This window comes from Lissotriton vulgaris, chromosome 3_1 (assembly GCF_964263255.1).
Source record: "Lissotriton vulgaris chromosome 3_1, aLisVul1.2, whole genome shotgun sequence".
NCBI classification, from domain to species: domain Eukaryota; kingdom Metazoa; phylum Chordata; class Amphibia; order Caudata; family Salamandridae; genus Lissotriton; species Lissotriton vulgaris.
The window spans coordinates 1,981,164,537-1,981,298,734 of record NC_141689.1 but is presented as its reverse complement, the minus strand read 5'-3'; the positions used below and the strand labels follow the sequence as shown (position 1 = coordinate 1,981,298,734).

Sequence of the window (134,198 nt, the reverse complement as noted above, 5' to 3'; positions counted from 1 at the left end):
GGTGCAGCCATAGAAACAGCTACCACTACTCCACAAGGGTATGGCAAGTCCCAAACTGTGTGAATCCTCTTTGGCAGAACCTCCACAGCAGAGGAAAAAAACAAAAGAGCCACGGGGAAAAAAACACCCCCGCGAAGGGCTTGACAAGCAGCCCGACCAAACAGAAGGCCAAAACTGGAGACCGAGTCTGCGCTATAACACACATAACTAACAAAGCACCGTCCAGCAGCCAACCTTGCCAAAGTCCAGAGAGGACGCTATGGCTAGAAAAAGACACTCCACAACCAGAATAATAGGCCTAAGAAGGCCCAGAAGCAGCGCAACTCACGAGTCACCGAGGAGGAGATGGAGGACGATAAGGCGGAGGAGGAGGAGGGCGGAGCCCCGCCAAGAGTCTTTGGATGGCAGAGTCGGCCGGGGCATGGAACAACACGGTACCATCAAACGGCAGGTCAGTGAGTCGCTCCCGAATATTCTCAGGGAATACTCCGTCCTGAAGCCAAGCATGGCAACGGAGAGCGACCGAGAAAGTCATGGCCCAGCCCAGCACCACTGAAATGTCCAGAGCAGAGCGGAGAATAAATGCTGCAAGCTTCCGGCCATCGGCCGCATGATGCCACAAGTCCACCTGACGAGGCTCCTGGGACGCCGCAAATCCCAGAGACTCAGTAGAGTCCCACAGACAGGAGGAGGCCCTAGCCATAACACATAAGGTGTCATGTGCCCGCAGGGCAGCGCCAGTCGAGGCAAAAATGTTGCGCCCCCAAGAGTCCAGCAAGCGGGCCTCCTGGGAAGGTGGAGTCAACAATGGCAAGAGGGAGGGTAAAGCGGTCCACAAAAGGGGACTGGCAGCCGATGGGTGAAGGGACAGACACTCCGGGTCACGTGGTACCAGGGCAGAAGATGCTGAGGCACCGGGTCCCCTGAGGCAGGCCGCCTCCATGCCCCTGTCAAGGAAGAAAGGAGGGAACCTTCAAAAGGGAGTAAGATTTACCTCCCACCAGAGACCTGAAGGAGGACCTCCAAGAGGTGGTCCACCCGAATGTGAGCCACCGGGTTACCCATGCGCAGGACGCCCACAGCTGTGGACACCACATGAGCGAAGGCCGCACATGCCTCCGTAGGGCACCGTGGCGGAGAAAGCAGCTCCTCCGCGGGCGACGGCTGCAAACTAAGGCGGCTGTCTCAGAGGCCAGGCGGGACAGGCAGGGGCCAGATCTGGAAGCCAGATGGAACCGAAGAATGAGGGGCCTGCCGCTCTTCCGACTAACACCTCTGCCTCAGGAAGGGCGGCGAGCCACCCTTCGACGCTGGTGAAAAAGATACCACACGTCGGCCAGTCTCCAGAGAGGATGACACCAAAATACAGCCTCCCTCTGGGGAAGATGGAGCATTCGAAGACGAATCCGCAGTACGACCTATGCGCGATCCGTAGAGTCTGCCGCCTGAGGCAGGGCGCCGGAGCCATCCGGCATCACTGGACAAGAGTCCACCAAGTCATCCCGCACCGGAGACTGGAGTGGAGCTGGAGTCGAGCCAGCCCCGGGATGATGCCGACCCGACCCCCTCTGAGGTAGATACCTGCCTGGGGGAACGAGACGGCCCCGGGGAATGCCCCGAAGTCTTAAGCCAGCCACGGCCCAGTATTTGGTAGAGCTCGCTCGGCAACCCATATGGCGACACCAGAGAAGATTCAGTCACTGACTTGCCCTCCGAGGCCGCTGCCTGCGGGAAGGAACAAGAGGGGCCCAGAGAGGGACGAGGGGTCCTCATACGGTCTCGACCCAGAGCGGGATGAGGAGGGGCCACCGACCACTATGGCTCCGCACGTGCCAGCTGCTGCCGGCGCCGTTAATTCGGACTTAGACAGGACCACCTTGTCAAAGGACCGAGAGGGGCCTCCCGCAACGCCACACAGAGGAGCCGCACCACAACATCACCACATCCTCTAAATCTGGATCCGAACCAGTTGGCGCCAACGGCGGACCCGCCGTTGCCGCCGTGGAGGGCCCCGCGCAAGGCCCAGGAGAAGGAGGAGACGCCAGCGAGGCCTACAGAGCCACTGCGTATGTCTCATTTGGACTCTCGACGCCCCAACACCGGGAAACGGTGGATCGGACGGCACGCGGCCACGTCACCCGAGGAAAGTCCACGCCCCCAGCCGGCTAGAAACCAGCCCCCAGGGACAAACTGCGACACGTACCCATCGGGGAGCTACGCTCACGCGACATCGAAGAAGGGCGAGGACGAAGACCACGGCCGTATCTGAAGCCGTCCGCCGAAGTAGACCGAGGGTAGGACGCCGACCTGGAGAGACACGCAAAGAGAAGTTTCATCCAGTGCTCCCACCGTGACCTCGGCTTCAATTGTCGACACTCCGGACAATCAGTGGTGCAGTGATCCTCCCCAAAACACGACATTCAAATGAGGTGAGGGTCGGTCACCAACATAGGACGCCCAGAAAAAGAACATTTGAAGCCCGAAGGCATTCGCACACTGTCCCACAAAAGAGAAATAGGGAAAAAAAAGGGGTCCCTAAACAGGCCCAGATCCACGTTGCACGCAGAAAAGGGAAAAACTGACGTAGCCGCGCTGGGGAGGTCTTATGCGACCTCACTGACGTCACGTACGCGAACTATGCCTGGGCGGAGTCCCGTGATGTCGCTCCATCCCTGGCGCGCAGGGTTGCTATGGCAAGAAAAGTTTCCGGATGCAGTGTCACACCTGGGGATAATTCTACGTGAAGGAATCTGTGGCGAGTAGTCACCAAACAACTAGGAGAGCGGTGAAAGCATGACACCAGACTTTTTGAAAACATGGAACGTAGTGTCACTTGGAATGCTGCTGCAAAACGTTCTTACCAAGTTAATCAAAGCTTGGAGTCATATTGTTTGTATTTGCAGTGATTCAGTTACGTATCTGAAAAAGTTGTGTGATGACCTGTCAAAATAGGTACCTGAGCTGAAGTGCTTTCCTGTAAGAGATCCTTGGCACTTGCTAGACTTGCTGAAAGCATCTTCACAATCTTTAGAGTTAATGAAGAATGCTTTGACTTCTTGGCCCTTTCTAGTGCACTGTTTTGTTATGCATGGGAACGAAAACGCTAATATTTCTCATTTTGTGCTTTGTGTGGCATCAAAGAAAGAGCCATTCCAACCTTGTCATTTAACTAGTGGTGTACAGTCCTAGAGGTTGTGAAAGCTATATTATCCATGTGGCAACTGTTTACAGAATTTTTGATGAGTGATGATGACAAAAACAAGAAATGTGAGGATCTTCAGTAGCATATTTATAGGGATGTGAAAATGTACACTCGGCTGCATTCTTAGATTTTTATAGGAAAACATGACAGCTGTAGTGCACATAACTAAAAAACTAGAGTCTGAAAACACCCTTGTCTACCAAGCGTTCAGCATAATTGGTGTAGATGTGTAACATCTTGAGAGTAGGCTGGGGAACTCTTTCAGTGATTTTGGCAGTGCAGTATGTCCCATGTTAGAATGTCTTTCCACTTGGTAAGCGAAGAAATGTTGAGGTTCAATTCAGGAAATTTCATTTTACAATGTATGAGAGATGGCTTGCAATGATGCATTGAAATGGCACTTCCCCAACCATGGCATTTGAAGTCAATGAAGCCTCACTGTAGTACTCTGCACAAGTTCTAGAGCCCTTCCAGAAAGAGGAATTTTCTCTGCACTTTCAAAAGTGCCCACTTCAATCACTCTGAGGGCATATGTGCTCAGTTCAAAACATAACTGAGATTCATATTTTAAAGTTGTCACAGAAGTGAACACAATTTCACAGAACTCAAAAAGTTTTCATCAATAAATAGTTATTTTTATAATAGAATCAATCTATTGTCACATTCAATTCATTTTCTCAAAATAATCTAGAACAATATTCCTAAATCGTATCATATATGGCAACCAAATGACTACTGTCTAGTTTCCTCTAGTATATACAGTATTGTGTGACACCTTTTGTACAGAAATATGGACAGTATAAAAATCAGCCATATATTGCAATCAGTTAATTGTTTACTTTCAATTCAATAAACATCCATTGATAATTATATACACAAAACAAGTGTTGTAGCGTCGACGTTTCGGTCTCATACACGGTCAATCAAATCCACGAAACCATCCTCAGGACGTATGTTGCACCATGAATCCAACATAAAACATACAATATTCACATATTCAGAAGACCTATTTTGTAAAAACCTTGAGTTCCAATATGTGTCGTCTGCTTATTACTCAATTTGAAAATCAAGTGCCACCTTCATATAAGGTCACCATACGCCAGAACTTGTGAACTCCATAACAGCAGTGTAATCTTATCTAAAACTTATGTGAAACACCTATACAAAGAAGCCTCCACCGTGTTTCACACCACTAGTGAAAGAACTTCACAAAAAAAATTATGTAATCCCAAAAACGCCAAGTCTTTCAAATATTCTTCAGCAGCACTATTCCCCTAAAAACAACCATGTCAGTCCGTAAGTAACTCGTGAAACAACTCACGAAACACTAACCACCACTGGTGAAAGTCTACTTCTACTCTTACCTTCTGCCTCCTTCTCATTTAATCTATAATCATAATACATATGTGTTATGTCAATTTAACCAACAGTACTTATACCGGCAACCTTTGCATAGCCTTTCGCCGTGTTATAATACTTACATGGAAATCTGCGAGGTAATCCACAATTTTTCTGAAAAATGGAGACAACACATAGAGATTAAAACTCCTATTCCCCGCTCCTCTCGGAAAACACTCATACAACTTAAAAAGTTAATGTCCAGGGTTTTGTTTGTAAACTTACTCTTTTTGGAACTTGACTCAATCTGTCCCACACTCGACAGCAAGACCGAGTGATTACGCAGCGTCTGGCACGACCTATAACCTTTCTGACGTGACATGATCAGGCGCGCAGCCCGTGTCGGCCATCTTGAGATTATTTTTAATTTTTTTTATTGTGCCTAGCGAAACATATAAGAAGACCTAATCTCACAGGCTTGAAAGCTTACAAGACGCAAACTACCCGATGTCTTTTCTTCATAGAACCGAGCGTTTCGGTCATCTTGGAAATATCTTATATTATGCCGGACGACCCTTTTAACAAGTACTAATCTCACAGGCTCAAGAGAATCCAAGCCACATTGTACTTAATGTATTTTATCCGTTACTCAACTATAGAACCTAAACTACTTCATGTCATCAACTGCATAGTCCATTCCATCAACTATTTGTATGAGCCTCTGTATCGTGTAATACACTATACACATCAAAGTAGAAACTGCTCAATACATAAGTCCATATATACATCTGATTCAATATCATGTATCACACTAGCAATGTATCCTTGAACAACACATCTGGCAAACTATCCTAGCTCAGCCATTTATCTATCTCATATACAATGATCCATACTGTACCTTACAGGGGTGCCAGTGTTTGCCACTCTACAAACGAGTTCAGTCCTTTCTCAACAGTTTTGGCTGACCAAATCCACCTATTTTCTTTGAATATAAGCAGACGATCCACATTCTGTCTTCTTTTTGAACTCTTAACAACCTCCAACAAACCATTTTATTTCTAACGGAGTGTGTTCCTTTTCCAAATAACCTTCCACCAGCGGTGCAGTTACAAGACAATTGAATAATGTATCACATGTCAAATTACCTAGAGACCCAACGGATAAAATCAGAACAGAAATTTTTTGTCTCACTAGTCTAGGCTGTGATGGCCTCTGGTTAAGCCAAAAAGAATTTGACTATCTAAATAAAAAGCACTTTTCTATCCCGGCGTTTTTTACGCTACCAAAAATACATAAGGATAATGTGAATCCTTCCGGTAGGCCTATTGTGGCGGGTTGTCAGTCGATTTTACAACCATTGGCTTAATATGTTGATTTTTTCATCAAACCTTATGTGTTCCTTACAAGATCATATACCAGAGATAGTACAAGTGTGATTACACAACTAGAAGGTGAACTATGAGATACACTAACCAACATTCTGGTGACAATGGACATAGAAAGCTTATATACAAGCATGCCTCAATCCGAAGCCCTCACTGTCATCAGAGAAGATTTAGAGGAAAGATCATGTCCACATCAGGTGCCGACGGATTTTATCGTAAATTGTGGCAAAATTGCGTTGGAGCAGTATTACTTCATTTTTAATGGAAATTATTTTGGTCAAATAAAAGGTGTAACTATGGGAGCAATTTTTGCTCCAGATATAGCAAATCTTTTAGTAGCATCCTTTGAGGAGAGAGTGATTTATAACAACAACCCTTTTCGTGGCCATATAAAAAAATTACTTACGATACATAGATGATGTATGTTTGATATGGGAAGGTTCTGTATCAAGGTTACAGGAATTCCATTTATGGCTTAATGAGCAGGACACTAATCTCCAATTTACAAATGAATATGATAACCAATCCATAAGTTTTTTGGATTTACGTATGTGGAATGATGAGGGTAAACTCTCAACCAGTCTTTTCACTAAGCCTACTGCGAGAAACACGCTTTTAAAATATACAAGTCATCACCCACGCAGTTTGCGTGACGACCTCCCTTTTGGACAATTTTTAGGTATAAAACGGAATTGTACGAAGAGGGAGGATTATTTTAAAGAGGCCAACATTTTACAAGCGAAACTAGTGATGAGAAATTACCCTACAGATTGGTGAAACGCTTGTTGGAACGGGCCTGTTACTATGATCGACAGGCTCTGCTACAAACTAAAAGTTGTCAGGAAAATGAACATGAATCTGTCACGTTTGTAACTATGTTTGGAACAGAATCCAGTACAATAAAAAAGATAGTGTCAAAGAACTGGCACCTAATACAGAAAATTGAGCCACAACTGAAACCACCCCGCTTTGCTTTCAAAAGGGCAAGACATTTGAGGGATCACCTGGTCAAAACATATAGCAAACCAATCCCCACAACAATACATAATATATGTTGTAGGCCATTATCCATTTGGACATTGTGCAGCTTGTACAACAACATCTATGGTAAAATCATGTAGTTTAAATGGAAAGGAATGGGTATTACAACATCATTCGAACTGTCTAACCAGGAATGTCATCTATTGTATACAATGTCTTTGCTCTTGGTACTACATAGGCAAAACGACACAAGAGGTAAAGAAACGAATAATTCAACACCAGTCTTATATCCGATGTAAAATTGTAACTGCACCGCTGGTGGAACATTATTTGGAAAAGGAACACACTCCGTTGGAAATTAAATGGTTTGTTTTGGAGGTTGTTAAGAGTTCAAGAAGAAGACAGAATATGGATCGTCTGCTTATATTCAAAGAAAATAGGTGGATTTGGTCAGCCAAAACTGTGGAGAAAGGACTGAACTGGTTTGTGGAGTGGCAAACACTGGCAACCCTGTAAGGAACAGTATGGATCATTGTATATGAGATAGATAAATGGCTGAGCTAGGATAGTTTGCCAGATGTGCTGTTCAAGGATACATTGAGCAGTTTCTACTTTGATGTGTATAGTGTATTTCACGATACAGAGTTGCTTTTGATGACATGAAGCATTGTAGGTTCTATAGTTGTGTAAAAGAGTAAATACATTAGGTACAATGTGGCTTGGATGCTTTTGAGCCTGTGAGAATAATACTTGCTATAAGGGTCGTCCGGCATAATTAATACAAGATATTTCCAAGATGACCGAAACGCTCAGTTCTATGAAGAAAAGACATTGGGTAGTTTGCGTCTTGGACACTATCAAGCCCGTGAGATTAGGTCTTGCTATATGTTTCGCTAGGCACAATAAAAAAATAACAAATACTCTGAAGATGGCCGACACGGGCTGCACGCCTGATCACTTTGCGTCAGAAAGGTTACAGGTCGTGCCAGACGCTGCGTCCTCACTAGGTCTTGCTGTCAAGTGTGGGACGGATTGAGTCAAGTTCCGAAACAAGTAAGTTTAAATACAACATCCTGGCCGTTAACTTTTTAAGTTGTAGGAGTGTTTTCCGAGAGGAGCGGGGAATAGGAGTTTTAATCTCTATGTATTGTCTTCGTTTTTCAGAAAAATTGTGGATTAACTTGCAGATTTCCATGGGAGTATTATGACACTGCGAAGGTTGCCGGTATAAGTACTGTTGGTTAAATTGACATAACATAATTTTGATTAAAGATTAAATGAGAAGGAGGCAGAAGATAAGAGTAGAAGTAGACTTTCACGAGTGGTGGTTAGTGTTGGTGTTTCGCGAGTTGTCTCCTGAATTATTCACGGACTGACATGGTTGTTTTTAGGGGAATAGTGCTGCTGAAAAAATATTTGAAAGACTTGGCGTTTTTGTGAGTAAATTTGTTTTTTTTGGAGTTCTTTCAATAGTGGTGTGAAACACGGAGGAGGTTTCTTTGTATAGGTGTTTCACATAAATTGTAGATAAGATTACACTTGTTGTGGAGTTCACGAGTTCGTGAGTATGGTGACCTTATATAAAGGGGGCACTTGATTTTCAGATGGAGTAACAAGCAGACGATACATATTGGAACCCAAGGTGTTTACAAAATAGGTCTTCTGAATATGTGAATATTGTATGTTTTATGTTAGAATCATGGTGCAACATACGTCCTGAGGATAGTCTCGTGGATTTGATTGACAGTGTTTGAGACCGAAACGTCGCCGCTACGGCACTTCTTTTGTGCATTTAATTATCAATGGATGTTTATTGAATTGAACGTAAACAATGAACTGATTGCAATATTCGGCTGATTTTCATACTGTCCATATTTCTGTACAAAAGGTGTCACACACTACTGTATATACTTGAGGAAACTAGACAGTAGTCATTTGGTTGCCATATAGGAAACGATTTAGGAATATTGTTCTATGTTCTTTTGAGAAAATGTATTGAGTGTGACAATAGATTGATTCTATTATAAAAAGAAATAGATATTGATGAAAACTTTTTGAGCTCTGTGAAAATGTGTTCACTTCTGTGACAACTTTAAAAAATGAATCAACGTTAAATGATTCCTCAAGGATCAATTATGTTTTGTTATTGATTATACCCAGTTCCTTGGGGAATAGTGGGTTTCCCTATTGATGTACTAGCTGTAGAAACGTTAGCCTTGGTACCACCGTGCCTTTGAAGCTCCACTACGGGACTTCTAAGCACAGCTGCCCTTTGGGTGCAGCTGCTCGCACTCTTGCGGTGCAGCTGTGGCAGAGAAACAAGCAGTGGCACCCACCGTGCCCTGGAAGCACCAACAATGCCCCAAGCTCAGCCTCCACTCACGCGGGCTATTCCTCACCGGATCCAGGAACCAACAGTGACCCGGCATGACCAGGAAGCTGACGAGTGTCTTCTCTGCATCGGCCAACTGGGGAGACTTTTGTCCAGCCCCTTGTATTCCCTATACAGAGGAGTGGTAGGGAACGTGCTGGGATTAATTAGGCAATCGATGCCTGCAGTACCAGACTCATGGGTGTGGAAAACTGGGTACCCAGGGGCAGGGCGATAGTGACCGGCAATCATCTGGTGTATTGGAAAACCTGTGCAGGACTCGGCCCAAGCCCCCATGGACAATGTCCGCGAGGGCTTTGTTAAAGCGAAGCAGGGGTTCCACAGGGGATAGCCCCGGTTGAACCATATCCATCAAAATATCAGCCTTGATCTGGACAGAAGGGTGCTGCAGATAGAGGCCCTCTGCTGCCCTCCCCACCACATTGGTGAAGGAAGCGCCCTCTTCCATAGCAGGGGTGAGACAAGGACAGAATCTCAGCTCCTCATACCAGTTGTCCTGGTAGGAGCAGGTCAGTTCATCTGAAGAGTTAAGAAACTGATAGGCATCGTCATTGCAACCCCCAAAATCCAATTCCACACTGGGCCTGTCAAACGACAGAGGTAGTGTGTCCAAACCAGATGGAGGACACAGTCCCAGCGGCACTATAGTGGACGCTAAACCGCACTCAGGTGGCGCTGTCTCACAGTCAGGACAATGGGTTCTGAGTCATTGGGTGTGGTGTCTGGAGGGCATGATTCGACGAAGGTCCCAGGCTCCATGCCGGAGTCAGTATGGAGGGCCCCGCTGGCATCCCAGCTAGTGCACCTCTCAGGCTCCATGGGTCAAGAAAACACAGCATAGGGAGTCAGTGGCCCATAGAAGCAGTGCATGGCAACATAGAACTCCTTAGGATCAGGAGGGGTTGCTCAGGCTCTTGGGAATTCAGGGATGTGCAGGGCAGACCTGGCTTCTCAGGAGCAAGGTTTAAATGGGGAAGGTGTAGCTTGTTTTGACTTCTTTATTGTGCCTCTTTGACTACACCTCAACTTCGACAACTTAGACTTTGAAGATGACCGATCGCAAGCCAGACACTGTGACAGGGCCCTAAATCTTGCTCAGGGTCAGGGTGGGAACACGATGGTGCCTTCTTGTGCTGTGACAGTAGAGCTTCAAAGCTTGCTCACTGATCTCCTTCAGGTACATCGACCCACAGTCGTGGTTTGACACACAAGCACCAAAGACATACCAAGTGGGCATCAGAAACAGACATCTGTCTGCAGCATTCCCCACAAGGCTTTTAAAGCTCATAGGTTTGTTGGGGGACACGCCAGTAACATATTTGGAGCAACAGCTCAACAACAACAAAAAGTCGACAGAACGGTCAAAACAGCAGTTATATGATGACTGAGGTAGCTCTCTGGATCCATGCTGTTGGCATGAAAAGAAAGGAACTGATGTCAGTGCGCCAGGGTGGCCTATATAGGCATCACACATGTCACTTATGACATAGACGAGGTTGACACAGAGCTGCCAACGCCACCTACCAGAATTCAGAGGTAGTGCTCAAGATTTTCCAGAACTAGACTGACACCTGGGGAACATTCTAAGGTGAGGAATCCGGATTTAGATGTCTCTATCGGAAAACACTTTGCACTTTAGTAATCTCGTAACAGAAAATTGGCCGAGCTTCAGTTGATATTGGATATTGGTGTTGCCACTGGATCTTGCACGATCACTGGTGGGAAACGGCGCGGATCCCAGAACCAGAAAATCAGTACCAGAGCAGGAACAGACCATCTAATGGGTCCAGAGAGAACTCCCAGGTACTAGACTTACCAGAGGCCCCTGTTGTTCCACAAGGCCTGAAGGCGTGACAATGGGAGACAGAAGTGTAGTGAAAATTAGCAGATTGGCCCCCTTGAAAGCCATATTGCCATATTGGCCCCCTTGAAACATATAGATGTTGCATGGTCGGCAGAGGAGCATCAGGACAATCTGATGAATTGGCTCCATGAGACCTCAATGGAGAGTGACTGAACACTTTACGCTCTAGTGCTCTTTGCCTTTAAAGACAAAGCATGGGATGGAGTGGAGTCCTGCTCTGCTTTTTTATGCTTGCATTTGGAAAAAGACTTCCAATAGGAGTTCGGAGTCACAGGAACATCCCCATAACTTAGAGCAAGAGCTAAATGAAGGCCGCAACTTCTTCTTTTGTTCAGTGATGTACAACCTCATTTACCCATCTTGGATCGTCTTTGGGTGTATTAGGGTACATTTATCACACAACTCAGAGAAGTGTCCTGAGCAGAGTCACCAAAGGCACACCTCCTGTAGATCTGTGATTGACATCTGCTTCCTGCAGTTGTGACACAGCTTGCATCGTGTTTTTGGTGGACACATCATTGCACAGCTCACAGTGGAAACGTTTTGGAGTAATCAGAAAAGGTAAAAAGTGGAGCTCTGGATCCACATCAGAAAGAAAGGAACTGTGAGTGTGCAGGGATGCTGTTTGTATGAAGCTCTGCTAAATCACTTTGGGGCGGGATGGAAACAGTGATGGGACACAACGCCACCTCATGGCACGGCTTGAGGCTGCTACAAAATGTTTTTAAATCTAGTCTGGCACCTGGGGGGATAGATAGTCAAACGTGAGAAACCTAGGGTTAGAAGTCTCTTTCAGAAACATGACATTTTACAAGTTTATATTGAAACAACATTTTTATTTCATGTAGTTCCTTACACATTAAGACAGAATGCCGAGCACCGAGAATCTCATTAATTATTCATAGACACTAAATGAAGAGAAGGTAAACCTGAAACACTTTTTAACTGAGCAACATAGAAATCTTTAGAATTCCCTTTTGATAAAGCAAGTGATACAATAGAGAAATATATTATAAGGCAACTATGCAAAAAAAATCTAAAAAAAATAAAAATTGTGAATATGCAGGCTGAGGGTTAAGTGAATGAGATCTCATGTCCCACGCCACGAAGCCCGTCATCCTACTAGTATTCAGCATTTATTTCTGTAAACTGTCGGAGATGAGTTTCCCTTGCTAGCTAGCATCACCTAGAAAAATAATGCTACACCCTCAGGACACTCAGTCTAAAGGGTATTGTACCATTAAAGAAAAAGTACCCATATTGCTAACACAGCAAAAGAAGCCCTACACATCAGATATGGATTTTCATATTAATAAATTAGATAAAGTAATAATGTATTCAGCAGTTAAGTTTAATATTTCAAAAAGCATACCCTTTTGGTGATGCGCTGGTGCCAGTGTTTATATGACCCGGAGACACATGATCAGTTTTTATCTTCTTTAACGGTGGGCTGAAGTCATTCCATTTAGAAGTGGGAGCTGAAGTGTTCGCCATGCTCAATGAGTTTGTTTGTTCACTGTTTGCCAAAAAGCTCTGGGTGTTCTGCACATTACTGTAGGGGCTTCTTCTTTGAGAGTCATTTGAAGTAGGAGACTGAGATGGCTTCTGAGGTGTCCCGCTGAAGTCTGTCAGCACCAAGGTAGTGCATCCAAATGCAGCCCTCCTGTTCAGTTTAACTTCCGGTGGAAGTTTCCCAAAACTATTACAAGGGTACTTGATTAAACTGCTACTGGAGTCCTCAGAGTTCTCGATTTTTGCAACTAAAAATTAAAAAAGAGATCATTGACATCTACTTAAAGATCTGCAGAGGTGAACTATTAGATCACACGGGTTATGAATGCATGTCATGGACAATAGATAGCCATAGAAAGAGAGATACACTTGACTGTGTCCATATTTCATAAATTACTTTCACACCTTTAACAAGAAGGTATTCTATTTGCCTAGAACTTTTGTTCTTTGCTAAAATATTCTCCTCCACCCTTCTTAGGAATTAAAAAAAAAGTACCAGTGAAATGATGAAAAATTTCTAAACCTCAGTGCCTGTTTGGCATCACATCATGCCCTAAAACATATTTTATAGAGTATCGATATTAAAAAACAAAAGGGCAAGGTAAAAACGAGAAAATATAACCTAAAATGTACTTGTTGAGAAAGTCAGATTACTGTGAGAATCCAACAGAATAATAGTCAAAAGAAAAGGTATGAAAAAATTGACATTGGAAACCTTACTCATGGTAGCAAAGTTGTAGGTTAGATTTAGAACCGAATATTACCAATAAGGACAAATGGGAGGTAAAATGTAGAAATGCAGCATCCACATTCTGAAAGATCAAGCCACTACAAGTCTGACTGTCCTGACGGCATATACTAATGTTGCCTTGTCATCCCCTGCTCTGGGTAGCAGTCTCTACAAGTAGGCATGCAGGTTTCCTAGAGAGCGGGACTTTTGAAGGTATCAGTTTGTTGCAAAAAGTGTGCATAATTTATGTACCGGAAGACTGTCTGCAAACCTGTTAGGTGGTGAGGTAGGGGTGTCAGGGGGTTACTTTTCTTGTAATAAACCAGGATTAGTTGCTTCACTAATTATTGGCAATTCTTAGATGCTTTCTCGATATGACGACTGTGTGCACTCCTTTTCAGTTTTAAGGAGGACTAGGTGATTTGTATTTCAGCTCAGATTCCGACGTTTGTTACTTCAGTGCTTGATGAGGAGGTAATTGTGATTGCTACACCTCGGGTCATATCTTGTTCCCTGTTCTTGCCAGGATTGATTTTCTGTTGCTAAAGTCTGCGTGTTGTCACAATGGCGCACAGCACAATCACCCGTAGAAGTCTAGATGCTCACTTAAACCAGTTTGCATATATTTCACAATCACTTCTGTTCTAGATTGTGATTCTTTCAAAGACTGCAGGGCATTGGCTAACTTGAACTGTTCTTATGCATGCTCCCACCAGTTCCTCCACTGTGGACAGGGGACTGGAACCAGGACGTGTTATGCCAAGTATTGCTGGCACCTGGATGAGTCGACAGAAGCTTACTTACCATTGACCTTATGTAAAAGGTATATGAAATAGACACCTGGATTACCTTTGATTTGGATTCTCAGAAACTCCACTGTACAGCAATGCTCTCTGTAGCAGGCACTCATCCGTTATCCTTTTTTTGTTGTATCGTTATTGTGCTGCACTTTCACTTTAGTTTTTGGGGGTTGCCTGCAAAGCGCTTGCTCTATGCTTGAGAGATCTATTATTTTTAATATAAACTTTAAAGGGACTTCGATCCCCCTTCCGCTCTTTCCTGGCTTCTCATTGGTTCCTGTGCATGCTACTTACTTGTCCTTAATTTCTATTGCTGTAGCATATTTTCCTGCATTTACCAAGGCTTGTTCCTCATCTGCTTCTCTCATCTGTTTGCCATCGCCGAAATACTGCTGGTGGAGCTATTTTTCAAACGGTTTTGGTTCTTTTTGCTTTTTACTCTAGCAGCATACTTATATAACAATTTATCACGAGGAACATTAAGTGAAATGCAAAGAATGACAGTATGTTGCTGCTGCGGAGACTGGAAACCTATCTCTAGCTCTCGAGTCAGCAGCTCTGGCTGCTGCGCCACTTCATCTCCACTCCTGTGCTATTTGTCAGGAAGCTTTTTCCTTCTCCCGGACGAAAATTGATATAAACAGGGCTTTATTCATTACATGGGCAAAACCGATGCATAAGCAATGCTGGCTTCTCTTTCTTGTTGGTACTGCTGAGCATTTAGTAACTGGACGAGTTTTGTCGTTGCTTATTCAATATTTTATTTTATATCTAGTGGACCACGAAGTTGAGCAGAGCTTTGTCTGGTGACAATCACTCTGTGGAACAGCAATGTTTTCATCATTCCAATGGTCTATTCTCCACCCTCCCCATCCTTTCCACTGGGATCCCCCCCACAGATATGTCTGCACGACGAGTACTGATATGGCATTTTGTATTTCTCTTGAGTGCTCATTGGAAAGATGGTGGTCATGACTGAATCTGCATCTGTAGCGTCCATTAATGAGAAGGACCTACAAACTGTTCGTGATCCAGAGAATCCAGTAGGTCTTTAGTGCTCGGTTTTTAATAAAATGTGTACCTCCATGTAGTTGTGTGTGGAATTAATTGAAATGAATGTGTTTTTTTTTCAATTTGTGAGCTGATGTTTCCAGATAATGGTGGTGCCTCCTGGCGGATGTCATGAATGCTAAGTTCTCTTGGGTAACTGATCGTCAACACTGTTCAAAGAGATATATTTAAATGATAAATGAGGCTTGAACTCACCAAGCGCAAAGTGTGTACTTTTTTGGGTACCTTTTTACAGCATCTCAATCAAATTTTTGGGAAGAATCAGCTTTGATTAGTCTCTGTGGGCACTCCTTCGGTGACTCTTTTGATTCAGTCTTCCCTTCCGGTTTCCATCTGGAATGGGTGTTGGGATGTTCTTATAGTCATTGTTTCTCTGTACATGCGAGTAGGAAGGTGGGATCTGACTCCTTGGTTACCCCCACTTTTCGCCTGGTGTTTTTTTGACTAGTCCTGACTGGGATCTTGCTTATCAGGACCCCAGTCTATCTAGTTTCTCCCTAAAATCTTATGTCATGTTCTTAGGTACACTTCAGATTGGATACCTGGGTACCCTTTTCAGTACCTACTATATGGTACCCATGTATCCAGGGCCTAGGTACCCCACAGGACTACCATGGGCTGTGAGCATGTATTATGCCACCCATGAGGCCATCAAAATGGATCTACAGGCCTGCAATTGCAGCCTGTGTAAATTGGTGCATGCACCACTTAAGATATTGGTTTACTATATCTAAAGGTCACTACACTTAAAACCTATTAATCACCCCCTATAAGGCCTTGACAGGTGCTTGGTTCTAAGTGAGAGGGTGCCACTGTATGAGCAGAACACCCCTGTAGCCTAAGGAGTCTATTCTCTCGGGTTGTTAGTGCTACAGCCATTTACAACATATAGAGGGGCAATAAGCGACTGAGTGATGACCAACTCTAAAATGGCTGAAAGTAACCCTATCTAGTTTGGTATCAAACATTGTGGAATCAAACCCCCAAAACCAGTATAATTCCACACCTCATCAACAAGCTTTGTAAGGTTCCTAGTGTTCCCGTTACAAGACTTCTAGTCCTGGGCAGCCCAAAAGGGTTGCCGCTGACCAGAGACACATTTATTCCCTTCTGCTGCTGAGCCAAGCTCGAGTAGGGGAAAGCAGAACAATAGGCATCCTGTCACAGGGAGGTGTGACCACCTCCCAGACAGGACTTAGTGTTTTAGGCCAGGGTGGGTGCGCTTGCCAGCGACCAAAAGTCTGCCTGAGGGGCACATTTGGTGTTCCTGTGCATAGTCAAGTTCAAACCATTCCTGGGACCCGTTGGCTCCTGCTCTTGCGCAAAAAACTATACAAAGGACAGGGGTGTATCCTCCCCACTGTCCTGACCCTTCCCTGGGAGGGGCCCCTGAATCTGTCCAACCCTCTCCCGTGGGTACAAAAGGGCTTACCTGGCTGTAGGACCCTAGATTCGATCTGGACCAGATTCTGAACAAGAAACCACTGACCTTTGACCGTCTGGACTTTGTCTGGGCCGGACCTCGTCTCCCTTTACGTTCTAAGCATCGTTGTGCCCGTGCACCATACAGGCTCCGTGCAGGACCTGTGCAGCATCAAGGACAACTGAAGTTATCTCCCTTGGGGTGAAGGAGTTACTCCCCTGCATTTGTAGGCACTTTAACGCAACTGACCGGACTGCTGGTCCTGAGCTCCTGCAGAATCTGAAGGCTCCAGTAACACAGGAGGTGGGTTCCTTGAGGTCAGGCTGCCCTCTCACCAAGTCTTAGTCCAGTATCCCTTGTGGGGACCGCATAACCCGAACCCCTGTGCACCGCATACTTTTGCAAGTGCATAAGTTTGTTGGCGTTTCCCGAACAAGTGTATTGGGCTACGAATAGCTCTAAACTCTGAGCACATTTCTAACAAAAAAACGTTGACCTCCTCGCACTAAGTGCTCCGTGGGCTGTTGCTTTGTAAATCTGCTCGAGGTCCCCTCGCGACTCCAGTGCCATTGGCCTGTGGGTCCTCTTGTGGGTTAACACTGCTTTTCCTGGGCTCCCCTGGTTGCTCCAGGCCTGCCCTGACTCCCCTTATTGTGGTGAGTCTGTTACATCAAGTCTTCATAGAGAAACGGAGATGAGACTTGGAAAGTAGAAAGGTTCTTTATTGAAGATCTTTCACAGCAATACAAAGCACACCCCTCTGGTCCTTACTGGGCCAAACCGTAACCTTCCTTGACCTTCTTCGTTGGTTGTCGCTGCCAAGGTTTGTTGGTGCTCCCGCCAGACACCCACCCCTCAGCACTCTACGTCCTTTGTGGGACAGCTTGTATCCTGCTCCTGGTCATGCTCGATATCTCCTGGTCCGTAAAGCTGTAGAGTCATGGTCTCCATTGTCACCCCTGAAGCACCCAACATCGGTGGGCATTAGTCTACCGAGCCCCTGGTCACTACTGAGTGACCCATACTCTGTGCCCTCTGCTTTCAGGTACTCTTCATCAAGAATCCACCTTTGGATTCCAACAGACACTTCTTCTTTCCCGCAGTGACCTTTCCTCGAAGTCCTCCATTGAAATCGACTGTGGTTTACGACACCACTTCAGCCCTAAGCACCCAGCTTCCCTGGGATAAGTAACTCTGGTACTACGGTATCCATGGGTGGGGTGGCTCTTCAGCCTGCTAAGATCCAAACAGTTTCCTCATAATCCACTGGGAAGGGTCTTTAAACTTTAAAATTTCAACTGTGACTCTCCCTTTGAATTGCACGTAGCACACAGTTGTTTCTTTTCACACTACACCTGTCCTCCGCGTATCCCTCTTTACTCACCTTGGGTGGTTCCTTGGGGTCCTAGCGAATCTGCAACTTCTAGACACTGTCTTGCTCGAGTCGTAGTTCTTATACCACTATTTTAGTATATGTTTGGTCTCCCCCTGAGCCCACTGTGTATTAGTGCTACTTATGATTGTTTCAGTGCTACAGTTTTGTGCACTTTGTGTTTATCTGCATGTAGCAGATACCTTGATGTATATTCTGGTAAAACAACCTGCTTAATATTCCTTCAAGACTAAGCCTGAAGGTTGCTCTCCACATATTCCACTTGGATAGCTTTCCAAGGTTATCTTTGACCTCTTAAATCACCATAAGGGTTGTTTGGACTGGTACAAGGTGCCCACTTTAATTAGTGGGCAGCATATACCAGGCAAACTTCTCACAATTCCTCTTTCCAAGCGCCATCTGCCCATGTTGTTAACCTCATCTATGCTAATGGTTTTCCCCTCCTGTGCTGAAAAACGCAAATACCAGTGTTACATGACGAGCTGGGCTCGTCATCAGCGTGCGAGGAGGCTACACCATGACGAGCCCAGCTCGTCATCAGCCTGGAAGGGGTTAATGAGCTAAGGGATCTTGAAGATCAGTAGTTTTTTCTGTATCAGCAATACATGTATTGTTCCATGAGCATCAAATAAGAATGGTGCTCAGAGCATTCAATCAGAAAATGAGGCACGAGAGGCCCAGCCAAGGCAATATTGAGCTGGTTCTGCCATGGGCTGAAAACCATATACCAAAGGATCCTCCTTTAGATGGACTCTAATTTATCTTTTAGAAAGCTGCTGATGAAGCATGATTTTTGCTAAATAATCCTGCTTGATAAAATCTGCTCATAACTGTGTTAACAACAAAAACAATGACCAATGGTGTGATTTTTAACATTTATGTACTGAAAATATTCGAAGATAAAACGTGAAAATGTGCAAAAAAGCACAACTTGTTTAGTAAAATAGAAGCTACAATGTTTATTATTTTGAAAACATGGACAATTCTATGAAGTGTTCTTACAAAGCTATGGGAGAGATATGAATAAATATGTATTTAGGATTATGCAAGTAGAAATCTGAAATAGTATGTGAAATGCGTCCCGAAAAATGTTTTGTGATGTCTTCTCCTATCTTCTTAACAAGAGAAAAACAAATCTTATTAATAGTTTGATTATTAGGTAAGTTAGATTATACTCATGGATTTAATTAGAATAAGGAATCGTTAATACCCATTTCTTTATGTGTTTCTTTCTGTTTCTATAATATTGATGCGTGTGTTTTATTTCCTCAGAAAAATTTTGCTTTCTCCATGAAGGCCTCAAACCTCGCTAGAGTAATTTTCCTTTTCTATAATGTAGACCACAGAATAATGTATTTTGTCCTCTAGTATTTCTAAAAAGCTGATGTTTTTGTTTAGTTGTGCTTAGCGTATCACTAGGATTTCCTTCCTTCAGTTACAGTTTTTCTTTTTAATGAATAACTGTGTCAACTAATGTTACAAGCTGATGTGGAAGCAAGCGTGAGGACATGAAGTTATCAAATTTTCTACTGGCTTCAAAAGAGCGATGATGACAATTTCTAACAAAGAACTTTAACAGGGAAAATCCAGATGAACTGACTGAGACGATGATCACCTCAAACTCGACCAGTGGAATCGTGTGAAACCGTAAAATTGCAAGTTTATGGGGATATAACTTTTTAACATTTGGGGTAAATTTTTTACAGTGAGAAAAGAATTGGTAGTAGCTTTTCTGTGAGAAGAGAGCCTTTGCTGCTGAACTCTCTATGCTACTCTGGCTGTCTTTTATCCTTGCAAATCACTAGCGAGACTATCTTGAAATGTGTACTTCATCAGCTTGTGATGTTGCAAGCTGCACCTTTTCGGCCGAAGGGTTAACTATTTCTGACTATTGCGCGCTGTGCATTCATTTTCTCTGATCTAGGGTCGTATGAAATACTGAATTGCACACTGAATTTGCAATGAATATTTTCTTTTGTTTCGCTCTCTCCCCTCTCAATGTTGTTATTGATTATATGATGTATTTTTCAGAGAACTGTATTTCCTTGTTGTGAACTCACCTGTGGTATTGAAATATCATTGAATTTTTGTTTATGTACTTAGATAAAAGGGACTTGATAAGTAATCAGAGTTTGTCTTTATTAGGGAGTTATTGGACATAATGTATATTGTGATTACTATTGACGGACAGGCTTTCCCTTCATTTAAGGCCCTCATGAGGGAAATACCATCTGTCTGTTAATATTGAGGTCCTATAGGCTCTATCAAAGATCTATAAGAGGACCTGATATATGTAAGTGGTTATTGAGTTTATATAGGCCCAAACTGCATGGTTATAGAAAATGTCCTGATTATAATAAATTAGGGATAAAGTGATTGATTATAAAATGTACACCGCTTCCGCTGCATCACTGCCATTATTCATGGAAGGACAAGCTTCACATTGTACTTTGGAACCCCAGAAACAGGGAACACCATGGTTGGATGTCGTAATCCTGCCTTTTGCCTCATTTATGGCCAGGGCAACCAATCATAAATGTCAAGCAGCGTTGCCAGTGATTCTTTGCCCAATCCTATCCGTGGCTTTCCAGACGCTCAGCTGTGTGTACACTACAGAAGCATCTTGCACATATAGATGATTTTGAAGCTCCATAAGGATGCAATATTTCCTTTCTACTGTTCTTTTCTCTGAATTGTAATTCACTTAAAGCACAACATAAGGGGCCTGATGTAGGTAATTCATATTTACCTACGCTTAAATAACTAATCATACCGATTCGGTATTTAAGAGTAGGTAAATATGAAGGGGGCAGATGTAGGTAATTCTGATTTTAGAATTACCGAATCTGTAAGATTCGGTATTTACCGATTTGGTAAATTTACCGATTCTGTAAAATAATGACCCCTACATCTCAATCACCAAATACCGGTCGGTAACGGCCGAATTCGGCCGTTACCGACCGGTATTTGGTGACCTACATCGGGACCAAAGTGTTAATAGTTGCTGATAAATTTAATAGAGGTAAAAATCTCGTGGCCAAATCCTGAGTGCTGTGGTGCCACTTTCCAACCCCTTAGGCTAAAGATGAGACATAATAAACTAATTTGAATAAACTAATTTGAATTTCTCCTAAATAAAAAAAAAATCACATCACTGCTGTCAATAGCAAAATAAAGTGGAGAGAATACTTTTAAGGGACTTCGAATTTGTGCTTGCCAATGTTTTTCAACTAGCTCTATTCTCAACATTGTTCACTCCTACAGCGCCACCAAGAGAACAGTTTGCGTTCTATAATAAGAAATAAACGAACCTAAGATGAAGGTCGAGATAAAAAATGAAAAAATAGACCAAAGTGTCAGTGGATGGGATTTGAACAGGGAAGCAATGGTACAGTTCCACCAGCCTCCTTTTATCAGCCTTAAGTGGCCTTCAGCAGAGTTGGATACAAGCACTGGCTTGCAGGTAGAGTACACAAGTGGATCGCCATGTTCACGTTTTCAATAATTGATGTTTTAGGTAGGAGGGAGTCTCAGATAGGGATAGATGAGTTTAACAGGAAAGACTTTCACCTTCTTTCTGTGAGGAAACTGCAGAAAAACCCAGATACTAAAGTTAAGGTCTTCACTTAATATGAGACCTGGCAAAATAGACCAGTATTATGAGAATATTAACATAATGAATTAGGTTATCTATCTGCATGGCACTAAACAGGAACAGCAGATTATTAGAACAAGTAGATGTCTGTAACAGCTTATGCTATGATTAACTACGGAAAATAAATAGCCACACCCCAGCCCTGATCTGATAGTGGAACAAGTGCCCCCACCACTCTACCCCTGTATATTTAGTGTAGGTAGAATCTGTCATCATAGCCGGTATTTCCAGTTGAGGCAAGTGTTTAATGGGGAGTGCAAGTCCAACATTCAGACCAAAAACAACGATATGATGACAGCTACCATCTAGAATAAACGTAAAGCTATTGTACCAAAAGGATATCGCAGCAGCCTCGAGTATAATGCATAATTACATACCATATTCATAAAAGGAGATACGTTTTCAATACAACCTCAACATGGTTTTCTACTTTCTTGGTTTTCATACTTCACATAGTGTTGAAGATCTCATTCTATATAACCTTCATAGCCAACATGTCTTTAGTCTCTTCAGGTTAGGGGAAACCTACAATCATGCCAGACATTAGTGAATACTCTTTACAATGTATCCCAGCATATTGCCACTGATAAAGCTCTCCAAAGAAATGTTGAAAGTTTATCTTTTATCCTCTGGATCCCTATGGAATTATCACCAAAAAGGCCAGCAAAAGATCGACCTTCTTGGCTACATATGATTTGCCCTTTAACTGAGGGCAACAAAGACCAAATTGGCATTCTTTGCAGCCGCTAGCAGAGGTTGCTACCTGATTTGCTTGTAGGGATCCCAATTCGATTCAGGCTGTCACATCAATGGTAAAAAGCAGTATCCCAAATACAATGCAAAAAACAAAAGAGGTACCCTGAATCCTAGCTACAATGAAAAGGGAACAACCCGCCAGGGTGAGAAACTAGTCAAACAACATGAAAAGGGAGTTCCCAATGATAGACACAAGGAGATTACTCCAACAATCCAAGAAACGCCCACAGAACAACTAAATAATATCAAATATTTCTTTTTATTCACATAAAGACAATGTTTTTATCAAAAATAGTTAGTGCATAATATATTTCTCATATTTTTATATACATTTTTTCAGGAACACATACATTAAAAATATAATGAATATAACATCAGCCAGAGGACACAAGCATCAATAAAAGATTGGCACACAATTCACTCATGCAAACAATCAAACCAAAATCATTCCCATACCACAGACTGCATCCGGCCGTTGCTCAGGAAGGGGGGGATCTGCCATCGCTCTGTTCATCTTAGAGGAGTTCTGTCCGTTTTTTAAGACCGCTTACAGCGTCATGTGGCATCAGCTTTCAAAGTAGACCTCTGTTAACTTTCAAATGAATGGTGCAGCCGCCACACTGATTCTTAGGTTTCCCGCTACCTGAGCCCCATCTATCTTTCCTGCTTGAAGCTGCTTTTCTTAAATACATTATTACTTATATGTATTTTGGACCCCATTTGAACTGTGTCATCGTAATATTAGCTTAGCGTGTCACATCGTATCCGATCTCTATTTGGGTCCTGCCTTCTTGCTTTGGATTCCTGGAAAGCTTTGCCTTTAGGATATCGCGAAGGGCCTTTTCTAAATCGGCTATATGATATGGTCTGTCAGCCACGGCTGTTATTAGGACACCCACCCATTCCTGGGGTTTTCCTATTTTGAGAGCTTGTGCCTTACTTTATTACCTGTGTTCTGCGCTCTGATGAAGGAAGCCTGTATTGGCACTTTTCCGAAAACGCGCGTCGGCGCTTTCTGTGGATGCTTATGTTTGAATGTGATTGTGTGTTGTGGTATGGGAATGATTTTGGTTTGATTGTTTGCATGAGTGAATCGTGTGCCAATCTTTTATTGATGCTTGTGTCCTCTGGCTGATGTTATATTCATTATATTTTTTATGTATGTGTCCCTGAAAAAATTTATATAAAAATATGAGAAAGAAATATATTATGCACTAACTATTTTTGATAAAAATAATATGTCTTTATGTGAATAAAAAGAAATATTTGATATTATTTAGTTGTTCTGTGGGCGTTTCTTGGATTGTTGGAGTAATCTCCTTGTGTCTATCATTGGGAACTCCCTTTTCATGTTGTTTGACTAGTATCCCAGATACATACATATATATTTTACAGGAAAAGTCTTTTGCCTTGCAAGGTCATTATATAGGAAACAAGACTGGATGGCGGTACCTACAGCATAACCTTTTCAAAAAGTGACTCTAGGTGTCCTCTACAGTGGACCTATATGCATGTTTGGAAATCTTGAGCTGAACCTTTGAGGATGAACTGCGAGGCAGGGAAGAGAATAGAAGACTTGTTTTAATAGGCAGGAACAGCTGGATGCACTGTTCTTTATAACAATTTCTTAATCTCTCTTCTGTAATATGCTTCTCATATGCAGGTTACAACAAGATCGTGGGAAATCTGTTTTTTCCAGTCCAATGAAAAAAAAGAGAAAAGACAACTGGACCTGCTAAATAGAAACCCCAAACACACATTAGAGGATACTTCCAAGAAGAAAAGGACCTATTTACCTTGCGGACGTGGAGATGTACAAGCATCACAGACTTTGGCAGAGGGCACGTTTATCAAAGTGCAGAGTGCACATGCCCACTCTTCTTCGCTGCTTTTAGCCACATGTTCGTTGTTTGATCCGCTGCCATATGCCCAACCAATTAAACTGTTTCTTGTTGGTAATTTGCTGGAAAACAGCAAAAACATGTTATGGATATTTGTAAAGGGAGGTACTGGCTTAGCATCCTTATGAAAGCGGCAGAATCACTTTTAAGCCATCTTCAGGCTGACAAGTATGAAGTAACTACATGCAGCTTGAATCAAAAGATTGTGCATCAAACCCTGCTCAAAAGAGGAACAAATTACTGCCATTCATCCACAACTCATTCTTGTAAGGCACCCTCTGTCAAAAGGAGAACATCTGCTGAAAAGATTAGCTTCCTAAAGTATTCAGTATGAAAGAATTTAGAAAGTTGCCATTAACTTACATACCAATAACTTTGCACAGGTCAAATGTGGACCCAAGGCTGAACGAACTGATCTTATATCTGTAAATGGGAGGGGGGTGCGTGTTGGCTCCAACTCTCTTTCTCCTAATATTAATAGTTTAGTTTCACATCTGGAGAAGTGTCAGGGTGATGTTCCATCTCTAACCGGGGTGCAGGTCCTGGCTCTGTTTGCGGATGACACCCTTTTGCTATCCAAATCTCCCATGGGCATTCAAAAGCTCTTGGGTGGCTTTGTGGTCTTCTGCAGACAGCATGGCCTTGAGATCAACCTTGGCAAGACTAATGTATGGTCTTTAATCCCTGCCCCACAACACGCTCAAATCCCACTCTCAATGGTGAACGTTTGGAGTGCGTTTGATTAGTTGGGGGTCTAGCTTATACGCTCACTTGGACTGGTCATTTCATGTTCAGAAGCGAAACATTAGGCTTGAGCAATACTGTGGGGGTATTTTGAAGTCCCAGAGAACATCTGCATATCAACCAATGACCCCAGCCGTAGAGATCTATAGATGCCAATCATTGAGGGCTGCATTGCCCCTTGAAGTAGCGAGAAATCGTTTTTTGAGGGGCTTGAACAAACTCACAGCAAGTACCCTCTTTATCCTTTACGACTAGATCGTGGATTAAAGAGAGTTAATGATGCAGTGGGGCTGAAACCTTTAACGCATTGGCAGAGACTATCATCAGCCCCGGAACTTATATTTCTCAGAGGAGCCTTGGAAGAATCTAAGGGGGCAGTTGGGGTCCAGTAAGATTTCCTGGGATTGGTTGAGACAGATTGGTTTTGGCAAATTCTGTTCAGCACCAACTGATGGTGCGCTTGACTACAAAAGGCATTGAAAAGAGCCTATTTGCAATATGTGGCCCAAAATACTGAGAGTAACTCTAGGATGGTCTCCCTCGCTGCCTCTTTCTTGGAGTACAAAATGAACTACGGCTCTGAATCATTTTTAGAGGAGGTGGAACACCCCCATGCCAGAACCCTGTACTTAAAGCTCCGTTTAGGGATCCTCACAATTTAAGCCTTCCCCATCGTAGGGAAGCCTGGGAACTCAGTCTGATGAAACATGCCCTTTTTTTGCCTTGATCGAAGTGGTTGAACATGTAATTCTGTTTTGTACAGTCTATTATGGTCGAAGGAATAAGTGGATTTTGCCACTCTGACGTAATTTCGGTCTGAGGAATTATAGCATTGCCCTTAGAATACTCAGAAGTAATACAAGTCAGTCCATGGTCTTTGCAGTCTCAAAGTATCTGCAGCAGTTAAGACAGAGAAAAGTGTCCACATAATGCTGTGTACTATAACATATTTTATCTTGCTTTTACTGTAATATATTTAGTCAGATCTTTTTTCTCTCTTTTATATGGTCTGTATTTTTTTTATTGTTTTTATATATTTTGTATTGATCTTTCTCTTTTATGGCCTTTTAGGCCAAAACAAAGACATAGAGATCACGGAGGACTCTTTCGCTAGCATAGCTCATAGCATCTCTTCAGGCTCCCCGTTGGACCCCGTTCCTCACAGAATTTGGAAACAATTTGGTAAAATTTTGTTCCCATGGCTTCATAAAATCTGCACCCAGTCTTTGGAAGAAGGCATGGTTCCAGCTGTATGGAAGTAAGCATCGGTTTCTCTGCTGCTAAAAAAACCATCGCTAGACCCTACACTGCCTGCCAGTTTTAAGCCAAAATCCTCTTATCCCCTTTCCAATAAAATTTTTGGAAAAAACAGTTAGCAGAATCCTATCTAAACATCTTGAGGATAACCAGCTGCTGGACGAATTCCAATTTGGTTTTCGACCAGCACATGGTACTGAAACGGCATTGACCACAGTGATGGATAATCTTCGACTGCGCGCCGACAGAGGGGACGCGTCGATCCTTGTCCTTTTAGATAGGTCGGCGGCTTTCGACACTGTGAGTCATGCCGTTTTGATACAAAGACTGTGGAACAACGGGGTGAGAGGAAGAGCTCTTGAATGGCTGCAATCTTACCTCCTGGGTTGCCAACAGATGGTGACTTTAGGACAGTTTACATCAAAAGGCTCTCCTGTCCATTATGGAGTCCCACAGGGATCATTAGTCAGTCCCATCCTGTTTAACATTTATTTGAGACCTTTATTGTCCATCATTAAGTCTTTTGGTATCAGCGTGATAAACTACGGGGATGATACACAACTGATCTTCTCTCTAGAAGGTAAACAGGAGACATCGCTTGACGTTTTCCAGGAGTGTATGCGGAAAACGGCTGGGTTGCTCAAGAGTAATTCCCTTCAGCTTAATGGGGGGAAAACGGAGGTAATGTACTGCTCAGCTGCAAAAATTCCAAAGCATCTACTGACTGAGTTCAGGCTCACTCCGGAGGATCACTCTCTAAGCCCGACTAATACTGTACGAAACCTTAGAGTACTAATGGACGCCAACCTCCAAATGGTGTCCCAAGCTAACAAAACTATCCAAGTCTGCTTTGCCTTAATCCGCATGCTGCAAAAGACCCTTCGTCTACTGCCAGATGATTCTCGAGCATTGGTAGTGAGGAGCATAGTGCTAAGCAGGCTGGATTACTGTAACTCCTTATATTTGGGTGCTCCCCAGTAGATCATCCAAGAATTGAAACGGGTGCAGTCGGCAGCAGCGAAGGTGGCTTTGCATAGACCATGGAGTTCCTCCACAACTTTGGCCCTGAGGGACCTACATTGGCTGCCAATAAAAGAACGGATAAACTTCAAGTCATTATGTATCGTTTTCAAGGCGGTTCATGGATATGGACCACTACCCCTGCAGGACAAATTCAACTGGTATGAGCCTTCTAGACACTTACGATTTTCCAACACAGGCTTAATATCGGTTCCCAGATTTAAACGATCTAGAATGGGGGGCAGAGCCTTTAGCATAGCTGCTGCACAACTATGGAATGGGCTGCCACAGAATCTTAGGTTAGCCGATTCCTTGATGGATTTTAGAAAGGGTTTGAAAACCCTATTGTTTCCTAGGAGTTAGTCAATCTGTTAGCATTACTTGAACCGCAGGTACAGTTGTTCTGTGTTTGTCTGAGCGCCAAGATGCCCGTAGGGCGATAGTAGCGCTATACAAAAACCTATTACATTACATTACAGATGTTAGTGTTTTACCATGTCGGTTTTAACAGGTCTCTCCTTCAGAAATGTAAAAAACACAAGTATCTATGGTTTACCTTTATTATGCAGGGGGGCGGGGGGGGGGGGGGTTGTGTCTTGCCTCATTATACCTCAGCCTCTGCTTCCTTAATACATCCAACCCTAGTTTCACAATCGATTGTAAGGGCATTGGGTGTAAGATCTGCTTTAGGTACCAATTCTCTTTGAATGTGGGTTTCAGGAGAAGGTAGCTTACCATGTTCATTGTAAAAGGAGGGTGATAGAAATTCTTCCCAGAACATCAGCTAGAGCATATTATCATCCAGGCTTGTACCAATAGATAATTGCCATTTACTAACCCCATAGCATCTTTTTTTCTGCCATTTACTGAAATCCCAAGCACGGCGAGTGAAGAGAATGCCAGCGTTCACCCTAGGAAAATTGGAGAGCTAGATAAAAAATCTCAGATATAGAACAGAACAGGAAAAGATGATTCAATTGATAAAAGAATATCCTATAGCCCTAAGTACTCAGTCACATCCTCAGAAAAGCTCAAGCCTTATAGGCGAAGACCTAGAAAGTTTTCTTTGTAAGACCACCACACACCATGTTGGTGTTAAGCTTCATCATCTAATCTCAAGCTAGTCCCTATGAACCAGGGTGGGCTCGACCATATTCCAGAGAGCACTTTAGATACTTTTTCTGAAAGGGTCCGCGTTGATACAGATAAAACTACCTATTGGATAACCCGGAATCCCTTTATTTTTGGGTGCCTTTTCTATGATTAAAATTGTAATTCTGGGTGTTTGAAGAGGATCTGGTGTCACTACATTCTGATTTTTTTCAACATATTTCAGCCCTTGTGGTTAGGCGACTGACTTAGGGTCTGAGGCTTTCTTCAAGACCAAATCTCATTCTGCCCCATGCATGGTTTCTTTTTCCCTTGCTGTCTTATCCCTATACTTCAGGGTCTAAAAACAACTGACAGCATGAAATAGAATGGCAATTAAAAACAGCCGCAGTTGCCAGTATTTTGTGTGAAGGGCATGTATTAATGCCCTCAGTGGTATTCGCTAAGACTCCTAACAGACAGGCGGAGGCACGCCCCTGTAGTCAGACTCGCATCAAGAGTACTGTGCTGCTGGTGATACCTAACCATTCAATAGGGTTGTCTTCATGCTGTAAAGTTCTCATTTTGAGTAGAGCAAGGAATTCTCAACAACTGGTCTGTGGAGAGCAAGAATCTTCAAAATTCTCCAGATGCTGTTCATTAGAAAACTTTGTATAGTATATTTACGATGATACTAGTACATTAGACGACATTTCCCACCTATGGCAACTGGCATGTATACGTAGATTAAAAGTTTGAATATTTTATGAGGTGTGGTATAATTACTAGATCGCATTTAGGGTACCAATGTAGTCTCACTGCAGTAGGCCTGCATGTTTGTTCTCTATACCTTTTAAGTATTTTGTCACTGAAGCACTGCCTGCATCAGGGTACATGATTCTTATGTCTTTGGTAAATCAAATAAGATAACAAACACAAATCACACAAAGATTATGGTGGAAGCATGAGCTGTTCTAGTTCTGTAATTATATTGTATAGTCCGGACTAGATGCTATAGGATTTATTCATATTATGCCTTGTTTTTCTCCAAAAGAATTAAGCAATAAAAAAATGGAGGGTCAGCAGAGAGAAGCAACCTATACCATACAAGTGTGCCATAACTGAATTCTAATGCACGTCTCTGTTCATCAACAGACACACCTGCTTCCACGACCAAAACGGGTGTTGCATATAATCCTCATTATATGTAGTCACACCCTCTTAACTAATTTCTTAATTCCCGGCTTCCATCTTAACAGGACGTAACATCACTGCATCTCAACACTTTTCAAAGCCTTCAAAGGACTTACCCCAAGAATGTACCCAACCTTGGTGGCCAAGACAAGGTCACTGCTCAGACCTGATGGGCATATGCCCAGAACCACTACCTCCGCAGTAAGACACCTGTTATCATGGGTTTCTCAAATGCCTCTACACACACCATTCCCACTCCCAAACCAAGACCGTACAAATATACTCACCATACCCACACATCTAACAATAACCTTGTCCATATATCACTCATCAAAATACACATCACCCACATGAAGCCATCTTCAACTCATGCTCATGAACTAACATTCAGCAATATATTGTGTCAGGGTACCATCACACACCACATCTTATCTGCTCTTTTCATCACAGAAATCTGGTTCACACCTTCCCCCAAACATATTTTTTTTAAAAAAACTTTATTTAGCAATTTCTTCATTACAGCGATCAGTATCATGTAACATTAGTATTCAACCAACTACACAAATACAGTGTTCATACATTTTGCGTCAAGACGGTCATTATAACAGTGATTTCGAGATGGCTTATTAGAATATGGTATATTATTTACATTTCGACATCAGCCCCGCATTCGGATCTGCAGTAGGAACCCTTCCCAGTGTGACAACCCCCACCTCTCTGAACCCCTTGCCACTTTACTCCTTTAAAGACTTGACAAGATAACCAGTATAGGGCAACCAAAAAAGTGTCTGCATGCCTAACTTCACATTTCAACCAATACCTGCAGGTACAATGCCCTGTTCGGGCTGTGTGGCAGGATCAGCTTATTGGGCACTCAGGTAGTGTCTAAACGGAGCCCATATTTCTTTAGGATGGGAGGCCGGAGATATCGTTGCCGCATACAACTCACTATTCATAGAACATGTGGCTAGGCTAGACAACCATGCCTTTTCTGTAGGGGCTTTCTTCCCACCAGAATGTATTGCCACTTCTCTTTTTGCCAACAAGCAGCTTATAGCGACATACCTACGGACATTCTGAGCAAACTGCGCTACATACCCCAACAATGCAGTTTCAGGTAGTGGCGTCATTCGCATATTCACCATTTTACTGGTGGTGTTGTGTATTTGCACCCAGAATGTCGATATATGAGGGCAGGTCCACGCTAAATGGGCGAAATCTGCACTGTGTGCATTACATTTTGGGCAGTGATGTGATCTGGATGGATCAATTCTGTGGACTCTTTCTGGGGTCATGTACATTCTCCGTAAAAACTTAAAATGTATTAATTTATGACTACTATTGAGTGAAACTTTTCGGGTGACAGAGCAGCAGAAAGCCCATTGCTCATACGATATCAGGCCCCCAGATCTGCTTCCCATGCATGTCGTTTCTTGTCCCACACAAATTTAAGATATCCTTCTTCCCTAAGAATACAGCATTCAGCACACAAACCTGCACCTACAAAACTGAAGATGGACTCGCAGTAACACACAAGTAAACATGGCCCTACACCATCTTATACACGACTACACCCAAGTCTTTGGAGCTCCTCTCTTGTCAGTTTCCTCTCTCAGCCTGCAAAATATCCTCTGTCCATCTCAACTACAGACCTCATGGAACGTACAAGAATTTTTTATCAGATCTCATCATCCCTATCACCTTTCAACACTTTAACTCCAAGTTTCTTGGAGACTTCAATTAACGGCACCAAAACCAGGAAGGAAGCACTTGACTCTCCACTCAACACCCTACGACTAAAGGACTGCCAAAGAACAATGAGTTGGACCACATCCTCTCTACAACCACGAACACGGACTGCAAAGAAAATGTGGTATAATCTGTCTGGGTGCACAACAAGAGCGAGAAAACATATCCTTTATGCACACATAAATCGTTCAATTTGAATAAAATTCGGTCTTAAAGAGGAGTAATGGATAAACTATTAATTAGGTTAACAAGGGAGAATCTAACAACAAGCATGAGTTTTGGGCACATCTCGAAGGGAGGGCAAATGACCATCCTGTGGCCAGAATTAAACACACAATAGCTTTGAATTTGTGGAATATATTGGGTAGCATACATCACGTAGAAAGCAAGTCTATAGATTCTCAGAATAAATTGACACCTGGTAGCCTCTGCAGAGATATTTACCTGCACATGTTCAGAAGCATGAATTACAAAACTCTCCCTGAAAATATTGAACCATACATAAGTGAACACTGCTTAATCATCCATTTGCATGTTAATACAAAACTTAATTACTGTGCACCCCAACTAAATATTATCTGGTTCGCTTTTTTATTTTCCCAATGTTTATCCTTGACCTAATTTTTGCATGATGCTGGAGGTGGGATTTCAATAAAAAAAATAAGTTAAAAGAAAATATTAAAATAACAGATCCACATTAGTGTCCCTCCATGCTTAGAACGCGCCATTGGTAAGAACGTTTTGTAAGCTCTGCAAATAATTATTAAAACATTCAGAATGTCAAATACATTTCGCGGAATATCAGTGTTTTTTTGTAAGGCTCAAGCATACCCAACATCAAGCAGCTCAGGATTCTCTTTTTGACACTGAGGGCAGTAGTAAGTCATCCTATTATTCTCTCCAAGCCGGCATACGACGATCTGAGCATTGCACTGGCCACAATTTGGTCGCTTATATACTTTGTAATGTTTGTAGAGGGCGGATCCAGTCTTGCGACACTGAAATAAGAACAGTTTACTGGAAGTTATCATGATCATTTCAAGTAACTGCACATTTCCTACATTTGTTATTATCCCACAATGGTTCTACAGAAAGAGTGGTTTTCAGAGTTTAGGTTCCAAGGATGTCTCCCTTGATCCCCGATCACAGGCAGCATTATGACACACTTGGTATGCCGGATGATATCCCAGCACAGTACCTTATACCTGATAGTCTAGACTGATAAGCAGCATTCACCATGATATTTAGTTGTTGGTGAAGGGAAAAAGAGTTTGGTAATCATACAGGAGTGTAGGAAGGGGGAGTCTCTAGTTGGCGCAGTGTAGCACTAGCGACAAGCAGGGACTCTCTCTTCCTCGTCAGGGCTGAGGGTTACCTTCCAGACAACCTCTGCTTACCCTCTAGGTAGTGTGGCTTAAGCAGTCTTAGGCTAATCTTTGGGGCACATAGGGTTAAACATTTGCAATATTACACCATCACAACCAACCCACCACACAATGACACCAAACTGTATTTGTAAAAATATATATCTTTATATAGATTTCAAGCAGGTTTGTAAATACAGTGTCAAACTTTCAATAGCGGTTCCAGTTTACTTTAGTTCAGGTTGCCACAGTTCTTTCTTAGCAATAAGCAATCTTTTGGGCCTTCTGCCCAGGTTCAGTAAGGTTCAGTGTCTTGTAGCGCCTCAATGCGCTTTCCGCTGTCTCTGCTCACTTCGGAGAGAAGATCGGGCCTCGAGGACCAGGAGCTGTGCGAGCCTCGGTTTCGGAGGCGGCTCACGTTGGGAGCAGATAGCGCGGTGCGAGCTCGAGTTGCAGGACGCTCGCACCGTGAGGATACAACACAGTACCTTTCAAGTTCTTGTGGAGCGGGCGGCTTCCAGGGGAGCTGTCCCACGTCGCGTTGCTTTTCCGGGGTCGCTGTTCGCTGCGGCTCTCAGCCGGGCAGGTCACGGGTCATCCGGGGCGGCGGTGCTCTGTGGCGGCAGGGTCCTTTCCTCGTCGTTCGCTCCGACCCTGGAGGCGGCGGCTGTGTGGTGGCGGCCAGTGGCAGTACGGTCCCCAAGTGCAGGACGTACCCAGCCAAGGGCCGGTTGCAGCTGTGCGCTCACAGCTGGGCTGTCGGGCAGGATGCCGACCAGAGGGGGGTTATCACAGGGCGGCTGTCCGTCTTCGCAGGTGGAGTGACGGCTCGAAGCGCAGTCAATTCGGGAGCTTGGACCGGACGGGTCCTCCTTCACGTTGCTCTCAGGCTCCCGGTGCAGATGCGGTCATGGTGTTCGGGCCAGCGGCGGCTGGACCTCACGTTGCTCTCGCTGTTGCTTTGGGCCCCGGTCACGGTGCTTGGGGGGATGTCGATGCCTTGGATTACGGGGAGCGTGGCAGGCTTGCCCAGCACTCCTAGACCCCTCTGTCAGTACTGCAGCGATAAGCAGCACACACAGTCGCTTTCTTCAGGGTGTAGCGCCCACTGGTCCCGGGGAGCTGGTCAGGGGTCAAGTTCAACAGCAAGCCCTTGGAGATCTTTCAGCAGAGTTTGGCACAAAGTTTCACAAAGCAAAAGTCTTCTTGTAGTCTTTCCTTTTCCTCTCCTTCTGCAGCAAGGCACCAGACACAGGCAAGAGACAGCACTCTTCCTTGTCCTTCCCGGTCCTTCTCGTCGGGTAAAGTTCCTTTTGTAGCCCAAACAGGATCTAATTTACAAGGAGCAGGGCTCCTACTTTTATACTGCATTTCTTTTGTTCTCGCAGGCCAGGGGGGCCTTTGCATAGCCACTTTCAGTCCTTGAGTACTCTGGTGGGCGTAATCCGGCTTCTGCTTTCAGTGTGAGGGGCAGGCGCATCAGACGCCCCACGGGAGGTGGAGCCAGCATGGTGTGGACAGGGGCAGCCAGAAGTATCTTGTTGATGGGGCTTCGCCCTTCCTGGGCCAGATGTCGGCTGAGTCATCAGTCGCTCCCCAGGAGGGTGGAGCCAGCATTGTGGTGGCAGAGCACAGCAAGATTCATAGTCAAGAGCCACTCCTACCTCCCACTAAGGTGTAATCTGCGCATTCACCACCTGTCATCCCCCAGCCCTGTCACTCACACATCCCAGACAGTTAGATACACATACCAGCAGAGGCGGGCTGAAATGGTTAGGCAAGCAAATGCTAACTTTCTAAAAGTAGCATTTGCAAACACAGGATATTAAAATAAACTTTACTAAAAGAAATATTTCATCATCCTGAGTTCAGGCATACTAAACATGACTCTCTACCATGCTCCCTGGGCCTGCTGGGATTATAGAGTGTAATAATTCCAGCAGCCCGTTCTGGCCTAAAGGAAGCAGGTAGCCTTACAATAGTGAAATACGAATTTAGTTGTAATTCACTACTAGGACAGGCCACACGCATCAGGGCTTGTCCTACCTTACACTTACAATGCACCCTGCCCTCAGGCCTACCATAGGGGTGACTAATATGAAGTCAAGGGAAGGTTTCGGGGCTGGCAAGTGGGTGCACTTGCCCAGCCAGCATGACAGTACGAGACTGCACGCGGGTTCTGCGGTGGCAGTCCCCAGACACATCTTACGGCTGCTTCTGTGGGTGGCGCAACCAGCGCTGCAGGCCCACTAGCAGTATTGGCATCTACAAGCCCTGGCACTCCTGGTGCGCTTTACTAGGGACTAACAGTAAATCCAATGAACCAATCATGGATACCAATCACATGTACAATTTACAGTAGGGAGCACTTGCACTGCGGCACGGGTCGGCCGTGGCGCAGTGCCCTGAGTATCGGAAAACCAGCAAAACATCGGAGGCACACCAGCAAAAAGTGGAAGGGAAACTCACGCCAAGGTGCCAGGTCTAACAAGGAGTAAAACACACATTACATCCCGCTCACCTCCCTAATCTAGCCATGAATGTTAAATATATATATATATTTTTTAAATCACAAAAAAAATCACAGCTGTGGTATTTTGCAGGATAAAATGGGCAACTTAATCTCTGCACTGAGATATAAAATATTGCTGGCAGACTTAAAATAAAGGGAAAAAATATTTTGCTTATTTTTAAAAATCTATATCCAAACTTCTCTAGTATCCACTATTTACTGAACAGGTTTCAGTGCAGATGGAGTTTGCAGTGGTATGCAGCAACACACTGGATTCTAGTTTCAGGTGTGCCTTTTACGCTTACACCACGATCCCTCCTCTGTGCTTATATCATGTCTCTCCACAGAGCGATATGAACCTCTAGTGGCGTACTCCCCTCCAAATTCAGCATTTACAGCCTTTGAATTCAAAACCTATACATAATACCGATATTTTCATAGAATAATTATGTTTTGCACAGAGCACAGTGTTACCTTTGTATAACAAAGTGATGTTGTTTAACGTTTGCAGAAGATCACTATCTGGAATTTTAAATCTGAACAGGATTTCTGGAGAAAAGGGTTGCCAAAGGTTTCCCTGGGTGGAGTATAATGTTTTTAGACATTTGCCAAAAATGAAACGTACAAACGAATATTAATACCTTATAAAAAAGGAGGGTGAAATCACGTGTCATTTTCACAATATGATGTATTTGATCATCTGTTAACTGTCCAGCCTGTAAATAAAACACATTCATGGAGTGAGCAATCTGCGTATTGCCTGGCAAACAATAAATTCATAAGAATAATGGCAAAATATTTTTCCGAGACTGAATGATGTAAATAAACATGTCCACAATTAGTATACAAAACTCTTTAAATAAAATAAAAAAATAAAATACATGAAATGAAGGTAAAAATGCTACAAATTATTTTTCAGATTACTTAGAGCATTGTGCCTCACAATATAATCTTTTAGTAAAGTTGTCAAGGTTTTTCCCCATTGGTTGTATGGACTGTTAGCTGACTTGAAGCACTGAAAGGGAGAAAACATCAATAAAACATTTTAACTTTTGAAGCCTATGTGACTTCACAATACGGACCAGGAATCACTGAATATGATTAAAGGGTTCTATTTGGATTACCAAAGAATCCATTATGTATGCAAACCAATAATAAGTTAAATAAATTCAATAGGTAAGCTAAAGTATCTCATTTGGTTAAAGCGCAATAGAATGACATATCGAATTGCAATTGTCACAATTATATAAACACAGATTAAAGCAAACAGGTGTTCCATAAAGACAATTCCCTTCTCTCTTCAGAGCATAAACTGTTTAAGGGATTATCTATCAAAGGTCGCTATTTAGGAGCAAAGAAGGTGTCAACATGTTCACACTTCAGTAGAAGTCTTGGAAAAAGGAAACTAGTGTTTAGCATAAAGCTTCACGCATTGCAGGAATAGGACAAGCAGACAGGTCTGTAGCTCTCAAAGTCCACAGGGAATCTCTCCTAGCTCTAGCTGCGAGAACACCAACTTAAAAGTAACAGGAGATTCAGAAAAAATCATTTCCATTCACACCTCCAGGAACCCATCAAATTGTTTCTCAAGAGCATCTCCAACATCGCATAGAACAGAAACTGCGGTTCTCAGCCTCAACATCTTGCCATCCTGGTGCATGATGAACAGAAGGTCTCTTTCAACCATTGTTTCTGCCACATTCACTGACAAATTTCTCTCCATGCCTCCCTATCAGCTCTAATATAGACAGCGAGCCTTTCTCTAGCTAACACATATCCTAATAATAAAGATGCAAGGAAAATAGAAAACATGCTGGCAAAATCACCGGGGAATCACAGGTGTTCTGCCGACGGCTGCAATTAGGGCTTCCCGCTGCTTCTCTTCATTTTCTAATTTTTGCTCCTGACAAGAAGGTCAGGCACACAAACGCTTACATATAGGAGGTTTTCCAGACACCGGAAACCTTTTTTTAAAGAAAATTTCGATCACATGTGCTACCAATTTACTCATTAGGGGTACCACTGAAAGCCAGAATTTCGCGCTCTTCATTCTGCAATGGGGAAGAGGAGCGAACACCACTAGATCACGGAGAGACACGCACCTTTTTGTAGTAAGATTATGAATGGTGGTGTGGATGCGTACTCGTGTTAAACTTTACCATTTCCCGTAAGGAATTCTTTGGTTCACATAAACTGACTAAGTGTGTTTCTTTATTTCTCTTCCAGAGCTTGACTATAGGGGTACTCTCCTTCACACTCTCTCCCATGGGGTGTGTAGGAAGCTTAATCAGGGTAAGGCTGCAAGATGGTCTCACACTTATGAGCAAAATAAACTGTGTGTCTCACGTTTGCAGTGACACGTGTCTCACACAATAGCCACTATGTGTATAAGTGATGCATGTGGGGCATTTTTCACTGCAGTTCTCACCGGTCTTTGACTGAATGTCTTTGATGGCAATCTCTTTTTCATTTGTTTACAATTTCCAGGAAAAGCTCTCAGGTAGAGTGTGACACAGGTCAACCTACCCAGTGGCAATTCTGTACCAACACTTTGGTAAGATAGGAGCCAACACTTCCTTGTTTTTCCGTCCTGATGAATGCCGCGGACCCTTTGGGCCATAAGGGCAGAAACATGTTGAGAACTTTAATCACCATTGTGATGGGGTAATAATTCCCTATACCACCGTTTTTCATTTTTAATATCATATAATTGCCTATTAGAATAAATGTATTTCGACAAGTATACTGATTTTTATAACTCACTTTCACGGGCAACCACTTAGTTTTAGAAGTGCCTCCATGTCTCCAGGTGTAGGCCCACTCGCTATCAAACCACGTTTTTAGAGAGCAAGGACTGACATTTATGAAGCATGACACCTAGTGGTGTGTGAGGACAGTCCTTCACTTTTTCTGAGATGCCAAGCACTTTACTTAGTATCTTCCATGTCTCGGTCATTTATACTCAGGGCCGCCTCTTTTGTGTATTCATTCAAATGATAGGCCCTGGGTACATTTTTGTACAATATACCAGGGTCTTATAGTTAAGTTAAATATGTTAATCAGGAGTATAGCAAATTTCTACATGTTTGAGGGGCCAGACGTGGATAGAAGAGTCTCAGTGCAAAGAGTAAAAAAATAAATAGCTGCCTCAGTTTAAATAAAATGGGGTTGACCATCATAAAGAGGCGTTTTCTTATATTTCCTGACCCCAATAGTATTCTCAGGCTTATCTGCCACAACTCTGTTTTCGTTAACCATCTTTCTCAAAACACAAGGTACTCAAGACATCAGGTGATGTCATAATCCGGGGAGTCACCACATGCTGTTAAAATAGACCACATGAAAAGGGGAGGATATAAGCAAACTTTGTGTTCAATTTATGAAGAAAATTACAAATGTTATAGACAACAAACATCTGCGAAGATTCAATAAAGGTTTATGTTCCCAACTGTTAATAGCGTTCTTCCTTATTACATCAAACATTAGTTAAGCGGCCAATGGGAATGTTTACCTTCACAGCTGGGTTGAGACCACTGTCAAAAAGTGCTTCATTTTTAATTATATTGCCCACCCCAGGCAACACAGCCTGGTCTAGAAGGATATCGCAAAGCATGCGCCATTTATGCTTTTTTACTTCATTCTCGGCTCTCGAGAAACTAAACTTGGCAGAGCACACATCCAGGTCCTCCATTGAGCGAACTCTGTGCTCACAATCGGCAGCATTCCTGGAACAAAAACATGGCTTAATTGCTTTGAGAGAAAAAAATTATACACATCACTATTTTAGCTTATCAACCTCAAAATAACAGATTTTAAAAATACATCAACTCCGTTTTTAAAATGTAACTTGCAACAACAGATGTCACGCATTGTAGGTAAAAAATATAAAATGGGCTCAATGGATGTACAGAATCAGTAAAGTATTAAGCTCTGCTAAATCACCAACTTCATATAATTTTCAAAAATTGTGTACGTTTTCTATTTTACATATAAAACAGTAATCGCAATATTGTGGGAGATTTCACACAATAGAACGCCCAGTTACTACAGCCTCCAAGTCTTACTAACTAGCTTAATAACAAGGTCTCAACCAATAATATCCATCTATAATAATCAACAACTACCAAGGATGCAATGAATGAATAAGTATCTGACTCATCCCCTTTCTTCGTAATGGAATCTTTGCCTTTCCCCCACTTAGCAGTCTCTGAAGTAAGGACTGGGTATAATCTAGTCCATGCTATATTAGCTTTTCACATTTACACTGTTCTTCATCCCATTGGCGATTTGTTCAATTCTGCACTGCCCTATTAGTTCTCCTCTGGAATTGTTTTTTCTCCCTTTCCCTTGCCATTCTTTCCCATGCATTAAATGCTTCAATCTAAAGGAATCTAGTTGGTGGCTTCATTTCATGCTACTTTCCCTTCCATTGATCAAGAATCCTTGAGTTAAATGTCCCATATCTAGGAAAACTCGAAGCACCCTCCCTCTCAGTAATCCTACTCTATTTGAGAAGCCAAGAACATGTATTTAATCCATGTTCGGTAGTCATAATGTATGCAGACGTACCCTCAGGAGGCGCCACTTCTCCTTTTCGTACTGGAAGAGTAATGTCCCCTCGCACAAGGTTTTAAACTCTTTAAAACATTTCATAATCACAATTTAATTCTGAAACCACACAATCTAAGCTAATGTTAGGATTCTGTTCTGTATATGTCAATTTTTCTGCTGAACCAATTAAATTCCAGTTGTTATTTTCACAGTCTTTTGACAACAAATCCAAGTTAAAGTTTTACCTTTAGCGATCTATTCCTAGCGCGACACTACTACGTCATCAAGCAATCACACCACGAAACTACACCAACTGACCAATCCCAGCGTGAAACAGTGACATACAACCGCATTCCTCACAGCGGCTCACCCTCCCTTACAATTTTCTCCGTACCTACACAAATTTGATCGATCGTTTCCCACAACACTTTGTTTTATCTACTAAAGAAATGAAGCTTCCCATTCATTCAAGAATCTTTTCAGCATTCACCAGTGAGATCACAATCCAGCATAAGGTCACCCAATTCGATGCAGTTTCCCCTGTTTGTGCAATTAGGTTCAACTAACACCGATCAATATTAATCAATCTCAACAACTTACTAACCATATGTTACCTGTGTAGGTGATGGTACTTCACACACACCACACCTCAAAATCTCTGCAAACAAGTTTTCAATTATTAAAACAAATCTGAAATCTTCGGACTCCTCTTCAACCTCTTGGTAAACTATTTTTCCTCACCCACTCATTCCTAATCAACGTTCATTCAATCCAAGGAATTAACACAATCGCAGCCACAACACATTTGCCCTATAAATACTCACACCTTTAAACTGCAACTTCTTTTCGCACACCACTTTGCCAGATCTTCAAGTAAGTTCTGGACATTGGATTGACGAATTTGGAATTTTAAAATAATTTCTGGGTACTTTTTTATAGCTCCATTCAGGGTGTATAACCTATCCTCTGCTACCAGATTTGTGAGTGTTGAAATTCCAGGAAATAACATTACTTTAAACTTAACAAACCTGGAAGTTCCGCGCCATCCTAAATCGATGAACTTTTGCCAGCGTGTTAGAATGGATCATTTTTACAACACCAACATCATCTTTTGCATTTGATGCTCAGCCAATGAAGAGAGGTTTAGTGAACTTTTAAAAGTGTATCTTCATATTAAGAGATTAGTCGATCTTTTTGTTTCTTTTATTTAGGTTAGTCAGATCAGATCAATTCCAGAAATAATCAAAAACATTGGTTAGAACAGGAATAGAATTTAACAGCATATTTCATTCCGAATATAGTCCCTATTCTAATCTGAATGACCTAACCTATCAAGAACCCATAAAGAGTTCTTTCTGGAAAAGAGCAAGTAGAATTTTGAAGCAAAGTCAAATAACTAAGAAAAGGAGCAAACCTCCCATAAAGGGTAATTCTGGAGACTCAGCCGAGTACTCCGGACAGTTGCAGTAGCAAATGTCTAAACGAGCGAGAGGGTGAGAGAAATCACAGCAGTAGCTATGATCAGCATTAGGACAGAAAGTCTCCTCATCTGCGTAAGTAAAAAAAACAAAATCCCAGTCAGCAATAGCTTATGGTAAATTGAGCTAGCTCAACGAAGTGCTAAGGGGCATGACAGGGTAGAAGTGCACAAAATGCCTTGATTCTCTAGCTAGGAACACATACTATATAGAAAGGTAACTAAATATGTTGCGAAAACAGCTGAATATGTCATCAGCATCTATTGAGCGAGATCTCCCGATGGTCTGTTGTCTTCATATCGATATGGATGCTCACCGTTGGAATTGAGGATGAAGTTATTCTTAAAGTGGTACAAAGTATTACAAAAAGTATATAAAGGTTCTCATGGGAACCCCTTGCAATCCTCCTCTATTAGCTGTATGTTGTCCCATTGTGTAACAATCAACTGCTCTATGGAATTAAACTGTTGTGTGTTTCCTATATAGCCATTGCTGTTTTCCCCATGTTAGCCTAATTCTACATGTTGTAGGCCACTTTTGCACACATTACCAAATATCAAGCTTGTTTTTGTGCCACATTGCATCTTCACAGATAGCAATTTCTTTTTAATTTGTTCTTTTCCTGGGATTTAGTTGGAACAGCCTAGGCAAGGCCAAACAACATTGCTTTTGGTTATTCTTTGTGGTCAGACACTAGCACCCAGACATAATAGAGAAACGCAGCTGCTGTTTTTGTACAAACATTTTGCCATATAACCCGGGACATGTTGTTCTAAAACCACAGAGCTGAAACTTGCAGACAGACCAAAGGTCCTGAGACGAGAGGGCTGCGTCAGCCAGGATATAGAGCAACTATCTATGTATGCTAAGGTATGCGGTCTGCCACTAAGCCCAGAGACCTATAATAACTTTGCTTTTGTAGTAAGTGTCGGTTTAGGCAAATCTGTCAGATAATATGACAGAACATTTTACTGTACATGGTCTGCTAATCATGCTAATGACATTACTGACCTGATCTGTTTTCTAATTGTGGCGTAACTACTGCATATTAGAGCACAATACTTTAAGTAAATATTGTAAATCTCCTTTGTGTCGAGGGCGTGGCCTGACAACATGGCCGGTTAGTCGCATATCTGCGAAGCTCGCACCCTGTGTGAAAGAATTCTGCAGAAATCCTGGCGGACCTTTAGCTATCCCGGTCGGTCTTGACGTCGGAGCCCCCCATGACTCGAGGGACCCGGAACGTGAATGCAGTGAGAGTCTGAGATCTGGGGGAAAGACTTCTAGAAACCGGAGATGGCGGCTGCCTGCCTGACTTAAAAATGGCAATGCCTGCCCTTGCCGGAGAATTGAAGGCCTTTGAATAGGCCGACCTGAGGAGATCTACTGGGGAGATCCCCGCCGGGAATTCGGCTGCCGCCTACCCACGACATACTGATTTGGGACCCTGAGGATACGGAGACGGGAGGCTGTCGAAATCCTTCAGGTTGAGACAAGGCCTGGAATAAAGATCAGAACTCCGAGTGAGTCCTGGAGTTGCTTAAAGGGCGACGTGCCTGGCCCATTGAGTATCCTGGGGACGGGACTGACATCGCCGCTTGTGGTGGCGTTGTGAGGGGGGTCTGAACCGATGGCGAACCAGGCACCGGATCACAAGACCGAAAGGTTTCCGTTTGGAGGTAGACCCCATACACCCTTGAGTGCCCAGCAGACGCAGCGATCTAGGTTGTACCTCACACAGTGGAGGCCTGGGCGTGCTGTGCTCCAACGTGGAGAAGTGGAGAAGTGTGGCTCAATGGTTAGAGCGGCAGACCCTGATGCAGAGGTCTAGCCCGGGACCAGAGTTCAATTCCCCGCCTCGGTGGGTCTTGGGCTCAAAATTCCACGGACCTGATAAATTCTCGCCTCGGTGCCTATTCCAATCATGGAGTCCCACTCTGCAACTCTGGGCAATAGCTTGCTTAATCTCCACAACAGCCCCCACAACGCTAAGGATGCCTGGCCTCCACCTTGGGGGTGCCCAGGAGTGGACGCCTCACAGGGAAGGCCAGTATAGGTTCTACAGCGGTATTCGTACAAGCGCCTTGAGACCCTTGCGGGCGAGTAGTGCGCTATACAAGTATCAATTTACATTACATTACATTTACAACGGTCGGAAGAGGTGGCAGACAAAATACGTCCAGCCCCCCGGTTACCCTGACAGAGGGGGCTGCTTGTGAAGATAGGGCGGGGGCCATAATAGGGACGAGGCCAATCCTAGATGGATAGATGGCAGGCGCCAGTGGGAAAGGAATATCAGGTATCTGCACGCTCCCGGGGGTTGGAGGGGGGACTCAATAAAGGCCATAACTAGTGGAAGACAGAGGAGATAACCTAATATACATCCCCAGTGAGGCTTATGGGTCAGCCTGGCCCAGGTACAACACAGCGGATGGTGATGAACATTGGTCCTGATCTGGGATCACGCAAGATGCAATAGTAAATACACAGAGGATGCTCAACAGTGGGTGGGACTCTCGGACTGGTAAGACAAGCCGGGAGGAGGCAGAATGGGCTGAATCCAAGGATACTGGCTGGCGATGAGATCCTACTAAGATCAAGGCCAAGAGTGATGACATGAGAATCTGTTGCCGTGCAAAAAGACAGTGGATAATTGCCCTCCTTGTGTCCCTACTCCGGCTGGACCTGGCGCTATTGGCATAAGAAATAGGCAGACATTGAGCTGTAACTACTAGGTTTCGGAAATGAGAAACGATAAGCCGACCAGAGGCGCACAAGCTAACAAGATAATGCAGTATAAGGCGCCAGGCCCGACCTCCTCCTAGCATAACAGACCAGATCCTGAACAGTCATTGCATCAGGGATCGGCGGCACGAGATAAAACAGATATTCTGGAGGCCATAAGAGATTCCAGCGTGGCACTAGAGTCAAAAATGGACAGTATGGCATTAAATATCAACAACCTGCACCTAGATTTAAGAAAAGTGGAGGACCGTGTTACAACTACATAAGGGGACCTAGGTATGTTGAGAGAGGAAGTTCAACGACTCAGTGCAACAGTGACCTCACTCAAAAAGCAATCCACCCGTCTTGAAGATAGGGCAGACGACGCGACTGGTGGTCGAGGAGAAATAACCTACGCTTTTTGCGATTTCCGGAAAAGGCAGAGGAGCCAGCGGCAAACCTTTTTCTGGAAAATTGGATCAGTGCTGCCTTCCCTATTATCCGGCTCTCCAAGATTATGCTGTGGAGAGAGCTCATCATTCCCTCAGTCCCCCACCGAATACGGGGTCGCAGCCCAGGGCTCTGATAGCTCGTTTGTTCAACTTCAGAGACAGGGATATAATCTTGCAATTTGTTCGCACAAATGGTCACCCAGGTTCGAAGATCGAGACATTCATATCTACTCTAACTTTACCAAAAAAGTGCAAGACTTGCAGATTGACTTCCTGGGAGTTAAAAGACGATTGAGAAACCTTAATATCAAGTACAGTCTAATGTTTCCGGCTAGGCTCCACATACAACATGAAGATAGAGTTCATTTCCATATTACTCCGCAGGAGGCGACATACTGGATGGACTCATTGGGCCTGGCTGGGCAGGACCAAAACCAAGGTTGGCGAGAACAGAAGAAAAGGAGTGGTCGACAACAGAGTCAACGTCGCATCACTGGAGAACAAAGGTTGAGGCCATGGGACTCATCAGAAATTGGACGGATCCTGGTGGGTCTGGATGGCACCCTTTGAACTGAGGTAGAGGGGATTCCGACACAGAGTCAGTTTTTCCCCACTGTGACTGGTCCACAAAACTCAATCTGAACCAGAGGGCAGCCCCAACCAGGCCGATGGCGGCTCTTAAGGTGTTTTGCGACAAGAATGGAGATTGAATTGTATAACAGTATGAGTACTGGACCTGCAAGTATGGGACCCGAACATAAGGAGAACCAACTATGGTTCAGAATAATTGGGAGGGGGCTTTCCCCTCTCCCCCCCCCCCCCCACAAGGAATCTGGGGGGCAGAGACCGTCACCGATGGGGTGGGATGCTATTCCGACAATCTGAAGCTCAGACAAATGTAGTGCACTGAAGCGGCCTTGCTAGACCGCGATGTGGGCAAGGTTGTGTGGTGGCCATATAACAGAGTCTGTTCTTTTGGGACCTATTGATTATATTTGTTGATTATTAAATTGTGGGTAGGGGTTTCAGGAGGCGGGGTAGTTGAAGTGGGGTGGAGTCCCAAGTCCTTGGACCAGGGTTAAGTATGAGAATAAGGTACTACTGCCTGGGAGGCGAATTTTGGAGTTAATGAAGTTATATTCAGAAGTTCAATAACGTGGACACACGAAGCTGATTTACCAGACATTCTGGAAGATTAGGAAAAGGGTTTTCCTAGCATGACACTTTTGGGGGTTCCCCCACATAGTACCTGAGACGCCGCAACATTGCATGTTGAACTAATGCCAGGAGATAGACAGAACTAAAAAATTCATAACATGGAATGTCAGGGTGCTTAACAACGTGATCAAAAGGATTCGGGCGGTGATGTATTACAAGAGATACAGAGTTAATGTAGCCTTTCTTCAAGAAACGCATCTGTGGATCGATTGTCTTAAATATGTCCAACGTAGACTGGGACACTTTCACGACATCCTACTCGGGGTACGCCAGAGGTGGGTTAATCTGGGTGGCAAAGGGAGTCCCCTTTAAGGCAATAAAATCTAGCTCAGATCCAGCGGGGATATGTGGTGGTAGAAGGGACACTTGACGGACGATATGTGTGTCTAATAAATATACACACCCCAAACAGCGATGATGGCGAGTTTCTGGGGACGGTCCTTGGGCAGTTGGAACTGGCACTGGAAGTAGAGCTGATTGTTGCAGGGGACTATAACTGCGCCCTAAATGGTACATTGTAGAGACACCCCCCCAGATTAGAGGCTAAACCTAACACAAGAGAAGCTATGCGTCAGATGCCTCTAAACTACAACCTGGCGGTTATCTGGTCACATCGTAATCCCTATCAAAGAGTGTATTCTTGTTGCACAAGTTACTTACTTGGGTAACGATATATCTGTAAGAGACATTAGTTAGTGATAGATTCCTTACCTTAGAATATCCCCAAGCGTCAGACTGGATCCAGAAAGTTTTTCTGCTTAGCAGTACCTCTGCGTGCCAGTAGGTGGCGTCCTGCGGCTCCGCGTCCGTCATGGCGCCGAGATGACGTCATGAAGAGTACTTAGGCGGCACACATGCGCGCTGACGGCAGTTCTGTATACAACTATTCCTCCCCGAAATGCAGAGCCATGCAAGATACTGACAATTGGTGCATAAATCTAAGGCCCGAAAAAGGGGATGACCTTAACCTAGCAATCAGTTCACAGAACAGGGAGTGTGGGCGAGACAGTAAGGAATCTATCACTAACTAATGCCACTTACAGATATATCGTTACACAAGTAAGTAACTTGTGCATCTGAAAGAGACACGTTAGTGACAGATTCCTTACCTTAGAATAGATACCCAGCAATACCAACCCCGGTGGAGGGTCTGCGAACAGGATTACACCAGAAAGTCACGGAGCACAGAACCGTCAAAGAAGCGGTCTCTCCGGATCTGACTGTTAAGGCAGTAATGCTTGGTAAACGTGTGCAGCGAGGCCCATGTAGCTGCCTGACAAATATCCTGCAAGGGGACACCGCGGCCCGAGGCAGTAGTGGCTGCAGTTGCCCTGGTCGAATGGGCACGCAGCCCCACAGGAGACTCCTTCTTGGACAAGGAGTAACATGCTTTGATACACAGAACGACCTACCAGGAGATGGTCTGTTTGTGCACCGCCCGACCTTTTTTGGCGCCCACATAGCCAACAAAGAGTTGATCATCCACCCGGAACTGCTGTGTACGCTGCAGATAGAAGGCGAGCACACGTTTTGGGTCCAGACGGTGGAGCCTCTCCTCTTCCCTTGAAGGATGCGGAGGCAGAAAGAAGGTGGGCAAAGTGATTGTCTGCCGGATGTGGAAGGGTGTGACAACCTTTGGCAAGAAAGAAGGACGGGTCCTTAGAACCACCTTGTCCGGATAAACAGAAAGGAAAGGAGGTTTAGAAGAAAGAGCCTGGAGCTCCCTCACTTCTGGCAGAGGTGATAGCTACCAGGAAAGCTGACTTGAGAGTAAGAAGACTTAAGGGACAGCTATGAAGAGGCTCAAAGGGAGTACACATCAGAAAAGTCAAGACAAGATTCAAGTCCCACTGAGGCATTATGAAGGGTACGGGTGGAAACGTATGCGTAATGCCTTTAAGAAAACGGTTAACAACTGGGGACTTAAAAAGAGAAGGCTGATCTGGAAGCCGTAGAAAGGCGGAGATGGCCGAAAGATAACGAATAGTTTCTTACCTGTCGGTGTAGTTTTGCAGCTTGAAGATCTTTCTGGATTCACTATGCTGTGCATTATTCCGCTGCGGTCTAGTGGTTGGGTCCGGAATCGTAGTCTTTTCTTTCTTTTTTCGTAGCCCAGGTGGGTGTCGACGTCCCACCTTCTGGTTTACTTCCTGTGACGTCGGGACACTTCCTGCGGAAGCTCCCACCTTTGGGCGCCATCTTCGGATTCTTTTTTTCTTGTTTTTGGGTTCTGTTCGTGAATCCTTGGCAATGTTTTCAAATTCTTACTTAAAAGTAAATTAATTTTCACTTTGTCTCTTAAAGTGTCTGTTTGTATTTTATTCCTTGTATTTCCACCTTCTTCTCAAGCAATGCAACGCGTGCACTTCTTTGCTGCAAAAGCTCTGCGGATGGCATTAGGTCCCCTCCGATGCAACGCATGCGCGTTGCTTAGGACGAGACCTAAAAATGAACTCCAGCGAAGGTGTCACGTGGAGAGTTGACTCCATTGCCCAAGCAGTAAAGAGTGACTGCTTCATATTGCTCCCTGGTGTTAATACAGCTACAAATAACAAGAGACCTCCACATCTGAACTTCCAGTAGTTGAGCTCGCAGGAGTAAGGTATGTTATTCAAGCCCCCGAGCCTGCCCATCAAATGGTTACAGATCCAAGAAAGGCAAGTGGTCCACATGAACATATTGTTATCCAATAACAATCCCCATAGGTCCGCATCCAGGAGGAAGAAGCTAGCCCACAATCCATACTCACAGTTATGTGCTGTGATGGAGATCTCAGAGTCCAAAAACCAAAGCAGAGTTTGCTTTGACAGGGTGGGAGATGTTCCTCTCGCCCTGCCGTAGCAAACAGCTCTGGGGTCTACCAAGTGGCTTGTTTTGAGGCTTTTTTAGTTTTGGACCTTTAACACATTCAATATGGAAAACATCATTTTCAGTTCTCCAGAAAAATAAGTCGAAGATAAAGGTTGAGTTGCACCTGGCCACAGCATTCTCCTGTAGGCAATAGCCTTAAAAGAAGCAAAACCTAAACTATCCTTTATGGAGATAAGTGACCGAAGGGGTGAATAAACACTACGGCTAAGTTACCACAGGCATGAAGGCTAAACAGCAAGTCTAACAATAATGAGAGCACCAGAGGTTGTGATTACCACACTCACACTATCCTTTTAAAAACAGCGAACAGTCTTGACTTCAGGAAAGACACTGAGCAAAAAGCTCAAGCTGAAGGTTACACCGTGTACTTGTGATAGATCCTATGACACAAGCCTCACCTATTTCTGGGTAAGGAACGCAGACAAGACTATAGAAATATGAAAAGACACACAGCAAATTCACTATCTTTAGACCTGACAAGAAGTCAAGCTAAATTAACTACCTACCTTAAATGACTTCTTCAGAAGGAAGAGGCTGACAGTATGAAGATCTATAGTGGCCAAGAAAAGCCTCGTCGTTCGATCTACTCTGAATCAAGTCCAATATCTGAACCCAGGTGCTCATGCAAATGCAGTTCAAATGTTGCGCAGCAGAGAGAAGCGCCTGTGGTGTGAGGGTTGGTGTCTACTCAACCCTACATGCGCAGCCATGCTTCAAATATTTTGCTTTTTTATGCTGGGAAGAATGTCACCAATTATCAGACATATTGGGTCTAGAAAATCTCCGAGTCTGAACCAGGTGTGGTAGTAGTAACGGTTAATGTGGTCATACTGCATGGCAGCTACATCTTCCATTAGCACATGTGCGTCTGTATGAGTAAATGTAGAATTCCAGTAAGCATTTAGTAACTGAGAAAATCATAACCTTCTCCTCTTAGGTTCTCATAAAATGGAGCACTAGAGAAAAACATATTGCATTCAAGTGTTATATTTGACGTATTTATGCAATTCTTAAGGTGCTCCCTCACCTCAAGATGCTGAGGAGCACTATACACTCAAATGAAGATAAAAGAACCATATAAAGTCTGCTAATTAGAAAAATGTGAGAAAAAAAATGACACATACTTTTATTATTATCGCATATCCTTTTTTCCCCTGAAATCGAGATAGATTGTTCTTTGGGATAGTTTTATGCCGAATTTGAAACACTCTACTGTTATTTCTTTGTGAATAGGTAATAACAGTTTCTCACCTGATATCCACAGTTGATTCAAAGAAACAAATCAGGTCTTTGTCGAGCTGAATTTCCAAAACTGCTGGCCCTCCACGGTGTCCCTTAACTTCGGTTTGATTGATCCGCATGGAGCCATTCATGCCAAAGTGAACCCTAGCGACATTAAAAAACGACCACATTACATTACTATGAATGAACAGAAATAGTCTCTGCTCTGCCAAGGCAAAAACACATGAGCACTTCCCCATCAGAAACGAGGACTCAACAAGGATGGTGGAGATGAGGAGAGAGGAAAGCAAGTTCATATCAAACTATATCAGAACATTTTCAGCAATAACATCTTTATTTTCTCTGGGATAAGGTATGCAGGGCTTACACACCACACGAGCTCATTGATGCTCCCAGCAGGACAACCAACAGAAGAAACATATGCAAACCGAGCTGTCTGGCTTTAATGTGAGAATGCAAGCAAATGGCATGCATTTTACATCAAGGACAGACCTGGTCTGGGTTTCCGGTATGACTGTGCAGCAGGTGATTGTACAGCCCTGCATACCAGCACATTTTTCAAGTCTATCCAGCACTAGCAAAGATGGTTTATGTTTATAAAGAATAAAAGAACAGTTAAAATGAAAAATGGCACAAAAACTGAGGCACTATCTTATCCCATCAGCCTAGAACATGGGTACTCACAAACTTTCTCTCGGGGCCAAATTTAGCGTGGTTTGTGTCCGAGGGCCGCACCAGTGGGGGCGGGGTCAGTGGGGGAGGGGGCGAGGCAACTACAAAAAACGGACCATGAGGTTGATCACTGGTCCCTGCAGCGGACGCCTTCGTCCACTGAGCCACCAGACCCAGCATACACACATCTCTTTCTCGCTCTCTTTCTCTCCTTCTCTCTCCCTCACTCTGTCTCCCTTTCCCTCCCTCACTTTGTCTTCCTCACTACGTCTCCCTTTCCCTCCCTCACTCACTCTTCCTCTGTCTCCCTCTCCCTCCCTCTGTCTCCTTTTCCCTCCCTCACTCTCCTACCCTCTCCCTCACTCTCCATTTGTCTCCCTTTCCCTCCCTGACTCTCCCTTTCCCTCCCCCTCACGTTCCCTCCCTCCCTATCTTTCCCTCCCTCACTCTTCCTTTCCATCCCTCACTCTCCCGGTCTCCCTTTCCCTCCCTCACTCTCCCTCTCCTTTTGTCTCCCTTTCCCTCCCTCACTCGCCCACCCTCTCCCTCCCTCACTTTCCCACCCTCTCCATTTGTCTCCCTTTACGTCCCTGACTCTCCCTTTCTCTCCCTCCCTCACTCTCCCTCCGTCTCCCTCACTTTCCCTCCCTCCCTCTCTTTCCTTCCCTCTCTTTCCCTCCCTTTCCATCCCTCACTCTCCCTTTCCCTCCCTCACTCTCCCTTCCTCTCCATTTGTCTCCCGTTCCCTCCCCCTCACTTTCCGTCCCTCCCTCTCCCTCCTTTTACCCTTCGTCCCTCCCTCTCCCTCCCTTTCCCCTTCCTCTTTTTCCCTCCCTTTCCCTCCCTCTCCCTGTCTTCCTTTCCCTCCCTCACTCTCCCTCTCTCTCCCTTTCCCTCCGTCTCCCTTTCCCTCCCTCACCCTCCCCCCTCCCTTTCCTTCCCTCCTCTCTTTTCCCTACCTCACTCTCCCTCTGTCTCCCTTTCCCTACCCCCTCACTCTCCCTCTGTCTCCCTTTCCCTCCCTCAGTATCCCTTACCCTCCATCACCCTCCCTCGGTCTCCCTTTACTTTGATCCCTCTCCCTTGGTCTACCCTCCCCCCTCCCCCTCTCCCTCCCTCCCTCCCTCAATTGGTCTCCCTTTCCCTCCCTCACTCACTCTCCCTCACTCTGCCTCCCTTTCTCTCCCTCACTCTCCCTCCGTCTCCCTTTCCTTACCTTACTCTGCCTCCCTTCCTTTCTCTCCCTTCCTCCCTCACTCGGTCTCTGTTTCCCTCCCTCACTCTGCCTGTCTCCCTTTCTTTCCCTCACTCTGCCTCCCTTTCCCTCCCTCCTCCCTCCCTCACTCTCCCTTTCTTTCCCTCACTCTGCCTCCCTTTCCCTCCCTCCCCCTCTCTCTCCCTCCCTTTCCCTCACTCTGCCTCCCTTTCCCTCCCTCCCCCTCTCTCTCTCCCTCCCTCCCCCTCTCTCTCCCTCCCTCCGTCTCCCTTTCCCTACCTCCCTCTCCCTCTGTCTCTGTCTCCCTTTCCCTCCCTCTCTTCCTCTCTCTCTCTCCGTATCCCTCCCTTTCCCTCCCTCCCTCTCCGTCATCTCACCCTGCCCGTGTGTTCCCGGGCTGAGACAGCTTCCGGGCACACACACACAGCCGCACCCGAGCACTTCACAGGTCTTTAAAAGACCATTCGCGTGTTAATGAGGCTGTGTTGTATTTCACATTTTAGCGCCGCAGATCCACTCTGACTATGACTGGCCCCCACAGAGCAGCAGAGTCTCTGAGTCACACTGGTAGAAGTCTGAAAGGTCAGCGGATTGCCAGGGAGGCCCGCTGGCCATACTATGAGTACCCGTGGCCTAGAACATATGCCATGTATTTATCCCTAACCTATCACAGATGTGCGTGCACTACCGCATACTAAAGCGCAAAGATGTCACAACAGAGTCTTCAGTCGGTGGTTTGCATGAGTCTGGGCTCCGGACTCTTGCCTGATATGGCAGCTCAGGACAGAGCTTCTAAGGGCCTGCATTGACATATAAGACAGACTAAAATGCAACACAGGTAGAAAAACCAAGCACTTAAAATAGCCATCCTGTAAGTGTCCCCTTGAAATCACACGCCACAATAAAAAACATTCAATAACTGGACTCACGTGCATTTGTAATGCAGCTGCATGCCCAATTCCCATGTGCCATCTTGTACTCTTTTGTAACACACCATCTTAGCATTTATCAAGCATTGGGAAAGCCATTAGGTCTCGTCTAAGTGATAGCTATTGCATTTACCAATGTCTTTTAGTCATGTTGTATAGCAGCATAGCTACTGGTCAGCATGGCTAAATGTGAGTGGCTTAGAGCAGAGTGGCGGAGAGGAAAGTGGAGAGAAGCGGGAGGGAGTTGCTTAGAGTGGAGTGACTTAGAGTGACAGAGAGCACAGTAGACTGGAGTGGCGTAACTTAGTATGCCGTAGAGTGACATTGTGTGGATGGGCAGAAAGCAGTGTAGAGTACAGTAGCGCAGAGAGGAGTGGCACAGAGTAGAGTGATGTGGCATAGAATTGAGAGGAGTGGAGTGGCGTAGATAAGAGGGGCATAGAGTGATGTAGAGTAGAGTGGGTAGCGAGGAGTAGAGTAAGGTGGCATAGAGTTAAGTAGCAAATAGTGGAGCGGCATACAGTGGTGTAGAGTGGTATAGAGTAATACAGTGGCGGGTGTAAGTAACTAAAACGTCACTAGAGTTGGTAGATAGGGTGAAAGCAACATTAATACAAAACTGTATGATTGTGTTAGAAGCAGGAAAGCACATTGCATGTCCATGAACAATATCAAAATGCTTATAACTAAAATAGTGCATTGAAAAAAGCTGAAGAAGAACAAAGATGAGGAAGAATACATGTACTAGGTCCATTCTTCAGGGAGGAGTTAAAGTAAGGTGCGCCTACGGGAGCCAAGCATTCGAAAGATTGAAAATGACAATGTCAATGAAAACAACTAATGGGATGCTGTTTGAGGTCTGTAACCCCATTGAATGGTAAACAATACATCTCGCAGCACAGTGCATAAGAAATGTAGGCAATACTTAAAAACAAGCATTGGAAATGCAATAGGTCTCGCAGCATTAGAGTTAGTGCTTTTAGAATTGTTTATGGGTTTTTTTTGTAAATCTTTAGCATTTTTGTTTCCTGTAGCCAATGCTAAAGAATTACAAATAAAAAAAGCCATAAACAATTCTAAAAGCTCTAACTCAAATGCTCCGAGACCTATTGCACTGTGTGAGGGTGAGGGGTTGAGGGTGAGTGAGGGTGAGGGTGGGTGAGGGTGAGTGAGGGTGAGTGAGGGTGAGTGAGGGTGAGTGAGGGGTTGAGGGTGAGTGAGGGGTTGAGGGTGAGTGAGAGTGAGGGTGAGTGAGGGTGAGTGAGGGTGAGTGAGGGTGAGTGGTTGAGGGTGAGTGGTTGAGGGTGAGGGGTTGAGGGTGAGGGGTTGAGGGTGAGTGAGGTTGAGGGTGGTTGAGTGAGGGTGAGAGTGAGGGTGAGTGAGGGGTTGAGGGTGAGGGGTTGAGGGTGAGTGAGTGAGAGTGAGGGGTTGAGGGTGAGTGAGGGTGAGTGAGGGTGAGGGGTTGAGGGTGAGTGAGGATGAGTGAGAGTGAGGGTGAGTGAGGGGTTGAGGGTGAGTGAGGGGTTGAGGGTGAGTGATGGGTTGAGGGTGAGTGATGGTCAGGGTGAGTGAGGGTGTGGGTGGGTGAGGGGTTGAGGGGTTGAGGGTGAGTGAGGGGTTGAGGGTGAGTGAGGGTGAGTGAGGGTGAGGGGTTGAGGGGGAGGGGTCGAGGGGGAGGGGTTGAGGGTGAGTGAGGGTGAGTGAGTGAGGGTGAGGGGTTGAGGGTGAGTGAGTGAGGGTGAGGGGTTGAGGGTGGGTGAGTGAGGGTGAGGGTTTGAGGGTGAGGGGTTGAGGGTGAGTGAGCGAGGGTGAGGGGTTGAGGGTGAGGGGTTGAGGGTGAGTGAGGTTGAGGGTGGTTGAGTGAGGATGAGTGAGAGTGAGGGTGAGTGAGGGGTTGAGGGTGAGGGGTTGAGGGTGAGTGAGTGAGGGTGAGGGGTTGAGAGTGAGTGAGGGTGAGGGGTTGAGAGTGAGTGAGGGTGAGGGGTTGAGGGTGAGTGAGGATGAGTGAGAGTGAGGATGAGTGAGAGTGAGGGTGAGTGAGGGGTTGAGGGTGAGGGGTTGAGGGTGAGGGGTTGAGGGTGAGGGGTTGAGGGTGAGTGAGGGTGAGGGTGAGTGAGGGTGAGGGGTTGAGGGTGAGGGTGAGTGAGGGTGAGGGGTTGAGGGTGAGTGAGGATGAGTGAGAGTGAGGGTGAGAGAGGTTGAGGGTGAGTGAGGGGTTGAGGGTGAGTGATGGTCAGGGTGAGTGAGGGTGAGGGTGGGTGAGGGGTTGAGGGTGAGTGAGGGTGAGTTTGAGGGGTTGAGGGTGAGTGAGGGTGAGGGGTTGAGGGTGAGTGAGGGTGAGTGAGGGTGAGTGAGGGGTTGAGGGTGAGGGGTTGAGGGTGAGGGGTTGAGGGTGAGGGGTTGAGGGTGAGGGGTTGAGGGTGAGTGAGTGAGGGTGAGTGAGGGTGAGGGGTTGAGGGTGAGGGGTTGAGGGTGAGTGAGAGTGAGAGTGAGGGTGAGGGTGAGTGAGGGTGAGTGAGGGTGAGGGGTTGAGGTTGAGGGTGAGGTGTTGAGGGTGAGTGAGGTGTTGAGGGTGAGGGTGAGTTAATATACAGGAGCTCCTGAGCGGAGTTGACAAAAGCCATCTTCGTTCCTGTGAAATTGAATACTCAAGGCACAATTCACAAAGCTGTGTCTATGAGTAGTTATATTAGACGTGATTTACAACAGAATATCCAAGCCTGATTTATAAATTATTTTTTGAGAGTCCTTTTGAAGAGTAGGATGTGCTTTCTTCCGGAAACCATGAGGAAGCAAGTCTTACTCCTGGTAATTCTAAGTAAATCACATCTAAGATTGTAGAAAGATGCACCTACTTTTAAAAAAAGCATTACTAATCGTGCCCCTTCTGCTGAAATCTTTGTAATCTGTAAATTACAGCTTTGAATTCCAGAATGGCTGTGTTACGCTCTCTTTCATCCATCTGAGGTCTAGAAACGGACTTTCTTTCAATTGAGTATTAATAGCATATAGTATGTGCTACACTATGAAACTGCAAAATATGTTTTAGCAAGGTCCCTATAAACTCATCGTGGGCTATTCAGAAAGATATTTGTAGGTGACTTACTCCCATAGTTTTCTGTCTTACTCCTGGAATCCAGGACCAACGCAAGAGTGAGTACTGCAAGACTAAGTCGCTGCGACCCCTTTATGAATTGAAGTCATTCTATTTATTGTAATAATAATAATCTTCCATCGAACTTCCCGAGGTTGCCAGCTTGCTGTTTGCATGTTCTACAGCAGACGTTTAAGCCGTATTCATCCGTGGGGTAGCTATCGCGTCCCGTTCGTTTCACTCAGGGTGACCTTTTCATGAATAAAGTGAAATAGGATTAAGGCATGGAATCCAGGACCAACGCAAGAGTGAGTACTGCAAGACTAAGTCGCTGCAACCCCTTTATGAATAAGTGAAATAGGATTAAGGCATGAATTTTCAACAATAGGGAAAGCAACAGATGCAGCCGACTTTGGACGTGGCATGCATTTTCAACAATAGGGAAAGCAACAGATGCAGCCGACTTTGGACGTGGGAGGACTGTTGATGCGGTCTTGCCAAAAGGGTGTGTCTGTGTTGACAAAATGAAAAACAACTCTAGAATTCTAGGTACTTTAATGAGGGGAGTAAACGGCTAGTGGGATTATATGCAGCATGCTACCACAGTGGATGCTTAAGAGAGAGAATATTCTGGAATGTCAGAGGGAATTGCGGGAAAGGAAAGGCTGTCTGTTTTTATTTTCGTATTGCCGATACGATTTCCATCTGAGTTGCTCTGCTGCTAAGTGTGCTCGAAGTCCCTCCCTCCCCAACATCTTACAGATGTGTGTGCTGGCTGTAGGGGTGGCAAGTGAAAAAAAAAGAAAGAGAAAGCAGGGTAACCTGACCCAGGAGGGGGGAGGAGGGAGGAGAAATGCGTCTCGGCCGGAGCAGGGGGCGGAGCAGGGAGAGCGGGCTTTGGGATGTAATTCACACGGCCGGCCGGCCGTGAAACTGAAAGCATGGCCGGCCGGCCGGCCGTGAAAGCCTTTGATGCGGCAGGGGAAATGCGAGACGGCGGGAAGGGGAGGGGGCGGAGCGGGTAAACCAAGACGGACGTGCACGCGCTTTTAAGCTCAATGCGCATGCGCATTGAGCTTAAAAGTCACGGGCACTGCAAAGAATCGCCACGATTCCTTGCAAGTTGGGGAAAGAGTGGATAAGTCCCAATACTCTCGCTTGCTCGATGCGCATGCGCATCGACAGGCGAGACCTAATGAAGTTATATTACACAGGCCGAAGGAAGTACAGACAGATTTAGCAGGGCACCACTAAAATGGAAGCATATGTTGAAGCAATCACATAGTAGGTGACCCTTATGCAGCAGGAAGCGTTTCTCTAGGTATTACAGAAAAAAATTACTTTTGGGAGAAGTTATGTTAAAACGAGGATAAAATCAGAGCAAGATTTACAACACTTATTGAATTGTGTGGTTACAATTTGCTAAATCAATTTGAAAAGGCAAGATAGGATTGAAACACTCCCAATTACCCCTGCTAACAGTGAAACGGCAAGAAAGACCATGGACAATGTGGTCTATTTTAGAGTCAATGGCTGCAAAAAGTGAACGTCAACATAAAAGAGAAAGCATTGAAACCTATCTCAGGTTTGTGGAAATTGGCAGAAATCGCTATTAGCTTGAGCTGAAGCAATTTTGTTTTGGCATCCATTTTAGTTAGCCATGTGTTAGCCATGTGCTTCTTTCGTCTTGACTGTTGCCTGTCCTTGTATTTTGCAAGAGTCATCAACTACAATTAACTTCTTCAGTACTGAGCCAGAGCCTTGCGCATGCTCAGAAAGGCCTGTAGCTGCCAGAACGCACCGGTCTTAGTTTGTAAATGCCAGGCTGTTTTAACTGATGCAAACAGAAATGTCTCCCCTCCCACTTTGCTGACCAAAACATACTTGTATGCCCATGTTGGTCAATAACTATTCTTGTATGTGCCAGTACCTCCCCTTGGTCTCATGCTCACAATGCAACAAATGCATATAAAGGACCCTTGGTTTCTGTACTCCTTGTATTGCCTTATACATTGCCTGAGGGTTTTGTATCATTGTAGTCCCCACTCATAAGTGATAATAAAATATTGGTTTGATATTACAGCTTCCGTGCCAATCTCTATATTGTTAATCCAAGAACTTGGGGACAAAGAAGGGAGAACCCCTGCACCGGTGGGCCTCCGAAAAGGCTCACTCCCACAAATTGGAGCCCGTCACGTGGGGCTCATCGGAGACGCGGCTGTCTGACGGAGTGGTCTTGACGGAGGTTTGGACTCTCGCTGAGGACGTACGCTGCACGAGGAGACCCTTGTCTTTGCAGACTGAAGTGCTTTTCCGATATTCCCTATTTGACCCTCCAGGTGGCAACCGGTCCCGACTGAGATCCCTTTGGCGTTCGTCTTACAGTGACCATTAGGTCGAATCAGAGCTTGGCAGTTGGAGGCTGGAGATTTTTGCTCAGTAAGGTCGCTAAAGCGGCACTCTTGATTTTGGATTTAATTAGCCAAGATTCTGATTTGGTTTAGGTAATATGTGTGTTGCAACATACATAGGCAGGCAATGAGGAGATTTTTCTCTAACTTTTGAATTTATGAACGGTACTGTATTTGTGATAAGTACTATTTTGTTATAATATATTTACTATAATATTTGCGACATGCCTTTTTCTAGTACGCTTCGTAGGATGTGTTGCTTTTTTGGAGGTATTAAAATGGATTTAGAACGCAGTCAGCCGGCTCCCCCTGAGGGTACACCGAATAGGTACATGTACGTTAAAAAACGTATTTCTTCCATAAGGTATTGTGCACTGTGGAATAAATGCACAAAAAAGGATCCTGATTTACAATGGCCAATAAAGGAGTCATTTGACCGTAGAAAGATTCAATATGTGGAGAAATGTGCGTTCAAGAACAATAGTAGACAAGATATGTTTGATTGTGTACGAATGTGGGAGAAAGAAGCGCATAAGAGAGTGAGAAAAGAGCAAGCTTTGGCAGATAAAGAATAGCACAAGAATATTTATATGAAAGCGTTGGAAATTAAAAATAAAGGAATGAAGGAAATAAAAGAGAAAGAGGATAGGGAGCGTCGTCTAGAGGTAATTGGCCAATACCCTGTCCGGCGTCCCCTTTATCCTGTCCTTAATAAACCTCAGGATGATTCAATTTTGTTAGATCGGTCTCCACCTCCTTATACTTTTCCTTCTGCACCCGATGACAAATTAAATGATGATACATCTCTCTTAAATCAGAAATGGGTAGATGCAGAAGGTAAACGGCAGACTCGCTCTTTGTTGCCCGCTGACCGTGCAGCCACTCTTAGATCCACTGCTCGTAAAGCAGCTCACGGTACCACATCTGCTACAGACCTTATAGCAATGGTTCAGCACTGGCCAGCATCAGAGCAGTTCTATTTTGCGGAGTCGTTTACTGGGGAATTAATACTTCGTTTTAGTAAACATTCCGATAATTTAGAGCCTGCTGATATAAAATCTGATCATAAACAATTGAATGATGGTCTTTTTCTCCCTTCCCAGGTGGCCGATTTAATTAGACGAGTGGTTAAACTACGAACTGATGCATTCCGTTTGTGAGAGGAGAAAAAGACAGCTGGTACAGTTCCAGCTGAACAAACAGATCAGACCCCCGTGCCACATGCTGCAGATCCAGGGACAGATAAGGATGATAGTAATTGTATAGTTCATGGTAAACCATGCGTCAATCTGCCCCTTTATATGTTCCTCCTATGGGTGCGGGAATCAGTGATAATAAAGATTGAACTGATGCGAAGGGCTATTTTGTTTATAATTGGGTTTATACTCCTTGGAGTAGAGCGGATGTCATGGCTCTTAATGCTGCTCTGCCTGACCAGCAGAAAAATCCGGCTGCTTTTTATAAAGAAGTTGTAGGAGCTATTAGTTCTTGCACTATGACTTTGCCTGATATGGACATGTTTTTTGGGCTTATTTTACCCCTGATATGTGGAGATTAATTCAGAAAGTAAACTATCATACAGCTTTTGGAAATACTTGGGTGGAAATAGAGATAAAAGATGCAGCAAGAGAATTTGCACAGAAACTGAAACAAGATATTAGACCTTCAAAAGGCTATAATAACTAAGTTGAAAATTCTTATACCTCCCTAAAAGGATAGATTGGACTATGTTAGCGTCTCGTAAGCAGAAAGTGGACAAATCAGTTTCTGATTTCATTACACGTTTTGAGGAGACATTCCATGACTTTAGTAGGCAGTCATTGACAGATTACACGGGCAAGCATCTGTTTGTTGACAAAATTGTCACGCACATGTTGCCAGAAATAGCTAGTCGCCTAAAGGCTGGTGAGAGTTCATGGACTACGTCTTCCCCAGTCTCTCTTTTGACTATGGCTCAGTATTATGAACGTCAGGAATTGGAAGCGAAAGGCAAGGAGGATAAAAAGGCTAAAGATTTAAAGATGAAAGTTATGTTAGCTCAGGTTTATGGTTCATCTTATAGAGGTGGTGGTAGAGGCGGACTTGCGATGTATCGTCCTGGAGCACCCCCTCTCCCTCAAGCAACGTTGTCTTCCGCTCAGTGAGCTTATTGTAAGGAGATTGGACATTGGCGTTTTGAGCGGCCACTTTTGCAAGAACAGCAGTACCAGCGAGGTAGAGGACATATGAGAAGCCGCCCAGGGACCATAGGAAATAGTGGAGATAAGGAATATAGTACTAGGTTTGAGGCAGTTGAGCATACTCAAAATTTCTGAAATACTTTTGACAGGCAAAATCAATATCAAATGTCCGATTATTCGACCAATGATTTGAGGGACTCTAATTATGCATAGGAATGTCTAGGATGGGGTAAGGAACCAGTTGAAGTCCCAGTAGATCAGAAGGGTCCCTATGTTAATGCAAATGCTTTGGGTTCTACTGATCGGGTTTTGGTTGATACAGGAGCTTTTTGTAGCGCCCTGTCTAAACAATTGGTTCCTAGGGCTCCCCTGTCTGGCTTAACAATAACATCGATAGGATTCGATGGGACACCTTCTATTAGCCCACTGTCACAGCCGCTTGCATTTCATGTTGATAAATTCACTGCAGCCTGTCCTTTTTTGCTTTCCCCTAACACGCCGGACAATATTGTGGGTCTCGATATGCTCAAACATTTTCGTGCTACGATACGTTGTTACCCAGAAGGTGCGTGTTATTTTAAATTAGAACAATTCCATGGTTGAGAGGTCTTGTCTCCTTAGAGAAGATATTGCTTTGGCATCACTACCTAGTACTTTGTGGGCTACATCAGATACTGATGTGGGACAAATGGTTATCCCACCAGTCCATATTCAAGTGATTGAGGGAGCTTAATTGCCTCGACTGCCTCAATATAAAATATCTCGAGAAGGTGAAGTGGCACTAATATGTATTGTTAAAGATCTGATTAGATTAGGAGTTGTGGAAGAAGTCCCTTACAATATTTGTAATAGTCCTATCCTTCCCATCTGGAAAAAAGACACTGACACTAAAATATACAGGTTTATCATTGACTTACGAGAGGTTAAGAAGATCATAGTGCACCAATACCTGGTAGTCTCTGACATCACGACACTTCTTACTGCGGTTCCTCCGACTGCAGCTACATTCAGTGTGATCGACTTGAAGAATGCTTTCTTCTCGATACCTATTCAACCTGACAGACGTTACTTGTTCGGCTTCACTATGAATAATTGATCATTCAGATTTTGTAGAGCTCCACAGGGGTATACAGAGTCTCCTAGCATTTATAAGCAGGCATTGCAAAGACAGCTTGATTCTTTCCCTGTGTCGAAAGGGGTGGCTCTCATACAATATGTTGATTACATCTTGTTGGCGGCTGATAGCCCTGAACAGTGTGAGGAAGGTACACCGTTATTGCTCTCTTTTCTTCCATCCCACCATCACAAGGTTTCCCAGAAAAAATTGCAATATTGTAGACAGCAGGTTACCTATTTAGGTCACCTCCTGTCTAAGGAGGCACGTGCACTCACACCAGACCGCATTCAAGCTATTTTAGACACGCCTGTGCCCCGTACTCAGGTGGATGTCCATGCACGGATTGGCCTTACTTCTTTCTGTAGGCAGTGGATTCCTAGTTTTTCTCATATTGTTAAACCCTTGTTGGCCCTTTTGACTAAAGACACTCTGATGCCTTTCCCATGGACTACTGAATGCCAGAATGCTTTTCAACAGTTGCGTCAAGCTCTATGTTCTGCACCAGTATTAGGAACTCCAGATTACACTAAGGATCTTACACTTTATATGAGAGGGATGGTTGCGCTCTCTCAGTTTTAACACAGACATACTGTGATAAGCAGCGTCCTTGTGCATATTTCTCAGCTGTCCTCGATCCAGTCGCTTGTGCGTTGCCTGGGTGTTTTTGTTCTGTAGCAGCGGCAGCTGTGTCCATACGTCAGAGTGAGGGGATAGTTTTGTTACTTAGTTTGCTTGTGTTAGTATCCCATGCAGTTGACGCCTTGCTGAACCAAACAAAAATGCAGCATTTAACTAGTGCTTGCTTGACAGGATATGAATTGACACTTTTGGCTCCTCATATCACCTTGAAAAGATGCTCGACCCTTAATTTGGCTACTCTATTGCCATGTCTAGCTACTCAGACTCAGTTACAAGAGTCCCATGACTGTATATCCCTTACTAAGGAAAAAACAAAGGGTTGCGTTGACCTACAAGATACGCCCCTTTCTAGTGTTGATGGGGAATTGTGGGTTAATGGGACTTGCCTGAAATTGCCCGATGGCACAACATTAGCTGCGTACGCAATTACAATACTTCAGACAGTAGTTGAGACAGCCCGCATCCCACAGAAGTCAGCTCAGGCAGCTAAGTTGTTAGCACTAACAAGAGCATGTGAGCTTAATACTGATTTGTCTGTTAATATCTACACTCATAGCCGATATGCTAAATAGGTTTCCTTACATCACATGGGACACAAATAGTGCATGGGGAATTAGTACATAATCTCCTTACTGCCCTGACATACCCTAAGAAAGTAGCGATTCTTAAGTGCAGTGCACACAAGAAAGTGACTGATAAAATAGGACAAGGCAATGCCTCCGCGGATCACACAGCCCATAAGACTTCAATGCAGCGAAGCACTATATCTATGTACGTGGTTAAGTCAAAGGCTGAATGTTGGCATGATGCCAGGCAAGAGGTGCTGGACATGCAGCAATCTGCCTCTGCTGAGGAATTAGACCAATGGTCTAAGGAGGGAACACTGGATGATGAGGGGTGCTAGAGGAATAAAGACATGACCAAGTGGAGATTGCCCACAGCCTACTTACATCCCATGAGTCACATGGCACATGGGCCGGCACATGTTGGAGCATCCTCAACAGCAAAGCTACTTATGCAAGTTTGGGATCATCCAGATATTGCCTGCACAGCTAAAAAGATAGTCCAGTCTTGTCTGACTGGTCTTCAGTATAATCCTGGAAAGGGAACACAAACTCCAACAGGAGGGTTTGCCACACCAACTGCACCTTTTGAGATCCTGCAAATGGATTACATCCAGCTTGAACGCAGTAATAACCTGAAGTATGGCCTAGTAGTGGTATGTACCTTTAGTAATTGGATAGAGGCGAAGGCTGCAAAGGATAATACAGCTCTTACTACAGCAAAGGTGCTGCTAAAGGAGTTCTTCCCCAGATTTGGAGTTTGTCGAGTCTTGTGGAATGACAAAGGACCTCATTTCATTAGGAAAGTTGTTGAGTAGGTCTCGAAAGGATTGTGAATCAAGCAGAAGTTCCATGCTGCTTTTCACCCACAATCAGCAGGGCTAGTGGAACGATACAATTCTACCCTCAAGCTTAAGTTGGCTGGCTTCCATATCTCTGAAATGGCCTGATACACTGCCTTTGGCATTGCTATCCATTAGATCGGTGCCACATACACGGTCTGGCATCACATCATAAGAGGTCGAATTTGGGAGGCCAATGAATACTTGGGGGATTCCTAAGTCACGCCCTATACATGATGTACCTTAAGTGTTAATTAGCGACTACTTGTGTCAGTTGACGGACAGCTTGCTTTCTATTCATCAACAGGTTTGAGAAGCTCTTCTTGACATGTCGCATGGTGATGGTCATGATCTACGGCCTGGTGATTATGTGATGATCAAGGTGTTTCAGCGGTCGAGCAGCCTGGAACCCAGATGGCGTGGACCTGAGCAGGTGCTCCTGGCCACCAGAACTGCAGTCCGAGTGACCAATAGGAAGAATTGGGTTCACTCCACCCACTGCAAGAAGGGGCGTCTGCCTTTGTGAACCTGCTACATTGACAGATCATCGTGACATCCTGGACACAAAGAGAGGCCAAGCTGTGTCACCTACAGAACCTGAGGAAGTCTTTCCGGCCCACACGATCCCTAGTGCATCTCGATATCAGCTGTGACCCCGGAAAACAAAGACTGCATTTCTGAAAAGTACTGGCTGAGTCACCGTCCTGGGTTGGTGAAAGGCTGAGCTACAAAGGAGGGAGGAACCTTGTAGTACTTGTCTCAACCCTCAGTGAAGAAACCAACGGCTGCCCAGGACCTTAGGACTCCATCTGTTTTACCTCAACAATACGTTCATTCAAATGTTGCACCACATCCATAATGCTACGAACATTACCAACTGTTGGGTGTGTGGAATGATGACAGCTCATCAGAAAAAGGGAGGAACACCTTTCATTCCTCTGCGGTTTTCATACATTGGATCTTGTAGGGCCTGGTTTGCGCTGCTATGAGCATCTGAAGTTGCTAATATTACTTATGCTGATATAGGAAGACTGAATTTTAAACTCAATAAAGTGTGCTACCCTGATGAAGAAGGAGAACCACAAGCTAAAGGAACTGTATGGGAAATAGAGGAGTATCGCTGAGGAAACTTTTCCATGAGCTATGTTTTCCCAAACACTCGAACTGTCAAGGGTAATGGACCTCCTGTTATAGCTGTTACTAGAGCAAGCGCAGACCTGTGTGTGAACAGTATTGGAAGTATTCCCGTGGGGAAAAGTGACTGTTTTCTGGTGTTGAATATTACTGGGGTAAACAGCAGTTTTATGTCATCACATAATACTTACTTTATATGTGGGAATAAAGGATACATTCATTGATAACTTTATTTCGGTCGGTTGACCATAAAAGTGCACATAAAATACATCAGCACGATCGATAAAACAATAAATAGTCATAAATTGTTAAAACAGAATTAAACTAGAAGTTATCAGAGTACAAAGATAAAAAACAGTAGGTACAACAATTAATTTAAAAAGGTTTGTCTCCCACGCCACATGCTAAAAAGATAGCGTGAAACCGCAAACACAATGGGAGGATGGGTATCATAGGTCAATATCCGGCAAGCCTGTGTAAAATGCAAGAATCCCATGTTCTTACACATAGGGATCAGCCAACATTTTCTAATTGAAGAATAGGCAGGGCTAAAAAACAATACATGGGTTACATTCTCATTTTTATAGTTACATGCAGGGCAAACTTCGGTATTAGATTTTACCCATTTAGATGTAAAAGACCCAATAGGTAGAGTGCCGTACCTTAACTGAAGATATAGCTTTCGAGCTAGCGGGGGTTCAATTATATCCAAGAATTCCTCAATTTTGGGTTCAGATTTCACTAGGAGGAATTCAGATGTTAACCTACCCAGTGAAGTAGAACTCGATAGCATATGAGCGCTACCATCTACCCACTGGTTGGTCAGTAACTTGCTATGTGTCCTTTTTGCTACCACCTGTGTTTTTGGCTCCTGCATCCTACCATAAAGACTATAAACTGTACAATGACATTTGTAGGAGCCGATCAAAGAGAACAATAAAATCATGATGAGGTGGATCAGACTGACACTGCACTGCAGCAATATGTTGACTTTAATTTGGGATTGTTCTTCTTTGTTGGTGCTGCCATAAACAGCCGGAAAAATGAGACGTCTAACACGTGTTGCAGAGACTGTAACCAACCAAATAGTTATGGCACTTGGAAACATCACAGAAGAACTGCAAATTGCGAGGATTGTGGCGGTCCAAAACCGAATGGTCCTCGGCGTCGTGTTGGCTGATCGTGGTGATGCATGTCGCATCATCGGGAGCAGCTGTTGTGTTTACATCCCTGATCACGGGCCTTCAGTTTTCGATGCAATCTCTAAATTGCATAAGAAAGCTGCCGAGATTCATCCCGATTCAGGAACACAGACTTTAACTGGCTGATTATGGACGTTGTTCGTTACCTGGGGCTGGAAACTGTTGACTTTCCTATGTATATTCTTTGCGATCCTACTGTCTTGTTGTTTATGTACACAATGTGGCCCGATGCTTTGTTCCCTTTGTGTTTCACTTTGTATACCCACCAAACACAACATCACGAATGTGAACGCCCAATTTGTGTTAGACCAAGAAGTTAGTGATATGATGAAAGTTGATGTGCAAGATGTGTTCCTTGTTCTTACTAAATCATAGAGATGTTTTCAGGTAATGCTAAAAGGGTCGTCTGTGGAAATTGAGCTCATGCTAACAGCAATTTCTGCCAATCAATCAATCAATCCTATCATTTGTAAAGCGCACTACTCACCCGTGAGGGTCTCAAGGCGCTGAGATGGGGAATGCTGCTACTGCTCGAAAAGCCAGGTTTTGAGGAGTTTTCTAAAGGTCAGCAGGTCTTGGGTCTGCCGTAGGTGGATGGGGAGGGTGTTCCAGGTCTTTGCGGCGAGGTGGGAGAACGATCTGCCACCTGAGGTCGCTCTTCGGAAGCGGGGGACTGTAGCGAGGGCGAGGTCGAGGTCGGCGGAGCGGAGCTGGCGGATGGGGGTGTAGAAGCTGAGTCGTCTGTTGAGGTACGTTGGTCCGGTGTTGTGGAGTGCCTTGTGTGCGTGGGTGAGGACCTTGAAGGTTATCCTCTTGCTGACAGGGATTCAGTGCAGGTCTCTCAGGTGGGATGTGATGTGGCTGCAGCGAGGGATGTAGAGGATCAGGCGTGCAGAGGCGTTCTGGATGCGTTGGAGCAGTCTCAGGAGTTTGGCCGAGGCTCCTGCGTAGGGGGCGTTTCCATAGTCCAACCTACTGCTGACAAGGGCCTGGGTGACTGTTCTTCTCATTTCAGCGTGGATCCATTTGTTTATCCTACGGAGCATGCAGAGGGTGTTGAAGCAGGAGGAGGAGACGGCGTTGACCTGTTCAGTCATGGAGAGGGTGGAGTCGAGGATGTTCGTAGTGTGTGGTGACAGACCGTGTTGAAGGCGGCTGACAGGTCCAGGAGGATGAGGGCTGCCGTTTCTCTGTTCTCCCGCAGGGACTTGATGTCATCGGTGGCGGCGATGAGGGCAGTCTCTGTGTTGTGGTTGCTGCGGAACCCGGACTGGGAAGGGTCCAGGATGTTGTTCTCCTCGAGGTAGCGGATCAGTTGTTCGTTGACGGTCTTCTCGATGACCTTTGCCGGTACGGGAGCAGGGAGATGGGCTGGAAGTTCTTAAGGTCCGCCTTGGGTTTCTCGAGTAAGGCGTTGATCTCGGCGTGCTTCCAGCTCTCAGGGAAGGTTGCGGCGTCGAAGGAGGTGTTGAGGACTTTCTGGAGATGGGGTGCGATGGATGTGCTGGCTTTGTTGAAGATGTGGTGTGGGCATGGATCTGACGGAGAACCGGAGTGGATGGTGTCATTGTCGTGGATGTTGGTCCAGTAGAGCAGGCGGTTGGTGCGGATGGTGGTCGTGGGGGCGGAGGTCTCAGTGGTTGTCGGGCGGCCGTGGCGTTGAAACTGTTGTGGATGTCTGTGATCTTGCGGTGGAAGACAGTGGCCAGCGAGTCGCACAGGTCTTGCGAGTGTGGGAAGTCGTTGGTGTTGGAGCTGGGGTTGGAGAGTTCCTTCACCATGTTGAAGGGCTCTTCGCTGTTGTGCACGTTGTTGTCTAGGCGGTCTTTGAAGGAGGACCTTTTGACGGATCTGATGAGGTGATGGTGTCTGCGGGTGGCATTCTTGTGGGCGGCGTGGCTGTCCGGTATTCGTTCATGGGGCCAGTTCTTCTCCAGCTTTCGGCAGGTTTGCTTGGGGGCCCGGAGGACTTCAGTGAACCAGCTTGCTTTCTTGTTGGTATGATTGTTGAAGGGTTTCTTGATCGGGCGAGGGTGTTGGCGCAGTCGTTGATCCACTGTCTGAGGTTGGGGGTGGCGATGTCGGGGTCGGTATGGTCAGCGGGTGGGCTCTGGGCGAGGGTGGTGGTTAGCTGGTCTTCGGTGACTTTGCACAAGCAGCGATGAGGCATCTGTTGGGTGCGGTGGTGCGTGGTGGGTTTCTTGAAGGTGAAGTGGATGCAGTGGTGGTCGGCCCAGTGGAGTTTGGTGGTATGGTTGAAGGAGACGTGGGGGCTTGTGGAGAAGATGGGGTCAAGCGCGTGACCGGCAGAGTGGGTGGGTGTTGTGACGAGTTGTCTGAGTCAGAGGTTGGCGAGGTGGAAGTTCAGGTCCCCGAGGAGGATGTAGTCCGTGGAGGCGAGGGCGTGTGTGCTTACGAAGTCGGCGATGGATTTGCTGAACTGTGGTCGGGGTCCGGGCGGTCTGTAGATGAGGGTTCCTCTGAGGGTGGTGTTGAGGCCGATGTGGATCTGAAGTGCAGGTGTTCTGCGGTGCTGAGGGTGTCGTCGGTGTTGGTCGAGACTCTGAGAGTGTTCCTGTGGACAATGTGGACGATGGCTGAAGCTATTTTGTTTTGGCATCCATTTTAGTTAGCCATGTGCTTCTTCCGTCTTCATTGTTGCCTGCCCTTGTATTTCACTCGAGTCATCAACTATAATTAACTTCTTCAGTACTGAGCCAGAGCCTTGCTCAGAAAGGCCTGTAGCTGCCATAATGCACCTGTCTTAGTTTGTAAATGACAGGCTATTTTAACTGATACAAACAGAAATGTCTCCCCTGCCACTTTGCTGACCAAGACATATTTGTATGCCATGTTAGTCAATAACTATTCTTGTATGTGCCAGTGCCTCCCCTTGGTCTCATGCTGACATTGCAACTAATGCATATAAAAGTCCCCTGATTTCTGTACTCCTTGTACTGCCTCATATATTGCCTGAGGATTCTGTATCGATGTAGTCCCCACTCATGAGTGATAGTAAAATATTTGTTTGATATTACAGCTTCCGTGCCAATCTCTATTTTGCTAGTCCGAGGACGAGAGGACAAAGAAGGGAGAACCCCTGCACCAGTGGGCCTCTGAAAAGGCTCACTCCCACAGGAGGTCCAGTCCAGACTTTCAACAAAGTTTGTAAAGATAATAAAAACATTTATTTTAACTGTTAAGTAATAGTATGTTGTTGATCTGACTGCCCTAAAAATTCATAGAAAAAGCAAAATGGACTGGGTTATAAGCTACTCTCCATTTTAAGAAGCAATTTTTAGAAATGCTGTGCAAAAAGCTATTAGCATCAGTTTAATGAAAATCAGATTAAAGTGTATTGTCGTGTAGAAACCAGCAGAGAATCAATCTTTCCTGTAATAACAGAATACATGGAGGCCTGCAATCACAGTATAAAAACCTGGCTCCAATTTCCTTTCTAGTTGTGACTTCTCCAGCTGCCTGTAATAAGAACACGAAGTATCTGCCCAACGGTAATAAAGTAATGAATTTGATTTGTGACGTCATAATGACTGCTGCCATAGACAGTAGCAAGGTGAAACACAGGCCATGAGCACCATTGCAGCTGCAGTTTACACAAAAACAGAAAATTGTAGTTTGTTTTTATGAATGCTTTTTTCTTACAGGAAGGGGAGATTTACGGCTAAATGTTTATTTTTTCCACTTTACTCAGGATTGAAAGACTCTACAAGTTACTACTCCTTGTGAGCTACTGTCCTTTGGAAAATCTAATTTACAGTAAACTGATACTAGCATGTTTTTTTTTATAAAAAATGACAAAGGGCCTGATTAACAGTTTAGGTGTTAATTATCACACAAGATATATAACAATACAGGTACACTATTTATCAGGTGGAATACATATCACCTATCATGAGTTTGTGGAGAATAACATGTGGACTTTGGTGTTTAGCGCACCAGAATCCGCATGGGACTGTAAATACAGTACAGTTTCCCCTGTTGCATTTCACCAGGTTTAACCTACCGAAATGTAAAGATAGCGGAGTTTTTAACGCATCAGATGCGTTAAATACAGCCAAACTCGTAATTCCACCCTGTGCGTAAACAGGGATTTACACAAGGGTCGGAATTTACCGGTCTACTTGCAATCAGGTCCCAAGTGTTCTTTGCTGTCTTTCGTCTTCTTACCGTTCACTCCAAAGTGAACGGTAAGACGAAAGACGAACCAGATGGGTCTGTGCGAGTGAGATCATGCAACATTGTGCACTTGACGCAGGTTTGGGCGAATTGATACCAACAAGATTTCCAACTGCATGATCTAAAAATATAAGAACAACACGAAATTAATGCAGATTGATCCTTTCTTTTTGTCGAATTGGGAAAATGTAAAACGCAAAGGCATTTGACTTGAACCGTCACTTCATTTCCGCAGCCAATCTATTCTATAGCTGGAGAATAATACAGTTACCAGTTATGTGAAAGAAACACAGAATTCTTGACAAAGGCGCAAGCCGAAACGAGTTGAATGAATGGAATTGTGGTTCTGGATAGTAACTTAAATCAATTTGTTGTATTTTTGTATAACCTGAATCAATTATGGATGTACAACAATTTTTTGTCACATATTTATATATATATATATATATATAAATAAAAAAAAGAGAAAAAAAGATAAAAAAGTGTTATCTGAAAGAAATCTGATGAAATAATGATGAGATAATAAAAATAATTTAAATAAGTAATACAGCACGTCTTTATTTAAGATAAAGGTTACAGGTCAACGTCATTTAGACTTTTTTATAAAATGCACAAAACAGGTGCTGAATTCCCCCATTTTTCCAAAAACCTAAATAGCCGTCCGCCCATCAGCTAGACGCGGTGCCAAACTCCACCCCCCACTTGACTCGCTGCAGGTAAGGCCTTTTGAGCTACTAAACTAGCAAGGTGCCACATCCTGGCAGTACAGAGGCCCTTGATCTGAGTGGCGTGGTGTGCAGCCAGTAAACTCGAACACTCAAGGGCATGCCTGCCCCACTAGCAGGAATGATGGTCCACCCTAAACAAGACAGGCCACAACAGAGGGTGCGGCTCCAAGGGGAGTGCCCTTCATCCTCCTGATGCAGCAGTGGAGCTCACGCTATCAGAACACTCAGACATTTTACTTCCCCAATACAGATATACCTGGATGCACTGCATCTCCCATAATTGCAGGGGTCACATCGGGCAGATTTAGTAGCCCCACTCTCTGCAGATGAAATATCTCAGGCCTTCAAGTTAATGTCACACAGTAAGATGGTTGGCCCGTAGAATTCCATGCCGACTTTGCAGCACAGTTAACTCCACACCTGCAGGTCTATGAATTGGCATATTGTACAGTGATACTCCAACACTCTATGAGGGATTCAGTATCAATGGTACTCCGGAAACCCAACAGGGATCCCTTGCTGAAGGGGTCTTATTGTCTATTGTCCCTTTTAAATACAGAGTATAAGATTTTCAGGAAGTGCTGGCCATTAGGCTTACACCTGTAGCACAGCATCTAATAGAATCCAATCAGAATGGTTTAATTCCTGGTAGAAACAGCTTCTTAAATGTACAAAACATCTGGAGCCAACCCCTGGGTATCTGCCCTGAACATAGAGAAGGCGTTCGAAAATCTGGGGTGGGCTTACTTGAAGGAGGTCCTCTGCCAACTGCCAGTGAGAGCAAAGTTCCTGGCCTGGGTTTCGCTACTTTATAACGCACTGGTGGCAACGGTAAAGGCGGAATCTACCATATCTAAACCACTACACATCAATCCTGGCACACTGCTGGGTTGTCCTTTATCTCCAATCATCTTTGCTCTCCCCATGGAACCACTGGCATGTGGGCTAAGTGCCAGGGCTCCAGAGTGGGGTCTTTGGGTAGAGGACATGTGGCATATGATATGACTTTATGCTGATGACACACTGCTTTACCTTTTCGAGGAGGAAGACAACATCAAACGACTGAGAAATCTACTGTATCACTTTGGTAAGATCTCTAGCCTCAAAATGAACTAGGACAAATCCCATCTCTTTCCCCTGACAGCGACCCGGTCGAAAAGAGACTCCCTCTCATCACTCATCCCACTTCCCATGGAGCTATGATACCTGCAAATATCTGGGGATTTGAATTTATCACATACACGAAGACCTGGTAGAAGGCAATATAGGGAGGGCACTATCATTGTGAGAGGCTCCCTACCTTTTTGGGCAGGCCTTGCGCTCTCTCCCATAGGGCCATAGCCATTTTCAAAATGATGGTCCTTCTGTGACTGCTATAGTTCTTCTCAGCCATCCCAATACTTTTGAATAAAGAAATCTTTACAGGGCTACATTTGCTCTTGATTACACTCATATGGGGCACCGGGAGTGGACAATCACCAAATGATAATGCCCTGCTTAAATAAACCAGGGTGCCAGAGCGTGCATGGATATATGAAATCCCCACCCATTTGCGAGAACGGGTGGAGAAGCAACAGGTAAAACAGAAGACATCCGGACCTGGTAAAGGATGAGTAATAGGGAAACACACATGATGGCAGAAATCACTGGTAGAAAAGACCAGTTGATAAGAACTCAACCTGAAAAGGTCCTTGCGGGGAAGATAGGTGGGTGTTAAGGAATCTGCGGCTAGACGGTGTCTCTAACAGGTGTCTCTAACAGATACATCGTTACAAAAGCAACTTGTTCATCTGATAGAGACATCTAGTTGCAGATTCCTTAACTTAGAATAGATACCAAAGCTATACCCCAGGGGAGGAGGGTCTGCAACTCAACCCCACCAAGGTACAAAGAGAACTAATATGTCAAGAAGATGTACAAAAACAGGTGGGGACAGCAAGTGTAAGCGTGGCTGACACTAGACCATTAAGCTTTGTAAAAGGAGCCGCAACAAATAAAGGCAATGGCACCACAGTCTTGCAGAGGACAGCTAGAGACCTTCACCTCCCAGGAAGCGACGAGGGAATCGTAGAAACCAAAATAACCAGTGCCCAATAGAAGCAATCCATAAGCTTCTGCAATAAGAATAAGAAGCAAAACTGTGCACGGGATCCATGGACCTGCAAAAAAATTGACAGGCAATGGACAATCCAAGAGCATGCCCTGGACAAGTACAGCAGAACGGCACCGGAGTGACCCATAATAGGACCTAATGTGTGTATATGTATATATACATAAACACACACACAATACACACACACAATACACACACACATACATATATATACACACACATATTACCTACTGGCGGTCGCCAGTAGGTATATATAGTTAGGATTTTTTTGAATAGGGATTTCTGAAACTTCTATGTTGAATGACTTTGGCGTTGATGGACTGAATTGGCTGAAATTTTCAGGAAAATGGCACATTTTGTTTCTGAGCGTCTCCTGAAAGTTTGGGGGGGTTTCGTCAAGCGGGGGGCGAGAAAAAAGGGGGGTCCCAAAACGTGTTTTTAACATTGAGTTTTCCATAGGGCGGTTGGACTCACTTTTAGCTCGAACGGTTGAATGGATTTCCACAAAACTTGGCAAAATTGTAGGGCCTGGTAGCCGGATGTGCCTTTGCTATGTCTCAAGATATATGCTCCAGTGGTTTTTACGAAAATTAACTTTGAAAAATATATATTGGGCTATATATATATATATATGTTAGAGCCCAAATGTAGCCCAATGTAGCCCAAAGATGGCCACCAGAGACAAAAAAAACAAATGTAGCCCAAATATCAGCCAGATGTAGCCCAAATATAGCCCAGTGACAGAATGTCCCAGAGTGTTCTAAAGAACAACTAGAGCGCTAACAGTCTTATAGGTTATAGACCATATATAGTTAGGAATTAGCATTTACAAAACCTTGAAAATTCACTGAAAAAACCATAGGTTATAGACCATATATAGTTAGGAATTAGCATTTACAAAACCTTATTTTACTCACACAAAACCATTGAAATTCGCATATATAGTTAGTTGCACTAACTATATATCGCGCACCCGCAATCCACTGCTGATCATGTCACATATTACATCATTCATGACATGGTCAGTGACATCACTGATGACATCACTGATGACATCTCAAATGACATCACTGATGACATCACTGATGACATCACTGATGACATCACTGATGACATCTCATTTGACATTACTGATCACATCACTGATGACATCATTCATGTGATAATACGATGAACCTCTTCAGACTAATATAACCTTAGATACACTCAGTGTAAACAGACACTCATTCATGGAGTTACTCACACACCTAGTCCGTCATGCAAAGAATCAATCACACCTCCATTTCCTCAACTATACAGTTATACACACCTTACTTATTCAAACATATACTAACACATATTTACTCTCTTATTCAATCCCTGATACAAGTTCACAATGATCCATACAGCCACTCGCACATTCACTGGCTCTTATGCACAGTTATTTATATATGTCAACTCTCACATGTACTGTGTTTTACATATGTACTTACTTTGACATGTAGCACTGAGATATCCATTCACTCACCAATACACTCATGCACACAGTCAACCGCCCATACAGCTGTTTCCACATGCACTTTTGAACCCATACATCTAGTGAATCAACTGCTCACACATCTATGCACAGAGTCATACACCTCCCAGCCAGCCACCCACACACACACTCAGTCTCCCATACAAATACTTGGGCAACCAATCAATAACCCATATAGTTATTCATATAGCTACTGATCAACACATGCAGCAGTTTACAGAACAACAGACATAATGATGCACAAATTAAGACAGTTTAGTCACTAACCCATGCACTCAGTGAGACACATTTAATCACTCAATCATACAGTCAGTCATGCACCTGCTAAATCCTTCATCCAGACACTTATACATCCACTCATTCTTCAATATGTAAGACATATTTTAACTTTACAGAAACATACAGTCACTGGATGTTGTCATCAGTGATGTCACTGACCATGTCATGAATGATGTAATATGTGACATCATCAGCAGTGGATTGCGGGTGCGCGATATATAGTTAGTGCAACTAACTATATATGCGAATTTCAATGGTTTTGTGTGAGTAAAATAAGGTTTTGTAAATGCTAATTCCTAACTATATATGGTCTATAACCTATGGTTTTTTCAGTGAATATATATATATATATATATATATATATATATATATATATATACACACACACACACACCCATATATATACACACACACATGCATATATACCCACACACACACACACACAAACACACATTATATATATATATATATATATATATATATATATACACATACATACACACACACACACTTACAACCATATACAGATGTATGAAGGACAAGGATCAGCTATGGATAACATCTGGCAGATGCAAAGAGCAGTATGACCAGAGTCCCTGCTTGGGAAGTGCATATGAAGAGAGAGGCCCAAGACAGCATGCACCAACAATGCGTCTGGCGTAGAACCAACTTCTAACAAGGAAGAAACCAGACACGGTCTGAGACCTGAGGGAAGAACAAGGACAGAAGCACTTCCTAGCACGGAAGAGTAAGGAGTAGACAATACCACCAGAATCAAACACAGCCACCTCAGTGGCAAAAGTTGAAACAGCAGGTACCCAGTGCCTGTGAACGTGCCCAGTGTGTGGTAACATACCTTGCCAGAACTGGATTCGGAAAAGAAACTGGCTTACGGCAAAGACGGCCAACACAGGCAAAATGGCGGAAACACAGCAAAACGCTTGAAAAGACAGCCAAGGCAAGAAAAGGAGTATACGTGAACAGGCTGGGGGAGCCAGACTTGGCGTAAACCCAACAATATTCTGGAGAGGTCTGTATCCTCAGAGGCAGGAGGGAACTACGGACCAATCGTAAAGTACAAATATGTAAACTCCAAAGAGAGTTATGCTACCCTTGTGGGCTTGTACAGAGGAGAAGTCCTACAACAGGAGGTGGAGCGTGAAGAAGCGAAAAACATATCGCTATAAGTTATGTAGCATGAACTATAGTATAACTCCCAAGATAAATAACAATCCTAAGAGAACCTCGCCTGATCCTCAGTGAGGACCTGCACCACCCAGGAAGTACATTTCCTAGAGCATAGTACTCACACCACTTAGGAAGACACTTGCCGTGGCAAGTTAGAATGGTTATACAATAACCAATGAATACCCCACATAGGGTATGTTACATCCCTATAAAATGCAAAGGAACGCCTCTTGAGATGAGCTCTTATACAGAGGAAATAAAAATAATGATGGAAACAGCTGAGCAGCTTTACAGTCTGTCTGGGAAATAACAGCTTTAACCCAGAGACTGACACCAGAGAAAAGCAGTGGCAATACTGCAACCAATGCAAACAAAACAAGAAGTCCGCAACAAAGGACTAGAAAGAATGCCATTCACGGACAAGAGCCGCCGAGTCAGCATGAGTGTGAAAAAGATGGGCCTCCTTCTAAGGGCAAGTCCAGGAAAACTGCCAACAAGTAGCCAAGCATGGCGACACAGAGCAACAGACCTGGCCATCTCCAGACGCACAGAATCAATTGTGTCCATGGCTGATCAATTAAAAAATGTCAGCTCACGGCCATTCTGAAGTATCCGAGTCAGGTCAGCCCGAAGGCCTTCGAGAAAGGAGGGAAGGAGGCACTCAACCGAGTCCCGGTGGGTGAAAGTAGCCCGTGCAAACACACAGGTCTGTTCAAAGACCGAAAGGCAGAGCTCGTGGACGCAAACATTTGCGGACCACATGCCTCCAACCATCGAGATTTTCTTTTGGGTGGACGCATCGGATGAGAGGACAAAGGCCGCAAAGCTGAGGCTGTCTGGACAACTAGCCCGTAAGCCCTAGGGCAGTGGTTCCCAAACTTTTGACTCCTGAGGACCCCCATTGAGTCACCACAGGAAGCCGGGGACCCCCAAGCAATTTGTATGAGTTAAATTTCAAACATTAAAACAATAATTAGAATAAAATACACACGTGTGCACACAAAACAAATACTCAAAGTACTAAGGATTTTGGGGCCAGATGTACGACCATTTCATTTAGCTCCTCGCAATTGGTGACACACTGCGAGTGGCAAATTGCGAGTCACTAAATGAAATGTAGAACACTGTGTTTAACACTGTTTGGGATTCCCAATGGGGTATCAAATTGCGAGGTTCATTAATATTAATGAGCCTCTCGCAATTTGCGAGCCCATTGGGAATGCCAGCCCTCCCAGCGATGGTGGCCTGCTGGGCTCTGCAGGCCACCATGTCTCGGACTGCTTTTAAATAAAGAAGTTTTTTTGAAAAAAATGCAGCCTGTTTACCATGCATTTAAAAAAAAAAAAAAAGAAAATGAAACGTTTTCGTTTCATTTTCTAAGGGCAGGCAGAGGTCCCTGGGACCACTGCCTGCCCTGAAAAAATAATTTTGCATGCATTTGCAAAGGGGAAGGGGTCCCCTGGGGACCCCTTCCCATTTGCGAATGCATTACCATCTATTTGAAGTAGGTGGTAATTGTGACTGTTTTGCAACCACAAAACATTTGTACATGGTTTTGAGACTCGCTATTTGGAAGGGAATGCCCCTTATAAATAGCAAGTTGCAAAACCTATTTAGAGAGTCGTAAACAAATTGCGACTAGCTAAATATGCTATGTATATGGCCCAATGGGTGTTTGCATGCGCAAACGGGTTCGCGAACCCGTTTGCGCATATAAAAACAGATCGTACATCTGGCTCTTAGTATTTTATATTGAAGTAATAGCCACTCTGTCACATGTATTTCATTTGTTTTATAGCATCTCTCATACCATTGCAGGATGTCAGAGCACTTTACATCACACACATATAGAGACATTGAATCATACATGTAAATCAGTGTGTATATAAAATATTTAAAGAGTGCTTGGTCTGGAAAAGCACAAATTCAGGATTCAGAACATAACACAGTGGCTAGCAATGACTTTAACATTAAAAATGTATTTCCACCCAAATATATCTTTTTAGCAGCATCAGGATAATGAATAACTGGGGCAAAATATAAGTTACTAACTGGTACCATGCAGTTTACACGTAGCTCTTTGATGACAGTTTATAGGTCCCTCTGCTAGATTACGATTGTCACTTATGAAGTGCACAGTAACAAAAGAAACTCTGTGAAAAAGCAGTAACCACGAACCTATGCACATAAAATACTGCTTTTTAAGATGCATGTTACACATTCTTTGCATTAGGCACATTAACCCTCTGTGCAACATTAGTTAAATCAAAGCTGCCACTGAACAAAACTCTCCTTGCTCTCCAGCAGGTACATTAATCACTGGCATTCTCTTGACACTTTTATTGTTGCTGGAAAGCTGCTAATTATACAAGAAACATTTCTGTGCTTTTAAAAGTGTTGCCTAGGGACCCCCTGGGAATGTGTCACGGACCCCTGGGGGTCCGCGGAACACAGTTTGGGAAACACTGCCCTAGGGTGTAGGGAAAAACAGACTGGGTCATTTGGAGCCGGGCGGTGACTATGTGCGACAGCAGGATCCACCAGGTCACCCGAGGAGGGTCTCGCCCAGGTCCCAAGAAGAATGTCGTACAACGACTCACCAAAAGGTAGCAATGGCTCGACATCCACGTTGCTTGGTGGAGCGGATCCAAAAAAGGGATCGGAGGGCAGAGAGATAGAAACCAAAGGATCTTCAGTGCGAGGATGTCCAATGACATCCCCCAGGGGCCTCATCCTCCATTTGAAGAGGAGTAGTAAGGGACATCTTCAGCGAGCGCCAACAAGGCGGCACAGGGACGCGCTGATGAACGTTGAAGGAGGCTCCATTGAACGACGTCAGAACGGCATCGACGCAATATCCACTGTGATAGGAGACTGCTGTATGGGACGGAGTCGACTGGGAGACAAGTCCCCTGCGGCAGCCACATCAGACATCATCCTCACCAGGCTGTCCTCTGATGATGGAGGTGGACTGCGGCCAGACATTTGTATGGGAGGCCCCACCGACGTCACTGCGACTCCGCAGCCGGAGTCAGGGTACTCGATTGGTGCCAAGGGCGAACCTGCCAGCGAGCTCCTAATATGAATCCCTTCCATGTCTGTGGGGCCCGAAGGCGCGCCAGGGACTGTGGTCGTTCCAAAGATGGCAATCAAAGCCTGGTAATAGGCTTCCATTTGGGCTCTAGTCGCCCCAACACCAGGAAATACTGGAAAGGCGGGGTCGACTGCTGAGGGGCCGTGTCCGGTTGAGACCATGAACCATGGGCCCCAAGTTATTAACTACGTGACGCCAACGGAATTTGTGACTTCCTCTTGATTTTACCTCAGAAAGGCGAGCATCATCCTCGGGAACGACATTGTGACCTGTCCCGAACAGGAGTGCCAGTTTGAAAAGGAGACCAACAACGCTCTGACTTCGAATGAGATAGCAGGGCGGAAAACAATTTTATCCCCTGCAGGGGACTTTGCTTCGGCTGCCGATACGAGTCACACTCTTTTGGAGTCGGGGCGCTCACCCAAGCACCACATACAAACCACGTGTGGATCCATCGCCGACATCTGACGCGTACAGGTTTCATACGATTTAAAGCCAGAAGGCATCAACACACTGTTCCTAGATGCAAAAGGGTGTCAGTAAGACCAAGAACCATAACAGGCCAGAGGAACTGCTTCTTCTGGACCCGGGTCGCAGCACAGAAAAGAAGAAAACTGATTTCAGAGCACCAGGAGGGACTTATATGGCTACACTGACTTCACATCCGTGGACGACGTAAGACGGAGCCATGGAACGTCGTTCACAGGCACGCAGAGGCACTGCTGAAAAATCTCCAGATCGGCACCTGGAGGATATTCTAAGTTAAGGAATCTGTGGCTAGATGTCTATCAGATTCAATTATTTACATCACATCTATCTCACCACCAAACGGATAGCACAAAAATATCTGGATCCCAGAGATGCCTACTCCGGTTGCTCTGCCGATGCTGTGGAGTTTGCACACATGGTGTGGGAATGCCCCTCCAGAAGCACTGTCTGGGACGTAATACTCACCCATATCTCCCACACCCTGGGTTACCACTTGGCAAAGGATGACCCACATTGTTTGTTAGGTCTCACTGCGCGCAACAGTAAACGTAAATACCCCAAAACGTTCATTGACCTAACTCTAGTTCTTGCCAAACGGCAGGTCGCAATGTCCTCAAAGTCATCACCAGTCCTAAAGCTGTGGCTCTCAGATTTACGCCATGGAGTACTGGCTGAACAAGACACGCTACGCAGAGTCAAGGCGAGTAGTGGGGGGCCTGCCTCACCTCCGGACTGAGAAAGATATATGACTAAAGTGGAGTTCAATAACTTATTACAGTTGAGCGACTATGTCACTTCAATATAACGGGATTAGGGAAGTCACAACTTGGTTATAACAAGGAAATTAGTGATGGGCTATAACACGCTGATTTCAGGTTCCCATGGGACAAGGTACCCGTTGCTGTAAATTATAACAATATTGTAAGTCACATGGAGCTCCATGACAATATAGAGAAACATGACTGAAAGCAGAGCTCCTTAATATAGCCATGGAAATCTCAGGTGACTTGCAAATCAATATTAATGTATAGCAGAATGAATGGTATGCCTTATAATAAATGGCTGTATCACCACTCATCCGACAAATCACTTAAATACTTGGTCACTTGATCCTTGATATGAAAAAGATGATATGGTTGCAGATATGAAGAATAATAGCAGAATCTGTAGTAATAAATTAAAAGACATCAAAAAGTTGGGAATAAGTTGTTGCAAAAAAATAAAAATGTAAGCAGTTTAATGTAATCAACAAATGGTCTCTGTTAACAGATTCCTGAGAGCCTTGCTAGTTAATATGAACCATACACAACACTCAATGGGGTCGGTAATGGGAAATTCATATTAGGTAAAAAAGGAGAAATTGCTCCTTTTTTAGGTGTCCCCTCACTCACCAGGGTTGCCCCACGGTGACATGCTTCATCATTGGGGCCATCCCAGTCCTCTACGGGCTGGGGCGTGCTACAACTTGCGGGTTACCTAGGAGCACTTTTAAAGACTATGTGTGGTGCATATGCAATTGTGGAGTGGACTATGTGATGTATCTAAAAATACCTGCCCAGTAGGTTTACAATAAACTTTATTCCTGCCTCTAGGTGGTAGTATTAAAAACGGGGTGGGAAGATAGGGCGCCCTAAACGTAATGTGGCAAGGTGTACCTATCAACTCCTATCGTCAACATGTTTCGTGCATACCCCAAGCACTTCTTCGGGACTACGCAGAGACCAGCCCTGTGTTCGCCACTCCTTAGCTCAGTAATGAGTTATTTTAATAAGAGAATTAAATTGAATTAAATTAAATTGCAGCAAGCTATAATAAGTGCATGCAGTAATACCTACGTATTTAATCCAAACACGTGGTTCTTGTAAGATAAAAGACAACTTGAAAAATCAAGGGGTAGGTTACCCCAAACCTTAACACACATAGACCATGTTGTTGGATCGCTTCGGAAAACGTGATTACATTTCCCGTGGTCCTTGACGGACGTTTTTTCAAGTAAAAAACGTGATTGTTTCCATGCATAAAACGTGACAGTTCTCATGCATCAAAACGTGATAAAACACCTTTCTGTGACACACCCATACATATTTTTACATACATGTCATGGGACCTAACTGTGCCCCATGGATTCGGAGGGGTTCAGTATCCCAGCAAAATCTAGGAAGATAGGAGAAACGGGATATCGTAAATGGCAACCACAGGGTCGTTTTTGCATAGCAATGGTTTTTTGACCCGTTAGATGCAAGGGTAAACACCCTTCGTTAGTCCGATTTTCACTTACTTGCTTCAAGGATACCTCCCTCTTATAGGCACCTACTTGTGTTCCTCCGATCCGAATGTTACTCGACCGGGGGCTCAGTTTGTTTTTAAAGAAGGTCCCAGTCGCGGTTACTTCCGCATACGCGCCCGCACTCGATAAAGAGCTGGTGCATATGGATGGCTCTGGGCAATCACGGGTGGCGGCCATCTTAGGAGTAGGAGGTACTTTTTCATTACTTCAAATGGGACAATAAATATGTTTACGGGAAATTTCGGTGTCAAGAAATTAATTTAGAGTTTGTTATCTTCTATTTTATATTATCAGACAAAATGCCGTATTTTACCAAAAATATTTATGAATCATATTTTTAGGTTGGCGATCCAGATGTATTTCTTCAACTGGCCCCTTATATTTTTGGTGTCCTTCTAACTTATTCCCGAGGGTAGGTTATTGGTTATTTTCATTAATTGAAGAAGGACCAAGTAGCCCTCATGTGACAAACAATTTTTGCTAGGTATTCTCAGACTGGTGGTGGTGTACACTCAGATCTGTAAAGGAAAACAACCACAGTTAGTCTGTAACCAAACACCCACAGTTATTGGTTATTGGTTATTTGGATTGATTGAAGATCGGCTGAGTAGCCCTCATATGACAACATTTTAACTAAGTTTTCTCAGACTGGTGGTGGTGTACTCTCAGGTCTATAAAGGAAACACAACCACAGTTAGGATGTAACGAACACCCACAGTTGTTTAGTTTGGTTATTTCATTACCAGTACAACTTAATGACTCTGGGGTGGACTCATTCCTATCAGGTAAATTGTCCCCAGGGGATGTCATCGTTCAGACCCACTATGTGAGAGTGAAGTTTAACAACCCAGCGTTGTTCTTTTTCAAGTAGTTTCTTTTCCATTTCTGCATGTGGTTGTTGTATCTCCAGGACCACCGACCGCATATCATTAGGGGTATGTCCTTTTTCCAAGAAGTGAGTGGTCATTCTTGTATTGGAATGTTTGCATCTAAAGTTGCTGCGATGTTCCACCATCCTCGTATTGACCTTCCTGGTAGTCATACCAATGTAGTGTAAGTTACAACTACATGTAATCATATACACAACACCTGTTGTGTTGCAATTGGAAAAAAAGACTTCAAGTCCCAAATCAGGCAGTTGTTACATGTTACTTGTTTGGTTGCACTAGTGAGATGGCACACACTGCATTTGGAACATGGGTAGTGTCCCAAAGGCAGTGGGTGTAGGCGTCGGATGGGACCCTCCACATTTTTTGGACGTGTGTGGACTACCAAATCTTTTAGGTTTTTTCCTTTTCGGTGGCTAAACATGGGTTGGGTGAGGTTGAGGCCACCACTATTCAATGTTTTCCAATGTCTCTTGACAATTTTTGTTACTTTCTGTGAGGCTACAGTATAAGTAGTAACACAGATGGGTCTTCTTTCAGAGTCACTTGTAGATTGTTCTCTGGGTTTTGTTTCTAAGAGTGCATCTCTGTTGTTGTTTGATGCTCTCTTTTTAGCCTTCGAGACAATTTTTTGTGGGTATTGTCTCTGGCGTAATTTTGTGCACAGTTCTCCAGCCTGGATCTCATAATCTCGTTTTTCCGAACAGTTTCGCCTTAGGCGTAAAAACTGTCCGAAAGGTAGATTCTCACGGAGCGGTCGAGGATGAAAACTTTCAAAGTTTAATAAACAGTTTCTCGACGTAGGTTTAAAGTGTGTCGTGGTCGTCAGTTTACCTCTGTCCGCTCTGATGTTCAAGTCAAGAAAGAGCAACTGGTCTCTACTCATTGTAGAGGTAAATTTTAGAAAAGGGTCTTGCAGACTCAGCCAATCTAGAAAGAGGTTTACTTCCATCTCATTGCCATTCCAGATGAGGATGACATCATCAATATAACGTCTCCACATCTGGATCTTTGTGGAGAACGGATTGTTGGGAGTCAGAATTCTTTTATTCTCTAGCTAGTGGACATATAGTCCAGCCACGCTCGGCGCGAATGTGCTTCCCATGCTAGTTCCATGGGATTGTCTGTACATGGTTTGCTGAAAAAGGAAAAAGTTTTCGGTCAGTGCAAGGCGGCAGCATTCTAACACCACATGTCTTGGTGTCTTGTATTGCCACTCATTTTCAAATAGAATTTCCTCCAAGATCTGTAACGTTTCTCTGTGGGGCAAGCTCGTATAAAGGCTCTCCACGTCGAGCCCAACCATTATTTGTGTTGTAGGGTCAAACGTGAGGTCCTTAATGAGGCATAATACTGATTTGGTGTCTTGCAGATATGTCTCTGTTTGTTGCACTAACGGTCTTAGAAAGGCATCTGCAAACTTGGACAAGGGCTCTAAAATAGACCCAATCCCAGAGACAATAGGTCTCCCTGGTGGATTCACTAGTTTTTTGTGGATCTTTGGAATCGTATAAAAATATGGAGTCCTTGGGTGTTTACTCTCCAAAAAATCTGTTTCCTTTTTAGATAACCAGTCATTTACTAGACATTCCTCCACCATTCTTGCAATTTCGATTCTCAAGCGTTCTGTTGGGTCCACAGTTAGGATTTCATAATTCCGTTGGTCGGCTAACAGTCTAAGACATTCATTATCATAGTCTGTTGAGTTTTGTACCACTATTGCTCCGCCTTTATCAGCCGGTTTTATTGTGATGCTTGTGTCGTTTGCCAATTCGTGTATTGCCTCCTTTTCTGTTCTACTAGTGTTGTAGAATGTTTTCAGTGATCCAGTATCCAAATCCATCACATCCTTTAGGATTGCCTTTTCAAAAGCCAGCAGTTCTACTGGTAGACTTGCTGCCGGTGGGGTGAAAGAAGATTTTTTCTTCAGTCCTGTATCGCTTGCAGCTCCCACTGACTGTGGTTTGTCTTTGAAATAGACTTGTAGTTTTATGCTCCGAACAAACTCCTTCAGTTCGCAGTATAGCTTGAATTTGTCCAGATTTGTTGTAGGGACACAAGTTACAACCGAAATCAGCCTAAGAACAGACGAGGCAGAGCAGGGAGGATGAGAAACAGAGGGAATTTCTGGCAACCTTACCAGGGACCACCACCACAATTTTTCTACGGCCATCCGCCCTTTCAACAACCTTATCCGCATCAACCTTTTCCATTTTGGGACAACACCCAGATGCCAGGGATGCCACAGCAGCCTTTTTTAGGGAGAGGCAAGAGAGCAGGAAGAGGAAAAACCAGAGGGCAACAGGTGCAATGGGCACAACCACTGGAAACAGTCAGAACACACACGAGGAGCCAAGGGCCGGTGACGACACCGTCAACCAGCAACATCTGAGCCTAGTGGTGAACCTTTCAAAAAAAGTCCTCACACCAGACCAAAATACGGTGTTAGAAAAGGGTCTAGGTTTTGTCCCTACAACAAATCTGGACAAATTCAAGCTATACTGAGAACTGAAGGAGTTCTCGACAGCTCCGTGAGAATCTACCTTTCGGACAGTTTTTACGCCTAAGGCGAAACTGTTCGGAAAAACGAGATTATGAGATCCAGGCTGGAGAACTGTGCACAAAATTACGCCAGAGACAATACCCACAAAAAATTGTCTCGAAGGCTAAAAAGAGAGCATCAAACAACAACAGAGATGCACTCTTAGAAACAAAACCCAGAGAACAATCTACAAGTGACTCTGAAAGAAGACCCATCTGTGTTACTACTTATACTGTAGCCTCACAGAAAGTAACAAAAATTGTCAAGAGACATTGGAAAACATTGAATAGTGGTGGCCTCAACCTCACCCAACCCATGTTTAGCCACCGAAAAGGAAAAAACCTAAAAGATTTGGTAGTCCACACACGTCCAAAAAATGTGGAGGGTCCCATCCGACGCCTACACCCACTGCCTTTGGGACACTACCCATGTTCCAATTGCAGTGTGTGCCATCTCACTAGTGCAACCAAACAAGTAACATGTAACAACGGCCTGATTTGGGACTTGAAGTCTTTTTCCAATTGCAACACAACAGGTGTTGTGTATATGATTACATGTAGTTGTAACTTGCACTACATTGGTATGACTACCAGGAAGGTCAATACGAGGATGGTGGAACATCGCAGCAACTTTAGATGCAAACATTCCAATACAAGAATGACCACTCATTTCTTGGAAAAAGGACATACCCCTAATGATATGCGGTGGGTGGTCCTGGAGATACAACAACCACATGCAGAAATGGAAAATAAACTACTTGAAAAAGAACAACGCTGGGTTTTTAAACTTCTCTCTCACATAGTGGGTCTGAACGATGACATCCCCTGGGGATAATTTACCTGATAGGAATGAGTCCACACCAGAGTCATTAAGTTGTACTGGTAATGAAATAACCGAACTAAACAACTGTGGGTGTTCGTTACATCCTAACTGTGGTTGTGTTTCCTTTATAGACCTGAGAGTACACCACCACCAGTCTGAGAAAACTTAGTTAAAATGTTGTCATATGAGGGCTACTCAGCCGATCTTCAATCAATCCAAATAACCAATAACCAATAACTGTGGGTGTTTGGTTACAGACTAACTGTGGTTGTTTTCCTTTACAGATCGGAGTGTACACCACCACCAGTCTGAGAATACCTAGCAAAAATTGTTTGTCACATGAGGGCTACTTGGTCCATCTTCAATTAATCAAAATAACCAATAACCTACCCTCGGGAATAAGTTAGAAGGACACCAAAAATATAAGGGGCCAGTTGAAGAAATACATCTGGATCGCCAACCTAAAAATAGGATTCATAAATATTTTTGGTAAAATACGGCATTGTGTCTGATAATATAAAATAGAAGATAACAAACTCTAAATTAATTTCTTGACACCGAAATTTCCCGTAAACATATTTATTGTCCCATTTGAAGTAATGAAAAAGTACCTCATACTCCTAAGATGGCCGCCACCCGTGATTGCCCAGAGCGATCCATACGCACCAGCTCTTTATCGAGCGTGGGCGCGTATGCGGAAGTAACCGCGACTGGGACCTTCTTTAAAAACAAACTGAGCCCCCGGTCGAGTAACATTCGGATCGGAGGGACACAAGTAGGTGCCTATAAGAGGGAGGTATCCTCGAAGCAAGTAAGTGAAAATCGGACTAACGAAGGGTGTTTACCCTTACATCTAACGGGTCAAAAAACCATTGCTATGCAAAAACGACCCTGTGGTTGCCATTTACGATATCCCGTTTCTCCTATCTTCCTAGATTTTGCTGGGATACTGAACCCCTCCGAATCCATGGGGCACAGTTAGGTCCCATGACATGTATGTAAAAATATGTATGGGTGTGTCACAGAAAGGTGTTTTATCACGTTTTGATGCATGAGAACTGTCACGTTTTATGCATGGAAACAATCACGTTTTTTACTTGAAAAAACGTCCGTCAAGGACCACGGGAAATGTAATCACGTTTTCCGAAGCGATCCAACAGCATGGTCTATGTGTATGCCTACCCCTTGATTTTTCAAGTTGTCTTTTATCTTACAAGAACCACGTGTTTGGATTAAATACGTAGGTATTACTGCATGCACTTATTATAGCTTGCTGCAATTTAATTTAATTCAATTTAATTCTCTTATTAAAATAACTCATTACTGAGCTAAGGAGTGGCGAACACAGGGCTGGTCTCTGCGTAGTCCTGAAGAAGTGCTTGGGGTATGCACGAAACATGTTGACGATAGGAGTTGATAGGTACACCTTGACTCATTACGTTTAGGGCGCCCTATCGTCCCACCCAGTTTTTAATACTACCACCTAGAGGCAGGAATAAAGTTTATTGTAAACCTACTGGGCAGGTATTTTTAGATACATCACATAGTCCACTCCACAATTACATATGCACCACACATAGTCTTTAAAAGTGCTCCTACGTAACCCGCAAGTCGTAGCACGCCCCAGCCCGTAGAGGACTGGGATGGCCCCAATGATGAAGCATGTCACCGTGGGGCAACCCTGGTGAGTGAGGGGACACCTAAAAAAGGAGCAATTTCTCCTTTTTTTCCTAATATGAATTTCCCATTACCGACTCCATTGAGTGTTGTGTATGGTTCATATTAACTAGCAAGGCTCTCAGGAATGTGGTAACAGAGACCATTTGTTGATTATAGTTTTTGGAGGGTGAGCCTTAGCTATTGTTTTCCCTCTAACTCCCTTTCTTTAATGTTGACAGTTTAATGTAAATCAGATTTAAAAAGGCTGTAGATCAGAATGTGTACCAACACACAGAGATGTACGGTTTTTGGTAATGATCTACACAGAAAAAAATATATATATTATTTAAACATCTTACCATAAATCTCTTTTATTCATATCATTTGGACAATAACGGTTTAAATTGCAACTGTAATAATGCTCCGTAACCGGTAGCAGGCTCTGTAACCTCACAACTAAACTGTAAAAAATGATTATAGTTGAGCAGCTATGACATTTTCTTATTACACGTGACTAGAGACGTCACAACTCAACTGTAATAAGGACATCAGAGACAGGTTTTTATACTGGGATTGTAAGCTTCAATATATTATAATGTAATAACTGAATCAATGATATACCCCAGAATTGGCTCTTGTATTACATACTGCAGATTAAAGCCCAACTGGTAGGGCTTGAACCTATAAACCTAAAACTGTCCTGAACTTCCATCTGCTGTGTATTAGCCTCCTAAGGAACAGAGTATTTTTCATAAATGCTTCTAAACGTCCAGTCAGTTTAGCACCAGAAATCCTTCAATCTTTTAGAATTGCTTTTAGATACAAAAACAGTATTGAAGGCTCGATTTTTGGATCTACAGGTGCCACGCTGCCAGACATGCAGTTATTGCTCCAATTCTGTTAAGCATTAAGGAATAAATTACTTTTTAAAATGAGGTATAAAACACACAAAAAACAATATATGCCACACAACATACCTTAATGCTTTTAGTCCGAAGTAAATAAAAAGTTCCTTTCCCAAAGTGTCCACACCACTGTAAATGCATCCACAGAGTAACCTGAGAGAATCATGCAGACTCTGGCCAGGTTGTTGAGCTTTCTAAAAAATGGAAAATAAATTGCTGGATATTATTTTGGCACATATCCTAGCACGGACACATCTCCACGTAGAACCTGCTAGCTATTGAGAACAAGAACGAGCCATTGGGTTGCTTTAGATTCCTGGTTACCTTTAATAACAAACAGTTCAGTTGATATGATATCAGGTTCAAAATATAGTTACATTTCTAAATCCCCTTATAGTTAAGCGAACATCTGTGACCACGCATATTAAGTTATTGATCTGTTAAACCTTTTAAAGAGCTAGTCTACATATGTTGTTTAGTGGTTCATAAGGAGTTGAAAGTCACATGAATTAAGACAAAAATGGCATACTGAAATATCAAAACGTGAACCCTATCACGCACAAAGAAACATCAGAAGATGTATGTTTATTTTTTATTTAAGTTGTTTTAAGGAGTCAATGGATCAACATTTGGACTCCAACTCGGGGAACATCGCTTAAGACGCGGTTTTTACGCCGCAGTGCCTTTACCCCGCAGCTATTACAACGCAAGTCGTTACTACGACTTGCACTGGATGGCGCTGTGGGATAAGGAATCTTGCAATTTTATATTCCAATACCTTCCCTACTGTTACGGGGACTGGTGTTGGAATATAAAATTAGAAGCTTCCTAAATCCACGCCCTCCAACGCAAGTCGTTGTAACGACTTGCGTTGTAAGACTTGCGTGGTAAAGGCATGCGTTGTTACAACATGCGTTGTAACAACGTACATCCGTCGACCCAAGCTCATATCAACAAAAAATCAATAGAACCAGCTAGGGGAATAAAAACAATATAGGAGACATAAAAAAAGAATAGATAGGGTGCAAAGATATGCCACAAATAGTCCCTTTTTGCTAATAAGTTCTGTAATGCACCTAATATAGGAACAATCTCCTTTGTTTCATTAGGCATAGAGTGGATACTGGCCTTGTTTGCAATGTCAGTGATCCGGTTATCGCTCTCATGTCACCCATCGGCATATTGCAGTGCAGCAGCTGCAAACAGTATAACCTTAATGAGGGGGTTGCCTCACAGGAACTTCTGTATGGTTCAGATCTGTTTTGAAGAGTGAATGAGGAACGTAGAAGGATCACAACCACAAAGTGACTTCCCATTGGCCTGAAGTCAAAAGCAAAATCAAGAGGATAAGAGTGAAATTAAACTCTCTGTAGAAACAGATATGTTAAACATTCTAAAATTTAGAAAATGCCGTGCATTTTCAAAAACCAGGTTGAAATGCTTTTAACAACAATGTATGTTCTCTGGGTGCTGAAAACGAGGAAAAAGGAGTATGATCAATGGGGCCTCGTGTTCCATGAGGTGCCATCAACACAGTATCTAGTCTGCCTTGATATGCATTTTGGATGATATACATCTTCAAGTGGATCGTGGCTTTGGTCCGACTTGACCTCTCTGTGACCTTCAACGCTGACAGAAAACCCTTATTTTACATCTTTATGGATTGGGTTTTAGGACAAAGCCTTTTCCTGAATTTCCTTCAATCTCCAGGACCGAGATCAGGCTGTCCATCTTCCCCCTTTCATTCCACACTCAGGAAACATAAACAGGGAGTCCCACAAGCCTTGCTTTGAGCCTCATACTCTCTTGTCGATGTTTCCCTGTGGCGCAACTCATTCAAACTTTTGGTCTATCCTGCATGATATACAAGGATGATACCTGTATATTGTTCGGTCTCAAATACCCCTATTCTCAAATTGAGTTTGAGCCTGTGACACCTAATGACCTCCAGGACAAATGGAGTGGTCCTTACCCATCTTAGAAAGAAAAGGGGAGGTCACCTACCTTACAGAACTAGGCACTTGTAGAAACTCACACAAGGTCATCCTTATAAACTGCCTGTTGGACCTCGCCCTTTTTGCAAGGTTATCCCCTAACTTGTTGCCTTCCTCCTGTATTTTGCCTGACCTGTTTTCGTAGGCTTTAGGACTGTAGGCACTTTACGATAGCTATTCTGTGATCGCTCCTTTAAACATGGAATGGTTGGCTTACATTTGTTTGGCATTTTTAATTTGCCTGTATGTCCCTTGTACAGTGGTATCCAATATACCCAGGGACTGTAAATTGAATGCTACTAGTGGACCTGCAGCACTACTTGTGCCACCTACAGAAGTAGCCTTTCAAACCTGTCTCAGGTCTCTGCCACCGCAGGGCCTGACGGCACAGTCTACAGCCAAATTGACTTGGCATTTAAAGTTACTTGCCAAGACTGAAAATCCGCTTTCACTACATATATGTCACATATAGGCCACCCCTAAGGTAGGCCTTAGGGTGCTGTGTAGGTAAAAGAGAGGACACATGCCACCATTGGGTGGCATATCCTGGTAGTGACAAACTGCCTATCTGGTTTCTCACTGCTGTGAGGCTATTCCTCTCCTACTGTACCAATATGTATCTTGATTTCAGTGTGCTCCCTGCTATTGTTGAACTGTACCTATATGTCGAGTATGTTTATTAAAAAGATTTATAATTTTAAAAAAAGTTCACACCATAGAAGCTTAAAAGTAGTTGGCCTTATGGGCAACTACTTAGAATAAGAAGAAATTGTTCTAACAAAGCAGACTTCGTTCACAATGGCGCAGTTTTCTGCAAAGAAATGCAAAAAAAGGTTATTTAAAAAAACTCCTAAAACAGATACTCCCGGCTGTAGCTCAAGGTAGGCACATCAAAGGCATCATTTGTAGCTCTCATTTAGACAGTTGAATGTTTTAAGAAAAGACAATTTTTTTAATATTGTCGCTTTGTCCACACAGATCTAATTCACTGAGCTGACAAGAAGCTTAATGCTGTCACAGTACAAATGTTATTTCTTTGCAATAAGGAGAAAGATATTACATAAGGAGCCAAAATTACTAAAAATCTTTTTTCTTTTACACATCTATTTTTTTAGAAAACCTACAGTTCTGCCAAACTCAAGAGCCCTGATGAAAGTCCCCATATTGAATATCTGAGACACAAAACGCGTAGGCTTATGATGATAAAAAATAGAAATACTGAGGAACTACGAATTCATTTTTGTCTGTATGTAGAGGAAATGTCCCATGTATTAGACAGTAAATTGCCCCATGTGTTTCTCCATGCTTTTAAAATCGACACCCTGATGTATAAAACATATTGAGATTGTTTTGAATCGATATTTAGACTTTGCCACCAAAGGTAGCAAAAAATCACCAGATTGTTGGATGTTCACTTGTTTAGTAATGTTTATTCTTCATTTATGCTTTCTTCACACTGTGTATTTAATATACATTGTTACTGTTTAATGTTTTGTGATTTAACACTACACATGAACTTTTTGTATGTAGACTATTTTGTCTCTTTTTGGTGCTCGAGTATACATTAAATAAAAAACCAAAGAATCTCAAAGAAAAGGTATAAATAAAGTACCAATTCAAGCTAAAATTAACAGTTTGTCCGAGCGTGAATTAAAAGACGCCATATTGAAATAAAACAGGTTCAGGCCCTTTTTCTTGATATATATATAGAAAAAGGGCCTGAACCTGTTTTATTTCAATATGGCGTCTTTTAATTCACGCTCGGACAAACTGTCAATTTTAGCTTGAATTGGTACTCCTCTTGGCCCAAGAGGCCAGGTTCTGGCAGGGATATATATATATATATATATATACCTGCCAGAACCTGGCCTCTTGGGCCAAACTCCTCTTGTTATCAAAACTTTTAGATAGTGGGCATTCCTATGTGCGTATCACTCTTTGTGCTGAGCAGCCTGACTTCAGTCACTTCACTTCTAGGATAGAATGATAGCTGGGCTTTGTGCATACTTTCCAGGGAGCCATCACACAGGAAGGGTTGGGTGTAACAGGGTTACATCTGCATTCATCTGCATACTGAATGGTCTTCCTGGGCTGGGAGAGAGGGAGGTGGGGCGCACGTACATTTGTATAGGCTGACCCCTGACCTCAAACAAAGGGCTTGTTTACCCCCTACTGATGCCTGGAGCGAGTGCTGGGAATGAATGGTGGTGTTGTGCACTTCTAAGATTTTTTTTTTTAGGTTACCTCCACCTCAAACACAATTTAAGTATAAGTGCAGGGATTCTGACCCCAGGATTTTACACATTGTGTTGACTTGTAACCAGATGCTGCTGGCTCTATAAACTGCACATTGCCAGAAGGAACTGTTATGCTGCCAGGAAAAACCGCCATTGAAGGACCGACTTGTTGGTTGGGGTTATCCATGGCCTGCTGGGCTACAAGAGGACTGCCACTTTACTCAAGGACCCTGATGTGCTGGCCTGCTGCTTGTTCCCTGCTTTGGTGCGTCAGTGCTCTCAAGGGGCTTGCTTGCAGCCCCCGTCATTTGTATCTCAGAGAGTAAAAAGGATTCCACCTGAAACCAACCGTGGGACTCTGGCTCGGGGCTTTGTGAACAACTCAGGGCGTAGAGAGCGCTGTTCTTGGCTCCTTATTTCTACCATGCAGTACATGGTGAGCGCGTTATGGGATCATGATTAATGCCAACTAGCGCATGTGGAGCGCTTCATGAGGTGGGGAGCCCCTAGTGATTTCTCCCACGTTTCTCTCCTCCTCAGCTCGATGTGCTCTCATTGCTGGAGAAGCGCCTGCCGCACTGAGAAAACCCCTCTTAGAGGTGCCCCATCAGCCGGACTGGCGGGCTGGATTCAATGCTGCATCGCACGTTGAGAATCCCTCAGTGCGGCCCCCTCCCTTCAAGCATGCTGACGGAGTGACGCTGGGGGAAGCCTACTCTGATTGCCAGCCCTGCTGGCACCTCTGAGCTGTGTTCCTGTGCAGAAGCCAGGGATTACTTTGTGTAGTTGAGTGGCGCATAGGTCAGAGGGGAAGTCGCTGGGGAAGAGACAGCAAATGAAGGGGGGAAATTCTAAACTATTGAGGTGGTCCATCTCCCTACGGGGAATGGACTTTATAGTGGAACATAGACCCCGGACTGACCATGCCTATGTAGATGGCCCTTCCAGGATCTTCCTCTTAAACAATGAAGACTATCTTGGAAAAGGTTAGAAGCATCCCCTTTCATTTGGGCGGTTGTGCAAGAAAGTGGCCTATATGACATGGTAATCCCCACTTTTTGCCCTGGTACCGATGCTTTCTAAATGACAGTGCACTGGGTCCCTGGTAACCAGTCCCCCCATTACCAGTGAACTTTCCCTTAAAAGAAGGTAAATGGCTAATTGTAACCCAATAAGCAAGGTCTTTAGCACCCCTGTAAGTCCCTTGTAAATGGTACCTCTGGTACCTAGGATATGGGTACTGAGGAGGGTCTCCAATGCCTGCAGCATGTATTATGCCACCATAAGAGACCCAAACAGCATGCAGGCTGCCATTGCAGACTGCGTGAAATGGTGCAAACCATTCTGAAAACGCTACAAGACACACTCACTATGTGCCATGACAAGGTACACTGCATATCCTATACTCAAGTCCCTCCTACAGCAGGCCATAGAGCCCTATGGTAGGTTACATTATGTTATATGTGAGTCCATCTGCATGAGCAGATGGGCTCCTCTGATGCGGAGTACCATTGCTAGATATTGCCAGTGATCAGGCAGCCATCTTAAGGACATATACTGGGCACGGGTCATTACATGTTACTCAGCAACATGATGGCTTCACTGAAAATACTGATGTTTGGTATCAACCACCTTGTCTCAACTAAACTGTACTCATCCCAGTACTAGCTTTTTTATGATATGTACCCAGAGGGCAACTTAGAGGTGTCCCCTGAAAACCTACTAAACCTCTACTGTGCTGGCTGACTGGTATCTCTCAGCCTGCCACCATAGACTAGTATCCGATTCCCTGTAGGTGAGAGCCCACGCTCTTAAAGGTCAGGCACAATGCCCCCTCCAGTGGAAGGTGATTACCTCCTCCAACAGAATAGGTAGTGAATTAACATGTCAAGGCCAGTGACTTCAAAGTCCCTGCCACCTTTGATATGCAACAACTGCCTGCACTTAGACCTGGTGAATGCCACCCCCTGCCCTGGGGCCCATTTGGCACTAGAGCAGGTAGGAAATTAGACAGTTAGTGGGTGAATTGCACTTTCAGGTGAGGCACACCCCTAAGGTGGAACACCTGAAGTGGAGAGTCAAGAAAGGGATTCCCATTTTAAATTTAGTTAAATTAGGAGCTCCGGATTCGATTTTGTTAAAGGGGGCTGATATTTCAAATCCCTGGTATTGAAAACAGCCTCGGGCCCAAAACTGGCCCTCACCCTGGTGGCCCACTAGGGAAACGCCCGGTGCCCGCTACAGGCAGTCCTGGATTTGTGTTTTGTCTAATCCCAGTTTTGAATCGAAGCATAGAGGGTTATTAGGTTTCCTGCCAAGCACATCGTATAACATGCAGGTGACATCTTTTTATTTCATCTAGCTAGTTAAGTGTGCTACTGCTTTTAAACCAGAGATCCTTTTGTTACTTGCACATCATAAATTGTAATCCTAATATAGCACAGTGAGCTATTAAGGACATATGACTCCTACACCTTGGAACACTCACTGTAACAACCTGGACTTTGATTTACACACTCATACAATTTATTGTCAATGCTTAATGTGTACAGGTGATATAAAGCGCTCAAACAACCTGGATTGGAATGAGTAGGGCATAAAACAAAACAGTGATATTTAGATTGTTATTTGTGTAAATACTGGGAGAGACCAACACATCTGACATTCTTACAGTACATACATATCTCTTATTTACAAGGACTGAACAAAGTCAAAAGTATGCCTCTCTTAAGTAATTGTGAAGTAATAAAAATATGTATGCCTTTGTTTCCCCTATATTGCATTTGCATCTAGGTGTGAGTCTCCAGATAGCTCCCAGCCAGGATACTCAAACGGAGGCCTGATGGCCCCTAAACTTCGGCCTTTGTTTGGGGCCCAGGAGGAATTTAAAACAACAGAGCCTCCTTACCGCCTGCACTTTGCTGCTCGAAACAAAAGTAGACAATGTGCAGGCGCTGTTGAACGTGTCCTAGTGTCCTGGACAGTTTCCGCATGTTTCATTCGGGCCTAACTTTTTTGCAGGGGGGGGAGAGAGCCCACCCTGTGAAACAAGCATTTGCAATGCAATAGGTCTCGCATTAGGAAAGTTTGAGCTATTGGTACTGTAAATGATAAATATTTTATTTATGTGTTGGTTTTGAAAATAGCGAAATTAATAGCTTTGTCATTTACAATGCCAATAGTTTTAACTTTCGCAAATGTGACACCTATAGCATTTGTAATGCAATATGTGTTGTATTTACGTGACTTAGATGTATTGATATTACAAATAACAATGGCTTTTAATTTTTTTAAATAATGAATACTTAAATAAAAGTTATTGTAATTTATAATGGCAATAGCTTTAACTTTTGTAAATAACTTTTGTGAAGATTATGTTCAGTGTATTTTATTGTGACAAAAATCCAAGAACAGAAGTGAAATATTAACATATTTTTGTGACATTTGTAATAAAGCTTGAAACATTGAGAGAACTTATTTGATCCAGTTGTTGTTGAATGGTTGCACAGATTGATGCTGTGGTGGCGCTGAGTGATGTTGTGGTGCCCCTGAGTTATTCTGTGGTGATGCTGTGGTGATGCGATAGATAGATAGAGTGAGGGCGATAGATAGGTAGAGTGAGGGCGATAGATAGTTAAGTAGATAGAGAGTGAGGGCAATAGATAGTTAGGTAGATAGAGAGTGAGGGCTATAGATAGTTCGGTAGATAGAGAGTGAGGGCTATAGATAGAGAGTGAGGGCGATAGAGAGTGGGGGCGATAGATAGAGAGTGGGGGCGATAGATAGATGGATAGAGTGACGGCGATAGATAGAGTGAGGGCGATAGATAGAGTGAGGGCGATAGATAGATAGATAGAGTGAGGGTGATAGATAGATAGATAGATAGAGGGCTGTGGTGTGTAGATATTCTTGGGAATGGTCGATTTGAATGATTAGTCTTACTGGATTGTAAACCAATAACATTTATTTTTAGGCAATTACATGCAAGATCACTTTTTTCTCAAATGTTTACTTTTCTTCTGGGTAATAAATAATGCACGTTTGAACAAAAACTTAAAGCACTAGAGTGATAAGCTATTGTTACAACTCTGACTTCTACCACGCCTGTTGACGACATTATGGAGCTTGTTAACGTAAACCAATGAAATAACCTAGTAATGCTCGTCTACGTAAACCGCGGGCACCAGAGTTCTCTCTTTAAGTAAATTCTTACATCACAAGCCCTCTGTGTGTTCGCTTGCGTGCCGGGCCTAGCATTTCTCTCGGTAGGTGAGTAAACAGAGCGAGAGCTGAGGCACACACCTTGCTGCTAGCTCGAACCAACGCTCGGTATTTCGAGGATGAGGGAAGCTGCGCTGTAAAATTCAGCCACACGCTTTTTAGCGGATTAATTTACACTTACCGACCTGTGAAAACATAAGCGTGTTTTCAGAAAAACAAACCGTGATGCTATGAGTGCGCGTGCACGAGTTTGTGTTCTTCTTCTGTGTCTGCTACTATACAAGAGAAAGTACTTTGGACGTCTGGATGTGTTCGGTTTCTAGGGGAAGAGGGGGAGGACGAGTTAGTGGCGTCATTTAGGGCTCAGTCTGTGGCCCTGTTTAATGTCATGTTGTGGAAGTCTGAGTCAGCGTTATCGGTCCAGCTACTTGACAGGACTGGACTTTTATCCTGTCTGTATTTGTGCACAAGAGGTAACATCGTGACGAGGATTTGCAACGACAGCACAGTCCTTGTACTAAATGCGTTAAATAATTATTTGTTAGGGTACGGACAGGGATGGTTTTTAATCGGTGTTTTCAGTGGGATTAAAAGGGAGGGGGCTCTGAAAGGGTCGTCGTCTGAGAAGCGTAGTTTGGACGCCTTTGCAAGAGGTAACCTTTGTAATGAAGTGCGTACCTTAAACCGTGCCCTAAAATACTGAGCTTGGTACAGCATGTCACGTGACCAGTATTTGGGTGCTTCTCTGAGTTTTCTGCATTCTAGAGGAGAGTGAACAGATTGTAACAAGCACATTAATAAATTGAATTTGCAGTCCCCTCCTCCCAAAACAGTCTTGCACGATTTATTTTCGGGGTGGTTTTATATAGCGTGAAGTCCACTTGAAGGTAGCAGTGATTTAAATGAGCACCAGTTGCATTCCTGACGGACACAGAATGACAGCATGTTTGAGCCTCCCACCAGAGTCGAACCCCGTTTCTTAGCGTGAAAGTTAGCCGCCCTATCCATTACGCCACAGAAGACCAGAACTGCGGTGAACATAGCTGAGCACGCCATGCATGGGCTGCAGGCAGCCGCAGCTACTGCTCGCCCAGGGGATCACTGTATTACTGTGCTAGCACTCAGCCTCTGGTTCGCAGGGCATGTATGCTTCTTGTCCGAAGTTTGGCGCCGATGTTGGTGCTTCAGTAAGCATGCAGCTTGTGCGAGAGCTCTGAGTATTAGTAGGACGGGTAGTGGCACCCAGGATGCCGGAGTCGGCGCTGAGAGTATGACGGGTCTAGTTAAACAAGAGCTTGTTTCTTCTTTAAAGCAATTGATGTTTTAATGTGTCTGGCGCATGCATATGTGACGTGTTAATTTAATCAGTTAAATATATTGACTGTTACCCGTTATATGTATGATGTTTACATGTTTTAATAAGCCAGAGAACACACAGACGAAACCAAAATTGAAATAACTATATAATCCTGAAGCCAAGAGGCAATTCTAATGAGTGATTCTCTCGTGAAACTTTAGGATCGGCGGTTCTGTGCAAACACAGATGTCTCCTTTACAGAATAATTCAGTATTTTATCAGTCCAGGTTGCAGTAGCTAAAAGTGGAGTTCAGATGCCCCCGAGTAATGCTATCGCAAATCCTTCAAGTGCTTCCTGTAAATAGCCCCCAGGGTGGTTTTATTTAGACACTCAGCGTTTTGTCCAAACTTTTAGCTCATTTTGGGTTGCACAGCTGTAGCGAGAGTAGAATGAAACCTTTCACTCACTTTAAGCCATGACGCAGCATAGACGAAGGCAGGCCTTGCGTCACATCACTCAGCGCACTGCAACATTTCCAGAAAGAGTGACTGTAGAACAGCTCATGTAACGTGAAGCTTTTTTCCCCTCGACCGGCGGTCATTCGGGTAACAAAGCCTGGGCTGTTTCACTGCTATCCAAGAAAACACAGGAGACTTGGTACTTGCAGTGATATAATCATGAAGCACTCATATCTCCACCACAGCAGTAAACATAGGATGAATAAAAAAAGAGCAACTCAAAGACAGTATTACACTTTTCTCATTAAATCTTCGCAAACTCTTAGAACCCCAACTAAGGTACAGCTAGAAGGATACACTTTTTCTGCTACATGACCTACACTGAACTGTACATTGGGCATCTTGGCTGTGGCGGGGACGAAGGAGTTAATAACTACGTGACGAATTGCTCTGCACTTTTCTCATCAAAACTTACAAAACACGCCAGCCCTGGACGAGACAAGTGTGCTTTTAATCTTGCCAAAATACACACAAAGTTGTTTGTTTGTTGCGAAATATAATAAGCTGTGTACAAGTTAGCAGGTACGGGCCATCAGCTGAAGTGGGGTTGTTGTTCCATTGGATGGAGAGGCCGAGGCAAGGCTGGGAGTGCGTGTCCCAGCAGGGAGCGGTGCACACCCCTCTCTCTCCTGCGAGGTCACTGCCTCCAGGTGCAGCGTTTCACTGGGCGTGAGGGGCCGACCCGTTGCTGAAGATAGTTGCACCCTACGTTGTTAGGCTTCATCTTGCAAGGGGAGAGGGGGCTTTCTGCTTCGGCATGTTGCTAGTTTTATTTCCATTAACTTTTTGAAAGTTGAATAACTACAACACATTATTTGCATTACGTTCCTCTTTTTTAAGAGTAATTTGGGAATGCACCTCAAGTCTGTCTTTTACTCTAACGGGCACTTTTGCACATCGTTTACCCGTTTTGACAAACTGGACCATGAGTCTGTCTTCTATCGCCATGACCGCAGTAACCTTTGAACACTGTTCACTTCCGAGATGTGCGACCGTTTTAATCACACCCATTGGGGTTTGAAACAATTCACGCTTTTAAATTACACAGAAGGAACAAACATGGAGTAGCGATCAATTCCGTAAATACCCATACAAGCACCTTGCCAAATACATATCCAAATGTCATTTATATTAATATAACGCCTTGGTATTTCCCCTCGCCTCCCTACACAAACCATGGAACCCTTTAACCTTGCAGAAGTTTGGAATTGGGTGTTCCCTTGCGCAGAAAGCGCTTCCTCTCGCCTAAGCCCCTGAGACTTTTGCAAACCCCTTTAACCTAGAGTACCTGAGACATAGTGGATGTTTAGCTGCCGACAGGTGCAGTGAAGCCTCCAGTGATGCGATACGAATGAAGTCAAGCAGCTACCGAAGAAAGAACAAGGAAATAACTAGTTCAATATTCGCGAGAACAAAAACAAGTGTGTGTGCAATCTACACGTCTCCAGCATTACCTCGCGGCGACCCGGAAGCTCTTAGCCGGCCGGCCAATCCGGTCGCGGCCGACCGGAAGTCCCGCCTCCCGAGGTCCGCGAGCTGCCGGCACATGGAGCGCCCTGCCGGTCCGAATCAGCCCGGGTCCCCAGGAGGGGGCCGGGGAGAAGGAGGAGTGTGGCGCCTGTTGCCGGGCTCCTCGGACCTGAGGGAGCCCCGATTGTGAAGAGGAGACGAGACGCGCCGCGCCGTGAGGCGCGGAGCGCGAGAGGAGCCCGCCGGAAGAGCGCAGTCGGTGAGTGGGGCCCAGGGCTGAAGTGAAGTGCGTGTGTGCCTGTGTGTATGCCTGGGAGGGGTGGGGGAGGGGGAGGGGGAGTGTGTGCACGCGTGTGGGAATGTGTGTGCGCATGCGTGACTGTGTGATTGAGAGAATGCGAGGTAGGGGATAGTGTGCCTGTATGTGTGTCGTATGCCTGCGTGTGCATGCGCGCGCCTGTGTGTGTGCGTGCATGCAGAGGGGTGGGGGCTGCCTGTGTGTGTGCGTGAGCAAGGGATTTGATTCGCGCATGCGCAGCTACCAGACGCTCGCTCCCGAGGTGAAATCTGACCTCGTCAAAGCGCGCGTCTGGTAGCTGTCCACATTCCTAAATACGGGCCACAAAAGGTCTGAAGCAGACACTCTCTATGCTCACGCATTGAGAGTAGGTCTGCTCGACCTAAAAAAGAGGCTTGCCACCGTCTACCCACGTGTATCCTCGACTTGTGCCCGGACTGTTCCTTTGCTTTTTCTTAAAAGACAACCACCCTGGGACTGTTACTGCTATAGTTGAGGTGCCTCAGCTAAAATAGAACGGAGGAAATGCCCTGTAGTTTGAAGATGGATATACAACTTAACAAGAAACAAGACTTCTTACTAGGGATGCCTGTTGCCTGAAAGAAATGTAAAGTGTGCAATTAATTAATCTTCAAATGTAAAGGCTGCTTGGAGGCTGGTATAAGCTTTAATCAATGGAGTCACTTCAAGCTTTGTGATAGTTAAATTGTATTCTATTTGAGAGGTATTGTAAGGGTGTTCCCAGCTGAGCTGTAAAGTGCATGCTTTCAAAGGACTGTTATCAAAAGTGTTTGCACAAGATACAGTCTGCCTATTGCTAAAATGCATATACTAGAAGCACTTATTTCAATCTTAAACCAGCCCTGCCAAGTAGCACGCCTCAGGTGTTAAGCATGTGTTCTGGAAAACACTGGGGGTGTTTCATTATTTACAGTCCGACATGGACATTACAACTCTCTTTGAATAATTATTGGCACTGCACGATTAGGGATTCAATCAAGCCGAGCCGGGCAGCAGCCTCAGACATTGTACCATGTGGCAGGTCAGCGAGTCGTTTTAAAAACAGTTATTATTAATAGGAATTAATGAATAAATTGGTTTAGGTTAATAAAAACTAAACACAAGATTACAATATACACAAAATTTCATAAAACATAGAAAAACTCAGTTATTAATAGATAATTGCTAATTGTCTCACAAAGTTACCATTTTCACTAATCTTCCTAAAATTCATGTTAATATTAACAAGTAATAGCTCCTAAAACTGAGGTCGCTACCACCTGAACAATTTCATTATACAGTCCTGGATTCTGATAATGTCGGAAATGACACAGGTGGGCATGCTGAACGAAGTCACCATGGAAACATGGAAGTGTGATGTCATCAAAGGCCACTTTTGTTGATAATGTCAGTAGCGTTCCTGCTTATTAAACTTGAATCACTGAAGAGTATTTGAAATGCCATTGTGCAGGAGAGGCACTCACGGTAGCCCAAACACTTGCTTATATGTGTGTTTGTAGTTTGTCCAGAATCAAGGCATCTATTCCGTGCATGACAGCACTTGCATAGACCATCTTTGGAAAGTAGTTTTGCTGCAACTGACTGCTAATAATAGCATAAAAGAAGGGCCGTCTAGCTTCTGGCGAGAGCACAATATGCATAGATCAACCCCTAACCTTTCTTCACCTTGTACTGTTTGTGCACCTGGATATTCAGGAGCTTATTTACAAGCATCTTGTGTTGCACTTACACCACTTTTTCTCACAATAAATGTGACGCACCGGTGGAGCAAGGGGCTTGTAAATAAGACCCTCAATTTCTTGTCAATGTAGTGGCCCAGGTACTTATAACTACATACTTCTTATAGATCTACATCTCCTAACTTGATCTCGAGTGGGAGGCCGGGTTGGTTCCAGCTAGACATTTTTGTCTTAGTCGTATTTATTTCTAATTTATTGGCTGCGGCGAACTCTGCTGATTCTGCCATTGATCTCTGTAATCCCACGCTTGTTTGGCTCAATAGAACAATGTAATTCACATATATGAGATGGGTCAGGATGAATGGTCCTAGTTTCGGCAGGTGTGAGTTCATCTGATCAAACCTTAGGGACAAGTCAGCCAGAAAAAGGATGAGCAAATGTGGAGAGAGACCGCACCTTTGTTTGGGGCCGATAGCTATTGGTATTCTCCTTGACAGCCTTGTCCCATCCGCCAGCTTGACTTGAACCCAAGAGTGTGTGTGCAGTTACTCAATGGCTCACAATATTATATTGTGGAGGCCCCACCACCTTTGTGTTCCCCACAAGAAAGCTCTGTCAATTCAATTCAAAGATAGCTTTATTCGATTTTTGAAGATAAAAAACCATAAAAGCACATTTAAATACAAAGAAATATTTTTACAAAAAATAATTTCGCTCATTTAAAAGATTATGCATAAGATAACAATTTGTATGATTAAAAAGAAAAACCTATTTACAAAGGGTGTTATATAAAACTTATAAAATCATTTCAGTTAATCGACGCTCTACACTTTACTGCATATTTCAGAAACTTAACTACTGCAGCCATGGTAATTTCATCCTGTAGCATATATAATTTGATTAAGGCTGGTCTGCAATGCCTAAGGCCCCATAATTTTAACAACGGGACCAAATGCCTCTTTCTTCCCCATTCATAATATTTGCAAAATAGTATAGAATAGATATTTGATTGCTTAGAGATGTTATCACAGGGGAAGTTCAACAAATTAGCAGTCCAATCATTTGCAGTAGGGAATGTTATCAATCTGTAAAAACAGTCAGTCCTCATCCTAGTTAGCAATAGTCTTGTGTAAACGGAGTAAGTGGGAGATAGATAAATCGGGATGCCTGCTCCGTGCAACAAGAGATGATGATGAGCAATTGTTGGCTTATTGCCCTCTAGATAAGAGCGTCTATCTTCAAGTAAACCTAGGCAACATTCTTTGAGGGCCTTTTTCGAAATTGAGGAACATGACATAGGCTTTTCAAACAAATCAGAGTGCCCTATAGAGTTTAGAAATTTACTAACGTAAGAAAGCCATGGTATTTTCCTTGAAGCAGCTAGGCCCATACAATCTCTGATCACATCCTTGCTAAAATCTGTTTTATTCGAGGTCCATATCTTGTGCCACAGCAATATTGGACTTATCTTAATGAGGTCAGTGATGTGGACCCGGGCAAGCTCGTTGTGGCAGATGGTGGTAGAGATAGATCTAGGTGCTGCTAACAAATATCTCAAAAAGGCATTCTCACTAGTTTGAATCTCGCGGCAGTCCGCCATACCCAAGATTACTGCACCATAGGTCGCTGTGGAAACACATTTTGCTGCGTAGATATTGAGCAAAATCTGGACCGGCTTTCCGCCTAGTTTTTTTGCAAACTTCTTCAAGGCACCGATTTCTCGGCAGAAAGCCAGATTACGTGTGTTAATAGCTGTGTTCCATGTTCCCCTATTATTAAAAAGAACACCCAAATAGGTAAAAGTTTTTGTTAAGCTTATCTTTGTAGAATTTTAAAAAGTGTTAGTCTATTTTCTTTTTTGAACTACAGCACATAGTAAAGGTTTTACCCACATCTATATTGCGTCCTCTCATGCCCATGAACGAGGAAAAACCTGTCAGTGCTTTCTGGAGACCTAGCTGTGTTCTAGATATTATGACAGCATTGTCTGCATAGAGTAATATTGGAACTGCCATGCCATTAATTTTTGGGTAATCTACTTCCAGCTTGGTCAGGTAGTCTGCCACACTATTTATATAAAGATTAAAAAGGAACGAGGCAAGGATACATCCCTGTCGGACACCTTTTTTTATGGGGAAGTTTTTGGTGCATTTTCAATTTTTTCCATAACGGACCATAGCCCCTGCCCCTCGATATAGTTCCTTTATAAAAGCAAGTATATTTATATCAATTCCTAGCTCTATGAGGGGGTCCAAAGTACGCTGTGGTTGAGGCAGTCAAATGCTGAGTTTAGGTCAACAAAAGTCATGTATAGATTGCTCTTCTTTACCACAGCGTATTTATTTGTAATCAAGGCTAGATTGAGACATTGCTCCACCGTGCCGAGGCCAGAAACAAATCCATATTGGAATTTAGAGAGGACTCCGTTTTCTGTGGCCCAGGCTTGCAGTTGATTCAGCAATTCTCTTCCGGCTACCTTCATCATAGAGTCTAGCAGGGAGATTGGCCTATAACATTTTGGGTCCATTCTATCTCCCTTCTTAAAAATTGGAATTATAATGGCTTCCTGCCATATTGTAGGGAAACCTTCCGATGTATAAGAATTGAGAACGTTTGTGAGAAGGGGGGGCCCATAGAGACATATTATCCTTAAATATGACAATTGGATTCCATCGGGCCTGGGAGCTTTGGAGTTTGCACTTTCCAGTATGGCCTGTTCTATTTCTGGAAGTGTGAAATATGTGTGAAGTGGAAATGTGTCTGTCAGAGTTCTCCGAGAGTCATTCTCATGTAAGCTCCTTGGACCGAGGTTATGTGGTTCAATCAGCTCATCTAGTTTGTATAACTCTGTGAAATGATTGATCCAAACGTCCTCTGTGATGGTAATTTCTAGGAGATCTGACGTCCTCTCCTTAAAAAAGGGTGCATTCACTTCCCTCCAAAAAGCCGTATTATCCCTTAAAGTGCTAGCTTTTAGTAATGCCTCCCAAGCTGCATCTTTAAGTTCCCTTTTTCTTTTCATGATTGACTGTTTGTATGCCAATCGAGCTATTCTAATTTCTGTTTGGTTTTTTGGTAATTTTTTTAGTGCATCTCTGAGGATATTATGGGCTTTTGAGCATTCGGAGTTAAACCAACCTATACTCTTGACCCAGGAGTTTTCTTTTTGTTTCCTGGTGAGGTTTTTCTCAATTGTAATCGCTATTTTTCCAAAGGCGGTTTTTACTGCACATGGATTCGAGGGATATTCAAGACAGGTCACAAAAAGGTGAAGGTCTTCCGTGATCAAATCTTTCAAAAAGGTATTTGTATTTACTTTAGACCATTTTATGGAATAGCCGTTTGTACCTGCCAGGGAGATTGGGTGACAAACTCTTTCCGTTATATCCGATGACTGGCTAATACTAGGGCCAACATAGAATTTAGCACTGATCGGATAATGATCACACATAACTATATCCTCTCTTTTAAATTCCATAGCATCCCTATAATGGCTATTTGACATCAGTATAAAATCTACTGTGGAAAATGACCCCCTTTCATGAAATGTAGGTTGGAAATCGGTCATTGGCTCGGTTAACTCATTGAAAAAACCTAAGTCCCATTCATGTATCAGTTTATTCATTAGGTTTCCAATATGGGTATGCTCAAAGTGGGTAGTGAATTCGCCATTAAGGCTTCTTATATCACAGACGCTTGATCCACTGTAGGGTCATAAATGACAGTTAAAATCGCCCATCACTATGGCACATCTTTCTGATTTGTCCCTTCCAATTCCCCTCTTCAGGGCATTTGACAATTCGTCTATAAATTCTGCTTGCTCGTCCCTCACTATATTATTATATAGATTAATTAGGAGGAAGCTAGGGGCCCCTTTCCCCTTCACTAAGAATACCTGCATTGAGTATCCGATTTTTTTATTCTTAAATCTATCTTGAGGTAAATCTATTCTCTCTAATGTTATGTTAGCCCTGTTTGAGGCGTATAGGCAGAGACCACCTGAACACCTGCCCTTGCTGGTCTGGATAGCCGGAGTAAAGTTGGTACTGAAACCGTCTATATTAGTAGGTTCCAGGTCCCAACATTCCTGAAGAGATATTATGTGAAAGTTATTAATCAAGTTCAAGAAGGTTGGGTCTACCGCTTTTTTAGAGAGTCCCGCAATATTCCATGTTACAATGGATATATTTTGCCTTGAGTTATTTCGATTTACCTGCAATAGTCTTGACCCTACTTTGGGATGAGTTGGAATCCCATCTCTTACTGCTCTAGCACCCTGAGCTAGGGACTTGTCTCGAGTACCTTTCGGTAAAGGTTCATCATCTCCCCTATTACTAGGTAGGTTATTAATCCTCCTGAGAATATCATTTGTTGATAGATGCAGTCTAGAAGATATTTGCTCATTATACGAAACATTATTATTTTTCCCTAATTTTTGATTAACCAAGTGATGGATCATTTCATTTATTTGGGTATGAGGTTCCCTGGGGGCTATGGGGGACCTGGGATATGCGAGTTCGAACTCCATGGTTCTTGGAGTTGGTGGTGGTCAATCTACCATTTCTAAAGAAGAGAAACGGTTACTAGTTGGTATTCCCCTCCATCCTTCCATATAGGGTTGCTCTCTTCTTGGGTTCCAGGGCCATGCCTCCCAATCCCTTCTCCTGTTTCGGGGGTCTATTTGAGTCCAATTCCAATCGGGTCGTTGGTTCCAGTTATATGATGGTTCTTGGTCATAGTTATACATTGGAGGGTAGAAGAAGAACAGACAATTAGTGTCAATACCTCCTTTTTTCTCCAGTGTTGACCACGAGCAAATGTATCCAACTGTGCCTGGATCATCAAAATTTATAATGACACAATCCCCCTGTTTTTTTCTTTGTTTCCCCAATCCAGGAAACCCTACGTACCATTGAGAATCCACTGTTACAATTGGGGGGGGGAGAGGTCTATTTATACTAAGCCATTGCTGCACTTTGTTTGTTAAAGACCAGGTGGATTCTCTCGTATTTTCGGGGAGTTCTGGGACCCCGTGAGGATCACAGTGAAGGGACTTGCCTCTGGGGGAAGATTAATGGGCCGCCTAAACCTCCCTCCCTTTTTGTTGTCACCCTTCTGTTGTATAACTGGAGTCTTAGGTGGCAATGTCTTTGGTTTGTCTGTTTCGGTTGGTCCTCTAGGTGTGTCCTGAATTATCTGTGTCGAATCCTGAATCACTTTTGATTTTACTTGTGGATTAGGCGTGGTTGTAGAGCTTTTAGCTAGTGGTGTTGGCCCTAGGGGTTTCTGTGCGGTATTAACTTTAGTACCACTCATCTTGGTGACTCAATGTATTTTGTTCAGTCTGATTATTTAAGTGGGTGGTGAGCTTAGCTATTTGTTTTTCAATGTTCGCTCCATTGGAAGTAAGTGCATCTTAATCTGCTCCCCAATACTAACCATCAGTTGTTTGTTCGGTTTAATTATAGTACTCGCACCCTCCCCCCTGTCTGACACATCTAGAATTAATGGTGATGGAGAAAGGTCAACTATAGGTGCAAGCGTGGAATTTACAACATTGTGTTTAGGAGGCGGCTGTCGAGCTTTTTTGTTCTTTTTAGAGGCTTTAGCGTGCTGATGTTTATGCTCCTTCTTGCTCCTGGCATTTTTTTGTTTTGGGATAGCTCCCTCCCTCTTCCCCTTTTCATGGTTATTCAAAGATTCTATTTGGGTTGGGGACACAATTTGGGTAGGACTCATGACCAGGACCGGAGTTTTTTCTAGGTCTTCCCTTGTCTCAGACTCCAATGATAGTTGTGAAGTAGATAAATCTACATTATTAGGGATGGTATGAATATCAGCAGGGACTTCAAGCAGTAATGGGGCAATTGCTCCTGGCTGTATGGGAGTTGTAGCTAGAGCCAATAGGCCCATTGAGGACCATCGCGCTATAGCCAGATCCTGTGATACCCTTCTTTCTAAGAGAATGATGCCCTGATCGATTGCCTCATTTGCCCTTGTAATAAATTGGTCAATCGGTCCGGTGATCTGACCTAGCCCCTGGGCCGTCTTGCTCCTGCTTCCCCTTGTGCTCATGATTTAGAATGAATATCAACAATTATAACACAGGTAGCAGTAATAAGAAGCCCTGTAATCAAGCGGAAATAAAATATATATTTTGCAGATACGAAAAGCAGTGTCTCGGGGGCAAAATGTTAGAGGAGGGGCCCAGTCGTCTTACCCGTCTTTAACGGGCTTAAACGGGCCCGCCCTTGGCCCGGCATCTCGCTCGCGTCCCGCGAGACGGGTCTGGTGACGTTTTTAAGCGCCTCCTGGCGCTTCCCGGTGACACGGAACACCGCAAGGGCTGCTGGATAGTGAAGTCCGCCCTTCGCCGGTCTCCTCTCGGCGGCCCTGCTCTGGGTGACATTTGAGCAGTCGGGCAGCGGGAGACAGGCGGGCGGGTCCGCGGTAGGTTCTCATGGTCAGCGGAGGGTTCGTGGTCAAAAAGAAACTGCAGGCAGCAGCACGGTCACGGAAAGTTCCCCCACTCGATGGGTCTGGTGACGTTTTTAAGCGCCTCCTGGCGCTTCCCGGTGACGCGGAACACCGCAAGGGCTGCTGGATAGTGAAGTCCGCCCCTCGCCGGTCTCCTCTCGGCGGCCCCGCTCTGGGTGGCAGTTGAGCAGTCTGGCAGCGGGAGACAGGCGGGCGGGTCCGCAGTAGGTTCTCAGGGTCAGCAGAGGGTTTGTGGTCAAAAAGAAACTGCAGGCAGCAGCACGGTCACGGCAAGTTCCCCCACTCGATGGGTTGGTGACGTTTTTAAGCGCCTAATGGCGCTTACCGGTGACGCGGAACACCGCAAGGGCTGCTGGATAGTGAAGTCCGCCCCTCGCCGGTCTCCTCACGGCGGCCCCGCTCTGGGTGGCAGGTGAGCATTCGGGCAGCGGGAGACAGGCGGGCGGGTCCGCTGTAGGTTCTCAGGGTCAGCAGAGGGTTCGTGGTCAAAAAGAAACTGCAGGCAGCAGCACGGTCACGGAAAGTTCTGTCACCCAATCCAATGTGGCTTTAAAATCTATGAAACATAGATGCCGTTTTTTTAAGCGCTTACATTTGTCAGCAATTGTTGTTACAGCTAAAATGCTGATGGTAGTTTCGTTTTTTTTCCGAAACCTGTCTGATTGAGGAACCAGATGTTGGTGTTTGACCCCTCAACTAGATCTTCCAGGATTAGTGAAGCATAATAGTTGGCTTCTGAGTCAATGAGCGCAATTAACTTGTAATTTGCCGGGTTAGATCGTCCCCACCCTTGAAGATCAGGTTTATTAATTAGCTACCATGGCCAGACTGGGAACAGAAGCCAGACCTGGCAATTCTGCTAATCCAGCACCAGGGTGGGTAGGGGGAAAGTGGTGTGAGCTACAGAGAAGGGCCAGCCTGAGGCGGAAGGGAAGGTTTGCTAATGTCAAGCACCGCTGCCGCTTTTGTTACAGGGCACCGATATTGCAGCACTGCTGCTAAACTGGCCCCCCAGTAAGAAAACTGGCCCCCACAGGTCACAAACCAGTCCCCACCCTTCCGGCCCACCGGGAAAAAACCCAGTGCCCGCTATGACCAGTCAGGCCATGTTAGCGACCTTGTCCAGCTGCTGGGGATTACACCTATTGCCTCCACCTCGTTGTATAACGCCATTAGCGGGGTAGCCTAGTAGTCCGGTCTTACTGCCTGGCACCCCATCTCCTCGTCCTGTCATAATTACCTTTGCCACCATTGCCGTTGAGAAGTGTTTGTTCGCTGGTACAGGGGACTGAAGTGACATCCTACATGTTTTGAATGTAAGCTGGTCATTTACATCATCTGCCCCAGCATCATTACTTTGCTCTTGCTCTGAAGGGCCATTTTGTTCAGCAAAGGTCTTTATCAATACTTAGAGGAAGACATCAGGTGTGGGGGGGGTGGGCGCCCAGCCTTTTATTGTTTTCCGACAATGCACCACCCCAATATTGACCACACAATGTGCTCACTGGCCACCTTAGACACTGAGGCGGCGCTTTTGATTGGCCCACCCTTCTATCACATTGTTTACTTTCCTGAGAGCACAAAAATGATGTGCTCCTGTAGGTGATTACTAAAGCAATGTGTGAAAGCAGGAACAGTAGTTTTGTTCAACTCTGAACTTGAGTAATAGTTGAGTGCAGAGATGACGAGTTAAAGGAGGTTATGTTTAACTCGGAATTCCAGCGGCTGTAGGCTATTAGATGTAAAGCAGGTACAGCAGTTATTTTCAACTATGAACTTTAATAGCAACAACACCATGGAACAATTATTAATGGCCCAACACACTCAAGGCCCTCTAATCAATATCTATTTTTTTGCTCTTCTTTTTCTGTGTGGAGGATCTAGAGCCAGGGTCAACTACACCTATCATTTGAATGAAATGTGAAATGTGAAACGTGAGAAGTGTATCCTCTAAGAATTTCATATTTGGTTCACCCTAAAGTTAAGACGATGTTGGTATGGAGTCGACTACTGAAATACAAATTCATTCATGCAGGAACGTGATCCGGGTTCTGTGTTTTTATTGTTGTTCGAGAATAACAGTGTTATAGCCAACACGTGTTTTGCCCTATAAAGGCATTCAAAGCTAAGGGCTTTTTCAAAGCTGTGATCTCCACAAGTAAATTCAATAACAAGAATAAGTTAACTGTAGTCACAATGAGTACGTAAATGTTCTCCTCCAATCAGCCTCTATGGTCTTCTTAATAAAACCACAACTCCATGACTGCCCTTTTTCCATGTGCTCTCTTACCCCGCACAAACTGAGTGACACAACATAGCGCCTAGGAAGTGATGGCTCTGCACAAGACAGGAAGGCCAAGTGACTCAACAGGTGGACATTGTAATCGATAGCCCTGCTTCAAACACACTTCGCATGCATCATACCTGAAGGACCAATTTGGAAATGTGGTGGCCCTAGTGTCAGCCAGTTTGCACCTTAATTAGCCGGTAGTTGAAAGCTGCACTTGTGGAATGCTTACCAGGGAACAGTTTATTAACAGTCAGAATGCATGATTATATTTTATTTGGTACTTGGCCTCACTGCTGAAATTAACACTTATCTAGCTGTGATGTACACTTTTAGTTTCACCAGTATTTAATTGCAGAATCCATTTTTTGAGGTTGTGCAACTTTTTTGTGTTTAAGTTTTATACAGTTTTAAAACAGTATGTGGTGTACTGATAAAAAATAAAATACATCTGGTATTAGTCAGGGCCGGGCATTGGTAATGTACTTCTTCAGACTTGTAGTCTTGTTTATTCTATTATAAAACAGGAATGCAAGTCACAGAATTCAAAGGAAAACGAGTGTAGTGGCACATCATGCATAAGCCAGGGAAACTGGGCAGCTATGTATCCCCCCAGGCATTTCCCCACCGCCTAATTTCTGAAACTGCAGTAATTGTTTCCAGACCACACAGGTCAGTCTCCCCAATAATCCTATATTTATCGTGCTCACTCATAAAGCTCTGACTGCCCACAATACTCAGTATATACTAAAGTGTTTTCCAGAAGGAGGGCAACAGCTTATCCATTAATGAGTAAACCAAAAAAGAAAAAAAGTATCCAAGCTTCTATTATTGATGGCTGTAATCACTTTTGATCCAAGTGTTTTTGTGTAAAGTCTTTATTTCTCTTTTTTTTCTCTCAATCTCCAAATGCTTTTAGAACGCAGACCCAGTCCCCGACCCCTTCACGCAGCAAAATAACCACAGCGTGTGGGAAACATACATTAACTGCCACTTCAATGCTGCGATTCTGCTACAGTCATTGGAGAGGATGTGGCGTAAGGACCAGAGCTGCCGAGTATAGAACTGGGGAACTAGGTTAGTGTCTCGGTGTTCTCTCAACCTGTGATTCTGGACAAATCACTTAATCTCCCCGTGCCTACCAAACACGAATGTGTCCTTATATCATGTAATGGTGCTCGTGTTAAGAGCTCCAATACCTTCGGGTCGAGTCGCGCTATATAAAACTGAAAAGAAACTAATCATGTGCAGGACAACAGCTCACCTGTGCGGCAGAGACCGCGCTCCCCCGAACCTCTCGCACAGCCTGTCCCTTCTGCACCCTCGCCCGGATCTTCTCCCCGTTAAGAGTACAGCCGGGTCCCTCAACCATTTTTATTCCCCCAGGGGCCGGAGCGCTAAAATCAAGAAGGAGAGAGAGAACAAGTTATATAAATGCTGGGCGGGGTAGAGATACGGAGGGGGCAGGGGGTTAGTCTACACACACACTGTACCTGCTGTGTTGTCTTGTCCCACAGTCACTGATCAATGTTTGAAATGTGGCGGCCTGGGGTAAGCACCTCCCTTTGTGGGAGGAGCAAATGACGAGGGTACAAACAGCTCCGCTCCAGAGAAGTAAAACATGCCCGGGCAGGGTTCCTCGATGAGATCTGTCTCGTTAGTTTAGCGGCTAAAAATCACTGCTATATAAGCAGTGAGTGTATACATAAAGAAACTATAAAGAGCTCACGAGTCCTTTTCAAGCCAGTGTTCACTCATTATGTTACTTTAACGCATATAGTAGTAGCTCACAGAGAGTATAGACTCGCTTAATCTTCGCTTGAAATTGCTATTGTTGAAAAAAGGCAGAAAGAGTCGCTGCTGGCACACGCTGTGCAACGATTCGTATTTCTCTTTTCTTCACTTCCTGCATTTAGCTCTTTGCGTGTTATTATTCTGTTTCGCTTGTTTTGTTTTTAGGGTTCCGCCATGTTTAGTTTTATCCAGTTATGGGTATTTTATGTTGCTGCTCCGGAAACGCGCGAACAGACAGAAGTAGTAGATTTTTGACAGATCCACTTTTCTTGCTGAACGAGTGTTATTGTTGTAGCCATATTGCAACAGGTGTTGTGTAATATATGGTATCCCCTGGTATGGGGTATCCCCTGCACTTAGGCTTTCTTCGGAGAATAAACTCAGCCCGGGCAGAATCAGACAGAAGCAGTCAATCTCTGCTCGGGCTGAGTGCGGGGACGTACGATTTCACTGGATACGAAACGGAGCTGTAGCTATTATTTACTTACGTTTCTTTAATGTAGGAGTCAATGCTGCACATGAAGAGACGGGAAGCAATTAATTACGCGACGTTTCTTTATTAAAAGATTCAATGCTGCACATGATGAAGAGACAGACAGGACGCAAATCTTGAGTAGAACAAAGAAAGAAACGTGAAATAAATAAACAAGTATTTACAATCAGACCCCCTAGGATATTGGGTCCCCAGGGGCACTTGGCAAAGCCAATGTCCCCCTGGGGAATTTCGCGCAAGGGATGACCTCACGCGGCCTGATTGGGTGGTGGGAGGGGCTAGGTCCAAGTGAAGGGAGGGGAGGGAGGGTTTGACGTCACTCTGAGCGAGTGAGAGGAGCGGTGGTGTCGTGTTTGACAGGAGCAGCTGTGAGGTAATCCTGTCAGCGCTGTCACACGTTCTGTGAGCTGTTTTTCAACAATTTTCCTGTCAGTACTTGAAGAATGGCGGCTGAGGATATTGCCATAGAGGCAGTTGGAGCATTGATGGCTGTGGGACGGAGTGATTTGCTGAGACCTGGCGCTGTGGTAGATACCTCAGTGGTGGTGAAGCGTCCTCGTCGCCAGCAGCGGAGGGAGTGTCGAGAGCTGTGGCCGCCTGTCAGCCTGTTCACAGTAATGTTTCTGAGGTGGAAGGTGGCGCGAAGGTGCCGGCAGCGAGAGCCAGGAGAGCGCGTTCTGTGAGCAGAGGAGGTCGGGGTAAGAAACTTCCACCCCTGCGCTCGTCTTCGGCCCCAAGTGCGTTGCGGGAGGGCCGTAAGTTGGTCACTACACCGACCAGACGACGGGCCGGCAGGCGCGGAGGCAGTGCCGGTGGTGTTTTTGACATGCGCGTGTCGGATTTCCAGCTGGCTGAAGGAGATGCTGACAGGGCTTTCGAGGAACATATGGCCACAGTGTCACAGGAGTCTGGAGGGGCCCGGTCACGACCCGGCATGAAAGTTTCGTCAGACATGCTCAAGAGGTCAGACGGCCCGTCGGCGAGCGGCAAGAGAATTGAAATAGCACCGAAATTAGATGCTGACAGGCAGAGACAGACTTTGGTGGACTATTCCAGCGATAGAGAGTCCGAAGAATATGCTCTGTCAGGAGTTGATGAAGGCGACGATGGCAGGTGCGATTCACCTGATGTCGAGGAGCAGCTCCAACGGGATGAGTTTATGGACTGCCAAGACATTATTGTCCCTCAGTCTAGAGGCCCCCCTAAGCAATTTCTTGATGAAAATGTTCACGTCAATGTCACATATGATTCTCAATTTCCACAGGATCAGCAGCTGAGGGGGGGTGTGATGTGGCAGCCTCGAGTTAGGCAATTCAGGAGCGGGAGGTGGGGGGACATGGGTGGCAGGGGTGGGGGCACGCAAATGAAGGAGGCCGCTGCATTGTTTCCAAACGCCAGGCCTCCGCCTGGGCGTCCTGAGGTAGCTTTTGACGTGGGGTCTGCGACTACGCAAGGCCAATGGGTGTGGGTGGAGCACACGGAGCTGCCAGTGCCAAAAAGGTCTGGCACCTCGGCTTCACGAACAGCGGGTAAGTATGTCATAGGTCCTTGCTCGAGCGGCGAGTACCTCACGGGGGCTGCTGGTCTAGTGACGGATGAGCAGTTCTTTTTATCTCAGTCAGCGCTGCAGAGCGCGGTAATTGGGGGAGGGGTTAGTTCAAGAAGCGGATCTGGTGCGAATTTCATACCTGCGACTGGGCGCTTTTCACGGAGGCCTGAGTCAGAGGTTCAAAGTCGGTTTATTAACTTAGCGTCTGGCACTAGGCCGGGTACAAGTTTTGCTATATCGGAAAATGACAAACATTTTGATGGTGATGAGGGTGAATCCGATAAAGAAAATGAGTATTATTCAAGAGGTGGATTGTCTCATGAAGGCAGGGAGGGGGATGGGAGGGGGGTGAGACGAATAACTTCTGCCAGTGTGTTTCAGAGTTCTGGAGCGGTTCTCTCACCGGCACGTGGGCAGATTGGACATCATCAGCGTGATGGTCTGGAAGACTTTCGTCAACGGGCGGCGCAGTTACCAGCAGGTAAGACAGACTGGTGGGCTGCTTGGACACGGCCGTTGGCAGGTGGTACAGGTGTGGCGCCTGCTGAGGGTGGGCATGAGTTGGCGGTTGGGGGTGAAGGTTTGTGGTCGAAACATGGGGAATGCCTACAGTCTATGACAGGGCAAGGGGGGAGGACGGATAAAGAAGGGGGGTGCCCCAGGTCATCGGTGACTAGTTCAGTGCAGAGTGAGACTCCGAGAGTAAGTGGTGCGAAACTGCCTTATATGGGGGTGTCGATGCCTTTGGGTATACATTTCGATTTACAAAAGGGGGGTGGTGATGAACAGAGTGTCTGAATTGAGCAGACCACTCTTACCCAGTCCAAAGATCAGGGCTTGATCCATCACCGTTATTTATCTCACTGCCCCATCCCAGCTCAGAACCTGGCTATATGCAAATCAGTCTGTCCCTGGCCCAGTGCATCATGGGAACAGGGCAGACTAAACTACCAAGCCAATTCTTTACCAGAAAGGAGACAAGCTACCGGGGACCGGTTTCTGGCATTTCAGCCTCTTCGGCCCGGCTTGCTTGAATCCTGATGGAGCAGTGAGAAAGGGACTCATGTCTGAGTATACCCTGCCACACCTATAGTGGCCAAAATCGATTTACAAAAGGGGGTGGTGATGAACAGAGTGTCTGAATTGAGCAGACCACTCTTACCCAGTCCAAAGATCAGGGCTTGATCCATCACCGTTATTTATCTCACTGCCCCATCCCAGCTCAGAACCTGGCTATATGCAAATCAGTCTGTCCCTGGCCCAGTGCATCATGGGAACAGGGCAGACTAAACTACCAAGCCAATTCTTTACCAGAAAGGAGACAAGCTACCGGGGACCGGTTTCTGGCATTTCAGCCTCTTCGGCCCGGCTTGCTTGAATCCTGATGGAGCAGTGAGAAAGGGACTCATGTCTGAGTATACCCTGCCACACCTATAGTGGCCAAAATCGATTTACAAAAGGGGGTGGTGATGAACAGAGTGTCTGAATTGAGCAGACCACTCTTACCCAGTCCTAAGTAGGTCTCGAGCGCAAGGACTAGAGCGCTGACATATGGTGGAGCTTTGAAAATGGTGCCGGCAACCCCGTCAGCTCTCCGAAACAAGCGGCAATCAGCCATGTCGGAACGGAGCTAGGGGAGCAGCGATCAGGTAGGGCAGCTCAAAAAGAATAAAAAAACAAAGCACAATTTAAAAATTAAGTAAGTGCAGACAAGCCAGCCACAGTGCACTCACAACTAGCTCAAACCCACTGCCACCGGGTTGTATTGCGTTTGCTGCGCGTGCACATGGGGGGTGCCTTAAGTAGGTCTCGAGTGCAAGGACTAGAGCACTGACCTATGGTGGAGCTTTGAAAATGGTGCCGGCAACCCGTCAGCCCTCCGAAACAAGCGGCACTCAGCCGTGTCGGAACGGGGCTAGGGAAGCAGCGATCAGGTAGCGCAGCTCAAAAAGAATTAAAAAATAAACCACTATTTAAAAATTACGTAAGTGCAGAAAAGCCAGTAACAGCGCGCTCACAGCTAGCTCAAACCCACTGCCACTGGGTTGAATTGCGGGGCCAACCGGCTTTGTTTGCGAGAGCCAGTGCTCTTTTAGTAAGACACCTTCAAGTTGGGCATGCCTTAGGGCCAATATATCGATCTGGGGTTTCCAGCTTAGCTTCTTTTCCAGGGTGACCCCCATGTACGTGAAGGTATTGGTTTGTTCCAGCTGAGCATTTTCCATGTATACACTTCCTTTCATCTCTTTTCGTTGATGTAAAACCATATAGTCTTTTTTATCTACATTAACTACAAGCTCATGGTCACTGCAGAAGACCTTAAATCTGCCTAGAGATCCTTGCAAACCTTTCTGTGTTTTAGATTAAATAAAGGTATCATCGGCAAACATGAAAAGGGGTACCTTCGTGCCAGCAAGTGTGGGTGCATCTGTGGGATATGTAGAAAAATAATTAACTACCTTATTAATAAACAATGTTAAAAAGGTGGGGGCAAGGACGCACCTTTGATGGACCACTTTTGTTACCGGGAACCTTTCTGTGATCTTTCCCTGAGAGCCCCAACGGACCTGTGCATAGTTGGACTCGTGCAATTTGACAATTAAAGCAACGAGTTCTGGTGGCATCCCTGATTCCTTCAAGGCATCCCATAGCTTATTACTGGGGACCAAGTCGAACACAGATTTAAGATCTATGAATGCTGCATACAAGGTGCAGTATGCCATTAGAGCAGCATAAATCTAAAAACCTGGTCGATAGTGCAGACATGCGAATGGAAACCAGTCTGGAGAGTTGATAGAATATCGTGTTCCCAAATCCATGTTTGAGTTCGACTCAGTAAAACCTGGTCATGATTTGTTTAATCAAGTGTATTAGGCTTATAGGCCTGTAGTTGCTTGGGCATGTACGATCCCCCTTTTTATAAATTGGTATGATTTCTGCACCTCCCCAGGAATCTGGAATGGGAGCCCCACTGGCTATTGCATTTACTAGTATATGGATATACTTGAGCCAATTAGCTCTATTGTGCCTAAATAGGTCGGCAGGGATGCAATCCGGAGCAGGAGCTCTACCTTTTGGAATCGCATCCAGGGTGATTTCAACCTCTCCAATCCCAAAGGTCACAAAGGTATCAGATTCTGATGTAGGCTGATGGTTTAAGTTATCAGGTGTAGCGGCAAATTGGGCCTCAAAAAATGAAAACCACTGTTCAGGTGCTGCATAATTGTCCAGTGCTTGACTGGGTTTCCCACTGCCCCATTTTACCGTCATGCTTTTGTCCTTGCTCGCAAGCAGAAGATCATTCCATCGTTTTTTCATCTGACTCCTTTTTAGCTATGTTTTGAGTTTCTTTGGACAATTTCCAAGCCAATTTTATTTTCTCGATTGATTTAGTTTTATAGCTTGGGACAGATTCTTGTACGCCATTCTACAGTCATTGTTGTACCAATTGGGTGACTTTAAGTTGTCTCTGCTACCAGTATTTTTTTGGCTTAATAAAAAAGCATTTAAGCTTGTTGAACAGTTCTTTATGAGCCTGTATAATAGCACCATTTTTATTTTTCTGGGCATTTATGTTGGAGATAGCTAATAAAGTATTCACTACCTCTGGCTTCATCTGCTCTAGAATCGTCTCCTTTTCAATTAGCATCGCCCACTTCACCCTGCGCAAGTAATTTGTTGGAGTTACGTCTCCAGTCACCCTCTCAATTAACTGTGACTGTGGGTTTAACCCCTGTATCTGCAGTGTTAGCAATAGTGGGTTGTGGTCACTCTCACTTCTTTCTTGTACCATCATATCTAAGAGGCAAGACCACAGCTCCAGGTTAATTAAGAAATAATCAATTCTGCTGCTTCTTATCCCATTATTGAAAGTGTGCAGGCCCTTACAATCTGATGTTGTCCTCCCATTTACAGCCCTAACACGGCTTTCCATGCACAGACACTTTAGTTGAAGTGCTGCCTCTGTACATTTTTTTATCGGGGTCAAAGAGAGGGATGGAATGCCCCATTGAGAATCCTCTTCGCTACTTAGGCTTCCATCTTTGTGGTCAAGAGGCTCGAATGTTCAATTAAAATCCCCTTCTATGACCAAGTTGTGTTTGTCCCTATGTTTCTCTATGAAGGGTTCCAGTAGGGAGGCTGTGCTAGAGAGCTTCCCGCCCACCATCCCTCTGGTATATATATTAATCAGTATTGTATTTGGACCATGTTTAAACCATAAAATATTGGCCAAAATATTGGGGCTGTCTGTTGTTAACTCTTTAACCCTAACACCAGTTGGTGCCATACCCAAAGGGTAAGCCCACCAGAGAGCCTCCCTTTGTGACCAATAATTGAAGGTTTGGTAAAGTTTAGATACCCTGGATGGAAAATGGGACTCTGTGACCATGTCTCCTGAAAAGCCCATATGTCTTGACCCTCTATAAACAATGACCATTCGGCCGACGCTGTCTTAGTTTGGAGTCCCGCTATGTTCCAAGAAGCAAAGGCCAATATGAGGTTGGACAATTCAGAGCTTATAGTATGGGCAACTTCCTGATTGTCAGTTCCCAGGTCATTTGGCATGTAGGTGGATTCCTTCCCCATGGCTGCCGCAACCTCAAGCGCCGGCTTGGGGGTATAATCTGTAAACATCAATCAATGTTATCCAAATCTGAGCCCTCATTGCTTATTGAGAATGTTTTGGAGCAATTGTTGCTGTTGGTTGGTGCAGGAGGATTATATTTGATCCTAATGTTACTTGGGATCAAAGGGGATGTTCTTAGGTCAAATGGCACTAAGTTTTCTGCAAGATCCTCTGATTTTAAATTGAGGCATATATAGTCTGTGTTAAGGCCAGGAGTCACACATCTTTTGGCTGACAATATGTGTTCTCCTATTACAGACCTACACTTCCTTGTATGGCGTGGCCAATGGATGCTCTTGTTGATCAAAGATTGTTCATCTTCCCCACAGGGTTTGGATGGAATTCTGGGGATGTTGGTCAGAATAATTTGTGCTCTTGAGGGGCCTACCTTCAGGGAGTTAGTGAAACAGTGGTCCTTGTGTGTAGATAGCCCTGAATTTCTAGATGGATTGGGAGGTGAATTTGCTGAGCAACCAGATTCCTTTTGCTGCTGACTGGAACTATTACCATTGATGTAATTTAAATTATTTTCTGGGTTTGTTCTTTTGTTGGTTGGCTGATGCCTTCCATTAGTAATTGAATGAGAACTTGTTTTAGGGGCAGCACGTGCCTCTGTATGTCTTCTACCCATTCCTCCTATATTGTCCAAATAGGACTTAGTTCGTACTTGAGTAACTACTGCACTTTGACCAGTGTACACGCTGTTGATCCAGGTGGTGAGAACCCTTTACTGATGCCTCTAACGTCCCAAGCACACAAAAAACAGTACCTTAAGTTCATTCAAGTTGGTTGTGTTCTGTGGCAGATGTTACAGGGTTGGCCCTGCCCCGCCTCTTCCTGGCAGTGACAGGCAAGGAGGGGCCCGCCCCTGGCCCGGGCTTAGCCTGGGCGTGGCCCGCGGTGATGGCAGACTCCTCCCTCTGGGCAAAATAGCACCCTGGAACTTGGAGTCCCCACTGGCAGCGGTGTGGTGTCTGGTAGCAACACGTCCTGCGCTGCGGTGTTTCAAGGCGTTAATATGTGCGGCGGTGATGGCAGGCTCCTCCCTCTGGGCAAAACAGCACCCTGGGACTTGAAGTCCCCACTGGCAGCGGTGTGGTGTCTGGTAGCAGCGTGTCCCGCGCTGCATTGTTTCAAGGCGCATCTATGCATTTGGTCAATGCTGTCCTTTGGTGTCTCTCAGGAGTTGGTAGTAGCGAATGAGTGTCGCCTTGTAGGTAGTTTTGGTATCTGCATTATGGCTGGGCCTCCATTTTCTGTTTAGCTGCGTTCAGTGGCTGTTAGATTTCCAGAGGTGATTTGCATTCCAGCTGGCTTGTTTGTTGGTTCTTCTTTGTTTGTTGTTTATGATGGATGCGAGGGAGTCTGCACCGTATGTTCATCTATAAGTTGAGGTTGGTGATGTCTTTGTTGAGGTTGTTGGTGGTGTTGGGTTTGTCTGTTTTGATGATGCTGTGCCAGTCAGCCTCTGTTACTTTGCACCACTTCCGGCTGGGAAGGTTGATAATGGTGGGAGCGTTGACTCAATATGTGGTGACTAGGAAGTGTATGATGGAGTGGTCGGTCCATGTGAGTGATGAGGCAGTGTCATTTGTGATCCTGCCACTGGTGGTGAAGTTTTAAACCAGATTATGTCCTGAGATGTGTATAAGGTCTGTGATGAGCTTGGTAAGTCAAATGTTGTTGAGGCTTTTGAGGAGGGATGTTGAGCAGGGGTCCATTAGGACTTCAAGGTGAAAATTGAGATTGCCAAGTAGTATGAAGTCCTTGTAGCTGATGGTGAAGGGAGCAATTAAGTCTGTGATGAGGTTGCTTGAGTTTGTTCATGGTCCTGGTAGTTGATATACGAGGGTGCCTTTCAGGGTGCAGCTGCTGTTCATTTGTAGCCTGGAGTGTATGTGCTCTAGGAAGGGGGTATTGATGTCCATGAATGTGGTGCATTTGATGGTGTCCTTATGGATGATTCTGACTCCTCTTCCTGGATTGTGAGGGCGGACCTGACATGCAATCTTGTTACCTGTCGGGATAGCCCCAGCAATGCCCGGTGCTGACATTGGGTTGAGGCATTGGGTTGAGGCAGGTTTCCGTGAGGAAGAGGAGATTCGGTGTGCTGTTGCTGAGAGATCCCAGACCTCTGCGGTGTGTTTGCTGAGTGAGCGGGTATTGAGAAGCCTGCTTGCAAGTGGCTGTTAAAGTGCTGGTTTGCTGTTTTGTGAGGCATTTGCACAAGTGGGCAGTGAAGTTGTTGGTGCATGGGGAATGTGTGTGGGTGTGCTGCTGCAGGGCCGAGCAAGTGAAGGACCCCAGTGGTGTAGTGGTGGGGGCTGATCAGACCTGGGTTTGTGGTGCTGGGAGTGGTCCAGGCGTGGGTGGGAGCAGATGGGCCTGCCTTTAGCATGGCACACCCACTGCACACGCTCTGTACAAGGTTGCATCGCAGCTGCCAATAAGAATATAGGAGTGCGGAGACTAGCAGGCATGGGAAGAAGAGGTGGGAAGGAGACAAGCAGGAGAGCCGGTAAGGAGAGGGGAAGGCAGGAAGAGGTGCAGGAGGGGGGAGGTGAGTGCTAAGCAGAAACTGGCGCGGCTGTGGGAGCCGCAAAAAAGACTGAAAGACCGAGTGGGGGAGAGGCAGCAAAATGAGTCCGAAAAAACAGTGGATAGAGGCACAATGTGGGAATGTGGAACAAAGAGGGAGAAAAGGCACAGAAAATTAAAAGGTAGAGAAATGTGAAAAGTGGCACAGAGAGGATAAAAGTGGGGGAGAAGAGACCCAAGTATTGATACAGAAGAGAACAAACTATTCTGTTTGTTTAAATCAAAAAAAGCAAATTTGGACAAAACCCCTACATGCATCTGTCCCTGTGCTAAGAAAAAAATTGAACAAGGTAAACTTGCAGGGAAAATTTCTTCAATATTTTTCCATCTGAACCACATTTTATTAATGCATATGGTCAATGAGGAAGTTTAACTGAGCAGAAACTTTGAAAACTTTATGAATTGTAGCAATTGTGAAAGTCGCCATATTTATAGTGGTTTAAAAAAAAAACTTGGCAGCCCTCCCATCACATGCTGACTTTGTATTTGCCTTGCCCTGTGTTGAGAGCTCCACTACCTTTTGGTGCACCAGAATCTCTGACAGAATATCGAGAGACAGGATATCGACAGACAAAATATCGACACTGGAATATCGAAGGTAAGTATATCGACACCCTATATACAACATGGTAAGTACAAAAATATCGAAAATAAAATATCGATGTTAAAAATATCGTAGTTAACCCCTTAAGTGCTGCACACGTTCACCTGCCGACGGCACCACTACCTCCGTAGTGCTGCAGTCGGCCATTGAACTTAAGAACTGCACCTGCGCAATGGAACGTCCAGCACTGGAGCTGGACGTTCCATAGCAGTTAAGCGGTTAAAAATATATATTTTTTTTATTGAAAAAAGAAATATGAAGTAAATAATACTTGTATATAATTTAAAGTTATGTTAAAATATTTTAGAATGTTTAAAATGAATAAATAATACATATTTAATGTTAAACATTTAATTCAAATTAAACATACAATATGTAATATATATATAAATAATTATCATATTTATTATTCTTTTTAATTATTTTAAAATTATTAACAAATACTATAAATTACAAATACATCAACACTCATAAAATAATAACATAAATAATAAATATTTATAATTAATACATAAAAACAATGAAATATACTTTCAATATTTGAAACATTAATTTAACACAACATTATGTAACATAATAAAAATATTATAAAATACATAAATAAATATAAATTATATTGGATAGCGTAAGACTACAAATTACTATTCAAACTCCATAGGGTGCAACAGTAGGGAAAGTGTTGGATAGCGGATAGGTAAAAATTACTATTCCCACTCCAATGAGTGCAACATTAGGGAAAGCGTTGGATAGCGTAAGGGTAAACATTACTATTCCAACTCCAAAGGGTGCAACAGTAAGGAAAGTGTTGGATAGTGTAGGGGGTAAAATTACTATTCCCACTCCAGAGAGTGCAACAGTAGGGAAAGCGTTGGATAGCGGGTGGGTAAAAATTACAATTCCACTCCAAAGGGTGCAACAGTAGGGAAAGCGTTGGATAGTGTAGGGGGTAAAATTACTATTCCCACTCCAGAGAGTGCAACAGTAGGGAAAGCATTGGATAGCGGGTGGGTAAAAATTACTATTCCCACTCCAATGAGTGCAACAGTAGGGAAAGCGTTGGATAGCGTACGGGTAAAAATTACTATTCCCACTCCAGTGGTTGCAACAGTAGGCGAAGTGTTGGATAGCGGGTGGGTAAAAATTACTGTTCCCACTCCAGTGAGTGCAAAAGTAGGGAAAGCGTTGGAAAGCGTAAGAGTATACATTACTATTCCAACTCTAGTGAGTGCAACAGTAGGGAAAGCGTTGGATAGCATAAGGGAAAAAATTACTATTCCAACTCCAAAGGGTGCAACAGTAGGGAAAGCGTTAGATAGTGTAGGGAGTAAAATTACTATTCCCACTCCAGAGAGTGCAACAGTAGGGAAAGCGTTGGATAGCGGATGGGTAAAAATTATTATTCCCACTCCAGTGAGTGCAACAGTAGGAAAAGCATTGGATAGCGTACAGGTAAAAATTACTATTCCCACTCCAGTGGTTGCAACATTAGAAAAAGTGTTGGATAGTGTAGGGGGTAAAATTACTATTCCCACTCCAGTGGGTGCAACAGTAGGAAAAGTGTTGGATAGTGTAGGGGGTAAAATTACTATTCCCACTCCAGTGGGTGCAACAGTAGAGAAAGCGTTGGATAGCGGGTAGGTAAAAATGACTATTCCCACTCCAATGAGTGCAACAGTAGGGAATGCGTTGGATAGTGTAGGGGATAAACTTACTATTCCCACACCAGAGAGTGCAACAGTAGGGAAAGTGTTGGATAGCGGGTGGTTAAAAATTACTATTCCCACTCCAGTGAGTGCAATAGTAGAGAAAGCGTTGGATAGCGTACGGATAAAAATTACTATTCCCACTCCAGTAGGTGCAACAGAAGGAAAAGTGTTGGATAGTGTAGGGGGTAAAATTACTATTCCCACTCCAGTGGGTGCAACAGTAGGGAAAGCGTTGGATAGCAGGTAAGTAAAAATGACTATTCCCACTCCAATGAGTGCAACAGTAGGGAAAGTGTTGGATAGCGGGTGGGTAAAAATTACTATTCCCACTCCAGTGAGTGCAATAGTAGGGAAAACGTTGGACAGCGTACGGGTAAAAATTACTATTCCCACTCCAGTGGGTGCAACAGTAGGGAAAGCGTTGGATAGTGTAGGGGGTAAAATTACTATTCCCACTCCAGAGAGTGCAACAGTAGGGAAAGCTTTGGATAGCGTAGGGGGAAAAATTACTATTCCAACTCCAAAGGGTGCAACAGTAGGGAAAGCTTTGGATAGCGTAGGGGGAAAAATTACTATTCCAACTCCAAAGGGTACAACAGCAGGGAAAGCGTGTAATAACATAGATTGTTATTTTAACATACTTCTAAATAATGTTTATATTTGAAATATTGTATAATTATTTTTTCAAATACATCAACATCAATAAAAACAATGAATAAGAAATAAAACGAATTACATTGGAATAATTAATTGACAATAAATTAACAACGAACACCAATAATTAATATTTATTAAATATTACTCACCAAATAATAAATATTACAAAATAAATTATTTATCATAACAATAAAATATTATTTTAATTTGAATCAATATTAAAAATTAAAATACATTTTACAAATTAACATTTAAAAAAATATGTTGAGCAATTAATTAATTTTTTTTTCTAAGTATTAAAAAAGATTTACAAATTAAAAATGTTAATTAACAATTTGAAAAATAATTATCTATCAAAATAATTAATTACCAATTAATAATTATTTAATACATTAATTATCCATTACTAAAAATGTATAAATAAATAAATATTTACTATAAAATTACTTTCCACCCAATACCCCTAAGAACACACAACAAACTCAGGTACTAAAACATATCATTTAATTAAAATTAACATTAATGACCAATTAATTCATTAACTTATCAATTAAATTAATTATTTCCCAAATAATAATTACTTACAACATAAAATATACATACAAAAATATTTTATTAATTACAATTAAATATTCTTCCCACCCTAATCTCCTATAAAGCCACAACCCGCTACGGTACTAAAACATAACATTTAAATAAAATTAACATTAATTACCAATTATGTATTTAATGTATCAATTAAAATAATTAATTGCCAATTAATAATTAATTACAAATTAAATTATACTTAAATACATATTTTATTAATTACAATTAATTTACTTCCCACCCTATTCCCCTATAAACCCACAACCCGCTCCGGTACTAAAACATAACATTTAATTTAAATTAACATTATTTACCAATTATATAATTAATTAATCAATTAAATTAATTAATTGCCAATTATTAATTAATGACTGAATAAATTATACATATATAAATATTTTATTAATTACAATTAAATTACTTCCCACCCTAGTCCCCTATAAACCCACAACCCGCTCCAGTACTAAAACATATAATTTACTTATAAATACATTTATTAATATATACAATTAATACACATATAATATAAATTATTTTAAATACTTAAATAAAACATATAACACATACATAATAAAATACAAAAAATAATACAAATATCGATATTAGTGTCATCGAAATTAGTTACATCCATATATATGCTATCGATATTAATAACTTCGATAATACTTACATCGATATTAAGAATTTCGATATTACTTACCTTAGGGTCGATATTCTGTCCAACGATATTCTTGACATCGATATTCTACACCTTCAAACTTTAAAACACGATATTTTTGTAGTTCAAAATTTATAACTCGATATTTTGACTGTGTACCGGTGCACCATACATAACATATACATACATATACAATACATTTCTCTACTACTTGAAACTGTGTGACTCACTGAATTGTTTGATACACATTGATGCCCCAAAAAGAAATTAGTTAATATGGGGTGAGTAATTGCTAAATATAAAATGTGTTCTCCCTTCTGTATCTCTCTCAGGCCTCTATTAAGAGTGAGCTGATAACAAAAATGTGTTTGCTATCGTGATTTATGCGAGGTGAAACCTGCTGCAAATTGTGGGACCAAATAAAGCACACGCCATGTTTATTCACCCCAATATGGAACAGCATGAACTTTTCACATGACATTCTACAATTCAAGATGCCTTACTCATAACCAAGCGATACAAAAGGGGATGATGGACGGAGCATTTGAGAAAATCAAACACTCACCCCCAATCAACTGATCTGGGTTTAATGTATCACCATTCTTCAGCTCACTCAGCCACGCCAGTTCAGACATGGCCATATGCAAATCAGTCTGACCCTGTGTCTCATGGGAACAGTCCAGCCCGAACTGGCCATGTCTGAACTGGGGTGGCTGAGTGAGTTAAAGAATGGTGATGGATTAAACCCAGATCAGTTGACTGGTGGTGAGTGTTTGATTTGCTCAAATGCTCCGTCCATCATCCCCTTTTGTTTTGCTTTACTCATAACCATGCACAAATTGCATACCATCTAATTTGTGCACCCATTTTGTGGAGCCTTATCGTAATTGAGGCCTTAATCTTTCTTCTTCTCTTTGTGTCTTGTCTAATGTACCAGAATGAGGGCTGACACATGTCACAGAGTAGCCATTTCGTCGGTATGGGTAGGACCAGCCCCAAATTCCTCATAGAGGATGGACTAATTCCACAGACCCATGTTGAACACCAAAGCTACTCTGCTGCCTGCCCTTTGATTCAATTCTGGAGCTGCTTCTCCTTTTTCAGAGAACTTAATAAGTTGTATATTAAGTCTTGCTCCTGCAGCCCTTCCCTCTTTTCACTACCCTTGTCTCTGGTTCATGTCACCTCTGTCCTTTGCACCCAACGTCTCTTAGCCTTGCCAACCTCTCCAGACCTGACATGTCACCTATAACTGATAAAATGATAAAATACCTGTACAAATCACACAAAACGACTAATTAGTAAGCAGTAAAACATTAAAGTGCAAGATATCAGTTCATAAAAACCCTTTTTCTAAAAATTAAGACAAATGATAATTGCTGGAAAAAAGGAGTAAGTAAAGCGATAAAGCAGTTGTCAAGGGGGTTAAGGTGGTGCAGTTCAAAGTTGAAGTGTGATTGTTCCCTCCTTTCAGTATTCGGCCTTTGATTTGAGCCTAGCTATGGGCAATTGCAAGGGTTTAAAAGTGTTAATGCCCAAGTGGTGACTTCTCTAGTAGCTCTTGCATCTCCACTGGCGACTTACTCCTTACTCGCAGACCTGTTTTCAAATCTCTGAAGGAATTTCATCACAGCACAGTTCAGACTGATATCTGTAGGATCAAAACAGGCTAGCACCGCCTCCCTTCATGACCTTATAACAGGTTTCTCCCGTTCCTGCACAAATGCTCACGTAGATCCCCCATACTGGTGTGGCACAGTCATACGACATGGACGATGTTCTCCAGTTCTTGCATGCATAACCGATAAATGGCTCGCCCTGGCCTTCTTTTCCATGGGAGGAGAGCTTTAATAATGGTTATAAACCCAATCTGTACTTCTGGAAATGCACCTTGGCCCAATTGCAATAGGTTTCGACAAGGTAGCCCTGTGATTTTAACCCGGTGAAGTGTGTTCCACCTATATCTATGTTTAGACAGTTTATCTTTATCCTCAAACATTCATAACAACTGTGCGCTAGAATTGATTAGTTTGCTAAGGCCTAGAGATAAACCCCAAACATTTGTTAACCTTTGTGAACTCAATGCCTGGTTTACATAGACATGTGCAGGGCGCTCGGCCTGAGTTCAAGTTCCTGCCAGAGGTGGCTGCCCAGGGAGCCCTCTGGAGCCTTCCTAAAATTGTGGCAACAGGACTCAAAGGCTGCCTTCCGAGCCATTGACTGTTTGGGGATACCAAATTCCAGCCTTATTTGAGCAGGCGATATATTCAGAGGTAGTTGGAAAATTCACCCTTATATTTTGATAATCATTCTGTCCAGATTGGCACTGTCCCTGCCCCTGAGAGCCTACAGCCTCCCTCCCATATGTGAAGGTGGGAAGGATCTTAGCTTGTGCTACCTGTAAGATGGGGGTAAGCGTGGGGTCTTTAAGCTTGTTGCAAAGAGACCTCAAACCGAGGGCCAATGCTTTGTCCTTCTTCCTGATTTCTTCCAGTTGGACGCTATAGCATCCATTCCCATTGAAATAAACTCCAAGGTACTTGAAGCTTTTTACTGATTCAATTCTTTCGTCCCCCAGGTGCCAGGTATGCATCAGTTCCAATTTTCTTTGCACTGGTAATATTTTAGTTTTTTCTGTTATTCACGGTAGGCGAGGGTTTCATTCAACAAGCACTGTAGGCCGACCTTGGTTCTGTTTGCAAGGACTAAATTATCTGCATACAGTAGGTTCGATAACTGGAAGCCCACCAATTTGGTGAGTGTAAGTTCACTTTATTTAGTGAAGGTGTGAGGTTTGCAAGGAACAGGTTAAACAATGTTGAGGCCAAAACAACGATCCCAGGTGTCTGTGTGCAGTATTTCCAGGGCTCTTAACAACTAATCATGTGGCATTTTTAGGTTTGCCAATTTCCTCCAGATCCTAACCTGATCCACTGTATCAAAAGCAGATTGAAAATCAATTAAACCAAGGTGGACAGGGTTTGTATTGATTTTATTAGAATCAATCAACAACGAAAGCACCATAATGTTTGTTGTGGTCCTTGTTTGTTTAGTAAAGCCGTTTGATTTACAGGAACAATTAGGTATGCCTCAGCCCAATGTTGAAATTCCTCCAATAGAACACCTGCATAGTATTTTATATTATTATCAATTAAGGCTTTTAAACAGTAATTTCTGGGGTTGCCCTTATCTCCCCTTGTATTTTGGGGCAAGATTTGAACCTTTCCATGAGGAAGGAATACTATGTGGCTGATTGGGGCAAGTTGAGCTGTCCAGAAAAGTGGGTCCTCCCTGTAAATGGCTGGTGGAATGGCATTTGGGCCCAGTGCCCCTTTTCTACGTTCCCTTGCAATTTGCCTCTGCACAGTGCAAGGGCTGAATGTGCACCTGGCTAATTCTGGGGCCCTCCTCCTTAGTGAGGTTTGTGATGTGCTCGCTGGGTCCGGGTCATCTAATTTGCACATTTGTTGTTCCTCCAGTGCCTCTTGATTATAGTACTGCTCACTGATTTAACAAAATTAGATGCACAATGATTTAAACAATTGTAGCATTACCACACGACTAATTGTGACTGTGTTAATCTTTTTTTATTTTCTCAAGATTTTAAATTATTCCAAAACAGTTTTATTTCGAAAAATACTAAAGAATTTCCTAAAGGAGAGACAATATTTAAAATCTGTGATTTATTTAGGTGTATAGATGTGGGTGTTTTGGAGACACCTGAGAAAAAGAATTAGATTTGGAAATAATGGGGCTACAGTCACACATCACATTCATCATCTGTCATTAAATCAAAAACAACCATCCTATGCATTCATTCACAATCAAACAGAACTGTGTTTCAAAAAATTGGAGAAAGGAAAAAAGAGAAGTGAAAACGTGAAAAACCTCACCAGGGTACAAAAGAACCGCTTATTACTCAATGCGGTGGGGTGCTATTTTAATCATTAAATTATATATCTAACAATAACAAAATCAGGCCATCAATCCTTTTTACAATCTTGATGTTTTACAATGTTATTATCCCAAGATTAGCCTGAGAAAAGAAAAGAAGGGCGACGCGTTTCGAAACCCCTGAGTCATGGGGGTTCTCATCAGGACCTTGAGGAATCAATCCTGAAAAAGAATGAGACAACAGGTCTTACTATACTAACCCATGAGAGAAACCTTCAACTTTAAAACAGACGAACGTCCTCAGCTAAAATACCTTGTTGTCTACACAATCCTGTGTGACTCCTAGTTCCAATACACTATGGCGCTTTTCAAAAATTTCCAATGGAGTCGATGTAAAAATCCACCACACACAATCAATGTAAAGGGTTGTTGTCGTCGTCTGTGGGGCAAAGACAGACCACTATGTGATATTTCGCAATATGCACAAATAGAGAAAGAACATGTGGCTCGTAAATCTCTTGTAATTACCTTCCCAAAAGAAGGGGAGTACTCCTTGGGTGAGGAAGGTGCTGTCTTGCTCAGTGTTAGTTTCAGTGGCTCTATTCCTGTGTAAGATGTAAACAAATACATTTGTTGTGGAATCGGTTTTGCGGGGAAGTCCATCATACATTTAAACATTTAAACTGCAACAATTCACCCTTCAACGCGCTAGACATCCGTGATGATCTTGTGGCCATGGAGACCTGATGCCAATTGTTTGGGATGAGTCTTTGCGCAATAAACGTTTGATCCGTTTAGAGCGCCGCCGTGTCAAACACTACCTTAAGTCGCGGCATGTTGAAAATTAATGCGGTACCGCATACATTCCTATCAGATGGTAATTATCCTTTTAGAACCATGCCTTGTTTAAATGGAATGTCTCTTCTATCGGCCGGCACAGCGTTTCTCAGTCCGCTCCTGCCCTCTCGGTCTGTTCTTTTCCCGGCGCTAGTGGATGGCGCATATTTGGCTCCCGATTCAGAAAAGGGGGTGGTGATGAACAGAGTGTCTGAATTAAGCAGACCACTCTTACCCAGCCCAAAGATCAGGGCTTGATCCATCACCGTTATTTAGCTCACTGCACCATCCCAGCTCAGAACCAGGCTATATGCAAATCAGTCTGTCCCTGGCCCAGTGCATCATGGGAACAGGGCAGACTAAACTACCAAGCCAATTCTTCACCAGAAAGGAGACAAGCTTCCGGGGACCGGTTTCTGGCATTTCAGCCGTCGTCGGCCCGGCTTGCTTGAATCATGATGGTTCAGTGAGCAAGGGACTCATGTCTGAGTATACCCTGCCACACCTATAGTGGCCAAAAATGATTCAGAAAAGGGGGTGGTGATGAACAGAGTGTCTGAATTAAGCAGACCACTCTTACCCAGTCCAAAGATCAGGGCTTGATCCATCACCCTTATTTAGCTCACTGCACCATCCCAGCTCAGAACCTGGCTATATGCAAATCAGTCTGTCCCTGGCCCAGTGCATCATGGGAACAGGGCAGACTAAACTACCAAGCCAATTCTTCACCAGAAAGGAGACAAGCTTCCAGGGACCGGTTTCTGGCATTTCAGCCGTTGTCGGCCCGGCTAAAAAACGGTGATGGATCAAGCCCTGATCTGTTGACTGGGTATGAGTGTTCTGTTTAATTCAGATACTCTGTCCATCACCACCCCCTTTTCTGAATCGTTTTGTCCACCATAAGCGTGGAAGGGTATACTCAGATGTGAGTCCCTTGCTCATTGCACCATCAGGATTCAAGCAAGCCGGGCCGAAGACGGCTGTAATGCCAGAAACCGGTCCCTGGAAGCTTGTTTCCGTCCCAGTATAAGAATTGGCTTGGTAGTTTGGTCTGCCCTGTTCCCATGATGCACTGGGCCAGGGACAGACTAATTTGCATGTAGCCAGGTTCTGAGCTGGGATGGTGCAGTGAGCTAAAAAACGGTGATGGATCAAGCCCTGATCTGTTGACTGGGTATGAGTGTTCTGTTTAATTCAGATACTCTGGCCATCACCACCCCCTTTTCTGAATCGCTTATTTGGCTCCCGGCATTATGGGGGATGTAGTTCTCATCCTTAGCCAGTTTGGTGAGATCGCAAAAATGCAATTTTAATTCAGTTCAAACGCTTTTCAAGGAAGGTTGTCCACCGATTTTTTAGAAACAACGAAACTCATGTCATCTTAATTCCCCAATGGATGGATAAATGTTTATTTTGTGGTTTGAATCTAATCGAATCCTGGGACTTATAGTTTTATTTGTAAGATTGAATGTCCTGCCAGACTTGGTGGATCATAGATGTGGTGGTGCATTGGAATTGGTGGATTATGGGCCATGTGGTTTAAGTTTCTTGTATCTGTTCTTTTAGTTAATCAGCTTGGTGTGAACAGGTGTGTTAAAGATGGTATAATTCTGACATCTCATTTAGTCCTGTGACTGCAGAATTATATTTTATAATTAGAGTCGCTTCTCGTGAGGACAATTTAGCTTCTAGGTCACCCCCTCTCGGGTCGGGTTCCACCTTGGAGATTACAGTCCATTTCAGATCTTTTTCTGAGTGTGAGTATTCTGTCCAATGTTGGACGAGCGGTGCAGTGAGAATATTCTTTTTTATTCGCGATTTATGCTGGTTTATTCGCTGTCTCACCTCTTGGCTTGTTTTGCCTATGTAAAGTCTGTTACACGGGCATACAATGCCGTAAATAACAAACTTAGTTTTACAGTTAGTGAATTTTGAATGCCTCCATGAAATACCATTGTGTTGGAACAAGTCGCCTTCCATTGTCAGCGGACAACATACACATGTTCCACATTGATGGTGACCAATAATTGGCGGTAAATTCATGTATTGTCTCAGTGATTGGAACTTTTTCGTTGGCATTGCTGCTCTGACTATGTGATTGGCCACACTCTTATCTTTTTTGAACGCAAACAATGGCATTTCCTTCAGGTATTCATCCAAATCATAAACCAGGTGCCAGTTTTGGCAGATCTGTTTTTTCAGCCAGTTGGACGTGGGGCAGAAAGTTGAAACACAAGCTATTCTGTTTTGCTCATTTCCAGTCCTTTTAGTGAGGAGGGTGTCTCTTGGTGTCCACCAAGCTCTTTTTAGCACACGCTTCAAAAGTTTACTTGGGTATCCACAAAGTAGTAATCGCTGTTTTAGAGCATTAGCATGAAGCATATATTCATCTTTAAATGTACAATTTCTCCGTATGCGTAGAAATTGGCCCAGCGGTAAATTCTCTGGGAGGTTTCTAGGATGATAGCTTGAAAAATGTATGGCTTTATTGTGGTCTGTCTCCTTTTTATACAAAGTAGTAATCATCCCAAACAATTGGCATCAGGTCTCCATGGCCACGAGATCATCACGGATGTCTAGTGCGTTGAAGGGTGAATTGTTGCAGTTTAAATGTATGATGGACTTCCACGCAAAACCGATTCCACAACAAATGTATTTGTTTCCATCTTACACAGGAATAGAGCCACTGAAACTAACACTGGACAAGACAGCACCTTCCTCACCCAAGGAGGACTCCCCTTCTTTGGGAAGGTAATTACAAGAGATTTACGAGCCACATGTTCTTTCTCTATTTGTGCATATTGCGAAATATCACATAGTGGTCTGTCTTTGCCCCGCAGACGACGACAACAACCCTTTACATTGATTGTGTGTGGTGGATTTTTACATCGACTCCATTGGAAATTTTTGAAAAGTGCCATAGTGTATTGGAACTAGGAGTCACACAGGATTGTGTAGAAGACAAGATATTTTAGCTGAGGACGTTTGTCTGTTTTAAAGTTGAAGGTTTCTCTCATGGGTTAGTATAGTAAGACCTGTTGTCTCATTCTTTTTCAGGATTGATTCCTCAAGGTCCTGAAGAGAACCCCCATGACTCAC

At 44.0% G+C, this 134,198-nt stretch overlaps 1 protein-coding gene across 1 annotated transcript; it reads right to left on the bottom strand.

The window, feature by feature from the left end:
- Positions 1 to 12,521: 12,521 nt before the first annotated feature.
- Positions 12,522 to 112,466, bottom strand: LOC147728700 (endonuclease 8-like 3). The gene is made up of 8 exons (XM_086963843.1): positions 112,359 to 112,466; positions 88,646 to 88,767; positions 49,878 to 50,012; positions 38,844 to 39,057; positions 35,974 to 36,048; positions 32,288 to 32,454; positions 24,299 to 24,465; positions 12,522 to 12,922 (listed from the first exon to the last, which is right to left on the bottom strand). The coding sequence occupies exons 1-8, from the start codon at positions 112,464 to 112,466 to the stop codon at positions 12,522 to 12,524; spliced, it is 1,389 nt and encodes a 462-aa protein (XP_086819969.1).
- Between the last annotated feature and the right edge of the window lie 21,732 nt (positions 112,467 to 134,198).

Coding starts and splice junctions, on each gene's coding strand:
- LOC147728700 (XM_086963843.1), bottom strand. CDS start 112,466: ATGGTTGAGGGACCCGGCTGTACTCTTAACGGGGAGAAGATCCGGGCG. Junction 88,768..112,358: donor GCGCGGTCTCTGCCGCACAG/GTGAGCTGTTGT, acceptor TCCATTTTTTAG/AAAGCTCAACAACCTGGCCA. Junction 36,049..38,843: donor GTCTCAACCCAGCTGTGAAG/GTAAACATTCCC, acceptor TTTTATTTACAG/GCTGGACAGTTAACAGATGA.